The sequence below is a fragment of the Ornithorhynchus anatinus genome, chromosome X3, assembly GCF_004115215.2.
Source record: "Ornithorhynchus anatinus isolate Pmale09 chromosome X3, mOrnAna1.pri.v4, whole genome shotgun sequence".
NCBI classification, from domain to species: domain Eukaryota; kingdom Metazoa; phylum Chordata; class Mammalia; order Monotremata; family Ornithorhynchidae; genus Ornithorhynchus; species Ornithorhynchus anatinus.
Window position 1 is genome coordinate 15,899,159 of NC_041751.1, and position 144,179 is coordinate 16,043,337.

General features: G+C 44.1%; 1 protein-coding gene across 5 annotated transcripts; it reads right to left on the minus strand.

The window, feature by feature from the left end:
* Positions 1-22,747: 22,747 nt before the first annotated feature.
* LOC100077596 (cadherin-9) lies at positions 22,748-101,763 on the minus strand. Of its 5 annotated transcripts, none has more exons than XM_029053913.2 (12): positions 101,605-101,761; positions 71,899-72,223; positions 55,623-55,917; positions 38,293-38,412; positions 37,505-37,672; positions 32,522-32,709; positions 30,727-30,977; positions 27,874-28,010; positions 26,981-27,102; positions 25,917-26,034; positions 25,575-25,826; positions 22,748-23,787 (listed from the first exon to the last, which is right to left on the minus strand). In XM_029053913.2, the coding sequence occupies exons 2-12, from the start codon at positions 72,127-72,129 to the stop codon at positions 23,300-23,302; spliced, it is 2,370 nt and encodes a 789-aa protein (XP_028909746.1). In that variant the 5' UTR covers positions 72,130-72,223; positions 101,605-101,761; the 3' UTR covers positions 22,748-23,299. The 5 variants fall into 5 exon arrangements, with proteins under 5 accessions (XP_028909746.1, XP_028909743.1, XP_001508795.2 ...); XM_029053910.2 differs by having other exon boundaries at positions 30,727-30,980; XM_001508745.5 differs by lacking the exon at positions 101,605-101,761 and adding an exon at positions 81,694-81,922 and having other exon boundaries at positions 30,727-30,980.
* Positions 101,764-144,179: the final 42,416 nt, after the last annotated feature.

Below are 144,179 nucleotides of genomic sequence, written 5' to 3' on the forward strand. Positions count from 1 at the left end.
GTGACGTGTCAAACTAAAGGCAATGCTTTCTTAGTCTAAAGAACTAGAGATCTATAGATGAATCCTTTCATCTGGATCTGTATTTTTGCAGTCTTTCATGCCAGATCTTTATCAAAAGTTGGTGTTTCCAGAGGTCACAAAGGTCCTAAGCATCAGTCAGTTATCAAGCAAAGGATACCACTCACAGTTGGAACATTTGAGCTATACTAGGAAAGGGGCTGAAGCAGCAACCCTTTGGACAAAATCCACTTGAACTATCACCAGCTCTTTGGCACTGGATTGTCCAAGGTGGTTTACTCATCTTTAGATGGAAAATATTTCAGTGCTAAGAAGGAGACAGCGTGGATAGACCACGGGCCTGTGAGTCAGAAAGACTTGAGTTCTAATCCCAGCTCCACCACTTGCCTGCCGTGTGACCCTGGGTAAGGCACTTCATTTCTCTGTGCCTCTGTTACTTCATCTGTAAAATGGGGATTAAGATTGTGAGCCCCATGTTGGACAGGGACTGTGTCCAACCTGATTATCTTGTGTCTACCCCAGCATTTAGATACATTCCTGGCACATAGTAAGTGCTTAACAAGTACCATTAAAAAAAAAAAAAAGAGAGAGAAAATCTTGTGTGTAAATGAAGTGTATATAAAATTGTGGTTCATCTTACAATTTTGTGCTTTCTCTTTAAAAGCACAGATTATGATGGCCTGGTAAAAAGAGCACGGACCTGGGAGTCAGAGGACCTAGGTTCTAATTCCGGCTCTGCCACTTGCCACAACTTCTCTGCGCCCTCAGTTGCTCATTTATAAAATGAGGATTTGGTACCTATTCTCTGCCCCCTTAAGCTATGAGCCCCATGTGGAACAAGGAATGTGTCTAACCTGATTATCTTGTATCTAACTCAGTGCTCAGCATATTTTCTTTAATGGTACTTGTTACTTTGTACCAAGCACTGAACTCTAAGTGCTGGGGTAGATAGAAGATAATCAGGCTGGACACAGACCCCGTCCCATATGGGCCACACATCACTAGTATCATTAGTGGAGTTGGCTTCTTTGGGAGAAGGGGGCTTTATTGCCAAATTCTGTAGGGAATCCTCCCCTTTTCATCATCCCATTTGATTGTCCCATGAAGATGAGTTCCTTTAAATAGGAAGAGAGTGGGAATAGTTAGCTACAAGTGCTCCGATACAAACTGGCTCATGCATTTCCCCTCATCAGAATCCTGTGCAGTCTCCCTTAACCGTAGTTGCTGGGGTTCTGGAGTACTAAAAAAAAACCTCCTCTCTCCCCCTTCCTCCTCCCTTCTCTCTCCTCCCTGCACCTCCTCCCACCCCCCAACACATACACACCCCAGATTTTCTTTTGGTAATTGATTTTCTGGAAAGACTTATTGGTAAGAGTTCCATATGGGAAGTTAATATGTAGATGCCCTCTTCTAGTTCTCCAAGGCCATCCCTTGCCCGTTTCTGGATGGAGAGGGAAAAAGAAGCAGGGGAGGGGAAGGAGAAAATGGTTCCATTTCCCATGAGCTCTCAAATTTTTGTCTTTGAAGACTGCAAGTGTATGTGTGTGCGTATTTATGTGCTCAGAGAAAATGCGATTGAGGGTACCTGTTGGACCCTAAAGGTCAATATGAGACTCACATTTCCAGCTACATTATGCAAACATAAAGACTGTATCTTGCATTAACTTGTCCATTGTGAATGCCTGTATGTCCACAGACATAGAATTTAGGAAAAAAGTCCGCATTTAAAAATATGTTCAATACTTCAAATGGATTTTCCTTATCTTGAATTTGTAGAGCACTCATTTCCCCCCACCACCCGAAACTGTTACCCATAAATTCTCACCGTATTCTCACAGCTTCCCCATGGGGTTGGAAGACGCTGGCAGTGAAGCCTAGAACGGTGAATCATTTTGCCCAGAGTTACGTACTAAAACCACGACAGAGCTGGGGTAGGAAATCCAAACCCTTGACTCTCAGGAGAGTTTTCTTTCCAATTGACCACACTGCATTCCCACCTAGAAGGAACTTTCTCTTGGATTTATATTTAGCTCCCATAGTAAATAGACACAAGTTCCACTTGGCCTTTTTTTAAAATGGTATTTGTTAAGCACTTATTATGTGCCAGGCACTATACTGAGCACTGGGGTAATTACAAGTTAATCAGGTTGGAAACAGACCATGTCCCACATGGGGCTCACAATCCTAATCCCCATTTTACGGATGAGGTAACTGCGGCACGGGAAAATAAAATGACTTGCCCAACATCACACAGCAGACCTACGGTGGAACCAGAATTAGAACCCAGGTCCTTCTGACTTCCAGGCACTGGCTCTGTCCTCTAGGCCTTGTGCATGAAACAGAATGCGATGACTACATTTCTCCTCCATTGTGCTCAGGGCTCATCACTTGCTTTTTGCTTTTTAAAAAATGCAACTTGTTGATGAGTTGCTATGACACACACAACTCAAAAGTTGAAATAGCACCAATAAAAGCATGAAATGTATAATTTTGCAAATAGCTACCGACTCCTCTCTTTACATAAATAAAACATTAACTCGTCAGTTTTGACATTTTACTAGCAAGATAATTGGGGTGAGTTAGTTTTCCATTAAGATAAAGAGAACAGACAGAAGTTGCAAAGATGGAGAGCCTGAAATGAAATAAAATGGGCCTGAAAAATAATCCAAATTGCAAGAAACCGCAGAGCTGATAGCATATAAACTCAACCACATGAAAGGAGAGCAGCTTTTAAGTAAACAACCTCCCGCCCTCTAGTCAAACTCAGCGTTAATAAAGATGTCAGCTCCTTTCCATTCATCTTTTTGTCTCCGATGTTTTGATTTCCAGTTTTTACTTTGAGTTTTTAAATGTATTTTTCTGCTTAATGAATCAGAGTATTGACCGAGTTAAGCATCTCTCTTCTAAAATTAGTATCCGTCATTACACTTGCCCAGGCATGATTCCCTTAATATTTGTATGTTTTCATTGGGAAAACCTGTAGTGTTGGGTGGAGTGAATACCTGCTTTGCCTCTCGCTCTGTCATTTGCTCGTGAAAAGTGTTTGGTATCGTTCCTGCCCTTTTCCTTCTTCTTGTTACAATAGGGAGTCTGTATGGAAAAGTTTAAATTAGCCATTCAGAATTCCATTTGAAAATCGATACACTTAGGCTTGCATGCGTTTTTCCCCACCTTCTTTTGAAATGTAGGGTTTTTTTGTTTTTGTTTTTGTTAAGGTATTTCAAAGTGCTTACTATGTGCCAGGCACTGTATTAGATAGAAGCTGATCAGGTTGGAGGCAGTCCATGTCCCACGTGGATCTTACAGCTTTAATCCCCCTCTTACAGATGTGGTAACTTCGGCACAGAGAGAAGTGAAGTGATTTGCCCGGGGTCACACGGCAGACAAGTGGTGGAACTGAGATTAGAACCCGGGTCCGCTGACTCCCAGGCCTGTGCTCTTTCCACTAGGCTATGCTGCTTCTCCAGTCAATCAGTCAATCAGTGGTATTCATTGATCACATAGCACGTGCAGAGCTCTGTACTAAGTGCTTCAGAAAGTGCAGTACAACAGTGTTGGCAGATGGGATCTCTGCCCACAAGGAGCTTTCCCCAAAACTTTTGATTGTTCAGGAATTAATAACGTTTTCTAGAGGTAGTGGGATTCTCTCTCCGCTGAATCCCTGGATCATAATTGGACAAGTATTTGTAGGCCTTCAATTCCCTTCTAAAATTTCCGACGTTCCCCCCTCGTCTTACACTTGATCAGTTGGCAAGGCGCTTCCCGTCCTCCTTGCCGCTCATCGGTAATCTCTAACCTCTACACTCACGTTCTTCTGTTTTCCAGCTCTCCACTACTTCTGCTTCCCAGCTAATTTGAACAGTTACTCAGTGCTTACTGTGTGCCAAAGACTGCACTAAGTGCTTGGAAAAGTAAACTACAACAGAGTTGGGAGATGTGATCCCTGCCCGCAGAGCGCTTATAGTATACAGAAGGAAACAGACATGAAAATAACTTACAGATAGGGGAAATAGGAGGATGTAAGAATATTTACAGAAGTATTGTAAGACTGGGGTGAGTATCCACGACCTTAAGGGAAACTCAGCCAAGTTCATAATCAGTGGAAATAAGGAAATAAAGGGCTTTATTTCTGTCTGGGATGTTTGAGAAAACCTTTTGGCGAAGATATGATTTGGAGAGGGTTTTGAAGCGGGGAGAGTGGTGGACTTTTAGATATGAAAGGAGAGGGAGTTCCAGGCCAGAGGGAAAGCACAGGCAAAGGGTCGGTGGTGGATTAGATGTGATTGAGGTAAAGAGAATAGGTTGGTGTCAGAGGAATGGACTGTGCAGGCTGGAGATCGCCAGGGTTAGGTCGGAGAGAGAGCTGACTGAGTTTTGAAAGCCAATGCTAAGGAATTTCTGTTTGATATGGAGGTTCTTGAGGAATGGGGAGATACTGATTGAACAGTTTTTCAGAAAAATAATCTGGGCGCTGAGCCAAATATGGGCTGGAGAGGAGGAGAGGCAGAAGGGAAGGAGATCAGTGAGGAGGCTGATGAAACAGTCAAGGCAGGATAGGATAAGTGCTTGGACCAGTGTGGCAGCAGGTTGATGGAGAGGAAGAAGTGGATTTTAGCAATAATTTGAAGGTGGAACCAACAGCATTTGGTGACACTGAATGCGTGGGATGAATGAGAGAGATGAGTCAAAGATAATGCCGAGGTTACAGACTTGTGAGTCAGGGAGGATGGTGGTGCTGTCTTCAGTGATGGGAAGGTGATGGGGAGGACAGGGTTTGGGTGGGAAGATGAGGAGTACTGTTCTGAAAATGTTATGTGTGAGGTGTCAGCAGGACATCCAAGCTAATTACATCTTTTGGTATAGGGAATAAAGTGAAGGTATTTATAGTATATAGTTCCCAAATAGCACTTCCGTGGAAGCACAAGAAGCCTTAGTAAAGAGAAGCAGGGTGGCCTAGTGGAAAGAACATGGGCCTGGGAGTGAGAGGATGTGACATCCAGTATCGGCTCAGCCACTTACCAGCTGTGGGACCTTGGGCAAGTCAGCTACTTCTCTGTGCCTCCCTTTCCTCATCTGTGAATTGGGCTTTTACAGGTCTCTCTTCCTCCCGTTTAAGTGGCGAGCTTCATGTGGGTCAAGACCTGGGTCTGACTGGATGTATTTCTCCTCTCAACCTCCTCATTCTACCTTCTGCTCTCTTCTCTATTTTCACTCTTCCCCACCTTCAAAGCCATATTCAAAGCATATCTCCTCCAAGAGGCCTTCCTTGACTAAGACTTCATTTTCTCTTCTCCCATTCCCTTCTGCATCACCCAAATACTTGGTTTTGCTTCCTTTATCCACCCCTCCCTCTGCACTTATGTATATATCTATAATCAGGTCAGACACGGTCCCTGTCTCACCTGGGACTCATTCTAAGTAAAAGGTAGAACAAGTATTTAATTTCCATTTCGCAGATGAGGAAACTCTGCGGGTGCGCGGAGGTTAAGTGGCTTGCCTGAGGTCCCACAACAAGCAAGTGGTAGAGCCGGGATTAGAACCCAGGACCCTTGACTCTCAGAACCATGCCGTTTCTACTAAACCACTCTGCTTCAGCTCTGCCACTGTCCTGCTGCGTGACCTTGGGCAAGTCACCTCACTTCCCCGTTGCCCAGTTTCCCCGTCTGTATAATGGCGATCAAGTACCCGCCCTCCTTCCATTTTAGCCTGTGAGTCCTCAGCGGGTTGGAAATGTGTTCAGTCTGATTATTCTGTATCCATTCTAGAGTCTAACACAGAATTTGGCCCAGCTTGAAGCACTTAATAAATACCAGTATCATTATAATTATTATTATTATTACTTGCAGTCGTAGTAGTGATAGTAATAAGCTAGGATACGCCCGCAAGGCTTCGGAGTCATTTTGTTGTTACTTGAAATGGAGAGTTGTATTTCGGGGCTGATTTTAATATGAGAATATTGGAGAGGTCAGAACTCTTGGACTTGACCCTGAAAGCTGCAACAAACCAAGAGCTGCAACTCTTGTTCTTGCTGACATACTGGGTTTTACTGTATTTATCAAATCTCTTTCCTTGTCTCTGTGAACCAAGTTCCCAGTTCCTACGACAGTTCAGTCCGCACATTTTGTTCCTCCAACGACAGTGTCCCCACTGTATCTCAGTCTCATCTATATCAGAGCTGACCTCTCGCCCCTGACCTCCCTCTCGTCTGGAACTCCCTTTGCTTCATTTATGGCAGGCCACCGCTTTCCCCCCACTGCGAAGCCGTATTAAGGTCACATCTCCTCCAAGAGGCCTTCCCCGATTATGCCATCTTTTGCTGTTCTCTGTCCCCTGTCCTTTAAACACTTTATACTTACCTTACCCTCAGCCCCACAGCGCTTATGGACAGGATGGTCATTTATTTTAGGATCTGTCTCCCCCTCTAGACTCGGAGCTCCTTGAGGGCAGAGAATATGTCCACCTGTTAGGTGGTACTGTACTCTCCCAAACACTTAGGACAGTTCTCTGCACACGGTAAGCACTCAAATTCTCCCAGCAATTGACTGTGCTTTCACGCAGCAAGAGCCTAACAAGTGGAATGAATATTAATCTGGGAGCGATGATAACTGGACCCAGTATTTCAGGTTTGGGCATTCCATGTCTTCCCTTCAGACACTGACCAGGGTTGGGTGGATATTTTCTCCTTGGACACGCCCTCCAAGGGCCCAGAACCAAGTTTGTTTTGTTTTACGGTATTTGTTAAGCAATTGTAAGGTGTCAAGCGCCGTTCTAAGCTCTTGGATGGATAGAAATTAATTAGGTCAGACACAGTCCCTGCCCCACATAGGGCTCAGAGCCTGAGTAAGAAGGGAGAACAGGCGTTTAATCCCCATTTCACAGTTGAGGAAACTGAGGCACAGAGAAGTCAAGTGACTTGCACAAGGTTACACAGCAAGCAGTTGGCAGAGCCGGGACTGGAACCCAGGTCTTCCGACTCCCAGACCCATGCTCTTTCCTTTAGGCCGGGCCACTTCTCAAGGTGAACTACAAATGTTGGCAGCAGAGAAGCTAACGGTTGCTGCTGCTCCGTCTCCCTCACACCTCCGCGCCAGTCCAGACTTTTAAACATTTTTTTTTTTTTTAAATCCCCCTCAGTGAAAGCAACTTCCTAAACCCCTAACAAAACAGTGAGCGATGTCTGTGGCAGTGGCAGGGCTGATGGTAAAATCTACATGCAGGTGTCAGCCACCCTGGAGGCTGCACCTGGAAATCTGACAGTTCCTGAGATTGAAAATGGCCAATTGCCAGGACACATTTCTCTGAACTCTAAAGCCAAAGCTCTGCTGGTGCTAAGGCAAGCCGCAGCGATGGCTCGTTCCTTTCGGTGCCTGGCAGTTGCATTGATGCGAGCTGTCTGTCCTTGAATGTTTGGCTCTTCAACCTAGATTGAGGGCAAGCTAGCAGTTTGTCATTTTTATTGCATAATTCAGTAGTCTCCTCTGTGATCATTAAGTTCATAACGTAGTTCTCATTTTTGTATGGGTTTTCATCTAGCACCTAGGGATAGGAATACATGTGGTTTTTTTTTTTTCCACCTCTGCTTAATGAAGTTCTTCAGAAGTTTTAAGAATGATCTTATTAATAGGAAATTAAATTACTGCCAAGTAACTATGTTTTGTATCTATGTAAGCTTTTTGTGAGCAGGGAACATGTCACTTCTCTGTTTCATGGGTTTATCAAGCATTTCTCTGGAATTCAAGCTCACTTTGGGCAGGGAATGTGTCCGTTTATTGTTATAGCGTACTCTCCCAAGCACTTAGTACGGTGCTCTGCACATAGAAAGTGCTCAATAAATGCAATTGAATGAATGAATGAAAGCACTTCGTGAAGAGCACCACACCCAAGAGGGCTCAGTAAATTTTCCTAGTCCTACTTCAAATTGAAGATATGTCCTCTCTCACATCCTCCCTCTGGCCTGTAATGCCCTCTCGCTTGATAGCCAACAGACAATCCCTCTTGCCACTTTCAACGCCTATTCAAAGCATATCTCCGGGAAGATGCTTTATTAGACTGAACACTCATTTCCTCTTCTCCCACTCTCTTCTACATCACCCCTGCACTTGAATTAGCACCCTTTATTCAGCCCACCCTCATTCCCAGAGCACTTCTGTATATATCCACAATATATTTCTTTATAATGGCATCTGTCTCCCCCTCTAGACTGTGGGCAGGAAACTTATCAGCCCTGCTTTATTGTCCTCTCCCAAGCACTTAGTACAAAACTCTGCAGCACAGTAAGGGCTCACTAAATTTAATTGACTGATGCCCTCACTAAATTTAATTGATGGATTGATGTCCTTAAAATGTTTGTTCTGCCCCCCTTGGTTTTTGGCATCCTGTTTCCAGCTCTTCACACGGTAGCCTTAGAGTTCTCATTTTCCTCCAATACCCCATCCAGCGTAGCGTGTTAAGTTGAGCTTCTGAGAAAGTGACTACGTTCTAGAACTTGGTTGTTAGAGATCTTGTCTTGTCATTTAATATTGCATATGGCTTGCAAATGAGGGCCACATCAATAAAGGCATGTCTGCGCCCTTTTGGGCTTTGATGAGTCTGTTGATCAATTGTACATTGGCTCTTTCCCGCCACTGTAGTGCCCGTTCATTGTGATTCCTCAGGGAGGAGAATAATGCAGCATGCTAGAGGGAATGCCCCTTCTGACAAGGGCATGAGATTATTGTTCAAAAATGATAATGAGGTCAAATTGCATCTGTAGAGAATTGATTCACACTATTTCATTCTTTGTCCTTGCCACCATTCTGATTTTGAAAAGGAACGACAAGACTTTGCCCAGCTTATGTGCTCAGTTATAGTGGACACAAATCTTTTCTGTGCGGTGTTGTCAGAACACTTACTGGCAATCAGTTTGGCAGCGTTGAGATTGGCCAAATTGGAAAATATTATGTCCTATTCTTATCTCTCACCTCCCTCTTTTGTGACTTGCACTGCTGGTTGAAAGCAATACTATTCCAATGAAAATTTCAGAGGCTCTGAGTCACGCTGACTATAATGAATATTCTAGTTGCATTGCAAAGCATGATAAAGATCTGGTTATGTCCAAACATAGAACGTATCTTCCTATTAGAGCCTCTTTAGAGTTCGAGAGATTTCACCTTGCCTGAAACAGAGCTGGCAAATGAAATAATTTGACCAACTGTACATACTTGCAATGAGCATACCTTTGCGCTAGCTTTGGGTGATTCACAGTGACCAGATTAACAGGTCACCCTTTTCTAATAGATTGTGGCACCAGGCACAAAAGAATGGTAATGTGAGTAACGGTGACTACGATGAGAAGCAGTACGGCCTAGCGGAAGGAACACGGACCCGGGAGTCAGAAGACCGGGGTTCTAATTCCGGTTCTGCCACTCGTCTGCTGTGGCTGTGTGACCTTGAGCAGATCACTTCACTGCCCTATGCCTCATCTGCAAAATGGGGATTTCGGTACCTGCTCTCCCTCCTACTTCGACTGTAAACCCTATGTGGGACCTGAGGATCTTGCATCGACCCCAGCACTTAGAACAGAGTTTGACACGGAGTAAGTGCTTTCAGAAATCACAATTAAAGTAATGAAAATTGCAAGACTGTGAGTCCCAGATGGGACAGGGATTTGTCCAACTGATTGATTAACTTGCACCTACCCCAGAGCTTAGAGCAGTGCTTGGCACATAGTAAGTACTTAAGCGTCATAATTGATTTTGGCGTTATTTTCCGGGACTCGTCACCTATTAGATCCATTTCCTGTGCGCTCTTTGTTAGAGCAGCCCAACAGTGCTCCCAGTCTGTCGTAGGTGGAGACCGCACCTCAGAGGGATACATGGTAAAATGCTTGGTGTAGGTCTGCGTGTGACTGCTCCCTGTTGAGGAACTGTATGATGAGGAGGACAACCATTACCTGACTTCCCTAAACATTCTTTATTACGATTGCTGGAGACAAAAAGCGATGGACAGGACAGGCTGCTGATTCCGCCCAGTATACACTTCCAAGTGTATAGGTTATGGTGTTACGCTACCGATAGATGCTCACACATTGGTCTCATCAGCCATCAGTAACATCATCTTCAAGCCTAAGAGTTTGTGTGTGAGTGTTGGGTGTATGTACACATGTACACACACACACACACAAGCATTCTCTTTTCTAGATGCCTTTACAGCACTGCACAGGTTTTCCTTTATGCTTTTGTCTATTTTATCATTTCCACCTAGATGGCAGCCTCCTTAAGGGGATCAGTAACTAAATTGAATGAAAACCAACTGATCTTCGTTGTGTCTGGGTCAATGTGGGAGAGTGTGTGGATACTCAGTATAGCTGTGGGTCTCATGGCAGCCTTAATAGGATTGAATGACCCAATTCCACTTTTTGCTCTTGCTTTTTTAATCTTTAATGTTTAAAATGCTTGTTCCTTCAGAGAATGTCATTTATACTCTTTTATGGGTCCCCTGTCATCACCGTTTTGTGGGCACAATGAACGGCAATGGATGATTCATCCCACTGATTCAGAAAAACAGCACTCTCTGATTCTAAAATAAAGCAATGCTGCTTTTTTGATCCATGCCTCGTTTTTATCACTTTGAAATAGTGAGATAAAACAAAAGTGGAGTCATTCTGTACCTTGAATCAGGCATTTAATTGGATAAAAAAAAAAACAGGCTTTGAGCTATCTATTTATCTATCTCTCTATATCTATCTATGTCTCAGAGACCTTCCGGTCATCATCCGGGTTACAGTCAGGGTCTTTCTGGGAAACTTAAAATCGGTATATTTAGCCCTTTGAACTTTTTCTTTTCTTCCTTATATCATATACCTCCCCTTGGAGCTAGTGTTAAGACCAAAAGTGCACAAGAACCCAGTAAATCATGGAATATACCATAATTCATGGGAATTTATGAACTGTCTGACTTCGGGAATCCAATCATCTTTACATTACTGGAAGTATATTAACATTAGGAAGTCATTGCCATATCCTCTAAGGTCTAGTACTCCAGAAGGATGACCTTTTTCATCTTCCGAATTGTCAGATTTTTCTGGAACACAGGATAAGGATCTAATCAGAGTGACAAATACAACTCTTAACACTGGTAGGAATCTTCATCTTGAGCATAGTTGCAGCTGTTGTGAAATTGTTGGACTAAATGATATGCTCCTTCAGATTTTGTTGAAATGTAAAAAATAAATGTAACCGTTTGAACCTCGTTTCCAAACACTTTGCCGAAGGCAGAAAGTTTCTACTTTCAAAAAAGACAACCCCGTACCCGTATATATGATATGTAATGATTGATGAGGTTTGCGATCATTTTCATTTTAAAAAAAGAAGGCTGTGAAAAATGGGGGGCGGGGGGACACACGAAGGACAGGAGATTATTCTGGAAGGAGTTCTTACGTACCTCAAGTAGAAAGTATTAGGGACAGGATTTGCAACTCATTAAGATTGGTTAGGTGAGTACCTCCTGAGAAACATCATACTGATAGTAAGAATAATAATAATAGCATTTGTTAAGCACTTATTGTGTTTCGAACGCTGCACTACCTGCTGGGGTAGATACAAGATAATCAGGTGCCACATGGAGCTCACAGTCTGAGCAGGAGGGAGAACAGGTATTGAATCCCCGTGTTGCAGATGATGGAACTGAGGCACAGAGAAGTTAAGTGATTTTCCTAGGGTCACACAGTCGACGGAGCTGGGGTCAGAACCCAGGTCAGATGATTCCCAGGTCCGGGCTCTCTCCACTAGGCCACGGTGCTTCATAGGGACCTTGTCTAATTCCCGCCTTCCCCAGCACTCAGTACAGTGCTCCGCACTCAGTAAGCCCTTAACACCATCACTGCCTCGTGTTGTATTATCCATGTTTTTCAGGTCAAATATGCCTTTCCCTCCTTTTGCGTGAATCCTCCTGACCGTTGAGTGACGATAAGAATGTTAACAGTGACTGTTCAAGTTTGCTCCCCTTTGTAGGGAAAGGTGGTCGTGGTTGAATGAGGTGCTCAAACCAAGGGTTATCGGAAGAGATTGTGGCGCCTAGGTCTACCACACTGTATCGCTAGAGGGAAACCAACTCAGTTCAAGACAAAGACGCAGCTTTGTATTTACATTCAGTTGTTCAGTTCTGCCGTAGCACGCGCCTTCCATTCATTCTTTGGCTAGAGAAACCACGAGTGGGGGGGGGGGGGGGGGCGGGGGGCGGTCAGGGATGGTTCATCAGGCAATAGAAGCCGGCCTGAGTACAGTGCCACCACGGGGTTGGCGGAAAAGGCTTGTGCGTGGCCTCAGACACATATTCAGTCTGTCACTGAATCCTGTCAGTTCAACCTTCACGGCATCCCTAAAATCCACTCTTTCATCTCCTTCCAAATCGCTACCACGTTTATCCAAGCACTTATCCTATTCCATCTCGACTACTGCATCTGCCTCTTCACTGACTTCTCCGCCTTCTGTCTCTCCCCACTCTAGTCCATACTTCACTCGATGCCCGGATCATTTCTCTGCAAAACCTTTCAATCCGTGTTTCCCCACTCCTCCAGAACTTCCAGTGGTTGTCCATCCACCTCTGCGAAGCTCGATACCCTTGGCTTTAAAGCACTCGATCACCTTGCCTCCTCCTACCGCACCTCATTGATTTCTTGTTGCAACCCAGCCCGCACACTTGGCTCATCTAGTGCCAACCTACTCGTTGTACCTCAGGCTCACCTATTCGCCAATGAACTCTCGCCCAAATCCTGCCTCTGGCCTGGAATGCCCTCTCTCTTCATATCCGGCAGACATCGCTCTCCCCATTTGCAAAACGTTATTCATTCATTCAGTAGTATTTATTGAGCGCTTACTACGTGCAGAGCACTGTGCTAAGCGCTTGGAATGGACAAATCGGTTATTAAAAGCACAACACCTCCAAGAGGCCTTCCCTGCCCAAGCCCCCATTTGCTCGTCTCCCACTCCCTTCTGCATCACCCTTGCACATGAATTTGCACCCTTTATTCAGCCCCACGACACTTACGTACACATTCACAATTCATTCATATCGATATCTGTTCCTTCCGGACTGAAAGCTTGTGGTAGACAGGGAACGTGTCTATCACCTCTGTTATAGTGCACTTTCCCAAGCACTTAGTACAATGCTCTGCACACAGTAAGAACCCAATAATTACGATTGATTGATCAGACGAAGTGAGCTCCACTGTGGAGTCTTTATCCCAGGACTTTGCAAGGAAAGAACATCAGGTTTTAGGAGAATTTGTGGGTGCGCCTTTCGAGAATGGATGTCACCCCTCACTGAGTCACCCCGGCCTTCACAGAGCAAGCTGGAAACCTTTCTTGAAACTGTCAGTTTGACCTTGCTTAACTGAAGTTAGCACATTTTCAGCACTTCACGAGGGTCCTCTTAGCGTCCTCTCATTTTCAGAATCTCAGGGCAAAGAGGCAAACCATTTTGTCAATTGTAATTTCCTTCGTGTGATCTAAATAATACAACACTGCCCTGCTGTCAACATACACATAAGAGTCAATCTCCACCAGGAATTGAGGAGAGATTAAAAAAAAAAAAAAGGAAGCAAAGATAATTGCATAACTCCAGAGCCACTATGGGCATAAATCCAGGAGAGTTTCATTGAATAATTTGGATTTTAAACTCTCTGGGTGGAGGAAGAACGAAGGGGAAAGGGTCATTATTATGTTGGAATCAATGTTGATTTCTATCTCTCTTGCACTTAGCACAGTGCTTTGTACATCACTGACTAATAATAAATGTCGTTACTATTATTACTCCCCAAACTTGTCTGCAGTCAAGACTAAGGCACAGAGGTTATGTAGAGGCTCATAGAGAGACTTCATCATTTGAGAAGAAAAAGGAACACTTTTTTTACAGAAGGCTTGAGGGTAAAGAGACCATTAAGGAACTGGATACTGAAGTTAATTCCCTCCTGAAATTCCCTTTCTCCATAACCCTGCCCAATAGACCAACTTTTTTTTTTTGGAACCACAAATAGTCCACATCATTCTACTCCTCAAGAATCTCCTTGGTTGGCCATCCACTTCCACATCAGCCCGTGAATGGGCAGGCAGGGACTGTCTCTCTCTGTTGCTGATTTGTACATTCCAAGCGCTTAGTATAGTGCTCTGCACATAGTAAGCGCGCAGTAAATACCAGCGAATGAATGAATGAATCGAACAGAAGCTCCTTACCATCGACTCTAAAGCACTCAATCAGCTCTCTCCTTCCTACCTTACCTTCCTAATCTCTTACTATCGATCAGTCTATCGATGGTACTTATTGAGTGCTTACTATGTTCAGAACACTGTACTAAGCACTTGGGAGAGCACAATACAAGTGGGTTGGCAGACACACCCCTGTCCGCATGAGTTTACAGTCTAGAAGGGGACACCGACATTAATATAAATGAATAATTTATAAGGTAGAATTTAAAGATATGTACCACAAGCGCTGTGGGTTTGTGGTGCAGTGGGACGAATATCGAATACCCGGAGGTCACAGATCCAAGTGCGTAGATGACACTCTGCAAACAGTAAATGCTTGATAAATATAATCGAATGAATGACACAGAAGGGTGAGGGAACCTGGGGAAGGAGGGGAAGGTCTTTTGGAGATATGACCTTAATAATGCTTTGAAAGGGGGGAGAGTGGTGGTCCGGGGTATATGGCGTGTACGCAACCTGGCCCACTCCACTATCACCAACCTACTCTCTGTACCTCGATCTTGTACCACCACTCCCCACCTTTGACGCCGCCCTAAAATGACATCGTCTCCCAAAGAGAGACCTTTCCAAACTAAGCCCTTTATTTCCCCCATCAGCCCTCCCCTCTGCTGACTGAACACTTGGCTGTGCATCCCTTGCGCACTTTGATGCCCACCCCGGCATCTTGTTACTTACTTAAATACCGTTATTTTCTATTTCCCCTTTCTGTGATTTATTTTAATGTCTGTCACCCCCGTAGACTCTAAGCTCCCTGTGGGCCGGGATTGCGTCCACCAAATGCTTAGTATAGTGATCTGCGCACAGAAAGTGCTCAATAGATGCCATTGATTGAATAATTGATAGCATTTTAGCCACCTGCCTAGAGAGTACTAACCTAGAGAAGCAGTGTGGCTCAATGGAAAGAGCCCGGGCTTGGGAGGTCACCAGTTTGAATCCCGGCTCTGCCACTTGTCAGCTGTGTGACTGTGGGCAAGTCACTTAACTTCTCTGCGCCTCAGTTACCTCATCTGTAACATGGGGATGAAGACTGTGAGCCCCACGTGGGGCAACCTGATTGCCCTGTATCTACCCAGGGCTTAGAACGGTGCTCTGCACATAGTAAGCGCTTTAACAAATACCAACATTATTATTATTTCCATTTTCTCAGGGCAAAGCTGAAAGTGAGCATCTGGCACCAAGGGTAAAATTCACTATATTAAACAATGGTATTCTTTGAGTATATACTGGTGCAGAGCACTGTGCTTAATGCTCAGGACAGAACACTAGAAGCAAACTCAGTTCTGCTATAGCACACACTCTTAATATTTGATTTTGTCAGAAGGCTATTTAGGGAGTGTTTGCCCAGTATCTTGAACCTGTGAACTCAGAATACCAAGGTGATGAAGAAGCCACTTGTATGTGTGTACATGGTGTGAATTCAGGCCTTGCAAGAGTGTGATCTTTTTTTTTTGTTTCCAGAAGACAAGAGTTTTGCAAGAATGCCACCTTGCATTGTAGGAGAATTTTATGTCTGAATCTATAGCGAGGTATTCCTGTTAGTACCACTATGGACCATTCTAAATAATAAATGCAGTTTTCAATTTGAAATTAGGACAGTGTAGCTTAATCTTCAAATCTCCAATCATACATAATCTCTCAATTTAATTTGCAGCCATTCTGCGATAACTAATGCGTGCTGAAGTGTTTTTTTCTTAATTATGATCTTATTTACAAGCTTATGGATCCTTATAGCAAGTTTAATTACATCATTTTTAAATACTACAGGAAGTCGTATTTAGAAAATAAATAGACTATCGTTCGTGAAATAGCCTCAGTTAAAAAAAGCAAAAATTCATCGTAATTAATTGATTTCTCCTATATGAACTACCAAGCAATATAGCACCATTAGTTCTAGCTGAATTGAAGTAGAGTTTTAACTAAAATTTATCAGGGATTCAGATCACTTCTACATTTGACATATATTTGCATTTAAATATCTTTTAACATTGTTTCTAAATTATTAGTCATTCAGTGAACAAAATTAATGGTTATTATGGTAAAGTTTTAATGAAAAAAAGGTTGAGCATATTTTAATGCAATTTCAGGAAAATGAAAACGGAGAGTAGATTAATAATGAAAATGCATAATACAGTGTTTTAGCTGGAAGGTTAAGAAATAATTGTATAGCATAAGAAATTGAAATATGTGTCTCCACATTTTGGAATCCAATGCTAGGATCAATACAATCAGCCAGTGTCTTTTCCATACACTATCATTTAGTGGTCTGGCACCACTGTAGCTGCAACATTCACGATATTTTGAAAGGTTATAAAATCTTGTTTTATATGTTTGGTTCTATCGGCTTACACCGCTGAATGATATAGGACTGAGGTCTTCATTCTGCTGTAGAGTCCGTTCTTTCATTTTTCTTTAAAATGAATTATGCAAAAGATGCACTGGTTAGAGTAAGCATGACCAAACTGAGAGGAGGGGTTTCAACATGTTTCTAAAATTCAAACATATTTTGACCGAACCAACCTTCCGCTTTGGGCAGTTGCTAGGCTTTTCTAATTCTGAAAGAAGACTTAGACCATCCAACTTCCGCAGTAAATGCACTTTTCTGGGCCCCTGTAGTCTTTTGCAGAGGACTAATGTGACCAACAATTTGACTCGGGCAATGCATTCACAGGGATTCCCGTGTCATTAACCCTTTTCTTAGTGGTCTTTCTTGACAACCCTACTGAATTTTAATGCTGAATTTCTTTTAGGGATCTCTCACATTGAGATAACCTCTAAAACTCCACCTAGCCTTTAAGCACTTTCCTTCCTCTCTTTCTTGTCTCTTCAACCTAGGAAGTGCTTTTTTTTCCGATTTGATTAGAGAAATGAAAGCCCGTTTTAGCTTTAGATGATGACAGATCTAGCACAAGGCATCATTTCTCAGAATAGGTTATGAAAAATAACTCTTGGAAAGTCATGTATTTACGTATGCACAAGTCAAATTTAAATATTTTATCACTGGAGCATATTTACATTGAGTACAAGGAAGTGTCTTTTACCTCAGCTGCACCTGCCTGAACATTTAGGACAGTGCTCTGCCCTGTAGGTGCTCTGTACTTGTCTATCGAGTCCTAATCAGTTGACTGATTACAATATCATTTCAGAAACACTAATTAATGATCCAAGCATAACCATACCTAGATGGATGATCGATTGATCGATTGACAGACAGAAAGCTTGTTCAGTCTCCAAAAAATTAACCGCGGTAGTTCACCGTGGAAGATACAGGGAGACTGAGAGAGGCTTAAAGGCTGGTAAATAAGGGGGTGAATGAGCGGGGCAGGGATGAAGAAGGAACAGGGAGTGCACAAGAACCATATTGGATGATTGATTGATTTTTCTGTCTGTTTCCCCTTCTAGACTGTAAACCCCTTGTGGACGGGGTTCACATCTGCCAACCCTTTTGTAGTTTACTCTCCAAGTGCTTAGTACAGTGCTCTGCAAACGGTAAGCACTCAGTACGCATCACTGACTGACCGATTTTTAAACCTCCCAATCGTTCCAGAGGTTCCTAGTGTTTTGTGTCCTTTTCTTCTCTCCTATCACCACTGGCCCTTGCTCATGGTGAAACATTTTCCTTTCCAGGGTGTTTTTCCATCCATCGGAGTTTAAGGAGATCAGAAATCTGGTCATTTCACTGGGCAATTCCAGAGCATTCGTGAAAATTTTCCAAAGAACTGGCCAGATCCTGATCCCCTTGGGGAATCAACAAGCTACACTTCTTCATCCAGGAAATTGACTGTGGTATCTTTTCCATTGATTTCGTATCTTGTCACCACAATAGACTGTGTATGTGTGAATGTGTATCCCACGCCTAAGAACCGCATACCTGCCAAGATTGGGATATGAAATCCTTCCTCTCTTCAGCTCTGTGGAAATTCGAGGAAAGTCCCGTTGAATGATTTCACTGCAAATTAATATTTCTCTGTGAGTCTCTCCAATTGGAGCCAAGCTCCTTCTGGACAGGAAACGTGTAATGCGCCTTGTTGTTCTTCCCAAGTGCTTCGTGCAGTGTGTTGAGGGTAAGGTAAGTAGATACTCTTTACTGTTAATGCTTTCACCCTGGATCTGCGTTGTTTTAATACTATATTTTGAAAGGCAAATAAGATCTTGAGCTTTGGCAAAAGGAATCTGATCTATTGGAGGAATCAAACCTGTTGTCTTCATCATAATGGAATGTGCAAATTCCATCAGACTTGGGTTTTGTCTTTTAATCTCAGGCTAAGGGCGGTGATCATCGGATGATGGTGTGACTAATGATGTGTAAGAGGTTTCCTGTAGGGGTGGCTTGTAAACAAGAAAATGACCAGCAGTTCTCTTATCTCCACTGATGATGAGGATTGGGAGTTTGAGACCAGGCAGCCAGGATGTGGGAAAGCCATTGTCAAGAATTACCTTTGGGCTGCATCAGTCACTCAGTTTCATTTACTGAGCACTGTACTAAGCACTTGGAAGAGTACAATATAACGATATAACAGGCACATTCCAGCTCTCAGTCGTATGGAGATTGATAATTTCTGGGTGTGATTTGGGAAGGCTCAGTTGAGTGCTCTCCAGCCGAGTGGAGGCTAGGGGAGGTGACCCTTTTCCCCTAGAGGTCTAAAGGGGTTCGAAAACTGAAGTGGGTGTGAATTTACCAGGTGTAATTTGGATTTGCCCCTTGATTCACCCCTCCCTCAGCCCCACTTCACCTGTGTACATATCTGTCATTCATTTGTTTATATTAATGTCAGTCTCCCCCTTTAGACTGTAAGCACGGGGGACGCGTTTACCAACTCTGTCAGCGGGTACTCTCCCGAGCGCTGTCTACACTGCTCTGCTCACAGGAAGCGCTCAATAAATATGATTGATTGATTGGTTGAATTTGTGCTCAGTCGCCCCGCTAGAGAACCCATCCGTAAGTCCCAGTGCAGTGATGGGGCCTAGAATCCCAAGGCTGCTGCTGGGTGTCTCTGGTACTCTCGGTTACCCCCGCTGGTAGGTGCAGACTGGGAGATGGGAAGGATCGAAAGACCCTCTGAACTGCAAGCTCGCTGCGGGCATGACCATATCCGCCAATTCTGTTGTATTGTACTTTCCCAGGGCTTGGCACCGTTTTCTGCACACAGCAATCATTCAATAAATACGATTGACAATGACAAGACCTACTACAGTTATTTCCTTGTTTCAGGTACTTCCACCCATTGACTAAGAAGGCATGTCCAGCTGACTGAAATTCCAAGCTTGGTTCGAGATTATCCCTGATATCACCATCCTGTGTGAGCCCGGGGGCATCAGAAGAAGCCAGCAGAAAGGTAAGGGAAAGATTTCATCTCACAGAAGTGACCTTGCTAACATAATAAGGGGTTAGAGCTGGGGGCTAGAGAAGGAGTGGGAAGTCGATGAGGGAGTCATAATAGCATTGTTGAGTAGTCTCGTCTGTCTCGCCGCCGAGCTCTCGCCCACATCCTGCCTTTGGCCTGGAACAGCCTCCCTCTTCGTGTCCGACAGACAATTAATTACTCTCCCCCGCTTCAGAGCTTTATTGAAGGCACATCTCCTTCAAGAGGCCTTCTCTGACTGTGCCCTCCTTTCCTCTTTTCCCACTCCCTCCTGCGTTGCCCTGACTTGCTCCCTTTTTTCACCTCTCCCTCAGCCCCATAGCACTCATGTGCCTATATGTAATTTATTTATTGATATTAGTGTCTCTCGACTGTATGCTCGCTGTAGGCAGGGAATGTGTCTGCCGACTCGGTTGTGTTGTACTCTCCCAAGTGCGTAGTACAGTGCTCTACACACAGTAAGAGCTCAGTAAATATGATCGATTAATCGGAGAAAGACGGAAGGGCAAGCACGGTGAGATCTGAGGAGAGAGCTTTGGTGAAGAGATTGGGAAATCTTAGTCTTCCGTTAGCAGCTGGCCTGTCATTCCTACGATATCGGAGATTTTTCCCGTGAATGGCCACCTCAGTGCCCTTCCTTCATCTACAAAATATACTGAAAAACAACCTTGCCTCGATAACTAAAGACTTAAGTGCATTTTGGAATGGGAAGGATAATGGCACGAGCAGAAAAACAAGTCTGTAAATCTATAATTAACTGAAGAGCCTAATGATTTAAATGTGTTTTATATGAATATAAATGAAGCAGCGATCCGTGAAAGGGATTTTGTAATATTCTGAATTACAGTGTCATTTATAAGAGCTCTGATGAAATGAGGGGTATACTTTGACTATTTTTACCAGCTTTCTGAGTAATTTGTCATATTTATTGAGCCCTTACTATGTGCAGAGCACTGTACTAAGCTCTCGGGAGAGTACTATACAACAGAAGTAGCAGAACACATTCCCTGTCCATAATGACCTTACGGTCTAGGGGACTCTTAAAGTAGTGCAAAAGAGGTTACTGGCATAAATCACCAGTGTACGGAGTTTAAATTACACACATATGTCTAGTAATATCTAAGGTAGAAGATGAGTCAAAAATCATTTCAAACTTAGTAAGCAACTCTCTAGGGTGTGAGATAGCAAAAAGTCTGTAAGGAAAAACCTCGGCCGAGCGATTATCGGAAAGAAGACTGTGATGAAGATTTGTGGGTTCCGTATATTTGTATATTATTTTCCCACTAGTTCGTCATCTGCCCCCACTAACTCCCTGAACAACTCACGGAATCGAGTTGCCAGTCATTTATACGTGACGAGTGAGAGTCTCTCTCAACCATAGTGTGAATCCTGGGGGGCTTCTGGGGAAGCGGGGGGTTCTCTTACTCCCGGCCGGTAGGTCGTGAAGTCTCGGATTTTATCTTGTTTTGGTTTTGAATCCATCCCTCTCCTTTACTATCTACAAAGGTCACTCCCGTTTCATATCCCTTTGAACTGGGGTGCTGTGGGATGACGGAAACAGTCACCTCCCAGAGATGCCAACTAGTTGCATGATCCTTCCTCCCTCCCTTGACCAACGCAATCCTTCTTAAAAGCTCATCTCCTCCAAGAGGCCTTCCTCGACCAAACGCCCAAGTCCTCTTCTCCCACTCCTCTCTACGTCTTCGCCTTTGCACTTGTTTTTGCATCCTTTATTCACCCCTCCCTCAGCCCCACAGCACTTACGAGCATAATTTATTTATATCATTTATATTTATTTATATCAGCCTCTGTCTCCCCATCAAGGCCGTGAGCTCCCGGTCAGGGAACGTGTCTACCGGCCGTGTTATGTTGTGCTGTCCCGAGTGTTTGGTACAGTGTTCTGCTACTGTAAGCGCTCAGTAAATGCGATCGATGGATCGATCCATCGAGAAGTCGACAGACCTCGGAGCCTGTGGGCTAACTGGTTACGAGTTCGGATTCAGAGCACTGGATGAGGCTGTCCAGCCTAGGCAGGACGGCTCACAGAGATGGGTTGAAGGGGTGTTGACTGTTGGTGGGGTGTGCTTTTGCGCTCAGACGTTCGTTGGGGTCAGACCTCCCACATCCACCCAGCTGCAGACGTGACTCAGCCTGGTGATGCCATACTGCCTGCCCCCCCGACGCAACCCCCCCCCCCCCCCCCCCCCCCCCCGATGCTCCTGCCATTTTCCAACTCCGATCTGTTTAGGAGTCTGGAGGAGGAAAAGTTCACCTTTTTTTTTGTTAGCGATGCTGCTCTTTGCTTGACTTTTCAGTTTGGGCTTTTGTACAGTTTCTGGTTTTCACAAGACTGTGGGCAAGAACTCCCGCCATCTCTTTCCGGACAAGCATACTTTCTAACCAGCTTGTTTGTTGCTTCTTTTGTGGTCCTCGTTAAGCGCCTACTATGTGTCAAACACTGTTCTAAGTGACTGCCTAGGAACAAGTTAATTAGGTCAGATGCAGTCCCTGTCCTGCACGGGGGCTCACAGTCTCAAGTAGGAGGGAGAACAGCTATCGAATCCCCATTTTACAGTTCATTCATTCAACCTTGTTTGTCGCATCTGTCGTATCTCAGTTGAGGAACCTGAGGCACAGAGTAGTTAAGCAACTTGCCCGAGGTCACACGGCAAGCAGTTTTCAGAGCGACTGGCATGGCCGGGATTGGAACCCAGGTTCTCTGACTCCCAGGCCCGGTCTCTTTTCACTGGGCCACGCCGCTTCTCACGTGGCCGCGTTGGCTTGCCAGCGAGGTCAGCCTGGCCCATTGTGTCCACCGTCACCATCCTGTCTCACGTTCCTGAGGCAGTTCTGCTGGGCCTGCTCCCTACACGCTTTGACTTCATCCTTTAATTGTCTCAAAGGAGCATATTTCTCCCCCCTTTTCAGAATGAAAACTTTTTTCCGTTTCAGCTGCTGAGATACATAAAATGAGTATTCGCTGTAAGCTCCTTGCGGGCAAGGAACTTGTCTCTTCTTTCTTCTGTCTTTTGCCGGCTAGTAGTGCAGAGCCCGGCACCCTGCAGATACTCAATAGATGCTATCACTGCTGCAGTAATAGTAATAGTGGTAAACACAGTAAATGAGTATTTTTAGAAATATCAGTTTAATTCATAAAAATACAAAAATATAAATATACATTTATAAAAATATCATGAATGAATCAACACACTGACATTCTTCCACTCAATAAATATGGCGGTCATAGTAACAGTACATTTTTCTTTTGTTTTTACATATATATATATATGTGTGTGTGTGTATGTATATATTTATGTAAGGTTACAAAGCAGTTGCACATTATCCTATCTAGTAAGAAAGGTGATTGTAAGCAAGTTAGGAAAAAAATTTTAAAGTTTTCCATCGCTTTGAAAAGGCACAAAAAGCCTTTTAAAGTTTTCATTCCCAATGCAATACACATTCCTTTAGAGGCTTTTAGGCAGAGGGTGACAAATGTATTACACCTGAACCATCCGGGTTCAGTCACATGGGCTTACTGGTCAAGCAAAACCCTAAGACGACATCTACTTTTTGTTGGACTTTTGGATTCCATTTCATTTCGCTCAAATTGGAGATGGCAGGCCACGGAACCGAGGAACAAAGACGCTACATCCACGAATATCGCACCAGGGCCTGGGGTCAGTCTTGGTCACTGTCCTCTCCCCCATACATATCTGCAAGCTTCTTAAACCGGGGTCCCCACTCCCCTAGATAGCCGTAGTCTTGGTTCCCGTCCACCGTGAGCGACTCCAGGGAGCTGAGCGAACTCGCTATCGAGGCGTTCCCTTCGTAAGCGTAAGTGGCTAGGGAATCGTAAGGCGGGGCGGATGGATCCGTGTCATTTTCCTTCAGTCGTCGGTGAATGAAATCCTGCACGTCGATGTTTTCCCACAGCGGGGCAGTCCTCCTTATTTGATAGATGGTTTCGGGAATGACATCTCTGCGCAGTTTGCTCTCTTCCCTGGCTTCCGGATTCCTCAGGGTCCCAATGTCAAAAGCCTGGGTGTCTTCTTCTCCACCACCTTCGTCGTTGTACGTCACAATGTTATCTCGAACGTCGTCCTTTGAAATGATCAATGGCTCCTTTTTCCTCTGTCTCTTCAGAGCGGCAAACAATACCACTAAAACTGATAAACACAGGTTTGGGGGGGGGAGGGGGGTTTTGGGGCCGGGAGGGGGGAATTCAGTGAGGCTGAATGACCCAGACCACGGATTCAAGAGAAAATACATATTTCACAGGGGTATCTGCGTCTGAAATGTTTCTTAGATACCTTGATCCTCCACTCCCTGCATGTTCCTACACCTTTCCATTCTCCATTGCCCATGTCAAGAGAGTAGGATAATAGTAGTTTGCCCATTATCTGCCTCATGGGGATTGGGAAAACTTTTACAATTAAAGCAAAATATCCTCACCTCTCCCATCAAGATCTTATGGCGCAATACAGGGGATCAGATGAAATAAAATAGTTAGATCTGGGCAAGTGGGTCTGTCAAGCAATGAATGGTATTTACGGAGCTCTGTACCAAGCACAAGGGAGAGCACCCCAGAAAGAAAAGGACCCAGGTCTCTGCTATCAAGGAGCTTCCATTCACATTCCATTCAGGAAGCAGGTAGACACAAATTATAGCAAAGAAAACGGCTAAACTGGTAGCAGCAGGAGATAGAAAAGATGAAATGACTGAACAAATAAGTGGCCCATCCTGACGGATGTAGGCCACCCATCTATAAATTGAAATGTAAGTACTGGTGATAGATGTAAATAGATAATGAGCTCTAGGTGCTCTGCATATAGTAAGCGCTCAATAAATACTATGGATTAGTTAGTGGTTGGGTTGGTGTGACTTGAGATGGAGGGAAATTAAAGGGGAGAATTTCCTTGGAGGGGATGGAATTTTAGGAGGGCTTAAAAGATGGGGAGAACTGTGGTCTGGCAGATTTGAAGGGGAAGCAAGTTAGGATTAAAGCCTCGGAGTGGAATTTCTTTTTATATCTGTTTTCCCATCTAGACGGTAAGCTCCTTGTGGGGCGGAGATCCCCTAAGCCGCGTGGCTTACTGGAGAGAGCACGGGCTTGGGAGTCAGAGGTCGTGGGTTGTAATTCCGGCTTTGCCACTTGTCTGCTGTGTGACTTTGGATGAGTCACTTAACTTCTCTGTGCCTCAGTTACCTCATCTGGAAAATGGAGATTAAGACTGAAAGCCCCACATGGGTCAACCTAATAACCTTGTATCTAGCCCAGCGCTTAGAATAATATTGGCACGTAGTAAGCACTTAACAAATACCATTATTATTATTATTATCATTATTATCTAGTCTACCAACTCTACTGTACTTTAGTTCCTCCGTTGCTTAGAGCAAGGCTCTGTGCTCAGTGCTCTGTAAATACCATTCATAGGTTGACAGAATCACTTGCCCAGATCTATTTTATTTCATCTGATCCATTGCATTCCGGGTGACTTCTCATTGTTCCTTGATCTCGCCTGCCTCACCGCCGACCCTAGCCCACATCCTGCTTCTGGCCTACAACACCCTCCCTCCCCAAACCACCCGACGATTACTCTCCCTGCCCTTCAAAGCCGTATCGACGGCCCATCTCCTTCAAGAGGCCTTTCCAGACTAAGCCCCACGTTTCTTCATCTCCCACTCTCTTCTGCCTCACCCTGATTTGCTCCCTTTGCTCTTCCCCCATCCCAGCCCCGTAGCAATTATATACATCATCTGTAATTTTATTTCTTTGCATTGATACCCGTCCCTCCCCCCAACACTGAGACTGTGAGCTTGTTGTGGGCAGTAAATGTCACTGTTTATTGTTACATTGTACCCTCCCAAGTACTTAATACAGTGCTCTGCACAAAGTAAGAGCTCAAATAAATGCTATCGAATGAATGATTGAATGAATGAGTGCATGACTAACCGAGCAGGATGACGATACACAGGAGGATAGCGATGAGAGCCCCTCTGCTCAGGCCAGCCGACAGGATCAAGGCCTCAGCGTTGCAGGATCGTACGTTTCCTCGGCGGTCACAGGAGCACACGCGGATGGTGAGTGTACCCGTGCTGCTGTGGATCGGGTAGTCGTTGTCAAATATTAAAACGGGCAGCAGGTAGACGCTCATCTGCCCGCGGCTATACCCATCTTTCCGAGTCAGGATCCCTGCCGTGTTATCTGAAAGAGAGGAAAGACAGGACGACAATCCCAGGGGGCTGGAGGAGGCGGGAATCCGAATTAGGAAGTTAGCAACCCAAATTGATTTACCTTTGTTATCTACGATAGTGAAGTTTGGGTTAAGAGGAAATTCTGGTACTGATTCAAAGAAGAATCTGTGTCCCTGAGGGGGGTCGTCTTTATCCATAACACTGATAGTCTGAATCAACTGAAAGGCGAAGACATGACTGATCATTAGACGTGCTTCAGAGTGACTTCCTCAACTAATTCTCCGAAATAGTTTCTCAGCTGAAATGATAGGCAGCGTAGTCTCGTGGAAAGAGCAGGGGACTGGGAATTTGGTAACCCACTCTGTCATGTCTCTGCTGTGTGACCTTGGGCAAATTACTTAATTTCTCTGGGTTTCAGCGGTCTCACCTGTGAATCACTCAACCAATCAAGCACTGGAATTCCTTGAGCATTTACTGTGTCCTGAGTTGGGCCCTCGGGAGAGTACACAATAACAGAGTTGGTAGACAAGCTCCCTGCCCACTATGAGCTTACAGTCTGCCTGCTTCCCTCTCTTCTTAGCTTGGGGTACAGGGACAATGTTTGATCTGTCCCTGAGTTTAGCACGGTTTTTGGCGCATCATAATCAATGAATAAATATTAACTAAGCTTTGAGCTGAGAGGGTGACATATTTGAGGAAAGGTCCAATTCCTGATTTACAAGGACATCTATTTCCCATGACAATAATAGCAATGGCAGTAATAATAATTAACAATAGTAATGGAGTGGGTGCTCAATAAATTCACTCTCTGAACCTCACCTGTGAAGTTTTGCCCACCACTTCGTACAGTGCTCTGCATTAAGTAGTCACTTAATAAATGCTCTTACTGCTAATACTGCCTTGGATAAGATTCTTTGCATCCTCAGTTGAAAGACAAATAGCAGGGGTTTGGCGGGGGGGGGGGGGGGGGGGGGGCGGGAGGTGGCGGAAATGAGTTACGCCAGGTAAAATGTGTGGATTTGGTTGAAAGAGAATGCCGAGGGGGTTCACTGCATCTGCATATTATCTGAGTCAGTAAAACAAATGTTCAATAAAAGGGGAAAGAATAAAACTGAAAAACCTCACACTTCGCCCATCTCTGTTGAAATCGACTTTGCGTTTTACCTGTCCCGGTTTTGCATTTTCACAGACAAAGGTTTCGTAATATCTGGAAAACTCTGGGGCATGGTCATTTATATCCAAAATTCGGATGAAAACTGGAACGTGGCTGCTTTGCTTTGGGTTATCTGGAATGAGAAAGCACGCCCGGCTGAGAGAACATGCAGGGGAGAAATTGTTTCCCTGGGCCCCATCTGTAGTATAGTAATGATTGGGCAAAGGCTTTATTTTTCTGCCTTTGTTTGCTTATTAAAATCTCAGCTTGTTACCAGGGCCCGAATTTGAAATGGTAAAAAATAGCTACATGTGAATAGGAACGTGTTTATTTGTTCCGTTAGCCAATTTCCTCAGAATTTCCTCAGAACCCTTCCACCACTTTGGCCCTTCAGCCACAATGAGATCGATGCTTCAGCCATTGTACCCTACGGTGCTCACTGTATTTATTGCTGTCCTGGTCCATTATGAGGTTTTTGTGTTTTTATTATTACATCTTTCCTTATGTGCCAGTTGCCAGCTCCCTCTGCCCACTTTATTCGTAGATCAGACGTCTCCTGGGGCCCGGAACCGTGTCTAATTCTTACCCATTGATTTCTTTCTCAGTGCCTAGAACAGCGCTTTGCACACAGAGGCTTAATAAATACATTAGAATCACCACTACTGCTACTGCTACTGTGCATTTCTGTCCTACACTGAAAGACATGCTCTAGGCCATTATATAAACGTGGCGATAACTATGTCCTTTATCCCCATGGTTTGAATCATTGTCTATCTTCCATCATGCTGAGGAGAGGATTTTGGTCCTGAAAGCAATATGATTAGCAGCATTTACTTTTCACTTTCATGAACTACAAAGCATAGATGCAGCAAAGCACGTAACAGACATACTGCGTCCGACTTACTGATTTCAGTGGCTATTATAGAAATGTTGTGCCACGGAGATGCTTCTCGGTCAAGGGACTTCAGTGTGAAAATTGACCCATTTCCCGAGTGGATATTGAACATCCTGTCCATATCAGAGTGTCGATCCACAGAGTATCTGGCAAGAAATTGATATCAGCAGTTGCTTTTAAAATGTTCCACTCCGAAACCATTATGTGAACAAATAGATGGGTCTTCAAGATGCATTTGAATCCTATTTAAAGTCTAGGGGTCTTATATCTTTGCTTTAAAATGGATTCATTTGATTTATTCCAATTTTTAAAATTGTCAAGTCAGAGCCCATTTCCCTTGAATAAGCTGCTATTTTCCATTTATGCCATTAAAAAAAAAAATGAAATAAAATCACTGTGCCTACTAAAGAACCTGTTACATTGAATTTCTTCTTCAGTTGACTCTTTTACTGTATTATGGCCTTTGAAAGACAGTTCGGTCCAGTAGAAATCATGCACTGGCAGCCTAATCAGATGTGGGCAACTTCTCTTTGGGATCCTTGGCCCTGGGTGGTTACCAAGGAGTAGACTGGGAATGCCATTTAGGAGAAGATGACTTTATAGGTTGATGAGGCACGTGCAGTAGACAAACAGCGTGGCTTAGTGGAAAGAGCACGGGCTTGGGAGTCCGAGGATGTGGGTTGTAATCCTGGCTCTGCCACTTCTCTACTGCGTGACTTTGGGCAAGTCACTGAAACTTCTCTGTGCCTCAGTTACCTCATCTGTAAAATGGCGATTAAAAGTGTGATTCCCCATGTGGAACAACCTGTTTACCCCGTATCTACCCCAGCACTTAGACCAGTGCTTGGCACATAGTAAGGGTTTAACAAATGCCATAATTATTATTATTATTATCGTTGTGCACGTGGGAACAGATAACTCAAGATCATGAATAGGGAGGAAGCAGGCATCCTGGATGAAGGATATCTTCACTAACAAAAATTCTTTGACTTTAAGGCCAATTTCCCAGCAGCTTCTAGGTGAGACTCTCTGTGTTGATCCCCAGATGGTGCCCCACCTGCCTCTTTAATATTGATAATAATAATAATAATAATTATGGCATTTGTTAAGCCCTTACTATAAGCAGAGCACTGTTCTAAGCGCTAGGGTAGATACAGGGTAATCAGATCGTGCCACGTGGGGCTCACATTTTTTAATCCCCATTTTTACAGATGAGGTAACTGAGGCACAGAGAAGTTAAGTGACTTGCCCAAGGTTACACAGTAGACAAGTAGAGGAGTCGGGATTAGAACCCACGACCTCTGACTCCCAAGCCCGTGCTCTTTCCACTAAGCCACGCTGCTTAACGGAAGACACCAATTTGACTGTAGTAGCCAAAGAACAAGAGAGCCCTTTATTCTGTCTTCCAACTTTTGTTTGCACATTTCAGTCAACTAATGGTATTTATTTAGTGGTTACTGTGGGTAGAGTAATAATAATCATGTTGGTATTTGTTAAGCGCTTACTATGTGCCGAGCACTGTTCTAAGCGCTGGGGTAGACGCAGGGGGATCAGGTTGTCCCACGTGAGGCTCACGGTTAATCCCCATTTTACAGATGAGGTAACTGAGGCACGGAGAAGTGAAGTGACTTGCCCACAGTCACACAGCTGACAAGTGGCCGAGCCGGGATTCGAACTCAAGACCTCCGACTCCCAAGCCCGGGCTCTTTCCACTGAGCCACAGTGCTTGGGAGAGTACAGTCTAACAGAGTTGGTAGATGTGTTACCTGCCTGTAAGGAGGGAAGCAGCATGGCCTAGTAGATAGAGCATGGGCTCGCAGAGCACGGGCTTTGGAGTCAGGGCTCATGAGTTCGAATCCCAGCTCTGCCACTTGTCAGCCGTGTGACTGTGGGCAAGTCACTTAACTTCTCTGTGCCTCGGTTCCCTCATCTGTAAAATGGGGATTAAGACTGTGAACCCCACGTGGGACAACCTGATTCCCCTGTGTTTACCCCAGCCCATAGAACAGTGCTCGGCACATAGTGAGCGCTTAACAAATACCAACATTGTTAGTCAGAGGACCTGGCTTCTAATGCCAACTCTGCCACCTGCTTGCACTGTGACCTTGGGTAAATCACATAACTTATCTGTTCCTCAGTTTCATCAGCTGTACAATGGGGGTTAAATCTTACTCCCTCCTAATTAGGCTGTGAGCCCCATGTGAAACAGGGACTTGGTTCAACCTCTTTAGCTTGACCCTAGCACTTGGAACGGTGCTTGCCACATGGTAGACTTTAGACTGTGAGCCCGTTATTGGGCAGGGATTGTCTCTCTCTGTTGCCAGATTGTCCATTCCGAGCGCTTAGTACAGTGCTCTGCACATAGTAAGCGCTCAATAAATACTATCGAATGAATAGTAAACTAACCAATATAATAATAATAATAATAATAATAACAACAACAATGAGCTTACAGTCTTAGCGAAGGGTTCACAGAGGGAAAAATGGAAAAGATACTGGTTCACCCACCATTCGTTATGGTTTGCGAGATATTTTTGGTCCATTTTCATAAATGCAAACATCTACTGATGATGAAGTATTTCTTGAAGGGGGTTTGGGAAATGGAAAAGCCAGGAACTTGTATTACAGTCCTGTGATTTTTAATCTCTTTCCTTTTGTGTTTTGATGTGAGGAGGAAAAACCAGTAGAAGAAAGATGAATGATCAGGGTATGAATTTGAATAGAGCTCATGGAATTCCATTAAGTCAAACCGAATAGGATGCTAATGCAGCGTGATTGCTTTCCCCCAGGGAAGGGGAGCACATGAAAAAAATGTGTAGCCTGCTTCTCTGTGTGTCGGGTGGATCTTTCTCAGGTACTTACTTGATTAAATTCTTGATGGCATCTGGATCGCGAGCCGTGACCTGCCCTATAATACTGCCTTCTTTGGCATCTTCGTGTACTTCTAGTAAATACGAATTGTTGCTGAACACAGGGGGCTCATCGATATCGTCCACGAAGATTTTGACCAGGGCCGTGTCCTTGAATGGTCCCAGGTGATAGAAACGTGGATCTAGATGGGTGTTGCGTACTTCCGCCTTTAGAGCGTAGAGCATTTTGTTTTCAAAATCTAACTGCTGGGGATAAAATCAGAGAACGGTTTTAATGCCTAGCGTGGTTGCTCAACCTACTTACGGTCATTTCAAAGACCATCTCTCCGTCTCTTAATCAGTGGTATGTATTGAGTGCATACATTATAAGATGTCAGGGGAGCGCAGTGCAGTTGGCAGATGGTAGGATCCCATCCCTGCCCTCAAGGAGCTTACAGTGTAGCGGAGGAGATAGACCCAAAATAAATTACTGCACTTGCATTTCATTAATGTCGAATGAAATATGTTTAATCAAACTGAATGTCACTGCCCTGCATTGAAGTTGCTGTCCAAGCATCATGCTTGCTTTTGACCTACATCTGAAGCAGGTCAGAACTGAAACACCATTGGACCATATCTGCCACCCCGAGGGAGTGCTTTCTAATGGAGAAATTTATGACTCTGAAATTCATTCATCTCTTCAGTCGTCATCATTGAGCGCTTACTGTGTGTACAGCGCTGTACTAAGCGCTTGGGAGAGTACAATATAGCAATAAAGGATGTAGTAAGCTAAAATAATTTAGCTTCTGGATGGAACTGGAGAAACGAAAGGCTCGGGAGAATAACAGTGGTTCAAACTGCAGCATTTAGGGAGGGTCTGGTAGCCCAGAAAATAGGAAATGGCAAAAGGACATAGGCTGCAGATGATCAGAAAATAAGAGTTTGACCTGTCACATATTCACGAGTACTAGACTACTCTTTTTTTTTTTTTTTTTTTTTGTAAATTTCCTTTCACCTCTTGTTTAAGTCACCCTTCATCACTGCACTAGTTACATCCTAATGGGATATCTCAGTGTAATGGAATCTGAATGAGATGATGATGTATTGGGACATCCACAATGCTACAGATAGGTTTCAGTTACCCAAATGTTGTCCTTTTGTGTGTGTTTGGGAGGGAATGGTCTCTACCGGAAATAGCACAAAAATAACCTGAACCAGTGGCGTATTTTCGTATTACTTTCTGTTGGAAACCACTTAAATCGAACGGAACAAGTATTTTTATCTCTAAAATGTTCTCTGCGTGTCTGGGACAACGTGCATTGGGTGTGTATGTTTACGCATTGTCGTCAGGTAGTAAGTCACCATGGGTCAGAAAAATTGGCAACTCTCCAGAGCCAAGGAAATGGACTGTCCCTAAAAAAGAAAAAAATGGACCCTTTCCAGTTTTCCCTAGACTCAGAGAAAACAACAGCAAAGCGTTGCTGAGAGAGAGTGTGGTTTAATAGATTGAACGTGGGCCTGGGAGTCAGAAGGACCTGGGCTGTAAGCCCGGTTCCACCACTTATCTGCTGTGTGACCTTGGGCCACTCATTTAACTTCTCTGTGCTTAAGTTTCCTCAACTGTAAAACGGGGATTAACAGTGTCAGCCTCACCTGGGACAGGGACTGCGTTCGACCTAACTAGCTGGTACCTACCCTTCGTACAGTGCCTGGCGCCTAGTAAGCACTTAAATGCCATTTGAAAAAAAAAAAAAAAAAAAAAGACTGACAGAGGTTTAAGGATGAAAATGAAGGCAGGAACATACAACCTTTTTGACAGTTAAAATCCCTTCCTGGGTGTCCTTGTCGGTGATGATCTCAAACAGGTCAGCTCCATCTCCTTCAGTCACTCCGTAGGCCATCTCCGCGTTGCTGCCCAGGTCAGGATCGTTCGCCTTGATCCGCCCCAGAGAGGTACCAAGAGGCACGGATTCCAGGCAACGAAACTGATAAGTGCCTGCCAATGAAATAAGCCGCTTTTGATAATGAGCATTTTTCATGGGCCTCTTTCTTTTTCTTTTTTGACTAGATAAAGCCGTGTTGGAGTCGGCGATGTTTTAAAAGTGCTTCTGGTCATCTGTAAACTTAGAAGCTGTGAATTATTGTCACAGGGGAGAAAGACACTACATTCTCCCCTTTTCTCTACTTGAAACACTGGGGTATACATTGGATTTTTCCGTACATTTGAATGAGGAAATTAATCTTACGTTTTTAGTCAGTCGTACCTCTTGACAGTTGCCGCGTGCAGACCACTGTCCTGAGTGCTTAGGAGAGTACGATATGGCAATAAGCAGACGCGTTCCCTGCCCACGACGAGCTTACGGTCTAGAGGACGTTGACTTGAAGGCTGTCAACCAATTCTGTTGTATTGTCCTCTCCCAACCACCCAGTACGGTGCTTTGTACATAGTAAGAGCTCAAATAAATACCGTTGGTTAGGAGGACGTGCCCTTGAGTTGTTTTGCAGTAGTGACGATGGGCTGGGCTAAGCCATCCACACACACTCTCTTGCCTGGTTTCCCTGCCGCCTACCACACGTATTGCAAAATTGTCGGTCAGAGTAGCGTTCAACGATCAATCAATGGTATATGTTGAGCACTTACTGTGAGTATAGTATAACAGAGTTGTTTGACATGTTCCCTGCCCACGGGGAGTCTCCGGTATCTCGGCGTGAGGATGCCTGGAGTTGTGGCACCGTATATCTCCGTGTGCCACCCTGGCAGCAGGCACAGAGGGGCCCTCGCCAGTTGGTCCCACCCCTGTCCGGACCCTCGCATCCGCAGGACCCGTCGCTGGGGGCTTCACCGGGAAACCAAGCACGGTCTCGTGGTAAGAGCGCAGGCCTGGCAGGCGGAGGAGGTGGGTTCTAATCCCAGCTCCACCACTGACATCCTGGAGGACCTTGGGTAAATCACCTAACTTCTCTGTTCCTCCATTTCCTCATCTGTAAAACGGGTATCCGGTACCAGTTCTCCCTAGACCGTGAGCTCCATGTGGAATCAATCAGTCCCATTTATTGAGCACTTGCTGCGTGCAGGGCACTGTAGTAAATGCTTGGGAGAGTACAACACAACAATATAATGATGATGATGGCATTCGTTAAGCACTTCCTACGTGCCAAGCTCTGTTCTGAGCGCTGAGAGGGATACAAGGTAATCAGGTTGTCCCACGTGGGGCTCACAGTCGTAGCATCCCCATTTTACAGATGAGGTAACTGAGGCCCAGAGAAGTGAAGTGACTTGCCCAGAGTCACACGGCTGACAAGTGGCAGAGCCAGAATTAGAACCCACAATCTCTGACTCCCAAGCCCGGGCTCTTTCCACTGAGCCACGCTGCTTCTCAACAATATAACAGCTGCAGACCCTGCCCACGGCGAGCTTGCGGTGTAGTGGGGGAGAAGAGGGACTAAGGTCCGACCCGATTATCCTGCATCTATCCCAGTGCTTAGTACGGTGCGTGTCACGTAGTAGACACTCTACAGATGCTGCAATTATTATTATTCCTAGTATGACGTACCTCTGTGAATGTGAAGCCGAGGTTCTCCCTGCTGCCTCTCATCACCGTGCCCTACTTTGGGAGCCTAGTTGATCTGATATTCATGTGATATGTTCCACCGCAGCACTAGTGGCAGGCCGGAGCCTCAATCAATCGATCCATCCATCGTTGATATTTATTGGGCGCCCACTCTGTGCAGAGCACTGTGCTAAGCACTTGGGAGAGTACAGTCCAACAGAATTAGCTGACACTTGCCCTGCCCATCACGAGCTTCCTGTCTAGAGAGAGGTTTCAGTTCGGGGGGGGGGGGGGCGGGGGGGTCTACAGTCCACTACACAGCCCCCAACTCTCCCAACGTCAAGGCTCCGGGAGTTGGCCAGAAATTCCAGTCCCCGTCTGCTCCAGGGAGCGGAAGGTGGGTTGGATTTTTCCCTCCCAACCGTTAGGATAACGGGGGATTCTGACAGACCATGGGGATTTTCTTGGAGTTGGGCGGTGCCGAGAACTCTGCGGGGTTATCACCCGTTTTGTGGTTTGATAAATGTCATACGTTTACCCTCTCTGAACCCACGTAATTGACTTTTCCCCGTTGTCTGTCCTGCTTCTTCTCCCCGTTGGTTGTTGGGATCCTTGTGGGTCAGGGACGGTGTCTGAATCAGCATCCGTATTTCTTTCTAGAGCTTTTTCAGAGCTTAGCACATTGTAAGTGCTTAATCAGTACTATTGCCCTTGCATTTTGTGTTGTGCTGACGTAGCATTGGCTACGGAGTGAATCTCCTTATAGTAAGAAGCAGACAAACAGCGAGGCCCAGTGGAAAGAGGGGGAGCCTGGGGGTCAGGGGACCTGGGTTCTAATTCCGACTCTGCCGCTTGTCTGCTGTGTGACCTCGGATGAGTCGCATCACTTCTCTGTGCTTCGGGTTCATCAGCCGTAAAATGGTGATTAGATATTGTTCTCCCTCCTACTTAGACAGTGAGCCCCATATGAGACAGGAACTCTGTCCAACCTGATTAATTTGTACCTACCCCAGTGCTTAGCGCAGTGTTTGACGCATAGCAAGAACTTAATAAATAACTTGAAAAATAAGTCTGAAACAGCCTTGAATACAGTGAATCCTGTGGTTTTGATTAGTGGCTGATCCATTATGCTACTTGAGGTAAATGCTGCCCATAATCTCATTATTACTTCTTGTCCTGAGACTTACCAGAAGGTTAAAAATAGAACAAACATAGGAATCGGCGAGAATGAAAAAAACTTTAATTACTTTTCCAGGAAACTGAACGCTCGTATTTTCTAAACCAATTCGTAAGATGCTCAACTACTTTTTTTTTTTTTCTGAAAAATGACCAACAAAGTATGCCGGAAGTTATTTATAAAAAATAAAATTTCCTGTACCCCATAATTTGAAAATCAACTGGGGGATCCAGTGGTAAATGTAGGAAAAAGAACTAATATAAACTAAGGAAGTGAGTTACCAATTCAACAAGGTCAAAATGAAGGAGAGACTTAATAATTATCAGGTGTATTTGCAGTTTGTAAAGACTAACAGGATAAATCATACCAAAAAGAAACCATCCATAGCCATATAATAACCAGTACGTTCGGTGGTGTTGGGACATTTACAGTAATGATCATTTTTCTTGAGTACTTAAAGTATTCAAAGCACTGTACTAAACTCTGGGCATTCGTACCGCTACTATAAATTTGTAAGCAGAAACAACTCTTTGGACTGTCGTTATCTCAGGAAAAGTTACGAATTGGTCTTCTAGAGAGATACAGTGTAGAACACACTCATCCTTCATTCAATTTCACCCATATTTTCCAGAAACTCTCAACCGAGTCAAATTCGAATAGATCGGTGAACGATGAAGTTGTTAGTAAAGACAATTTGTACTAATTTAACAGGGTTAAGACACCAGATATGTGCAATCCACCCTTTTCAATAATATTTCAATATTTTTTCCTATCAGTTTGAGCTGGATGGTGATTTAGGATTAATTCCTTTACATGTGTGTCCTGCCAGGACCCCGACTTTAACATGGCTAACGCTGAATCCTCATCTTCTTTCCTAAACCTAGTCTTCCTCCCGCTTCCTTTTTCCTCACAGTTGAGGGAGGTACCTCTTCCTACAAACCTGCGTCTGCTCTTCAAAAGTCCTCCAATAGCTACCATTTCCCTCTGCATCAAGGCATTGAGATTCCTAACCGTTTTCTTTAGAGAAGCTGCGTGGTCTAGTGAGAAGCAGCATTATGTAGTGGAAAGAACATAGGCCTGGGAGTCATAAGGTCTTGGGTTCTAATGTCGGCTCTGTCTCTTGTCTGTTATGTGACCTTTGGCAAGTTACATAATTTTTCTCTGCCTCAGTTGCCCCATCTTTAAAACGGGGATTAAGACCGTGAACCCCATGTGGGATATGGACTGCTTCCAATCAGGGTAGCTTGCATCAACCCAAGGGCTTAGCACAGTGCCTGGCATATAGTAAGCACTTAATAAATTCCTTACAAAAAGGGATTCCATCATCTTTCTCCATCTTTCACATTGGCTCCCTTCACTGGCTCGCCCCTACTCTCAACTATTCTCTCCTCTCAAGCTCAGCCTCGTAATTGCATGTCACTCTGGACTCTCCCACCTCAGGCCTTTTGTCACGCCCTTTCCCCTGCCTGGCATTCCCTCCCCATTCCAGTGCCCTAGGCCACGATGGTCTCCATCCCCAAAGCCCTCTGGGAACCTTCCTTTCCCTAAAAGCCGTTCCCCAGCTCATTTCTTTTATTCCAAATCGCAGCAACACAACAGTCCCCATAGCACGTAGGAATTATCACTCATCCTCAGCAAGTACAGGTGCCTCAATACATGGATCTGTGCTATATATTTATCTCTTCTGCTGCATAATATTCATCACCCCATTTACCTGTTTCATCCTCTCATACTCAGAGGTCACCAGTTGTGTCCCTTTAACTCTGGCTCCCACCATTTATAAATAATTATTAGGCCTGACATCCCCATTGGAGTGCAGACTCCTTGAGGACAGGGAATGTGGTTTTTGCTTCTAGTGCACTCTGCCGAGGATTTACAACCGGGTTTTGCGCACAGTTGGACATCAGTAAATACCAGAAATCGATTGATAAACAGTTGCATGTCACAGAACCTTTCCACGGACATTGCCTAGAAGCTATAATATTTTAACCTATGCCGTCAATGGTCTCTTGTTAATCGTCTTCCCAAAACTGGGGCCCGACAATTCTTACTATGTTTCTTACTTTGGGGGAAACGTGGAGGGTTGTCGTTGACATCGGTCAGAGTGATGTTCACGGTGGTGGTCCCCGACAGTCCCCCCATCTGGCCGCCCATGTCCTTGGCCTGGATGACCACTTGGTACTGTTCTCTGTTTTCTCTGCTCATGTCTGGCAGCGCCGTTTTGATGATGCCTTCGAGAAACATGGAGGCGGTGAAGCAGAAAGCACACATTTTTTTTTTTTTTCTTCATCCTGTGGCTTCAGTATAACTTAAATTGCGATACGCTGGGCGGATGTTTAATCGCAGCAAATAGACACAATTGTAGGGGCACAGATTTAAGCCCATCAACCCCGTGACTGATATAACGAAATTGCCAGAGCTCAGCGAATTCTGCCTGCCATTGTCGGCCTGTATGGTTTGCCAAATTAATCAAATTAGGCTTTTGATCAAGCTAAACATTAGATTTTCATCTGGTGAAATGTTTCTGGAGATGGCACACATTTCATGCTTTCTATGTATTTTACCTGACATCATTTTTGAGTATTTGGTGAAGGCTCCTGTAAATATGGGGTCAAGATATTTCAAATTACTGTTAAAAAGATGCCATAAAAGAGGCTCACATTGACAGTGACTTCACTCATTTATAAGATGTTCTTTCCGGATCATATTCCCATGCTGATCACACCTTGGACAGTGTAAAGGGATGTTGATAGACATTAGATGAAAACGCTCAACATTTTAGAGATCCTCTTTTCATGCCAGCTGGATTTTGGCAGGCATAGTACAATCACAAAAAGGAATGTTTGCTGACCTGAATCGGGGTCCACTGAAAAGTACGGCTGTCCTTGTAGTATGCTGTACACTATTTTGGCGCTGTTTCCATAGTTGGCATCATCAGCATCAGTGGCCAGCACTTGAATTACCGAGGTGCCTAAGTCAAGAGGAACAGACATACACATATTATATGTATGTCATAGGGAAGGGCCTGCACATCTCATACTGTGGCAGGCTGTGTTCCAGGAATCCCCGCAAATTGGAGAAACCTGGTGTTTTGCAAACTGATGGAGAAAACATTCTCTTCATTCTCTCTCTGTTATTTTCTCCTCGTTGAATGAGTTTTATTTGAAGGGGTTTTTTTTTTTAAATTTTATTTTATTCCGGTAATTTGCGCAGGCTTTTGTTCAGCAATCAGAAGCGCTAACGGCACGGGCAGATGTAATGTGACTAATGCGATGTATTTTTATCCATTTGAAATTCTGTGAGGGGGAAAGATTATTTTGCCACAGAATATAGTGCAGATGCAATTTTTAAATAATGCTTTGATTACTAACTGGAAGCAGAGAGTCAGAGATGAAATATTACACTCCCAGCCCCTCTACTGTTGCTTGCATTGGAAAAATGAATTATCTACTGTGAAAAGAACTGAGGGGTTCCGTCCCGGATACACACTGAGCAGGCTTCCTGGGAATCAGACTACATTTTGGAAAATAAGTGTCAGAGATTTGTGTGACTTCTCATGTACTGTTGTGCAGATGTGTCTTTGGGAGCACATTTAAATGTGATCTTTAGGGTTTATACCCATCTGCGTCATCAGTGAATAGTACGGACTGAACTTCTACTGTGTGCAAAGCAGTGTACCAAATTCTTGGGAGAATACAGTAGAGTCAGTAGTAGTTATCCCGACCCTCAAGAAGTTGGCAATCTAAACAGTTCCTCAAGACTGTAAACTCACTGTGAGCAGGGAGCGTGCCTTCCAACTCTGTTACATTGTTATATTGTACGCTCCTAAGTGCATAGTACAGTGCTCTGCACACAGAGCTCAATAAACATGATTGATTAAATATGATTGAGTGATAAGCAGTGCCGATTATAGTGGGAGCCGGAGAAAGAGTGGTGGTCGTACCTCACACGAAGTTACATATATGAAGAAGCTTCTTGTAATTAAAATTACAAAAACTGAAACATTGACCCCCCGCATGGGATGAGGAGGAGTGGCAGATTTTTCTCCTGCCTCAGGAAGACTGAATGCCTGAAAGCAAGCCCTGCTTGGTCCCATCTCCCGCCACAGATACCTTGTCAAATCAGAGGAGGTGGCCAAGGGTGGGAATGATCCCCGGTGTCTACCCCAGCGCTTAGAACAGTGCTCTGCACATAGTAAGCGCTTAAATACCAACATGGTTATTATTATTATTGTTATGCTTAGAGATCCAGAAAAGAGTTGGCTGGGCCCCCTTTTCACGCAAACTTTAGCAAAGCGCCTTGCGCAAGTTAACCAACCACCAAAATGACTCTAAGGTGGGCAGGATTGGAGGTCAGCGATCTCATCATCTTGAGCATCATCATTACACTGTTTTAACATTATCAGAACTCTTAGCGACTGATATTATGGTGGTCAATCAACAGCATTTACGGAGGATCGGACTGTGTGCAGAACCCTGTACTGAGCACTTGGCAGAGTATCAGAGTCCGTAGACATGATCCCTGCTGTCACTGAGTTTATGACCCAAAGGGGAAGACAAGCATTGAAATGAGCTGCATGTTGGAGGTGAAAGTAGATGTGGAAATGTAAATGAGTTAGTGCTGAAATAGTAAGTTAAGGTATAGGGCGAAGGACAGGCAAGTGTCGGTGGGTTCAGCTTAATCCGTAATCTGTTAAATATTTCTCTCTTGCATTCAAAGTCCATTAAAGTCTATTAGTCTTTAATGTATCAAGGTTTAGAGTCTACAGAGTTAACCTAGATGAAGGTAGTGAACAGAGTTTTAAGTTCCATGTGCTCTTTTAGAAAGCTATGAACATCAATATTTATCCTGAGGCCCAAACTATTAAAACTAGGTGTCCTCCTCCCTGAAAATTGTACCTATTTTTATGAAATCACAAAAATCAGACTCTCTGGGCTCCTTAAACAATTTTCACTGGCTGACAATTATTATGATTGATAATTTAATTAACTTAACAAAGTCCAGAATGAAGGGGTTTTTTTAATTGCTCTAACCAATAACAATAATTTCCAGTTCATGAATTTCCAAAATGCCTCTTCATCCACCCCTCCATTATTCAGATGATCTAGCTATAGATTATCCAGGTCTTGGCTTATTTTTGTTTTCTTTCTCCCTTCTTTTGCCCAGCCCTAGAGGTGTTGGGTAAACATCCTCCCCATTAATTAGTTATGAACAAGAATCTCAACAGTTGTACTCTATATCATGTTTTATCCTCAAAATTTCTGTGCTTTTGTAGATATCATAAAAAAGTGTTTTCCCCAGGTTTTTCCCCTCAAAAATTCAACCTTCTTTCCAAAAAGACAAAACCTCTTCTGTCATAGTTGGTAGATAATAATACTATTGCTTTGATTTTACTCAGTGCCTTCAGTTCCATAACTCTTTCACATCACTTGTACTCTATTTGTCCTCAAAGCATCCTTGTAAAGTAGGGAAAGGACGGTAATTATTATCCCCATTTTGCATGTGGGGAATCTGAGGCCTGCAGATATGAAGTGATTTGTCCGAAGTCACACAGCCAGCAAGCAGCAGAACTGGCATTAGGATGTTGATCCTCCAATCGCCATACTCGTTCTCCTTCCACTACACTTTGCAACCTGAATGTTTTCCTGATGTTTCAATTCACTATCTCTACTGGAGGGCCACAGTTTTCCAAAATGCCATTCTGTCCTCCCTTAATGAGCCATTACATGGCCTCATCCTGCAAAATGGCAGATGGAGCCAGCGTGGGCATCTTAGCCTTAAGCCTCTACATAGATACGCTGCTATTTATGAATGCACACCAGGGTGCACATAAAATAAATCTATCTACTGAGAAGCCAGTGCGTCCTTTGACAAGTAAATCGGTGGGTAAAATGAATCCATATAGTTGATTTCATCATTACTCTTGTACTCCGTTTTCCTAAATTAAACTCTCTATGATTGAGTTTCATTGAAATCAAAGTTATTTAGCTACCTGATTTTAGTTTGTGTCTCTGTCACACTTTCCAAGTGCTCAGTGCTGTGCATTACATTCAGGAGCTGCTCAGTAAATACCATTGCTATTTCTATTTTGTCTTTGTGCTAATACACGTGTGAGAAGCAGGATATGTTTCTTTCACTCTAACCGCAATTATCCTCTACAGTATTAGGCCATAGTATACTGTGGTTGGCCACCGTGCAGATTTAACATTTTACATGTAAAAATCCTCCAGGCATTCGTGGGTCATTATTTGTGCTTGAATAAAAAGAGTGGCCTTTCTTAACAAATTTGTAAATGAGGATGATGGTCCAAAACCATGGGTAATTTACAGTAGCTAAAGTCTTTTTAGAGATACAGGGTAACAGCCTTTTGAGAAGACCAGATTACAGTGATGTGCATAAACTCCCTGGGGAATATAGTAGAAGTAGAAACTATCGGTTCCATTTTTTTCTTTTGTAACGGAAGATTGAAGCACAGGAATTGGATCACTTGACCAGAGTCACGGGACCAGCTGGTGATGGGAGTGATTATAAGCCCCCCGAGGGCAGGGAGCTTGCTTTTTGCCTTTGCAGATTTTCTCCCAAGCACCCGATCCAGTGCCCTGGCTCCCAGACGATGCTGAATAGCACAAGTCTTTCTTTCTGACTACTCTTCCAGTTCACTCTTCGTGATCACATACTTTCCTTTGGTTCCTTTGGGAAACCATTGGAGAGTTATTCTATATTTGGGAGAATCCTAAAATTTCAAAAGTGTTGTTTCACCACTGGTTTGCTGTGATGACAGATCTACTAGTGAATGAATGAATTCTTTAATGATTGCTTGGGTCAGTGGTTTGGGCTGGTATCATCTTTACAGTGCACTTGCCAAAGTGAGTTAACGTGAGTTTTCCTCAAGGTGATAGGGATGGTAATTTCGGGAGCATATTCTTCTGAGGTGGTTTATCAGAGAAAACACATATGAGGTGTGTCTTTGTGTGCATTGTACACATCTGCAGTTTGTTTTTACCAGTGATACCATTTGTAGCTATAAGGAGGAATAAGAATGACGTTATGAATGGCAACATATGCCACCTATGATATAAAGGAAGTTAAGTGCTGCCTTGGGAGAGTATAAGCTTACCGTGGGCAGAGAAATTTCCCGGGGCTTTAGTGGTTCTTTCCCAAGCACTTGGTACAGTATGCTGCATTCAGTGTGAGCTGACTCTACACCATCAGCACCTCCTTCAGTACAACTTGTATGTGTATAGGACCTGTTACTGGACAAGTTGTAAACATGCTCAAACCACACATTTCACTCCAGATTAGAAAGCGTTTTAGAAGATTGTTCAAGTAGTTTTTAAGGGCCAAGGGGTCAGAGGAAACAAGATCACAGAATAAAGAAATTGAACCCTGAAGGTAAATGCAAAATAAAGGAATGAATAATTGATAGTCTCAGAAAACCAGGGAATAGAACACAGAAGCCTAAGGATGAAATAAAAGGAAGCAGGCATACATTAGGCAAAAGCGTCTAGTAGTGAAGCGAAATGAGATAAAATTTCTCCCCTTTGAGATGAGGGAAGATGAAATCACTAAGAATGACCTGGTGCATGGCTTTATACAGATGCACTTTCTTCCCAGAACTTCCCCTAGTAACCTGGAATCAACAGATTTTATTTCAGTACTCTGCAAAACTATTGCATTGCCAAGCTTGATTTGTTAGTCTACTTTATTTACTTTGTTTTAATTCTTTTAAACTCTAAAATTGTTACTACGCCAATAATTACATAAAACATGCAGATTTCCTGCTGCAATAGAAATGCAATTAAATGGAAGATTATTGTTGTTTTTTAATAGAATAAGGTAGGAGTGTGTAGACTCTTCTACTTGCCTGCTTAATAGAAAGATGTCTTTCCGGTTACAAATGAGCTGTTTATTAGACGGCATGAGATACTTAAATAAGTTGACCACTGTCTGTAGTTATTTCAAAATGTCTTGATTGATGGTACACTTCTCCATAATATTTTCCAAAGCACTTAACTAATTTTCCTACTCAGTTGAAATGTGTTTAGTAATCTAAATGTATTTGACATTGAATGAAAACAAATCAAGCTTATTTGTTTCCAGAACCCTGCAACAGTTTGAGCCACTGATGAACATTTGCGGGGGGGCGGGGGGTGGCGGGGAAGAGATGGGGTTTAAAAGCAAAAAATGGCCATATTTTGATTGCTAGAAAACTGTGGTTAGATTTGACACGTTTTTGAATGAGGATAATGTGTCAATTATTTCAACTTGACTGCATCCTCTAAGAGCAGTGAAGAATGTATGTATGTAGATTCTTGGGAACAAAAGCACTGTGTATCTATCTAAGGATCCAGTTTAATGTTTCAGAAATACATTAAGGGCTTAATTAATACTAAATCGTAGCTGAATATTTTGAAGAGGGGTGGTGATGACAAGGATATTTCAGGTCCATTTTGGCCTACCTTGGAAATATCTCCCATGAGGAAAGGACTCGGTAAAGTGTTTTTTCGGTAGTATTTGTGAAGTGCTTACTGTGTTTCAGGCATTGTAGTAAGCACTGGGGTGATACAGGATAATCGTGTTGGGCACTGTCCCTGTCCCACATAGAGCTCAAAGTCTTAATCCCCACTGTACAGATGATGTGACTGAGGCACAGAGAAGTTAAATTACTTGCCCAAAGTCACACAGCAGACCAGTGGCAGGGGTGGGACTAGAACCCAGGGCCTCTGACTCCCAGGCCTGTGCTCTTTACACTAGGCCATACTTCTTCCCTGGTTCCCCTATCTCTAATACAATTAAAGAGTTTGTAATCACAACCCTTTTGGGGTGGAAATAGGATCAGAGAGCTCAGTGAATAACATGCCTCAGTGTTATTCTTGACTTCACTCAGGATTTTCCGTCCTTAATGCTTCTCTTTTGGATTCAAGTCCTTTACCATCCCATTCAAGGGGATCCCTCCAATGTCTTCCTCCAGATTCTGGCACCAGTGGCATGATGAATCCTTTTTCTGAAGCAGAATTTGGAACGGATCTTGGCCGTGTGACTTCCTATCTCTCTTGCATAAAACACAAGCTTGTCATCATAGGCTTTCAGTCAACTAGGAAACATATTATTCCTACCTGCTTTCTTCTGCTCCACTGAAGTTCATTCATTCATTCAATCATATTCATTGAGAGCTTATTGTGTGCAGAGCACTGTACTAAGCGCTTGGAAAGTACAATTCGGCTACAGATAGAGACAATCCCTACCCAACAACGGGCTCACAATCTAGAAGGCGGGGGAGACAGAAAGCAAAACAAGTAGAGGGGCATCAATAGCATAATAATAATAATAATAATGTTGGTATTTGTTAAGCGCTTACTATGTGCCGAGCACTGTTCTAAGCGCTGGGGTAGACATAGGGGAATCAGGTTGTCCCACGTGGGGCTCACAGTCTTAATCCCCATTTTACAGATGAGGGAACTGAGGCACAGAGAAGTTAAGTGACTTGCCCACAGTCACACAGCCGACAAGTGGCAGAGCTGGGATTCGAACTCATGAGCCCTGACTCCAAAGCCCGTGCTCTTTCCACTGAGCCACGTTGCTTCTCCTGACAGATAAATAGAATCCCAAGTGAATCACCTCATTGTCCCTCACAGTCAACCATTCCTCACCTCCCTTGCGCTGTAAGTGCTTATTAAATGCCATTGCTGGACCTATGACCCATTGCTTCTGTCATTCCCCCTACCTGAAGTGCCTTCTTCCTCCCCTCTTCCCAACTGCATATTTTTCTTCCTGGTCTTCTAAAAAGCTACCTCCTCTAAGCAGTCTTCCCTGATTATTCCAAAATTATGCACAACTTATGCCTAACATTCACGCATCAAGTTACATTCAGTTCCTCCATAACACATTCTTGTTTACCACCCATTTTGGATAGAACACTGTCAGGGATTCAGAGAATGTTCTTCCGCCAGTGGCCATCTATCTGGTTGGGATGTGATTGCAGTGGCAGAAGATATGGCGATATACCAAGTACACGATATACGCACTGTCGCGCGAGATTTTCCCCTCCTTGGGTTTTGTCATATATTCATGGGTTTGAATGTCTGTATCCAAATATGCATGGATTCACTTGGGTGCTCTCTATCAGTCAATCAGTAGTATTTACTGAGCATCAACTGTGCACAAAGTACTGTATTAAGTGGTCGGGAGAGTGCAAATTGAGGAAATAGACATGGTCCTTGCCTTCAGGGAATTTAGTCTCATGATTAATGTATCAGCTATTTTTATCTATGCATTGTCCCGCTTAACTAATAGAATGTTCATCTTCTAATGTCCTATTGTCTCCCATTAAATGGTAAATTCCTCAAGCGAAGGGAATCATCCATTATCCTGATCCATATATGTCCCTTCAAGCCTAACTCAGTACTTGGCATATAGTAGACACTGATGATGATAATATTTGAAAGTGCTTTACTGAGAATTTTTCAAAGACCAGATCTAAACTTTGAAGAATAAAGTGAAGTGGATAATGTATGATTGCTTATGAATTGAGTTGAATTGGAAATCCATTATATAGGGTCTAGCAAAGTGTCATTGTCAGCTCCCAGAGAAGCCATCACCTGAAATAGCCATCACGAAGGAGCTAGGTTTTTATCATCTTAGCTGAAGGACAGCCCCTCTCTCACTGTGTCGAATATCTCCCACAATACTGTACTGCAGGGCTGGCCAGGAGCCAAGCATGTTTAATGTGGTGAAGGCATCACAGGAGTGTTTGCCATGGTTATTTTGAGTTTCTGAGTTCCCTTTAGGAGTATAAAAAGAGGTATTCAAATACATCTGCTGCTGAGTGATTTCCCCAGCATAATAGAAGGGTTTGGATGTTGATTCAAGGTGGGCATCAGCCTGACCTGGGAGGACAATAGCTGCTCTTTATCTTGAAATAATTGAGAGAAAACATACATAATGCCGTTTCAATGATTGGCGGGCGCTAGGGGGTGGTTCCCTCCTAGATAATGGCGAAAATACATCCAATGCTGTATTTAAGAGGAAGGAAGGGAGATAAGAAGGGAACTGTTCCCTCTGTTTGTTTTGTTCTCCCCCAAGTCTCTTATGAATATTTTTCAGCTTTTGGTGCGTGGAATCTTGAATGATTAGGGACAAGATTTCAAACCTGGCCTCTTGGGTTTAGCTGAGTAATTTTCCCTGGGACCATTGAAGGAACCATGCAGGTAGATCCATATGATTTGGTCACAACTGAACAATCAGTGGTATTTTTTTGAGTGCTTTTTTGTGTGCCATTGTGCTAAGTATTGAGCAGGGATCGTCTCTGTCTGTTGCCGAATTGTACATTCCAATCGCTTAGTGCAGTGCTCTGCGCTTAGTAAGCACTAAATAAATACTATGGAAATACTATTGAATAAGTACTTGGGAGAGCACAATAGAATTGGTAATAATAATGATAATGGCACTTGTTAAGTACCGTGGTCTGAACACTGTATTAAGTAATGGGGTAGATGCATGATTGTCGGATCTCATATACACATTCCCTACCCATAGGAGGCTTATAAATGCATCCTTTATATATTTATACACAATCCAGTGTGCTGCAGATTTTCGTTTCCATTATTCAGGTACAAATGGCTTTGCCAGAATTTCCACTGTGGACTCTTTTAGCATTTGTTTAAGCATCTGTGGTTAAAGGAAAGAAAAAGAAATCACACCTACAGTGTAGTCAGTGAAACGTTTTTCTGGTTCCTTTTGTGTTGGGCAGCGAGATGTACTTCACACACTGGAAAGTTTTACAGTTTAGCCGAAAGGAAAAAAGCCTTTTTCAGAACGGAAAATACATCTAACCCAGGCATCTAGAACCATTATATTTGTCTCCGTAACCCAAAGCTGAAGGGGAAATACAGCTCTCTCAGTCACCTGGTCTTGATTGAAAGGTAGCCATGGGCACCTGGCAAATATGGGGACACTTATGCAAAGAGCAGGATAACAGAAAGGTCTGCAGAAACTAGTCCAGGCATTCTTCAAAGTCTAATATTGAAGAGGAGACTTACATAAGAATTATTGCTAGGCCTCTGCAGAGAGTTGTATGGTCATAATAGTGGCGATGCTATTCCATGCCCCATGTCTACCCTCTTTCCTTGTCCTAATATTGGATGATCATGGGATTTATCAAGTGTTCTCTATGTGCCAAACACTCTGCTAAATATTGGTACAAGGTATAATATTGCCTGAATGTATACTGCCCCTGTCCCACAAGGGGCAGATGGTCCTAATAATCCTTTTTTTCCAGCACTTTGGTAATGGCCAGCAGGAAATTAATGATTATTATGGTATCTGTTAAGGGAGCATGGCATGTGCCAACCATTAATATGGAAAACCTACTATCAAGACAGCTCTATGAGGTGAAAAGTGAAAGGCATCTCAGCACCTCATGTTTTCCCAAAGAGAAGGCACTGACCATTCAAAGAATTCTCAGACCTGCCTTCCCCATTCAAAAATTCAGATTGCGAGCTTCTCGTGGGTAGGAACTGGGGACTTTGTGCTCCTGCTATTTATCATTATCATTATTATTATTACTACTACTATAAATAATAATGTTATTCAGGCCAAGCAATCAGGTCAAGCACAGTCTTTTTCCCCACACACGGAGTTCACAGTCTTTAAGTAGGAGGGAGAACAGGCATTTTCTCTCAAGCGTTTTGATTCAGAAGGCACTCAATAAATACTGTCACTGTTACTTGCCCTACTCTAAAAGGGACCTATCAATTCATCATTCAGGACCCCAAAGCGTCATGTCCTTGCCGATGAGGCTGCCTGAATTTATCGCATTCTCTAAAGGCTAGTTGGAGTAGTTGCTTGAAGTAGTTGTCTGAGATGGGAAAAGGAGAAATGGAACAAAATGCTCTTTAGTTGCCTTTAATGTGCAAACAGGGGTAATAAAAATGGGTAAGTAAACAGGTAAATTCAGGTGGACAAAACTACTTTGAGAAGTGAAATTAAAACCCAAACAGAATATAAAAAGCAAAAGAAAATATCCCTCTCAAAGTACTGAAGGGTAGTTGAGGTGAAAGCCGTGGTGGACTTGTCAATCTGATTAAAGAATAAAAAAAATACATGAATTGGTGAAATTTCCACTGTAAGGATTTGGGGTAGTCAGTCAATTTCTTCCTTTGTCTTACTCCTTGAAAAGTGATTTGAAGTTACTGGCAGGGTTATTCTTGTGTCAGTTCTTCAAAGGGATTGTTGCTTAAATCAATCGGTGGGTCAATTCTAATAATACTCCAATTTTAGGTACCGAAAAACCCAAGTTTGATGCTTCTTTTGACAATTCTGGTTAGACCTATGAGGAAATGTAGATTACATTTCTCATAGCTCTAACAAAATAAATATCGCTGTGGAAACTCCTCTAAATGACAATTCAAAGTACATATCTGAAAATGCCATAAAAATGGTCCAGATCCAATTTGAAGGATTTGTCAGACAATGCAGCAACATCAATTCTTTATTCAATAGAAGCTGTGTTTTTTGGCCCTGTACCAAGTGGGAACCTCTACTAATTGGTGCTTAGAATGTGTCTCAATCAGGAGCAAAGTTGGCAAGTTGATCTTTGGTGGAGAAAGAGTTTTCAGTTTGAATTATCTCTGGGTGGTTAAGCAACTCCACTGGAATATTTGCACAAACTCTTTGCTAATTGGCAAACAACTCTATCTCCCTCTCCCCTGTAATATCAGTTTCTTGAACCTCAAGCTGTCTGCTTTCCTCTGGGGTTCTGAATAAATTCGCCCTGGAATCATCCTGAATTTGGTGCTTTGCTAATAGGATGAGCAAACAGTCATTTCTCTCTAACAAGAATTTAAGTCTGATGCACAAACAGTCTTCTAAAGCCAGTCAATCAATGGGATTTATTGATCATTTACTAGGTGCAGAGCACTGTACTAAACACTTGGGAGGGTACAGTACAACAGAGTTGGTAATAATAATGTCGGTATTTGTTAAGCGCTTACTATGTGCAGAGCACTGTTCTAAGCGCTGGGGTAGATACAGGGTAGTGAGGTGGCCCCAAGTGAGGCTCACAGTCTTTATCCCCATTTTACAGATGAGGGAACTGAGGCACAGAGTAGTGAAGTGACTTGCCCACAGTCACACAGCTGCCAAGTGGCAGAGCCGGGATTCGAACCCGTGACCTCCGACTCCCGAACCCAGGTTCTTTCCACTGAATCACGTTACCTGCCCACATTAAGCTTACAGCCTAAGGGGGATAATAATTATGGTATTTGTTAAGAATTTACTGTGTGCCGAGCACCGTTCTAAGTGCTGAGGTGGATACAAGGTAATTAGGTTGTCCCACGTGGGGCTAACAGTTTTAATCCCCATTTTACAGATGAGGTAACTGAGGCACAGCGAGGTTAAGCGGCTTGCCCAAGGTCACACAGCAGACCTGTGGTTTACCCGGGATTAGAACCCGGGTCCTCTGACTCCCAAGCCCGTGCTCTTTCCACTAAGCCACGCTGGGGAGAAGACATCAGTGACTTTGGTGGAAAGAGCCCGAGCTCGGGAGTCAGAGGATGTGGGTTCTAATCCCGGCTCTGCCGCTTGTCTGCTGTGTGCCCTTGGGCAAGTCACTTCGCTTCTCTGAGTGCAGAGCAGTATATTAAGGGATAAAGCAATAGAGCTGGAAGACATAATCCCTGTCCTCAAGGAGTTTAGAATCGGATCATTCTTAATAAAAGAGTTTCCTATTGCTTTGATTTCTCAGTTGCAGAAGCAGGCTCATTTGTACCTTTTGTTATTTTTTTTAGTAAATATTTCTAAACACTAATCCCTGAAGTAAGTCATTACCTGTTCATGTTTCGACTCCTCCGTACAGATTCTTTTACTTCCCAAGTGCTCAGGAAGCAAATGGGGCTGGTAGGACTTGTCAAATACCTTGCACGGTATTGCTCTGATTTTGTGATCCATAGAAGAGTATGGAGACTTAGATAGGTCTTCACGGTCCAAGGGCAGTGAGCCGTTATTTATTACGAGAGGAAATTTGCTCCAAGTTGTGAACCTAATGCCCTCAAGTGAACTCTCAGGCTGAATGATTAGGTTAGTTTCCACAGAAATACAAATCTGCCCCCAAGGAAGGGTTGCTAGTCTGTCCCCTCCCAAGTGCTTAGCACAGTGCTCGCCCCACAGTAAGCACTCAATAAATGCCATTTATTGATTGATGATTGATTGTCCCCAGATCTAGTGCTGAGACTAAGGTGGGAAAGTCCTATCATCCCATATTATGTCCTGCTATCCAAGGGAACACTGTGGCCCAGTGCAAAGAGCTCAGGCCTGGGAGTCAGGAGATCCGTACTTTAATTCCAGTTCCAACTTAACTGATGTGTGACCTTGGGCAAGTCACTAAATTTATCTGTGCCTCAGTTTCCTCATCGGTAAAACTGGAAATAAGATACCTGAAGTCCTTCCCTGACTGGGAGTCCCACCGGGGAGAAGCAGTGTGTCAGACTTGATTATCTTGTACCTTCCCCCACGTTCAGCACTGTGTGTGACACATAGCTTCAACATATGCCACTATCATTAAATCACTTCTCACACAGTGGGGAAAAGGGAGGAACACACGGTTGGGTGAGTCCAAAGCCTTAGAATGGGGTGGCAGGGCCAGGACTCTTATGAAGCTGGGTCCTTCGAGAACGCAGCCTCCCGGACATATCGACCAGTGTAGGGTCCCTCCAGTACTCGAATTCTAGGTTGAAAACTCCTCGAAGACAAGGGCTATCTATCTTTAACCTTTGCTGTACTCTCCCAAGTGCTCAGTACAGCTCTTGGGAGTACGCTAGGAGTTTAGTAAAAACTACTGACTGATAAAGGAGGAGGAAAAGATAGGCAAGACCGAGACGGCATCCAGGAGATGCTGTGATGAGGAGAAAACCAGAGAAGGGAAAATAGGATGGTTGGGGGAAAGAGAGGGGCAAGGATGGTTCACTTTCAGGTGGAGAGAGGTCAGTCACGGGCAACTGCCATATCCCTCTGCAGGAAAAATGGGCCATGGAAGCTCCGAATGAGGAAGCAGGACAGTAGCAGAATCAGAGACCCCTAAGGTGTGGGGTCTGGGCCACCCCTCCCCAATTATAGTCCTGACTCAGTGCCCGGCTGCCTGATTTGGAGCTCAGTGCTCATTCTTTGCATGTCTGTCACCAGCCCCTCTCCCTACCCTCATTTCTAGGTCGTGAATCCTCTGGGAGCCGGCTGCTATGTCTAATTCTTACCCGTGCAGTGTTCTGCAGGCTGTAGATGCTTAATAAATACTCCTCGTACTTCTCTAATTTCCCTGCTCTAATCACTACACTGTCTCTCCTTATGCCTAGTGGCTTTACAAGCCAAACATGATCTCAAGTTGACTCTGTATGCAAGGAACTGGGCCTTTTTTACTCCCTGGATAGGAAAAGTGACATACGTATTCAGGTTTATGTATGACATCAACCTGGCATTTATTTTATCGATTTTGAAGATTATTGGGATTTCCTAAAGGGTTATTCCCTTCTCAGACTTCTATTGCCCTGGGTTATAAAAGGGCTTTTGAGCCAGACCTAATCTTTGAAGACAGTGATCATGAGTCCAGTAGCTTGCTCTTCTGATGGATGATGTAATCATGTTGAATGTCCCCGGAAGCCATTATTCCAAGTTATTTTTGAATGGTATTTAAGCACTTACTATATGTCAAGCACTGTTTTTAGCACTTGGGTAGTTAAAAGTTAATCAGACCAGATACAGTCCCTATTCCACATGGGACTCATAGTCTGAATAATATGGAGAAGCGTTATGTAATTGGATGGAGAAGAGTTATTTAATCCCCAATTTGCAGCTGAGGTAACCGAGGCACAGAAAGGTTGAGTGACTTGCCCAAGGTCACAAAGCAGGCAGAGGCAGAGCAGGGATTAGAAATCAGGTCCTCGGCCTCACAGGCCCATGCTTATGCACTAGACCATGCTGCCTAGTGGATATTTTAGAACTAAAAGATAGTCTCTTTTAAAATACACTGTGTGGATTATGTAAACTCCTTGAAGGCAGGGGCTGGATCTTTGACGTGTTTTGCATTCTCCTAAGTGTTTAGTACAGTGGTCTCCACATTGTAAGCACTCAATAGATACCATTAATTGGCTGATTGATTTGAGACATACTAGACACCAATGGGTAAGGATAGTAGGGGATAAACCAAATGAAAGCATCACCTATCCAACCGAAGGAAGATTAGCCAATTAATAGCTAAAACCAACATAAAAACTATGGCTTCTCCATTTGCTCAATATATTTTGAATGCACTTAGAATTATGTCTTTTATCCTCACAGATTGCAATTCCGACCATCCTCGGGATAAATCTGTTATTTGTGCTTGTGCTTACCCTCTCATAAGAGGTTTCTGATTTCATTCTGAATTTTCATTCTTATCAAAAGAATGAGTAGCACTTTATCATTCTTCCTGGCAGTGAGACTTTTGAGAAGTGCTGCACAAAGTCATGGATTTAGGGCACCATCTGTGAGGTCAAACTCAGCATTTCTACAAGAGCTGTTGCCCAGAACAACCTTGCTTACTAGGTTTCCTATGCTGTGGCTATTATAATTGAATACATTTTTTTTTTCCCCAGGGGCAAAAAATGACAATTGCACTGCAATTTCAAGAGTCCCTTTGTGAATCTCTTCATTTATTGGGACTATGTCTATGTAGGCTTTTTTTTTTTTTTCAAGCCTGTTGACAACAAAAAGACTTCATGCGGTTTCTGAGTAGCCCAAATATTTGCTTCCCAGATAATATTTTCAAAATTTGATTGGTGACAAGAAATATTTTGGGGGGTCTGAAAAGACAAGATATGTTTCCAAAAACTTCACCTCATTCTAATCATAATAATAATGATGTCATTTGATTAAGGGCTTCACAACAGTGTGTTTTTCTATGTGCTAAGAGCTGGGATAAATGCAAGAAAACCAGATTAGACCCCATTATTGTCCCACGTGGGACTCACAGTCCAAGAGGGAGGAAGACCGGGTAGTTTATAACCATTTTATAGATGAGAAAACTGAGAGACAAGGTTACACAGCAGGAAGGGAGAAGCTGGGACTTGAAACCCGATCACCCAATTCTGCCTCTAAATAAGGGCGTATTATGAATTAAACATTTTCAGCTCAAGCAAAGTAGAAATGTTTTGAAATAAAGCTTGCCAAAGTGTGCTTGTCATCAGTTTGCTGCCATTCAGTGGAGAGTCAGCTTCCTGACTGTGCCTCTTTTGCTTCTGGTGGAGATGATTTTACTCAATTGAGAGAACACATGGTAAAATAAAATAATAATTTCTTATTTTGCTATTAGATGGCTCAAGGACTAACAGATTTTGTAGAGAGCAATTTCATTATCACCAAATATTTTTGCTGCTCAGCTTAAAATACAACTTATAGCTCCGAATTTTCTACTTCCTTATTACTTTTGTAATTAAAGAACTTAGAGGTTTAATGAATGGACACTGCCCATTAACATATTTAGGTAAGTCCTAAAACCTAAAAGTGCCATTGGAGGGATGGTGTAATCATCAACTGAATGAGGTGGATTTAAAAATTGATAGCACCCACAAACTCTAAATAGTAGTTATAATATTAATAGCCTTACTAAGAACAATAACAGGAAGATTTATTGAGTATCTATTTGATACAGTGCAGAATAACAAAGTGACACATTCCTATCCACAAAGGAGCTTACCTTCTAACCAGGGAATTAAACTGATAAAGATTTAGAACTATGCACACTAATGATGGTATAAATAAGTGTGTAAGTTCTAAAGACGAATAGTAGTGGGAGTGGTAATATTTATTGAGCCTCCACTGAATGCAGTGCCTTCTACTTCGGCAGGGGAAAGTACAACACAGATAGGCCAACGTGCAAACATGCTTCCACTCTTTTCACTGGGAACCATGCTTTCTTTGAGAAAAAGAAAACTAGATGGAAGAATTTACCTGCATGAACCGCCCTCTCTGCTACCCATTCAAGGTTCAGAAAGAATGTAGAAGCCTATGCAGTTACCAATGCTTCAGTGAGACATTAAGTTCCATAATTTCAGGGCATATTTGAGGGTATCTCTATTTTAAGTTGCTTGAAGCTAAGAAAAGATTTTGGTTTGAAATGTTTTCTGAGATCATTTTGTTTTGGCTTCTGCAACCAGAAAAATGATCTATGTATGAACTGTCAATCCTGCCATCAAAACAGTCCTCAGTCGGCATTTGGAAAATGGTGACATAAATAAGATTTAATTTGGGGGTTTGAAGATAGCTTGATTATTTGCAGTATATTTACCACATATAGCATTAAGAGAAGAGCCCCATCTCAGATATATAATATATATATATATATATATATACATATATATATATATATATTATATATCTGTATACGAATAGTAGTTTGGTGGATAATGAGTGGCCATTTCAAAGATACAGTGAAACAAAGCTTCCGGCAATGTTGCATCCCTGCCGAGACTTAATATACCAACATGATATATTGCAATCCAGAGAGGAGTGGCCCTTTCTGAGCAGAAAGTTTATAAAGATCAAGAGAAAAGGAAGCAAAGGTGAACATTTTAGCAGATGCTACAATCAAACATGACAGCACAGCGAGGAACAATGAGAGGGAGAAAGAGAGAGAGAGGGAGAGAGAGAGGGAGAGGGGGAGAGAGAGAGAGAGAGAGAGAAAGAGAGATAGTGTGTGTGTGTGTGTGTGTGTGTGTGTGTGTGTGTGTACACACATCCCTAAGTATTTCAGAGTGTTTGGGCCATTACTCTCTGCAGATGTCGTTTTACAATCATCCAGATGCTAATTAAAGTGAAAACAAAGCCATCTTAATATAAGTATTATGAAAAGTTCTCAGTTTTCTTCATATTGGCAAATAGATTATTTCTGGTTTTCAGTGATATGAAGAAACTGAAACCTGGAGGTGAATTTAAAGCAAATAAGGACCTTATTTGATCTGAAAATACTTGGATTTTAGGTCACAGACAAGGAAGCAACAGTGGACTAGATACGTGACTGACTCATGTAGATAGAGTTAGGTGGTCCTGTCCTAAATCATAACCGTGTTTGAATAATTAAAAGAAAAAAAATTACAACGGTGTAAACCCAATTCCACCGAGAAAATCACATTTTATGCACAAGCAAACTGAACATACCAACTGCTGACATTTCAGGCACGCTGGCTGTGTAAACATCCTGGCCGAATTTGGGTTCGTTGTCATTGATATCGTGGATTTTGATGATAAACTCCGACTCCGGCTCCACCTGTCTTCCTGTCTTTCTGTCTATGGCCTTGGCCCGCAGCACGTACAGGGCCTTCTCTTCCCGGTCCAACTTCTTGGCTGCGTGAATATCACCTGTGTTTTCATCTATGACAAACAGGCTGCCCGCCCCGTCTCCCGTGAGGATGTATTTTAAGTTTCCATCTCCTTTATCTTGGTCGGTGTGTAGCTTTGGGAGCAGAAAAGAAGTCTATGAATTGTATGTATGGCATTCAAAATCAATCAATCGATCAATCAGTGGCATTTATTGAGTCCTTAATATGTGCAGAGCACTGTTCAAAGCTCTCGGTAGAGTACAATACAACAGAATTAGCGGACATGTTCCCTGCCCATTAAGAGCTCGATAGAAAGGTCTGCACAGATGTGATTGGAAAGAGGGGTCAATAATGGGTCGTCTTCTATATTCCTCCCGGAAAACTGCAAGTGTGAGCCCCCCACACCTACCTAGAAACCTCGGAATAAATTTCTGACAGCACTTGGAGATAAGAGTCTCAGCGACCTAACAAAGACAGTGCTTTTATTAGTCTATGTAGAAACCCAAAGAAATGTATTCATTAAAGGTGAGAGAGATTACAGCTTTTTCAGACATCCTGATAAATGGTGGCTTTGCCAGAAAGTTAGTGTTGGTTACCTCTCCACCGCCCTAAACAGAAATGCTCTGAACTATCTCAAGGCAGGCTGAGAAATCACTCTTAATATTTTATTGATTATGCCTCCCCTCTTTGAAATGGATTTGGATTCTTTCCTCCTAGGGTATTCCGTACATTATTGAAAGAGGCAGTGAGGTAAAATTTCAAACACAGTCTTGCTATAACCTGAGTTTTCACTGAACACCTTGGCTGTAACACAGTGGAAGTGTTAGAAAACATTCATCCCACAACACGAGCTTGGTCTGGGTATAGCACGGTCCACAAGTTGACGCACTGGGTTTCTTTGGGTTTTGGAGACTTTATAGAATTTAATAAAGTAAGAGAGCAAACGGTGGTAGGGTTGTAAATCGTTCTGCTAGTGGTGGACATAACACTCTTTTTAAGAATATGTCCTGAGACGTGAGTCATGAGCCAAACCTAGAACTATCTACCTCCCCAACCTCATAGTTTCCATTGAATCAGTGGTTGCTATAAACACTGCGTTCTTCCTGAAATACAGCTTTATTGATAGAGCAGAAGTGGCAAGCAGACTTTCCCCATTCACTCTGTCATCATGTCTTGGGGGCCATATTGACCTGTACAAGGTCCAGCTAATCAGATCCCCTCTAAAAATTGACAATCAGAGCCTGAGAAACACGTCTCAGCCCTCTCAAATTAGCTACAGGCGGAACTTTGGCTCGATTCTTCAGCGTGCTCAGAAGCAACCTTTTGGTGCCTCTGTTGACGCGTGAGGTCACATAGCTAAGCGGAAGGTAGAGTCTCTGGTGGAAAGCACACGGGGTTGGTCATCAGGAGACTTAGGTCCTAATTCAAACAGGCGCAGCGCCCTGCCGGATGACTTAGTATAAGTCACTCAACCTCTCTGTGCTTTGGTTTCCTCTTCTGCACAATTGAGAATGATAATACCTGCCCCTTCCAACCAAGGTAAAAGTAAATGATTAGTGGTGATAATGATGATAGTAATGAACCTCCTTACTCTTGATTTTGCTTAGGAGTTTAGGGGATGGCACCTGAGAGAACAGGGAAGAATCGCAGGAGATGAGGATTTTCAGTTTGAAAGCAGAAAAGAAAAGAAGCAGGATGAGCGTAAGCTGGATTTCCGCTAGCCAGACCAGATGAAGTTTTACTTTTGGCCAGAGTTTGGGAGGTGGGGCAGAACCATGACTTGAGTTTCAGCAGGCAACCAAGATCGCCTACTTGGAGAAAGAATAAATGGCAGAGAGGTGGTGCGTGGGATGAGCCAGACGAAGGATTCCAGCTAAGTCTGGGATCACTTCCAACCATTCTGGGCTTTCCACCAAAGAAACAGTCAGGTGGAAATGAGAAGCCGGAGGTTTTACCGCTTTGTGTTCCTCGAGGATCCTGTTGTTGTTTGAAGCGTCTTAGAAATGACACCAGTAACCACTCAGCTTGGGCGGGGGGGGGGGGGGGGCACATGTAGTCTGACCTACACCATGCAGGACACCTCACCTCTCCCCAAATGTTGATGGATTTCAACTTAAAGAACATTCCGCTTACAAGCTAGCAGCTGGAATTCTCCATCTCTTTAACAATTCGGTCATCAATAAGTTTGTGAATTGAGAGAGCAGGCCTTGGTGATGTGTTGGTGAGTTGTGTAATCTTCATAGCAAGGATTCTTTTTCATGCTCTGCTAGAGCATCCTGTCATGTCTTAGGTTCTACCCATAAACAGCTGCTTTAGTCAATTCCAAATGGAAAGGAATCCCGGGGATTATTTAAATGAATAAGAAAGAAGAACCAAAACCCACGCCAATTGTAAAAGGAGACTGTGCAGCTGACACAACTGCAATCTGATTTGATAATGTCACCACTAGTGAGGTTTAAATTTTTTTCTGTCTTTTTCTAAACAGTGGCAAGTGTCAGTAGCAATAATAAAAAAGTAAAAAAGTGCCCACTTTAAATAGAAAAACAAGCATATGTGTCTCTGGTCACCTGCTTGTTTACATAAGCGTGCATCATGAAGAGTAAGGTGAAACACTGAGTTCAATTTGAGTTCATTTGGAGTTCAATTAAGAAGGCGCGTGGCCTAGTGGAAAGAGCACAGACCTGGGAGTCAGAGGACCTAGGTTCTAATCCCTGCTCTGCCACATGTCTGCTGTATGACCTTGGGCAAGTCACTTCACTTAAGCTGTGCCTCATTTACCTCATCTGTAAAATGGGGATTAAGACTTTGAGCCTCACATGGGACATGGACTGGCTCCAACCTGATTATCTTGTATCTACCCCAGCGCTTAGTACAGTGTCTGGCAAATAGCAAATGCTTAGTATATACCATTAAAATAAAAATTAACTTTGGGGTTGGTTAGTCCTAAAACCAAAATTGTACCAACACAAAGGACTGTTGAAAGATACTGTCTTGTAAGAGGACCATGCCCTAGATTCCCTTAGAGTTGTGGGTTTTGAGCTGTTCTTGTAAATATTCTGATTTCTTTTGCAAAATATAGTAGGTCCTCAAGGTGGTGCAAAAAAGAGAACATGATTAATTATTTATATGTTCTGCACTTACCCAAACAAAAGTGATATTCTGAAAACAAAATCCCTTGGAATACGAATGGGACCGTCCCTTGCCAGTGATAGCAGCGACTAGAGCCACAGGAGATCTCTATCAGGTGCAGAGGAAAGACAGAACTGGATTCACTCCGTAACAGAAGAGATTGCTCACAGGGGTCTTCAATGGACTTACAAGCAATATGTTGGCTTCTTCATTTTATGCTCAGCACAAAGCAGCAAGGTGGTTATTTGACCCTTCGTTTCCCTTACAAGTTTTAGTATGTGCAGCCTGCACTTTTGGCTATATTTCCCATTGACGTGGATTCAAGCTTCGATACTTAACAGAGTAGCTTCTGTCAAAAGCCACATTTTCAAAATATTAAACTGCCATTTAAATAACTTCTCTTGCCATGTCCTGAAAAAGGGAGACTGATATCTATTCATATTGGTCTAGTATGTTTCTGCATTTCACCCCAAAATCAGAGTGGTCTAAAAAAGAGTAGATAGGACAATCTGGAAATATCCAAATGGACCATTTTGGATTCTGTAGCTTAGAAACAATTCCTTAGAAAAATATAATCCGTTAATGGTATCTATTGAGTGCCTACTTTGTGCAGGGCACTGTCTTAAGCTCTTTGAGAGAGTACAGTGCGGTAGAATTGGTAGACACATTCCCTGCCCTCCAGGAGTTTACAATATAATGGGAATCTTTGCGCATTAGGAATGCATAATTGATGTTATCAGTTGATTATTAAGTGATAGATTGCCTTGAAACAGGTCCCAGTCCATGTAGTTTAAGGAAATCGTTTTTGGAAACATAGTAGGTTCCTTTTCTTCACTGGATGTGGATTAAAAATTGATAACCCAGGAGGGAAGCGACAGTGAAGGGTTGGTCTCAACCTGTAGATGCTCAGCCATGATCTCTCACCATTCACCATGCACACACTCTGTTCTGATCTGCATATTCTGATGCTGAGTTTTCAAGATTGAGATTAAATATGCACATTTGATGTGCCTCAAATTTAATATGTTTCTAGCAAACATATGTTTCTAGCATCGGCTGTCAGACCCCGGACCCAGAATTTGAATTGCTGGGCCTGTTTGCTGATAATGTTGTGGGAAGTGCCATACTCTTTTTGGTCAACTTTGCTTTTATGACGAAGCTCCCATAAGAATTTTCATTCCCCAGGATTTTGAAGCTCAGTGACTGAATGGCAAATATGTCACTCTTCCACACATGGGACTTATCATTAGTAAAGGTTTGTCTTGTCAGAAAACAGCAGTCTGTTCTTCTCCTGTGTCTTTAGGGCAGCAAATTGTTTTTGTATTACGTTACGTTGTAGCCTAAAACCTCATTATGGTCAATGAGCCATGAAACCAATAGCATTTCCTGAGCTTCTACTGTGTGCAGAGCACTGTACTGAACTCTTGGAGAGTACAATAGACCACAACACAACTAATAGTGGTATTTGTCAAGTATTTATGTGCCAAACACCATATCTACTGCGGTATATACGACACAGTCAGATCCAGTCCATGTCCCTTCTGGAACTCACAGGCTAATGGAAAGGTAGATTAGCTTTTTAATGCCCATTTTACAGGTGAGGGAACCGAGGCAAAGAGAAGTTGTGACTTGCTCAAGGGCAAGGCAAGTGGTGGAGCCAGGATCAGAACCCAGGTCCCCTGCTTCCCAAGCCAATGCCTTCCAGTCAAGCAACGATATTTATTGTGCGCTTATTGTGTGCAGACCACTGTGCTAAACACTTGGGAGAGTACAATACATCAGAGTTGGTAGTCACATTCCCTGCCCCAGTGAGCTTCCACTGTGCTACACTACTTCTCAGACCGAAATCGTTTACAGAAAGGAAGACGAAGGAGACATACATGTTTAAAACAGTACGTTCTTAAATAATGTGGCCTTTAAGCTTATTTGAACACAAGCGTTATGGATGGCTGTGAGTTTAAAAGTAAAATGACCAAGAAGTAGTTGGCAGGGGGATGCAATTCAGAGGACCTCCATTCAATCAATCAATCATATTTGCTGAACACTTAATATGTTCATAGCACTGTACCAAGTGCTTGGGAGAGTGCAATACAACAAAATTAGCCAGACACATTCCCTGCCCATAATGAGCTTGCAGTCTAGAGTTGAAGATAATAATAATAAAAATTATAACAGTGGTATTTATTAAAGGCTTACTATGTGCCAGGCACTATGCTAAGCGCTGGGATGGATGCAAGCAAATTGGGTTGGACACAGTCCCTGTCCCACATGGGACTCACAGTCTCTATCCCCATTTTACAAATGAGGTAACTGAGGCCCAGAGAAGTGAAGTGACTTGCCCCAGGTCACGCAGTAGAAGAATGTGGAGAAGTAGCGTAGCACAGTGGGAGCTCATTGTGATTTACTAAGCACTTGGAAGAGTACAGTGCAACAGAGTTGGGAGACATGTTTCCCTGCCCATAATGAGTTTCAGTCTAGAGGAGTAGATGAATATTGAATATGAATAATGTATAGTCTATATTACATATTACATTATTATTATATTACTATATATTACTATATTAGTATATTACATATAATATATATTTTAAAGATGTACATAAAACATGTCTTCATGGTATCTTAATCTGATGAGGAAGTTAAACATGGCTTCAGGCCATACCAAATTTAGGCTCAGAGACTACTTTATTAGCCAAATCTAGAGGAAGGAATTTTACTACCTCCTTTCTCACTGGATGCATGTTTCTCAAAAACAGAAAACTGTAAATTATACATTCTCTTCCCTCAGATCAACTGAAATTGATACTGATATTTTACTGAAATACCGATGTTTCCATTCCACATGGACCAGAGGACTTTTGGCCTCAGGAATCCAGCACTTTCCTTTATGCGGGGATGAATTTAGGCACCAGTGATTCTTTTCCTTCCGGGATAGGATATTTCCAAATTCTTTGGCATTACAACTACTTCTCTGCTTTTTGAACATCTTGATCTGAAAGCCTGCTTGCAAGTGACCTTCATGCTGCTTTGTAGGATGTGTGGTGGGTCCACACTATAGAATCTCTTTCATCTTTGATTTCTGCCTCTACGGAGCTTGTAGAAATCCACGTAGGGAATCTTCTGTCTTGCCTTCCAGAGACCTAATGAGACGCTTGTGCAATAGCTTCTGTCATTCAGTATCAGCAAAATCATTCCCTTCCAGGCCGTAAAATTAGCATTTCCCTTTGTCATCTGAGCTGTGTGCCTTGTGTGGGTTTTTGGATCCACAGAGCAGATACACCAGCAGTCAAACACTGGCTCTGTTCTGGGGATTGGGGAAATCTGAAACTCTCAGCAGGTGTTTCTGTCTCTCTGCCAAGGGAGTCCTGTTCATGAAAGAAATACAAGTCGCAGGTAAAGCGGGCCCTTTGGCCTAGGTATTCTTTGATCCTGCTGTCTCACTGGGAATGGGTGTCCCAGGCCCCAAACTCCTCTCAAGATCCAAAGGATCTGGGCCTTCAAACCAATTCTGTGGGGATGTGGAGGAGTATGAAAATACATTTAGTCCTGTGGAGAATTTTCTGCCACATTTTTTGTACATTCAGTAATAACAATAATAATAATAATAACCACAACTGTGGTATTGAAATGCACCATAACACTGTTTATTCTAAGCACTAGGAGAGATGCAAGATAATCAAGACAGAGAGAGTCCCTGTCCTACATGGGGCTTACAGTCTAACGGACTGGGGGGCAGGTGACAGGTATTGAATCTCCACCTTATAGCTGAGGAAATTGAGGCACAGAGAAATTAAGTGACTCGCCCAAGTTCATGCAGCAGTCAAGTGGCAGAGCCGGAACTAAAGCACAGGTCCCCCGATTCCGACATCCGGCTCTTTCCACTAGGCATCTCTCCTCCAATCTAGTGGCATTGGGTGACTTTCTACAATTTTTAAGGCACATGCTCACCTTATGTTATCTAGATACACTTTTCTCCGTCAGTTGAGCTTGCTAGTTTTTGGTAGAGTGGGTATACTCACATCAACCCAGCCATAAATATTTTTTCTGAACAAACCAGCCACATAATAATTCAGAAGTAGCAACAGTGTAATTATTTATTTTAAGCACACACTAGGGAGTGGTACGCTGATTTGGGCACTCGGGAAAGTCTAATAAAAGCACGAAACCCTTGTACCCAGAAGCAAAGAGAAGACCAACATGAAAACATTTACAATAGGGTCATCAGGATGAATACACTGACTATGTGATCCAGAAAATATAGGTGCATAAATTGTGGAAAAGACATAGATGTTAGGGGAGTATTTATGTGGTGCTACTGAGTGCAGGGTACTTTTACTTAAAGTGCCTAGGTGAGACAAGTGAAGGAAGAGACCAAACTCTTGCCCCTAAGGAGATTGCAATCTAAAGGGAGAATCCTCTATAATTCCTCAACTGACATCTTTCCTGCATTCATCTCTTCTCATAATTCTGCTTTCCAGCCCCCCGCCCTCCCCCCCCCCCCCCCAACCCACCAGCCTGATTCCTCGAGGATCGAAAACCTGTGCAGGGAATCGACCCAATCAATACAACCAATTGACTGGTTAGTTGGCACCACGCCACTCACCCTCTTGTTTCTGCCGGTCATGTTCCCGCTACAGAATCAAGTGCGATGCAAGGGTGCAGCACGTCGTGATGTTCATGAGTTAGGTTTGCCTCACTAACCACTTCCGGGCAGAGCCAGGATAAGAATGTGAGCCTCCTGATTCCCAGAGCAGTGCTTTTTGGATCACTAGCAGTTCTGCTCTCCACAGAGAGTTGCAGTAGACCTTTATCCTCACCATCGGTCGTGTCTATTGAGCATTTACTGTGTGCAGAGCACTGTACAAAGCACTTGGGAGAGTATAATGCAACAGCGTTGGTAGATGTGTTCATGTTCCCTGTCCACAACAACCTTACAGGCTAGAGACAGTCATAAATGCATAAAATAATAAAATGAAAAAATATAAATAAATCATTTGTAATTTATAATTCATGCATATGTACATAAGATCTCTACATATGGTGTGGGGGAATATATTATTAGCCTTGCATGTAGCCAGAAGTGAAAATGCCCAGAATCCTATCTTCTCTGGGTCTGGGGGTGTGGCTATCCACGTATTACAGTCAAATGGTCACAGGTCATTCACATTCTCAGTAGGTCTCTTTCCTCCAGTTTTTGCAATAATAATAGTAATGTTAATAGAAGCAATGATATTTGTTAAGCACTTACCATGTGCTCAAGAAGCACTGTTCTATGGGGGTAGATATAAGGTTATCAGGTTGGACACAGTCCGTGTTCCACATGGGGCTCAGATTAGTCCATTCTTATTACTGTTCTCTCATTCCTCTGTTCTTCTAGTTCACACACTACGCATCTGCGTGTCTTTCATCCTTGACTCACCTGTCTGTAATCCCTGCTTATGTGTTCCCCTGACTAAAATCCCCCCTTTTGCCCAATCCATCAGACCTCATCTCTCCGCAGCTTCAAATCCTACCTCTTCCCTTTCCCAAATGAATCCCAACACCGAGTTCTACCAGCTCAACAGCCACCTTTAGCTTGGATGCATTTATATTCATCCTCATCCTCGGCCCTTGTTTACATATGTATAATCAATTGTTTTTCTGACTTTTTATCCTGGGACGTTAATTCTACCTATCTGATCCTTATTTTTCCTATGGTTTTCACTATTTATAAAAAAATTTCTGTCTCCCCCTTGTGAACGTGGAATGTGTGTTTTTATTCAGTTGTCCTTTGCCAAGTGCTTAGGACAGGTTGTTGCATTCAGAAGGTGCTCAATAAATACCACGCTATTACTACAATTATTGCTATTCTATTTATTGCTATTGTTTTAGTGAGATGTACATCCCCTTGATTCTATTTATTGCTACTGTTTTTGTCTGTCTCCCCCGATTAGACTGTAAGCCTGTCAATGGGCAGGGATTGTCTCTATCTGTTGCCCAATTGTCCATTCCAAGCGCTTAGTACAGTGCTCTGCACATAGTAAGCGCTCAATACATACTATTGAATGAATGAACAATACCAAAGCTTAGATTAAAAAAAAAAACAACAACCGAATTTTGAAGACCCTTCTGGCTAAATGAAAGGACATTTCATCCACTGATAATTGTAAACTTCACAGAACATGTATGCATCTAGGCAATTCCTTTGCAAATCATGTTTTAAAATGATATTTTTCTCCACTTATAAAGAGTTGACAAGAAAAGATTTCTAGAGCAAATTCCTCATTCATTCGTTCATTCAGACGTATTTATTGAGCACTTACTGTGCTCTGAACTAAAGCACAGAGCACTGAACTAAACACTTGGGAGAATACAATAGAGCGATAAGGTAAATTCTGGATTGTTACTCATCAGAGAGCTCACCCAATGGACCTCTGTTCTCTTTCTGTTGAGCCGCATGTTAATTAAAATGAGATTCTGGATCTTGATATTAAGCCTAATGCATTTCTCTTATGAATAGATTTTTTTTTTTTTTTAGTATCAGTTTCTATTCTCCATCTTCCCCTGGAGAAGCTCCCACAGCTTCAACTACCATTTCTGTGCAGTTGCTGCCCAAATCTACCTCTCCAGCCCTGACTGTCTTCTCCTTTCCGGTCCTGCATTTCCCCCTGCCTTTTGTTTATCTCTACCTGGATGTACCACCAACATTTCAAAGTAATCATGTCCCGAGCAAAACTCCTCATCTTCCCTCTCTTTCCCATCACTGTTATCCTCTCTGGCTCACAAGCCTGAAACCTTGGCGTTGTCCTCTACTTCTCTCTCTCATTCAACACACATATTCGACCTGTCACCAAATCCTGTACGTTCTGCCTTCACAACATCTCTAAAATCCGCCCTGCTCTTTCCATTCAAACTGCAACTGTGCTGACCCAAGCACTTATCATATCCTGCCTTGACTACTGCCCTGACCTCCCTGCCTTCTGTCCCTATTCCAGTCCTTACTTCACTCTGCTGCCCAGATCATTTTTCTAAAAATTTGTTCAGTCTAAGTCTTCTCAATCTTCAAGAACTTCCAGTGTTGCCCGACAACCCAACACCACTCTTAGGTCCACCAACACCAACCTGCTCTCTGTTCTTCTCTCCGGCCTCTGTCACTGACACCCCTTTAGCATGTCCTCCTTCTTGTCTGGAACTCCCTCCCCTTCATAGATGGCAAACCATCACTCTTCTCACCTTCAAAGCCTTATTAAAATCATCTCTTCCAAGAGGTCTTCTCTAACTATCCCCTTTTTCCCCCTACTCCCTCTCCCTCTGCCTGTGCACTTGGATCTTTAACAAATTACCACCATTATTATTATTATTATTATTATTTACCCTTCAAGCTTTTGCTATGCACTCCACCCTCTGCCCCACCCGCACTTATGCATTTATCCATAGTTTATTTTAATGACTGTCTCCCCCTCTAGACTGTAAACTCCTATGGGAAGGGAATGTGTCTACCAACTCTGTTGTATTGTATTTTCCCAAGAAATTGGTACAAGGCTTGGCACACGGTAAGTGCCCAATAGATACCGTAGATTGATTTCTCTTTACATTCCATAGCGTTAGAGTTACATCCCATTTAAAATATTTTAATTTGAACAGTACAATGGGACAGTGATATTTACGGAAACTGTCAGAGTGACTTTATTTGGATGGTAAAGAATGTGGAACTAATCATTTGTGAGAGTATCAAAGAAAAAGAAACAAACCATGACATGGGAATATTCTACTAAGTGTTCCTTATAGTACAGTAAGTTAAGGGAAGAATATTTGGTTGTACACCCATATTTTTGTTATCTTTTTCAAGCTCATTTAATGATTGATTAGGTTAATTGTACTACTCTCATCCTCTAGAGCCATCACCTCCCACCACATACTTCCAAGATCCAAAACATTTTTTTTTTCTATCTGGGCAATAGATTAAAGTGTAGTTTTTATGTCTTCTTCAGAATATTCTGACTCAACATTTTCTTTCAAAAAATGAAATGCCACGTTGCTGAGCATGGGGCGATTTAGTTCAAATGAGAAAAAAATAATTCCCAAAGTGAAAAAGTACCTTTTTGGCAATATTTAGTACTGATTTACCTGAACCATTTATGTGTCCATTCACCATCATTTTGAAGCCAATCTGATGCAGTTATAATACAGTGTCAGTAAAGAATTGAGGTTGGGGGTGGGCAGGGGGAAATAGGGAGAGGATGTGCACATATTTCCCAGGACCAGGGAGAGCAAAAACATCAGTGAAGGCCAATAGCCGGTTGAGTAATGAATTCCACTCAACCAGTCTCTAAACACTGACTGTTGAAGATCAACTGCCCTCTAGACTGTAAGCTTGTTGTGGGCAGGGAATGTGTCCATTATATTGTTGAGATGAACTCTCTCCAGCCCTTAGTTACAAAGGTCTGCGTGTAGTAAGCACGCAATAAACGCAATTGACTGACAAACTGGAAGAATAATTGATCTTCTAACTCAGTTGGAAAGGGCCAAGAGCATGTTCTTATCCAGGAGTCAAACAGGAATTTCCACCACCTCCCCATCTGAAGTTCCATTTCAAATAGCCAGCCCAGATGTCTGAAATCATTTTGCTCTCATTTGTGTCTTTATCTCTTCATATCTCTAGTGAGATTTTGATATACCTAATAATAATTATTATAAAAAAATGTCTTTAGTGACTTAAGTTATTGGTGAATTATAAGTATGATCTCTTTGATTTATATTCTCCATGATCAAACATTGTGAAAAGCACACTCGTCAAGCAGTAGTACTTATTGGTCACCGACTGTGTGCAGAGCACTAGAACTAAGAACCCGGAAGAATATAGTGGATTTAATAGGTGTGATTGGTCTATCTAGCTAAAGATCATTTCAATCTATTCAAAACCCCCTCATTCTTAAACAACATGTGTCTTTACTGCCCATTTTGATAGATGCTGTTAAGGAATAGGTACCGAAAAGTAGCGCGGCCTAGTGGAAAAAGTACAGGCTTGGGAGTCGGAGGACCTGGTTTCTAATCCTGCCTCTGCCAGTTGCTTGCTGTGTGACTTTGGGCAAGTCACTAAACTTCTTTGTGCCTCAGTTTCCTCACCTGTAAAATGGGGATTCAATACCTGTTCTCCCTGCTTCTTAAGACTGTGAGCCGCCATGTGGGACAGGGACTGTGTCCAACCTAATTATCTTGCTCCTACCCCAGTGCTGAGAACAGTGTTTGACACATGGTAAGCGCTTAAGTACCACTAAACAAACAAAACAAAAATGGGGATTAAAGTTGTGAGCCCATATGGGAAAGGGTCTGTGTCCAACTTAATTATCTTGTACCCAGTGTTTAGTACAGTGCCTTGAACATAGTAAGTATTTATCAAATACAAAAAATAAACATTCCAATCATGTGCGTCTCTCTAGATGGAAGGTGATGCACAAAAGAAATGGTTGTACGCATAGATATAGCATCTGTCAAGACCCACAAAGTGTAGGATGAGTTTTCCTTAGAGTAAGGTAAGTCAGGAATGAGGCTCCTCAGTGAAGAACTGAGTGTATGTGAAAGCTACTTTTGCCCCCTCAGATGGTCGAATCCTATTCTACTGGCTACATTGTTTCTCCATTTTAGATTGCATTCAAATATGATCACTGTCTTTCTGTAATTCAATTATAGTGTATTTTTTCACATTAATTTGTTCATATTGCAGAGTTTCAGTTACTGTGCATTCGGGACCTTTTAAAAATGATTTACCCCCCTGGCGTTTTAGTGTTTCTACATCCAAAAATTCATGGAAAGCGAAAAACCTGCAGGCACGTCTAAAGAATTCAAGAAATCATCAGTAAGGATTGTTTTCCAAAGACTCTGAGCACATCCAGAATTAATGTTACAACTCTGATCAGTTGTAATCGTGAATTATCCAATGATGGTGTCCAAAAGGGACAATCTGGTAAGAAATCAAAGAATACAAGTTTGGAATGCCATTATCAGGTTCTTCCAATCCAGTGGCCTATCCACACTATAGACTGTAAACTCTTTGAGGGCAGGGGACGTGTCTTGTGCCTGCTGCTCTCTCCCAGGTACGTTCATTCATATTTATTGAGCACTTACTGTGGGCCAAGCACTTTGTTCCACCTGAGGCTCATGACCAAAAGAGTAGGGAGAACAAGCATCTCATCTCCACTTTACAGAGGAAAAAACTGAGACCCAGAGAGGTATTATTAAGAGACCAGAGAAGAATTTGGGGTCCTTCGGCACTGAATTCAGGGTCCTGTTGCTCTATACCCATAAATCAGAACCTATCCAAGCCATCCAATGTTTAGGAGGATCAGGGGTAGTATGGACATGGAAATATGGCCAGGATTCCATTAGGAAAGTTGCCATAACGGAGCTGCCCCCGTAAACAGGCAAGAGACACAAACACGATTTAATTGGGAACATAAATAGAGGGAAACAAACGCAGAATGTTCCAAGTGGGACTCACAAGGTGACTACCAACAGCTCCTGAAGGCTTTTAGGATTAATTAACAGCTCCTACTCTAAGACCTCCCTCCCAATAGGCTGGCCATGAGGATACCAGCCTGGACTGTTGCAGAGACCTCTGAAAACCTGAATTGAAGCTTAAAATATCCACCATCGACACCTCTCAGTTAACCCCCACTGACGTTTTCCGACGTAGAATGGTCTAGTGGATAGATCCCGGGCTTGGGAGTCAGAAGGACCTGGATTCTAATCCTGGCTCCCCCTCTTGTCTGTTGCGTGGTTTTGGGCAAGTCACTTAATTTCTCTGTGCCTCGGTTCCCTCAACTGTAAAATGGTAATTAAGGCTGGAAACCCTATGTGGGACAGGGACTCTGTCTAACCCGATTACCTCGTATCTACCCCAGCATTTAACACAGTGCCTGCTACATAGTAAGCACTTAACACAACCACAGTTATTATGAGAAGCAGCGTGACCTAGTGGCAGAGCCCAGGCTTGGGAGTCAGAAGGATTTAGATTTTATTCCCAGCTCTGACACTTGTCTGCTGTGTGACCTTGGGCAAGTCACTCAACTACTCTGTGCCTCAGTTCCCCGTCTGTAAAATGGGGATTAAGGCTGTGAGCCCTATGTGGGACGGAGACTTTTCCCAACCTCATTAACTTGTATCTGCCCTAGCACGTAATACAGTGCCTGGTACATAGTAGGCAATTAACAAATATCATTAAAAAAAAAAAAAAACCCTCCTCCTCCTCACACCCCCCTGATGCTGCTTTACGAGAGAAGTAATTTACACGTATCTGTTCTTCATTCTATTTAGGGCTTGTGTCTGACTTAATTATGTTGTATCTACCCCAGTGCTTAGGACAGTGTGTGCATGTAGGAAACACTTACCAAATATTATTATTATTATTACTATTATGGCAGAAAGTAAAACTACCTATCTCTAGATCTGTGCAATTAAAACAAGGTTTTCTTCTCCCCTCCCGGACCCCTCCTTTCTCACCTCCTCCCCCACCCTCACCCAAGTCTTTTCACGTTTGTCCTCCTCAGATGAGTAGCAGCAACCTAGAAGGGTGGGTGGGGAAGGCTGTACTCATCTAGTGACGGAATTAAGAGGTAAGTCACCCCAGGGTCCCACAGCTGGTCAGTAACTAAGAAGTAACTGAGAAGCACCGTGGCCTAGTAGTGGAAAGAGCCTGGCTCTGGGAGTCAGGGGACATGGGTTTTAATCCCAGCTCTGCCACATGTCTGCTGTGTGACCTTGGGCAAGTCACTTCATTTCTCTGTGCCTCAGTTACCTCGTCTTTAAAATGGGGATCAAGACTGTGAACCCTATGTGGGACAGGAAATGTGTCTAGCTGATTACCTGTAGCTACCCCAGTGATCAGAACAGTGTTTGACACATAGTAAGTGTTTTACAAACACCACAATTATTACCGTTAATATTATTATTATTATTCACTGTAACCCCGGGTCTCTTGACTCCCACTGGATTACTCTCTCCCTCGCTCTTCTCCAAAGCACTAGGGTTTAAAATGGGTTTAATGCTTCTTCTAAGAATTCACCTTATCGATGTAGATTTTTCAAACAGTCCTGTGACTTACATTAAATATCAAATAAAGCCCGGGAATCGACATGCGTGAAACAATTTGAACGATGTAATCCAACCTTAACTGGACTCCTCATACCTTTGTCTACATGCCATTTACATGATGACAGTGAGGTTACAGGCGAGTCAGCGCAAGAGCTATAAATTTCCCTTCAGCACTCTTTTTATGCTCTCTAACAGTCACACGGTCATTTTGGTTGTAACGAGGAGGTTGGGGTTTGATTAGGGAAAATTCCACTACCTTAGCCATCGATTAATTGTGTATGAATGGGCTGGGAGTCGGACAGTGGTTCGAAGATACCACCCAAGTGACATATTTCGATTCACGTGTCCGCATTACTTGTTAAATCCACCGCTAGCAGAACACTGTAGTCCCGCAGGATTAATTCCTCTTTGCATTGCCTATTTTAAAGGTGCAAATATCAAAAAAAAGACATAAAACTCGTGAGGGGCAAAGGTCTCCCACATTAGAGCCAATGACCACTTGATAGATTTCTAGCACTCTTGCTGCCTGAAATCGCTCAGACTCCCAGTTTCACACCCTTCCTTTAGTGGTGCCCTAATTGTTTGTTTTCTCTTTTTCTCAGCTCATACTTTGAATTATGTGAATCCCCTTGGATTCCCAAAGTTCTTCTCTATTTCATGTTTCCCTTTGGCATGTGTTGTAAAATGCTAGTTTAGCTCTAACTCCTTTCAGGGCAGCGTATTGGATTAATAATATATGAGAGCCTTGCATCCGATGTGCCGGCTCAGAGAAACCGGGGAAGCTTTGGATTCGTTTAATGCCGGACAGGGGCATGAAAAGATAATATGGAGGGACTCCCAGCCAGAGACCTGAGCAGGAGAAAGAGAGAACAGTTTTCCATAATCAACTTCTTCATTCAAAGAGTCAAGGTGTTTACCTTCCCTACATACTGAGAGTCTGTGCCTGTGTACTCTTCCAGAAGAAAGAACTGATTCCACATCCATCCTCTTTTGACGCGATGATGAAGAACTTGCTTGTCGTTTCCAGACAGTCCCACAATCCTCGGTGGTTGGGAATACCAGGGAATCCTTTCTTGTAACTGGGTGGGGTGAACTGTATGAAGCATACAAGTCCAGATACATAGGGTAAGGCAGTAGCAAGTCTTCATTATTTTGGAGCTTCCCAAAATAGGTCAGGTGTAATCTCTCTTCTGTTTTCCCAGGGGAATAGATTCAAGAATTAGTTTTCAGGGTCAAATATATCTGAAAAAGGCCAAAACACCAAAGGTCAGTCAATTTGATAAACAACGTGTTCCACAGGTGTTTCCCAATTTGCTCCCGTCATTCACCTCAAGCTTATTTTCTAACTGTACCTCACTGCCTCCCTCCCAAGACCGTCCTTTCACTCGTGTTGCTGCCTGATCTTTAACAACCTCCCTCCCCCATCCTACAGACCAAAGCCCTTCCATTGTTCCAAACTCTCCTGAGAGAAGCAGCATGACTTAGTGGAAAAAGCACGGACTTGGGAGACAGATGTCGTGGGTTCTAATCCCGGCTCTGCCACTTAGCTAAGTTTGGGCAAGTCACTTCACTTCTCTGTGCCTCAGTTACCTCATCTGTAAAATGGGGATTAAAACTGTGAGCCCCACGTGGGACAACCTTATTACCTTGTGTCTACCCCAGCACTTAGTGCTTGGCCCATATCATTGTTATTATTATGATGATGATTATTATTATCCCACCTCCTCCAGTAGGCCTTCCCCAAGTAGTTGCCACACCCTAAACTGTACACATCAATCATCCTTCTCCAGCACTTTGTAGTTATTCATACCCATCTGTAGCATTTTTGTACATTTTTTTTAAATAGTTCATTTGTAAGTATTTTCATATCCCCCCCTGTTTTAGAGAGGAAGTCCCTTGTGGGCAGAGAACATAACTGCTGTTTCTGTTGTGCCTTCCGAAGTGCTTAGTGTAATGTATTAGTAGGTGCTCAATAAATAGCATTATCTAATTGGTTTTAGAATAATTTCTCAAGCTGATTGATAAATTACTTCAGGTTTTCATTGATGGAGACTCCGTCACATCTCTTAACATGCTATTTCAAAGTCTAATCACAGTTAAAGATAGGAGCTGTTTTCTTCATTAGCCTGAGTCTCTCTGGTTAGACCCTTGGGGCTACTGTCATACTTTAAAAGGGACTCATATTTTTAGGGGCTAGACGAATATTAGTGAGGATAAATTATGTCGGTTACAGATATTGTTGTAATGAACATTATTTTCCCATGGTAGCGATTGCTAACAACTCAGAATGTTAACAAAGAAATCCTAAACCTAAATCTAAGTATCTCAGAAATTTAGACTAACCCACAAATGAAAATTTTGATTATGATAAACTATCTTCACTGCATATTTCAGTTACGTCACTGAAATAATGTTAGCATCATATAAATTAAATCAGGTTTTTACTCTCTTCTCCTTGGGTTCCTCAGATAAAAGTTCAGTTCTACGTTTCCGTTAGATTTTACCCAATCTAAGCTACTGTAATTTAAGTGGAAGCCATTTGACAAGCCGCTTCTAAATGAACCAGATTTTAGCACGTCAGTTTTAAATTTCAAAGCGAAAGGAAGTCAGATGTCCTTGTTCCTAACTTTTCCAAACAATAAAAGCAAATGTTTCAATGATTTAAGCCTGATTTACATAATGTTTCTCAAACCCGCAGATCTCTGTGTGAACTCTCAATGCTTTTGTATGAACTCTGCAGCTCGTCTATCTAATATCTTCTTATCTTTTTTCCTGGAATCCAAATAGGATTGTATTATTTGGGGATGGAAATTATGGAGATTTTCCAGATGTAATTCAACACTCTTAAATGTTGATGCCTTTCAACAGAACCTTTTTGTTTTAGCGTAATCTGTGCTTCTTGGGTTTCCAAGGTAGTGAGTCGAAAGCCTAACAGGTTTATAAAATGATTCATATTTATTCATCTCAGGAGTTGCCAGTTGATCACTCATTTTCAGTGTTGAACTGAATACTTATATGCTTGAATGTTTAAAACATCTATTTGCCTCTATGCTCTCTTTTTATGATCTGGTTGAATCTTTGTGAATAAGCACAATCATGGACATGCAATATGAAGATTGATAAGAGACAGGAAACATGCCTCTTGCTTCTGATCATTTTCCCAAAAGCTCAGCACAGAGCATTCGCATGTAATCGAAACACTTGTCCCCTTCCTTTCTTCCCTCGCTGATCACCATCTTCAACTGTTCGCTTTCAGGCATGCCCATGTCCCCTATCTCCTAATAAAACCTTCCTTTGACCCCATGACTCCCTGCATTAATCGCCCCATCTCCCTCCTACCATTCGTCTCCAAAATCCTTGAGTGAGTTGGCTACACCCCAACACGGCTGTCTCCAGTTCCTCTCCTCCCATTCTCCCCTTGACCCCCCTCCAATCTGGCTTCCATCCCCTTCACTCCACAGAAGTTCACCAGTGATCTCCTTCTTGCCTAATCCAATGGCCTCTACTCCATTCTGATCCTCCTCGACCTCTCAGCTGCCTTCAACACTGTGGACCACCTCCTTCTCCTGGAAACCAACCTTGGCTTCCCTGACTCTTTCCTCTCCTGGTTCTCCTCTTATTTCTCTGGCCATTCATTCTCAGTCTCTTTAGTGGGCTCCTCCCCTGCCTCCCACCCCCTGACTATGGCAATCCCTCACGGTTCACCTTTGGGTCCCCTGTCATTCTCCATCTACATCCACTCCCTTGGAGATCTAATTTGATCCCATGGCTTCAACTATTACCTCTGAACAGGATTCCCAAATCTACATCTTCATCCCTGATCTCTCTCCCACTCTGCCGTCTCACTTTCCCTCCTGCCTTCGAGACATCTCTACTTGGATGTCCTGATGTCACCTCAAATTAAATATGTCCAAACCAGAGCTCCTTATCTTCCCACCCAAACTCTGTCCTTCCCCTGAATTTTCCATCACTGTATACAGCACCACCATCTTTCTGTCTCACAAGCACATAACCTTGGCATTTATCCTTGACTCCTCTCTCTCATTCAACCCACATATTCAGTTTATCATTAAATCCTGTCAGTTCAACCTCCACATCACCAAAATCCTTCCTTTCATCTCCATATAAACTGCTTCTATGTTAATACAAGCACTTATCCTATCCCACCTTGATTATTTTATCAGGCTCCTTGTTGATCTCCCTGTCTCCTGTCTCTCCCTACTCCAGTCCATACTTTACGCTGCTGCCCGGATAATTTTTTTTTTACAAAAATGTACAGTCCGTGTTGCCCAACTATGCAGGAACCTTCAGTGATTTCCCGTCGACCTCCACATCAAACAGAAACTCCTTACCTTTGACTTTAAAACATTCAAACACCTTGGCCCCGCCTACCTCGCTTTGCTACTCTCGTACTACAACCAAGCCCACACACTTCACTCTTCTCTTGCCAACCTACTCACTGCATCTCAGTCTCGTCTGTCTCTCCCCCTGCCTCTTGCCCACATTCTGCCTCTGTCCTGGAACACCCTTCCTCCTTATATCTGACAATTACTCCCGTCACCCTGACGGGCTCCCTTTATTTATTCCCAAGGCCCAGCCCCATAGCACTTATGTAGATAACTGTAATGTATTTACTCGTTTTAATGTCTGTCTCCCTCTCTAGACTGTACGCTTATTGTGGGCAGGGAATATGTCTGTTATATTATTGTATGGTACTCTCCCAAGCGCTTAGTACAGTGCTCTGCACACAGTAAGCTCTCAGTGAATACAATTGGTTCATTGATTGCTGCATAACACTGCACTCAATGAATGCTCAGTAAATACCATTTCTACTATTCCTTTCCAGCAGAGCTCATGAAAGACCGATTTTGCAATTGGAGGTCAAACTTTTCAAGTTTAAAAAAAACTTTTTAAAAGACACTTGACGCATTTCTTGTATACTAAAAAATGTGTTTCAGTACAATTCTGCAGGGGGGGGGGGGGGGGGGGGGGGAGTGTTTCTGCTGCCTGCATTAGTTAATTGAGGGACAGGAATACATTTCCCATTGTTGGACAGGGATTGTCCCTATTACCGAATTGTACATTCCAAGCGCTTAGTGCAGTGCTCCGCACACAGTAAGCGCTCAATAAATATGATTGAATGAATGAATTCCCAATACTTCTGGTTACATAGGAAATATGTATCTCTGACTGATTCATTCCACCCCCATCCATCCCAGACTGCCATTTTAAAAGTACTGTTTCTAAGGGACAAGTCAGAAGTGAATTTGGAGCGATTTGTGCCAGAGCTCAAATCTTCTAAATGCCAAGTCCATCAGTGGGTCCTGTGTGTGTGTGTTTGTGCATGCGCTTGTGTATGTATGACTGAATGAAGATGTTTTCAGGATCCTCCCCTTAGTTTGCCTTTATGGGTGGAAATTATAGTTGTGCGGTCCTTCATCACTTGAACGCTCATCCATTTGTCAGTCAACGATTCTGTTCTCCCAGTGGACCCCATTATGTCATGATCATATATGGATTGAAGAGGTTTATGCTCCCAAAATAGTTATTTTGCTAAACATATTAATAAAAGAAGTCCCAGTGTTCAGGTTTTGAAGGGCCACCTAATGAATGTTTTTCTTCGATATTCAGTCCGTGTATTGAAGGAATTAGAAATGATTTGTAAAATCATGTGGATAGGGCAATACAAAATCCAGCAGTATTTCCCAACAAGGAAGTTTACAGAGGAATAAGAATTCACTCTGATCAATACTTTTGCTAGGAAAGACATTCCAGTCCTGCTTGAATCAACTGTGAGGATGTGTTGGCAGTGGTGCCAACTTCAAGGTTACTATAGCAATCACCATGGTAATATTTTTAATTAGCTCTGCACAGTCACAAGCATGATAGCAACCCGTTCTAACCTTTAACCACATCACACTAGAGCAACAGTCAAAATCCAAATGAACAAAAAACTCATAAAATCTAATACATATACTACATAATCGTTAAGGCCAAAATATAATCAGTGTCCCGCTGGAATCTGCTACTCTTCCAAAGCCAAAGGTTTCACGTTTTCCGTGTGATCATTCTGCTAAAATATCAAAACACAACAATTCTGAGACATATGGCCACAGCGCTGCTCGAATTCTAAGCAGCCTACTTGTGAAAAGGCAACCGTGAACTATAGCTCACTGGAATCGTAGTAAATTCCATTGTTGCCGAAGTGTACATTCCAAGCGCTTAGTACAGTGCTCTGCACACAGTACGTGCTCAATAAATACGATTGAATGAATGAAGAGGAAGCGGACCCCTGATTTTTATAGAGGCAAAAAGGAATATGGATGCAAGTATTTTAATTGATAACCAGTGGCCGTAGGATGATGTGGCAGGTTTTCTTGCATGAAGTAATGCTGAATGAAACATTTCCGACTAATGATAATGTCAGAATACACTTGTACATTAATTTTAATAAAAGATCCTTTCAGAAAGTGAGACTTTCACAAAACATAGCCTTTTAGCCAGTGCATGTGAAAATGCCTTCCCACCTAAATTCATTATGCTCTCACCATCCCGGGGGGATAAATGAAGATTTTTGTCCGTGGGCGAGAGCCGAGAAAACTGTCAGAGAGGTAAACTGAGTCGGTTAGGGTAGGCTGGAGGCAGCAAGTGTGATATAAGGCAGGTGCAGAATGAGTCATTTGTGACCATCTGTGGTGGATCTCATCTTTCTGGGCACCCAACGTTCTAGCCTACTGAAATTAAGGATAATTGGATTCTTATTTTAAAACCCTCTAATGTCCACTATAAAATGAAGAGGATTTAATTAGAAATATAGTCAGAGTCAGCTTTGTAGAATTTTTTTTTTCTTCAATTGAGTCAAAATTAATGAGGAAACAATTTTGGTGGGGCATTGAAACCTATGGAAGTAATAAAGGGAGGCTGGTGTACAGTTTCACTCAATCGTTCTTGCCCTTGATGCAAGGTTGCCATTTCATCGATAGAGGAGGAGTTTTTTTTTTTAAAAAAGTATTGCATGTAGCCCCGTAAACACAAATTCTTTTGAACTTCTTTCTTTGATCTTCTAGTGTGCATTCTTCTCCACTGGGCTGCTTTTCCCTGTCATTTCCCTGTCTAATTAGACAGCATCAAGTGTTTTTCTCTGCTATTTTCCAAAGCAACATTAGTGGCTGGTTAGAGTGCATCTTTCAAAGCCAAGAAATAAAGGGAAATGTTTTCATCAAAGCTCGATGTTTGTCGTACCATTTCCCCTTTGGAAACATGTCTCCTATAGAAATGAAGGAGGCATCATGCACCCGCCTGTTTATAAACTCTGATAGGCACCGCCTGCATTATTTAAGTCATTTCATGAACATCCTAACTTCTGATCTGCCAAACACACCGTACCGCAGCGCCGACAAATCCAGACTGTTTTCTGCATCCGGCCCTCCTAAAGGGCACCAGTGGGGGTAACCTGGGGCACCGCAGCTTTTCAACTCACCCCCCCCTCAATATTCACAGGGCATCGCTTGGCGATTTCTATTCCATTTCTTCATCATATAGTCTTATTAAATGAAATCCTAAAATAGTTCATCATCGCCTATGAAAATGAGGTTGATCCTTATTCCTGTGTATCGTCTGCCTATCCTGGTCATCAGCACATAACAAGCAGTTAATGCCATCATCATCTTCTAGACTGTAAGCCCATTGTTGGGTAGAGATTGTCTCTGTCTGTTGCCGAATTGTACTTTCCAAGCGCTTAGTACAGTGCTCTGCACTCAGTAAGTGCTCAGTAAATACGATTGATCACTAAAGTTCATAACATTTACAAAGTTGAAGAAACCCATAAACTGCTAGATAGAGATGTATAGTTAGAGTTACACGGCGCAATTGTATTGTCCAACCCTCTTCACGGCATCCAGGCCTGCATCTAGCACCCAAGATACATCTGACTTTGGAAGCAGTTCCATCCCAGCCCTTCTGGGCAAAAAATACACACACCCCCTCCCCCCCCGCCCGGCTCATTCTTGAAATTGCGGGTTGGTTTGAGGGAGTGGGAAAGGAGATGTGATATTTGGCACTGGGGAAATGGAATCACAGCATCGGCATTTAATTCAGACCACAGGGGCTTACCGACAGGCTACAGGTGATAAGGCGATTAGGCAGTTCTAACCAGAACATTTGGACACATAATCAGGAGGACTAGTGATGCTAAGAAAAGGCCACAGAAAACGTGGAGTGCTTAAAACGTGGAAGAGGCAGACCGGCAGCTAGGTGGATAGAGACCATAACCATGCTAAAAAAATGGAAGAACCGTTAGGCGGCGGATTATAGCAGAGGACAGAATCTTCTAGGGAAAGTATATCCACGGAGTTGCCATGAATCGGAAATGACTCGACGGAACTTAATAATAATGATAATAATAATAATAACCAGAACAAAGCAGAGTGGCCTAGTGGATAGAGCATGGGCCTGGGATTCAGAAGGACCTGGCTTCTAATTCTTGGCTCCACCACTCGTCTGCTATTCATTCATTCGGTAGTATTTTTTGAGCGCTTACTATGTGCAGAGCACTGTACTAAGCGCTTAGAATGTACAATTCGGCAACAGATAGAGACAATCCCTGCCCAGTGACGGGCTCACAGTCTTGTGACTTTGGGCAAGTCACTTCCCTTCTCTGTGCCACCGTTCCCTCATCTGTAAAATGGGAACTAAACCTGTGAGCCTAGTGTGGAGCAGGGACTGTGACCAGAGTTTAGTACAGTGCCCGGCACATAGTAAGTGCTAAATAAATGGCATGAGTAGTATTATTAACAAAATGTTTAACGCTCATAATAATAACATAGTAGTGTTCATTAAGTGCTTACTGTGTGCCAAGCATGGCACGAAATGCTGGGGTAGCTACAGAACAATCAGGTTGGATGCAGTCCTTGTCCTCCATGGGGCTCCCAGCCGAGGTAGGAGGAAGGGCAGATTTTGGATACCCATTTTACAGATGAGGAAACTGGCCTGCAGAGAAATGACCTGATCAAGTCACAAAAGCATTCGGGGTATGTCACCCCCCGCCTCACAAATCTCCACTGGTTGCCTATCGACCTTCGTATCAAACAAAAACTCCTCTCTATTGGCTTCAAAGCTCCTCTTCACCTTGCCTCACCTCCCTTCTCTCCTTCTCCATCCCAGCCCACACACTTTGCTCTTCTGGTGCTAATCTTCTCACTGTGCCACGTTCTCACCTGTCCCGCCTCTGGCCCCTGGTCCACGTCCCACCTCTGGCCTGGAACACCCTCTCTCCTCAAATCCACCAAACAATCACTGTGCCCAGCCCTGCTGAAGGTGCATCTCCTCCAAGAGGCCTTCCTAGACTAAGCCCTCTTTTCCTCAGCTCCCCCTCCATTCCGTGTCACCTCGACTCACTCCCTTAGCTCTTCCCCCCCTCTCCCTGCCCCACAGTACTTAGGTATATATGTATATATCTATATTTCTATTTATTTATACTGTTGCCTGTGTACTTGTTTTGGTGTCTTTCTCCACCCCCTTCTAGACAGACCTCTTTTTTGTTCCTGTGACCTTGGGAGATGGAGGGGAATAGTTTTACTACTTCTGATTTTTTATGCTAAGAAACTACATTTTCATGCTTGTTTGTTCCTGACTTCTATGTGTGAATGCTCAAATACCCAAGTGCTGAAACTAGAACCTACAGTTTACAACCTCAGTGAGAAATCCTTGTGAGGAAAAAAAACTCAAAAGATAGAATTTTGGAGAGCAATTTAGCACTTCTGACTTTCTTGTGGATACATAAAAATTGCAGGTCGTTATGGGCAGGGATTGCTGTATTGTACTTTCCAAGCGCTTAGTACAGTGGCCCGCACACAGTAAGCGCTCCATAAATCTGATTGAATGAGTGAGTGAATGAATAAGCGGCAAAGGGGGAGCCAGGTTTAGAACCGAGGTCCTTAGATACCCAGGCCTCTGCTCTTTCCTCTTGGCCATACTGCTTTTCTGTTTTAAAATTTTGATTCCCCATTAAATTGTCGCTAATTTCAAGCCTACCTTGCTGATAGGAATGAATCACGTTTAATAGAAATTCAATCATTAAAGTATGTTGAATACTAATAGAATTCCAGCAGGGTTTAGGAAAACCTATCGATAATAAAATGTATCCATCAATGCAACAATAAACAGACACATTCCCTGCCCACAACGACCTTACTGTCCTTGGCTTCCTTTTGAACCCTACTCTCCCAAGCACTTAGCAGGGTGCTCGGCACAAAGTAAGAGCTCAGCCACTATGCATTCATTCATTCAAGCGTATTTATTGAGAGATAGTGTGTGCAGAACACTGTACTAAGCGTATGGGAGAGTACACTGCAACAAGCAGCCAAGGATGGTCTTTTCAGGCCCACCTTTCTAAAGGGTTTGGAAGTCACATTGATTATACCAGCCCCAACCAAATAATAGTAATAGTAATTATGGTACTTGTGAAGCACTTACTATGTGCCAAGCACTTGTTCAGATACCAGATAATCAGGTTGTCCCACGTGGGGCTCACAGACTTAATCCCCATTTTATAGATGAGGTAACTGAGGCACCGAGAAATTAAATGACTTGCCCAAAGACACACGGCCGATAAGTGGCAGAGCAGAGATTAGAACCGACGACTTCTGACTCCCAAACCCGTGCTCTTTCCACTAAGCCATGCTGCTTCTCCAAACGAACCGCTAGAGTCTCACCACCAGTGGAGTCATCTTCAAATCCACGGACCAAAGACAGCAATATCTAGGGTGGGGACGGATGTGCTGTTTGCCTAGAGAGAGTTGAAGTGCATTACGGGCGTGCCCCTCTCTGAGCATCTTTCTTCCAGTTTGAAAAGGTTGATTTACCACCCGCTAATGAGCTGCATCCTCTGATTCATCTGGAATACCTGCCTGTCCACTGATGCCAAACTGATGTTGAGAGAGAAAAGCACAAAGATAGGGATAGGAAAGGGTATCTCTTGAATATTTTCCAAATGTGTCAAGCAGAGGAATTCAAATTCGGAAATTCTCTGATGTCATAAACGTGGGGTTGTTCAGTTCATGGTATTCCTTTTATGAATCTAAAGGATACAAAGCCCACTGTGGATCCTGAATCAGCAGTGAATAATAATACCTATCATTAACATTTACTATCGATAGAGGTTATATTGCACTACATACATATTGTGACATTTTAAATGAAATATTACTCTAGCCGACGATTAAATGGCTCTTTAATTTGGGGCTGTTTATGATTATATCAGTATTAAAATAAGGAGTCCTTTATATCTGTGTGTATTTAAGCTTTTTGGGGGGTTGCGAAGATGACACAATTGCAGATTTTATTGTCGATTTTATTGCCAAATGTGGGCAGATTGTGATAAATGAATTGAAAATTCCTACCACCCTGCCTCCGTGTAAAAATCGGTCTCCTGGGCCATCATGTCTCCTTTCCACAGCAGTTGGGGTCACTTTTGTTTGTCCTCCTTGGTATCCCGATCTTCATGAAGCAGCACTGTCTGTTGGAAAGAGCAATGGGCCTGGGAGTCAGAGGACCTGGGTTCAATCTTGCCTATGCCATGTACCTTTGGGCAAGTCATTTCATTCCACTCTGCCGTGCTGAGAAGCAGCACGGCAGAGTGCATAGAGCATGGGTCTGCTAGTCGGAGGGTCTTGGGTTCTAATTCTGATGCTGTCTGCCGTGTGAACTTGGGAGGACTTCACTTCCCTGAGCCTCAGTGACCTCATCTGTAAAATGGGGATTGAGACTGTGATTCCCCACGTGGGACAGGGACTGTTTTCAATCCGATTTGATTGTATCCACCCCAGAGCTCAGAACAGTGCCTGGCACACAGTAACCACTTAGCAAATGCTACAGTTATTATTATTATTATTATTATTCTCCTTTACACTGCTGGGCCTGTAGTAAGCGATTAACAAGTGCCATAGTTAATATCATTATTACTGTAAAATGGATATTAAATTCCTGTTCTCCCTCCTACTTAGGCTGTGATTCCCAAGTAGGACAGAGCTGTAACTGATTTGGTTACCTGGTATCCACCTCCACCGCTGCGTGGCAAATGGCAAGAGCTAACTTAGCAAATACCAGAATATTAATTATCATTAGCCTCACTGAAGAGTTTGCTTTAAGAAAGTTGAGATGTAAAGTTGGAACTTTCAGCTGCCACAGTGAAAGTCACCCTACCTGGTAAATCCATCTCAGTGGTACCATTTCTGCAGGAATCTCTAAGCAAGAAGAAAAGACTCCTCGCGTCTCTATCATAACCCTCAAACTGTTGACCCACACCGAAGCAATACGGCCTAGTGGACGGAGTGCGGGCCTGGGAGTCGGCAGGTCATGGGTTCTAATGCCGTCCCCGCCGCTTGTCTGCTGTTTGACCACGGACGAGTCACTTCACTTCTCCCGTTCCTGTGTTGCATTGTCCTTTCTTAGTACAGCGCACTGCCCGAATTAAGCTCTCAATTAACGCCATTGGTTGGTCGGTTGTGGCACCATCCGGTTACGCACAGAGAGAGAGAGGCAGAAAAGAGAATCTAGAAGGTGGCACCACTTTGGGGAAAGTGAGAGAGGCTTCCAACCACAGGGCGGGACTCTTCATACCCCATGGAAGACTTACAAAACTGGATTTAGGTCCCACATTCCATTCTGATGCAAAGTTGGACGGGCGACATATCAGCTTCCAGAGTAAGTCAGTGCCACCTACAGGCCCAACTCAGCATCGAGGAGCAGTCAATCCACGGGATTTCTTGTGCGCTTACCGGCTGCAAAGCACTCTACCAAGTCCTTGAGAAAGTACCATGCAGTAGAGTTAGAAGGCACTGTCCTTGCCCACAAGGAGCTGACATTCTGCAGATGGAGACAGATGTTATTAAGGAATTAGAGATAGTGGAAGTAATGGAGAATTAGATAGGTCCATAAGCACTGTGGGGCTGGAGTGAATATCGAAGTGCATTCGGGGCATCCGGCCAAGTGCATAGGCCCGGCAGAGGGGAGGGCAGATAGGGGAAATCAGACGTAGTCAGGGAGGGCCTCCTAGAGAATCCAGGCTCCGCCACCTGTCAGCTCTGCGACTTTGGGCAAATCACTTAACTTCTCGGTGCCTCAGTGACCTCATCTGTAAAATGGGGATTAAGACTGTGAGCCTCACGTTGGACAACCTGATTACCCCATATCTACCCCAGCGCTTAGAACAGTGCTCGGCACATAGTAAGCGCTTAACAAAATCATTATTATTATCTGTGGCTCAGTTATCTCATCTGTACGCAGTGGAGATTGAGACTGTGGAGCCCTCTGTGAGACAGTGACTTTGTCCAACCTGATTAGCTTGTATGTACCCCAGCGTTGAGTACAGTGCCTGGCGCATAGTAAGTGCTTAACAAATATGATAGAAAATTAGGGTACTGGGAAGCCGTCTCAAAAGTTGAAAATGCATCATCTCTGTACGCACATACCTTGTGAAATCAGTGCCCAGCCGTACGCACGTTAGGAGTAATGTGTTTTAGTGATATACTAATTTAGCAGTTTATCTGCAATTTATTTCTGTGCCTTCTGTACTAGATTGTAAGTTTCTCGGGGACAGAAATCATCTCTGCAGCTTCGTTGTTCTCCCAAGTGCTTAGCACGTTCTCCGCCCGAAATGGGCACCTCGATAAATCCTCTGTATTGACGGGTGATTTTATTCACATCTGCACGAGTGACCTCAAGCTCACCACCAATATATTCAGGCACACGTCTTCAGCTCAGCCTCATTCACCCAACCCTAGCCATTTGGATATTCTGTCTTCCTCGAAAACTGCATACGTCCCTCCCAGACAAGATGTGATATGACCCACACTGCTTCGGTGCTGTGGGAATATTTCTGTGAAGGATTCAAGATTGTCAGGGTGTGTTGCACATGGGTGGCTCTTTATTGCCCTGCCTAGTTGGGCCACATTTCACCAGCCAACTTCAGTGGGGCTCGAGCATCACTGCTCATGTTTACCTAAACCCCCGACCCGTGAAAACCTGCCCAGATGGTACTGTAGTGTTTCCCTCAAATTAAAATGCCATTCATTTTCGCCACCCATATTTTCATAAACAAAAATTATAGCCAATGACATGTTTGTCCCATTTCACCCAGGGTGTCAAAGCTACTCTGGGCTTCGGTTTCCTTAACTGTAAAATAGGGAGAAGCTGGATTATGAACTCTGTGTAGGAAAGGGACTTTTTTTAATGGTATTTGTTAAGCACTCACTACGTTAATGTAGATACGATGTACTAATGTAGATACAAGCCTATCAGATTAAACACAGTCACTGTCTCACACAGGCCTCAGTCTTAATCCCCATTTTACCGGTGAGATTAGTGAGCCACAGAAATGTTAAGTGATTTGCCCAAGGTCTAGAAGCAGACAGGTTTCGGAGCCAGGATTGGAACCCAGGGCCATCTGACTCCCAGGCCTGTGCTCTACTCACTAGGCAACGCTGCTTCTCCAAGTCCAATCTGTTAACCTTGCATCTACCTCGGGGCTGAGCTTCTAGTAAGTGCGGTAATTATCAAAGTAATGATCACAAGGTACCCTCTAAGTGCTTTTCCAGTAGAGATACTTGAATATCTGTGATGTAAAATATGCGTGGAAGTTATCTGTGACCGAGCAGTGTCTGTGTGATTCCGTTTATTCTGGTCGCCGTTCTTCACTCTTCCTGCTCTTTCATTGGAACAAGTAAGTGTCTCATTGGAAATTTGAAGCCAACACCTATAACTGGCCAGTCTTATTTGACGTGATACACAGAACTGGTTTGCACCTGACTGATCCATTCTGTAGCGTGTTCGATTAGAAAGATTTGTTTTGTGAATTTTCTAAGGGGAGTTCAGTGAGCTTCCTAGAAAGTGGTAGAGTTCTGGTGGAAGTAAGGCCTTCTAAGGGTTTTCTTAATAAAATGTCAGTTTTTTTTGTTTTGTTTTTGTTCGTTACCGTAGACAATCGCTATCCAATAGAGGGAGCCATTGCATTGTACTATTTGTGACTCGGTTTTACATTTCTGAAATTGTGTATTAGCTTCCCATACAAGCTACAGGATGCTTGTTAATTCATATTTAACCGGACAGATACATTATTATACTTAACTGCCATTTAAAATGTTAATAGGTAGCACTTAACCTATGACTACCAGTTTTTTTTTTTTTTTCCGAAAAGATAATCTGTTGTGCAGCAGTAGAGCATCCATCAGCATAATGCAGAAGGAAAACCGAACACCTAAGGTGGTAACTCTTGTGTAAAAAGCTACTTTTAAAGATCACTTTCATACACTTAAATATGTGAGCGGGCTAAAGCGGAAGGAGACCAAAGCCAGAAGTGGGAAATGAGTTGATAAAGGAGGAGCGCCATTACCAAGCATTTGGGAGAGTAAGACGGAGTCGGTCCGTCTGGGGGGAGCTAGCGTAGGTGAACAAAATCTTGGTCCTGTCCCACCCCCGAGCAGCCGGAGGGTGCTTGCCTCTCCTCAGCCGGATCCAGTGATGGAGATTTGATACCCACAGTTCCTATGACAGTCCTGTTCTGGGTGGGACGAAGATTATTACACTGAGAACTTGCAGTCGGGGAATTTGGGATCTGAGATGATGTCCTTGTGCACACTTCATGAATGGGAAGCCTGACTGATAGCCATTCCCTCCTCATAAAATGCTGTGCCTGGGTTCGGGGCCCACCCGGAGCCTCGGTGACAGGATAGTGGGGAACAGAGAAGCAGACCTAGGATGGAAAAGGGCAGACATTCTAACTGTGGATCAGGCAGTCAATGGTATTGAGTGACCTCCTTTTGGGGGCAAAACACCCTTGTATAAATGCTTAAGGGACTATGCCAGAAGTTTCCTCATCTGAAAAATGTGGATTAAGATTACTGGTCTTCTCTTAGACTCTGAGCCCCACCTCAGATAATCTCTATCACAGCACAGCATTTAGCAAATATTAGGCACTGGGAAGATCCATCTGTTCATTCATTTGTATCTGCTGAGCACTTACTGTGCAAAGCACTGTACCAAGAGCTTGGTAGAGTACAATATAACAATGCACAGACACATCCCCTGCCCACGATGAGTTGTCCATCAGCAGAACGTCTGTATTTAGTCTTCCGGCTTCAAAACATGTCTCGTCATTTTGAGGCCACCCCTTACGTATGAGTTCACATACGTGTTCCGGGCACCTACCCATATATCCACAGACCCCCAACTACTTTGTATACGTCATTGGTCCACATAGTCTGGAGCCCACTATGCTTCCAGCCTCTAGATGATTTGGGACTGAAGCAGTTTCCTAGGATTTCTTTAGCCCAAGGATTGTCACAGCTGCAGACCTAATCATTTGCCTGGTGTATTCAGCACAGATGGTCAACATCACTTCCCCGTCTTTGGCAGTAAAATATCTAGGTGTGAAATTAAGACGCCATCACCCATGAAACACAGAATGAGAGATGTCTGGTTTCGTTTTAAATTGGTTACCAGATTCCCCCAGCCTGGAGGGAATTACTCGGTGGAACCCGGAGCCCCATGAATTGTGTTAGAACCCTAAAGGAGGAGGAAGATGCCCTGTGAGTAGGGGATGGAGAGGAGAGTAGATGGTCCAATCACCTCAGCCCCTCACCTGCTGGTCCTGGGACTCCCAGCACCCTCATTCTGTCCCCAACTCATCCAACACCCAGAGTGGTAGTGAAGATGGAGACTGAGGGAGCAGGGGAGTCTGGTCTGGGAAGATCTGGAACTCGATCTGGTCCCCCGCCCCCCACTCCGGATTCCAGAGGGAGCCGTGAGGATGGCAGAGGGCAAGTAAGACGGTTGATCATTAGGGGAAGGGAGAATCAGATGGGAATTGGGAGGAGGCGAGACACCAGGGACCATCTTCTCTGAACACCTTAACCCTGAGCAGGGGACAACCTGTGTATAGAAGGACATGATTTCCTCTGTTGTTTTGGGCTTTTTTTTTTTTTAAAGCAAAAAAACATTAAATTTGATTCCCCAGGAAAAGACCATAAAAGTGATAGAAAAGGGAAGTAAAATACATGTCATAAAAAATATGTGATCATATCAGGTGCTATGAAACTTTTATTGCCACGGGTTTTAGAAGACCTTCATAAGTCATCTGTGATCCTACCAGTTCTGAGTAACAAAGTCATCTCAAACTTAAGGCAATAACAATTTCAAACACCCCATGCTTTTTTTTTTTATATGCTGTATGAATTTCCAGGTGGTAAAAAGTCACAGAGCCAATACCTTAAAAATGTAATAATATTTTTATTTTATAACATTCTTAAGGTGACCACAAGTACTTTAGAACTTCAGACATTGGGTTCTTGTTGAAAAATGCACGGTAGTCGATGGAACGGCAGACTAATGGATTAATAGGTATGAGTGGAAAATACCAGAGGTAATCATTCAGTTATATTTATTGACAGCTTATTGTGTGCAAAGCACTATAGTAAGCCCTTGGGAGAGTACGACATAACACTAAACAGATGCATTCCCTGTCCAGGAAGAGCTCACCGTCTAATCATTTCTACTTTTCTGGGTTCAACAGTGGTATTAGTACTCAGTGGCTCAGTAGAAAGAGCCCGGGCTTGGGAGTCAGAGGTCATGGGTTCTAATCCCGGCTCCGCCGCTTGTCAGTTTTGTGACCTTGGACAAGTCACTTCACTTCTCTGTGCCTCAGTTACCTCATCTGTAAAATGGGGATGAAGACTTTGAGCCCTATGTGGGACAACCTTTTATCTACCCCAGCACTTAGAACAGTGCTTGGGACATAGTAAGTGCTTAACAAATACCAACATTATTGTTATTATTATTATTATTATTATTATTAAGCACCCCGTGGATGCAATGCAGGGTACAAAGTGCCTGAGAATGTACACTAGAAATCTGAGACAAGTTTTCTGTCCACAGTGAGCTTACATTTTAATGGGGAAAAGATCAACATAGCTACAAACTGTAAGCCCCTCATTGGGCAGGGATTGTCTCTATCTGTTCCTGAATTGTACATTCCAAGCACTGAGTACAGTGCTCTGTACATGGTAAGTACTCAATAAATACTATTGAATGAATGAATGAATGAATGAATGAATGAACGAACAGAGTAATCAGAATAATAATAGGCTTAGAAAATGATATATGCCTAACACACAAACTGCCGAAGGGTAAAAATAAGAACACAAGTGCCAGAGAGAGGCGTAAGCTCCTTGTGGGCAGGGTTCATTGGGAGGCAGTATGGCCTAAAAGGAAAGAGCAGAGAACTCGGAGTGAGAAGACCTTGGTTTGAGTCCCAGCTCTGCCAATAGTTTGTCCAAGGTCAAGTCAGTTAAGCGCACTGTGCCTCAATTTCTTCGTCTCCAAAATTGGGATAAGGTGGACTGTGTGTCTCATGAGGACGGGGACTATGTCCAATCTCAAAACTTTGCACAAAGTAAGTACTCCTTAAATATTATAATTATTCTAACAATTACATTTCCCAGGCACCTATACACCTATCTGTATTTTTGCTATTAAATGAAACCTTGGATTGCTGGAGGGAAAAGGGACTGAAAGCAAAGAAGCTGGTTAGTTGCAAAAGTTGAATAGCGGAAGAGTTGGCTATGGGGATGAGATGGAAGTAATAAAAATAATGATAACGATAATGTTTACTAAGCACTGCCAGGAGCTGGACACTGTGGTAGATACAAGATAATCAGATGAGACACTGTCCCGGTCCCACAGGTGAGTCCACATTCTAAGCGAGAGGGAGGAGCATATATCTGAGGTTCAGAGAGATGAAATGGCTTATCCAGGGTCACACAACAAGGCCAGTGGCAAAGCTAGGATTAAAACCCAGGTCTCCTGTCTCCTAGCACCACATTAAAAAAATAATAAATTATGGTATTTGTTAAGCACTTACTGTATGCTAGGAACTGTACGAAGCACTGGGGTGGATACAAGCAAATTAGTTCCTGTCCCACATGGGGCTCACAGTCTCAATCTCCATTTTACAGGTGAACTAACTGAGGCACAGAGAAGTTAAGTGACTTGCTCAGGGCCACAGAGCAGACAAGTGGTGGAGCCAGAATTGGAGCCCATGACTTTCTGACTCCTAGGCCCTTGCTCTAGCCACTCACCGTGCTTTTTCCTCACGCTCTCCACCCCATGCTTGCCACCGAGCCACGTTGCTGGAAAAGGAGAAAAAGCGTTTTTTTGATAGATGGGTTGTGGTGAGAAATAGCGAGGTTGCAATCAGTGGTATTTATTGAGTGCTTTCTGTGTACAGAGCAGTGTGCTAAGCACTGAGGGTCTAAGGTGATTTGATTTTCGGTTTGTGTGTTCTTTGGTGATTACAGAGGCAGGAGGGCTAGGAGGAGATGCTGACCCCTGCCCACGTTCCCTTATCAATCAATCAATCAATCAATCAATCAATCAATCCCATTTATTGAGCACTTACCGGGTGGGGAGCACTGTACTAAGCACTTGGGAGAGTATGATATCACAATATAACAGACACATTCACTGCCCATATCAGTTTAGAGTGACAGCAGGACCCCCAGACAGGTTCCTCGGGAAGCAGCGTGGCTCAGTGGAAAAGAGCCTGGGCTTCGGAGTCAGAGGTCGTGAGTTCGACTCCCGGCTCGGCCACTTGTCAGCTGTGTGACTTTGGGCAAGTCACTTAACTTCTCGATGCCTCAGTTACCTCATCTGCAAAATGGGGATTAAGACTGTGAGCCCCACGTGGGACAACCTGATTCCCTTGTGTCTACCCCAGTGCTTAGAACAGTGCTCGGCACATAGTAAGCGCTTAACAAATTCCAACATTATTATTCCTCGCCAAGCAACAAACAGATTAGAGGAGAAAAAAGCTAAGATCAAAGTTCATGCATGAAATGTAGAACTGGTTTGATTCATGGTACTGATGGAAGCTTAATTCTCGAGACTGAATGACATTTCCTAGAAAGAGAGGAGGGAAATAAAACAAGGATTGAGGGGTTCTTAGAGCCAAGGACAGGAATAAAGAAGAGGAGCCTCTCATTGAGGTAATGAGAATAGGGCCCATCTGAAAGGGACAGAACTTGGGAGCACCCAATAGAGTTGGTGAACAGAAGTCCACGTTAAGTTGTTTAGTGGATTGTGAGAAGTTTTAAGGAAGGGAAGGAAATATTTTAGGAGATTTTAGTGTGGTTTGGAGATAGAAGAGTAAGAGGATTGTAGGAGTATGGGGAATGATATTAAAGGGTGAGGGGAAACCTGATGGTCTTCATCTGTTAAAAATATATATGCTTTTATTCTCAGTAGTGACATAAGGATATTTCAGAAGATTAAGTGTGAAGTAAAAGAATACATCGTGGAATAGAAAGTCAGACATGGAGATGTGTTTCAGCCAAGTCGTAGCTGAACATGTATGCAAGGAGTTGTTTGTACCCTTGCAAATATTTCAGAGTCTGTGTAGAATGGAATATGGGGCGTTATTCTGTACTTGCCAAGCACCTAAATGCAACTCCTGCTCCTACTAGTAAACGACTAACTACCCTAGCTGAGTTATTACTACTGACACCTTTAAATCCTTACTTTGTAGAAGTATTTGTCTTAATGTCTGACTCCCCCCGCCCTTCCCCCCCCCCCCCCGTGCCAAACAGTGAGCAATCTGTGACCAGAGAATGTGTCTACCAACCCTAATGAACTCTCCCAAGGGCTTATTGCTGTACTTAGTATTGATGAATTGATTGACAGAAGCACTGACAAATAATAGGGCACAGTGCATGGTTCTCCATTCGTTCAGATGGGATATCTGCCCCTTAGGGGGCTTACAATCCAAAAGGTAGAGAAATAACAGCAAAAGCCCAGGAGAAGACATAACGGAGGTCATTCAGCAGCACTAACAACAAGGACTACACGACCCAAGAAGACGTTTCGGGAATTATTGTTCTAGGAGAAATTTTGTTTAGGTTTACTCTCCCCCATCTGTGTCCAAAGATATTGGTGTTATATCTGCACACTGAAAATACCCAGCTTTTTGGAATCAAACCACACTGGCTTAGCCTTTGGTCCTGTACCCTGAACATCATGTGAGCACAGCTCCCAGACTGACAGATTGTATGATCTTAGAGGGCAGGGTCCTTTTTTTTTTTTTACTTCTGGCATATTCTCTTAAGCACTTATACGAGGGCTTTTTGCAACAAAAGTAGCTGTAAATCGTGGCTGACAATTTAATCTCTTCCTACTCTAGAATGGTAGACCAGGGAGAAATAGCTGAGTTGGAACTGGAATTCAGAAAGACTTGTGAGTGTGTCCCCCATGATGACCTAGTGGACAAGTCCATGACATTTTAATCATTCATATTTATTGAGCACCTGCCATGCGTAGAGCACTGTATTAAGTGCTTGGGAGAGTACAATATAACAGAGTTAATAGTCAATGAGTTAATAGTCACAGTGAGTTAATAGTCAAGAGGATGAACTTATGGTCTTGATCATACTACAGTTTAGTGAGGATGCAGCTAAGGGTAGTCGTCGGTGGTTCAGGATCAATGGAAGGACGTATCAAGAGGTGTTCCACGGGAATTGATCTCTCAATGATGCCATACAATTTGTTGATCCATTACTTCAGTGAAAGAAGAACAGGTAGGGTGAAAGTGCAAAGACTTTGAAAGAGAAACATGGAATTCAGAGTTACTGAAAGTTCAAATACTCTTCCAATAGAAACAGGATGGGATTCAACAGGGATGGGTCAAAAATAATACCTGCAGAGACAAAACAGACAGCCCGACATGCTAGGGAAAGTCCAATGAGGCAAAGGGAGGTCAGAAAATGTCACAAGAGTCCGAACTGCCCAGTAGGTGACAAGGAGCTGTGTTGAACACACTTTACTTGGAAGTGGGATGGGTCGGTAGCGGTTTGCCTTGCCTGGCTAAGGAAGTGTCTGTTTGGGGAGGACCCTTTGTCTATGTTCAGTCACTGAAGGCATCCAAGAGATGAGTAAAAGAAGCAACGTGGCGCAGTGGAAAGAGCACAGGCTTTGGAGTCAGGGCTCATGAGTTCGGATCCCAGCTCTGCCACTTGTCAGCTGGGTGACTGTGGGCAAGTCACTTAACTTCTCTGTGCCTCAGTTCCCTCATCTGTAAAATGGGGATTAAGACCGTAAGCCCCACGTGGGACAACCTGATTCCCCTGTGTTTACCCCAGCGCTTAGAACAGTGCTCTGCACATAGTAAGCGCTTAACAAATACCAACATCATTATTATTATTATTATTATTATTTTTATTAAAACCGATTACCTGGTAGAAAAATAGATCTTGGGGGAAAAGATCTAGCACAAATTTTGTAATCTAAAAGTGCCAGGGGGTTCGGTAATAAAGTGGTGACAGTTGCCATAATCGATACATGAAGACTTTTCTGGAGAAGAGGAAAATGAATTATTCTCCATGTCGCCCGAGGACAAATGGAGGAAATGCTCTTAACTTAAAGCAGGGTACAATCAATCAGTGGCATTTATTGAGTGCTCGCTGTATGCAAAGCACAGTACTGAGCGCTTCAGAGTACAGCAGAGTTCCCTGACTACAACAAACTTCTAGTCTAGAGACAAGTTTACAGTCTAGAGACCATGATAATGTTGGAGTTTGGACTTCCCCACTGCCCCTGCTTCCTCAGGGATTGCCGAGCTTTTCCTTAGCATTAAGATTCTACTTTCACCACTGGGAAAGCCTGTTAAGGCTGCAGATCACATTCTTCAAGAAAGGTGACTTGCAAAAGTGGTAAAAATGCAAAGCTAGCCAAAGCAATGTACATTTAAGTCCTAAGTGAGATTCACATCTGGTCTTCCATATTCAAAAGCATAAATCAAAACTGCCATTCCCTATCTAAGTGTTATTTTTTATAAATAAAAACAAACACATGTCCCAAAGTGCTAGGTTTTTTTTTTTTCCCCACACAGTACCATGTCTGCAAAACTGTTACCCACAACCTTCTGCCATGGGTCAAATTAAGTCACATCTTGTCACATTATGTTACAGCTTTAAAGAAATGGCTTTCACACCTTGTTTCAAAAGAAGAGAAGTGAATATTGACTCCCCAGTAGACTACAGCCCATATAAGGATCCTGTAAAATTTAAATTGGATTATGTGTGTTTGGGCAGAGTAAATTTAGACATCCTTCACCATTTGGAGGAAACAGAACTGGTGAATCTGAGGGGAGAATCTGGGCCCCCAAGAATAATAATAATGATGATGATAATAATAATAATGGTATTTGTTAAGCACTTACTGTGTGTCAAGCACTGTTCTAAACTCTGGGGTAGATACAAGGTAATCAGATTGTTCATTCATTCATTCATTCATTCAATAGTATTTATTGAGCGCTTACTATGTGCAGAGCACTCTACTAAGCGCTTGGGATGAACAAGTCGGCAACAGATAGAGACGGTCCCTGCCGTTTGACGGGCTTACGGTCTAATCGGGGGAGACGGACGGACGAGAACGATGGCAATAAATAGAGTCGAGGGGAAGAACGTCTCGTAAAAACCGATGGCAACTAAATAGAATCGAGGCGATGTACAATTCATTAACAAAGTAAATAGGGTAACGAAAATATATACAGTCGAGCGGACGAGTACGGTGCTGTGGGGATGGGAAGGGAGAGGTGGAGGAGCAGAGGGAAAAGGGGAAAAAGAGGGTTTAGCTGCGGAGAGGTAAAGGGGGGGCGGCAGGGGGAGCAGAGGGAGAAGAGGAGCTCGGTCTGGGAAGGCCTCTCGGAGGAGGTGAGTTTTAAGTAGGGTTTTGAAGAGGGGAAGAGAATCAGTTTGGCGGAGGTGAGGAGGGAGGGCGTTCCGGGACCGCGGGGGGACCCGGGGGACGCGGCCCGGGGGTCGACGGCGGGACGGGCGAGACCGAGGGACGGCGAGGAGGTGGGCGGCGGAGGAGCGGAGCGTGCGGGGTGGGCGGTGGAAAGAGCGACGGGAGGAGAGGTAGGAAGGGGCGAGGTGGCGGAGAGCCTCGAAGCCTAGAGTGAGGAGTTTCTGTTTGGAGCGGAGGTCGACGGGCGACCACTGGAGTTGTTTAAGAAGGGCAGTGGACAGGCCCAGATCGTCTCTGCGGGAAGATGAGCCGGGCAGCGGAGTGAAGAATAGACTGGAGCGGGATCACAGTTCTTAATCCCCAGTTTACAGATGAGGTACCTGAGGCACGGAGAAGTTAAGTGACTTGCCCAAGGTCTCACCGCAGACAGGTGGCAGAGCCGGGATTTAGAACCCACATCCTCTGACTCCCAAGTCCAGGCTCTTGCCACTAGGCCACGCTGACCCCAAGTTTGGAGTTCTGGGTCTTTTTTGGACTGAGCGTAGCGTAGTGGGGTTTCTGGGTACTGGTGGCCCTCATGCTACCAATGTATTAGTTGTCCCAAAACACAACTGAACGGTCTTGTGATACATCCCCAGATGAGCTATAATGGGATATGTACGCTGGAGTCACCGGATCCTTTGGCACCTTGGGTTCGTTTGTTAACTGGAACTGCTAGAAGGTTGGGTCGGCCTCGGGGTTATTTACAGCCCAAACTGGGCTTCCTTCTAGCGTCAGGAGCTCCTGGAGTTCGATTTGGGTTCTACTCTGTGCCAGGGACAAAAAAGCCTACTTTGGGCCCCGGAGGGGTTGGATGGCCGTGGCCGTGTGGGCGGTTCCTGCTGTTGCCACCTCCCCTTCAACAACCACAGTTACCGAGGCAGAATTAGCCCCTGGGCCAAGCATGTGTTTTTCAGACTGAACGGAGGAACTCCTTTTTTTTTTTTTTTTTCCCCGATAAGCACTTTTTCTGTAACGGTCCCTGTCATAGGCCTCTCGGTCTTAATTAATCCCCATTTTACAGATAAGGTAACTGAGGCACAGAAAAGTTAAGTGACTTGCCCTAGGTCACGCAGCAGACAAGTGGCAGAGCCGGGGTTAGAAACTGGCTCCTCTAACTCCCAGTCCTGCGCTCCATTCACTAGACCACACCGCTTCTTTGACATCATGGGAAATTCTTCTTCCTGGCCCATCAGGTTGATTTGTCTATCTTAACTTCCTGCTCTACCCCACCACCCCTGCCATCTCTATTCCCCCTACTACTCCCTACTATCTTCCTCCACCCCTAGCCGGCCCCACTCTCAGTGCACTCTCGGACTACTTGCCCATAAATCAATATTTTTCAACCAAGATTTTCACCCGAGAACTAAAAAGCGATCTGCTCCATCAAATTCAGAGTATTATAAACCTCCTTCTCTAATGCTTGTCTTACAATAGTGTAAATATTTTCTCCCACGTTTTTGCACATTTGCTAAAACAAACGCTTGGCTCAGCAAGAGGTGTTAAAAATCCTTCACATAGGATAACATCTTACCGATGTACTGAGCATGAAGTTGACTCCTTCAGGTCAAGCCTCAAGATAAAATTCGAAATTATACAAGAACTTTCACCACATTACAATCTGGTGGGGGGGGGTGGGAGGAGGGGGGCATCTCTAGGTTGAAAAAAGGCTATTTTCATCATAAACTGAATCTATTCATTCAATAGTATTTATTGAGCACTTACTATGTGCAGAGCACTGTACTAAGCTCTTGGGATGTACAATTCGGCAACAGATAGAGACAATCCTGCCCACTAATGGGCTCACAGTCTATGTTCTTGAGATTGCAAGGTGATATGAGTTGCCTATAGTTATAGTCCATACTTGGGAAATCATCACCTTCGTCATCATCAATCATATTTATTAAGCTGTTACTATGTACAGAGCACTTGGAAGGGTACGATACAAGAAATCACATGGCCTCTTATTTTAAACTGATCACCAAGAAAGCCCAAATCCGTAGGACTTGGAGCAATAACATCCCTCCAGCCAACTCAAGTATTTATGCATTTATAAATTTCTCCACTGAAGTCATGTATAGCATTCAGTTATTTATTTTGACCCCCCTGTAGTTGTGAATAATGTGTATGTGTGTCTCTCTTAAAGTGTAAGGTCCTTGCACATATCGCTTCTTTAATCTGGGCTTCCCAAGTGTCTAGTACAGTGTACTGCCCCAAGTAAGAGCTCTATTTTTTAATAATAATATAATTATTATTATGTCATTCTGGCCCCAGGATCCCTCATTCCCTATACAGTCACTTAGTAATTTGCAAACTAATGGGGCAAATATAAAGCCAAAAGTCTTATAGAGCATTGGTATTTGGAGAAAATATTCAAAAGTCTCAGTATTTTCTTTGCATTTAAATATCGTTTCCTTTATTAATGTTTCTTGATGCAGTCCCTATTAAAGCCAATTATGTCTCCCGGGACTTTGTTGATGGCTTAATCTGGTGCTCCTAGGATCTGATGAATTGCCAATCTGGGACACATGGGCATTCTAGGACTGCTAGAAAATAATAAATTTAAAGTTCATACATTTCCAGTTACATTAGAGTGTAAGCTCTTTGTGGGCAGAGATTATGTCTATATCTATATTGTACTCTCTCAAGCATTCGGTACAGTGCTCTGCGCACAGCAAGCACTTAATAAATCCCTGCGATGGACTGAAGCCAGTTGACCCTTCTGTTCTCAATAGTTAACCAAACTTTAGGGAGAATCTTGAGAAAAATACTTTCACATGGAGCTTACAAGTAACCAGCTCTGTTTGATTCATTTGAATCACGTTTGCTCTCAACTTAATTTTCAGGATATGTAAGATCACACATTAAAATGAATATTCACAGTGAAACATCTATGGTTGTTGCAGATTAATTTAGGGCAAAAAGTGCAGTCTTTCCTTTTTAAGCGCCAGTTCGTTACTGGTAAAATATATGTCACATGCCACCAATAATACTGGTTACTGACAAGAACTGTATATATAATACACGGAATGCAGTCGCATTCCTGTTGCCTGTTTTCCACATAAATACATTGGGTTTTAGAGTTCTCATTCTCCTTAAAAAAAAAAAAAGAAAAAATGGCGGGGGGGGGCGGGGGGTTGGAGAGGTGCATAATAAGGGAATATCGTGCTGCTTTTAAATCATTAATGTTCCGTGATGATCATAACAGTACTTTCTGGAAAGAACATTTTGAAGGCTATTTCTATTTGCTACTGCTATCTATTTTTGCATTTTCTTGCTTTTTTTCCCCAAAACCTTTAATTGGATTGCAAATCCGTGAAGTCTCACAGAGCATTTTGGACTGTTTACTTCAGCAATGACAATATCATAACCGGATTTGACTACGTAGGAATATTGTAGCTATTTGTTTACAGGGAAGGGAATGAGTCATTTCTGGAAATATATCAAAGTCAGGCCAGGATGTTTTTGCAAGTGGTATGTTCTGTTTGTTCAGATTTATGGTTCATTGTCCTTAATTTCATTACTCATATTGTGACGATCTAGGATTTATTCTTTCACAATTAATTTTCATATACTCGGATCCACAAATCATGGCCGGCTCCCACTCAGACACAGATTAAATATTTGTGAATTCAGACTTTCCATTTGCATCTACTAGTTGCAGCAGTGAATACATATGAAGGTGATAACACGGAATGGATACAAATGATCCTCATAGATCTCTGTCTTCATCACATTGAATTTAAATCTACCGATTTCTACAAAAATCAATGCGTGTTATTCTCTTCATTTTAGAGATGTCCAAGGCAATGAGGTCCTTTTCCGACATAAGGCTTCTTCCAACTCCTTTGAGGCATTGCTACATTCAAGGAGAATCTGTCATCCCAATTTACTGGAATTTAAAGGGGATATTGCAGAAACTAAGCAGGGATTAGAGTTTCATTATTCTTAAACTCCCGAAATAGCTCTGATGTTATTTACAACCTTAGGGGGTGCGGCTAGATCATGGGGGAAGGATACCCGTGTCTTGCTTACGGCTCAGGTAAGAACGCACCACCAGTTGGTATCCCGAATAGTCTTGCTGCCCCAAAGCTGTGCTTGCCTGTGGCAGGTATATTTTAGGCAACGATTCCCAAACTGCACAGTTGGCTCACCAACCAGATGGGTTATCAGCCAAGTCGTTTTCTGTTATCACATGATTGTGTAGCCTCATGAGGATGAGCGCAGTGACAAGCGAATTAAGTTCTGAAACCTACTTCCAAACAACTAAGTCATTACCACTGAGGGCTTCCCAGTTCAGAAGAAACACTCGTCCTTTCTATATCAAGTTATCCCCATCCCAAATGGTATTATTCTGGAAAAGCAATGGATACGACCTTACTATTTTAAGACTGTATACGGTTCACATCATTCAGCTCATTTGATTTCTGAACCGTGTACGGTATTACTGCGGTCAATACGATTCGGGACCCAAAATGAAAAAAATCACTTAATGCAAACGTCAGACAAATCCCAAACATCGGGTTCTAACTTTACTGTGGCCATCTGCCTTGGCACTACAAAGAATGTTTAATTTAGGAAAGATGATTTCTACTCCTGTCTTGATCATTGATGTTCCAGTATGGTCAGTGGCATTTCTGCCTAACTCTTCCCAACGAAACATTAACAGTTGTTCCGAATTCCAACTCTAAGACCTTGAAACACAAATGTATTTACATTTTGAATGTGTTCTCTTGTGCTGATTAAATGAGCTTTCCAAGATAGCCCTGACTACACTGGTCATGCAGAATCCTAGCAAAAACCGGTAAGATTTTCCTTCAGAGAAAGCCATGAAATGACTTATTGATTTCTGTGAATCATAGGGCAGATCGAACGTTCATTCTGGCTACTTAAAAGTTCTTACCCTGCTTCTTCCCAAGTATCTGAACATCCTTAACATTTTTCAGGACACCTAGTATAATGGACTTAAAAAAAAAAAAAATTCTTAAAGAAAGTCGCCATCAATAATTCACTAATCACACGAGGTTCTTCATGAGGAGGACATCTCCGGGTAAAATGTTTGACATTTCTCTTTCAATGTAAAGCGTAAAATGTGCTCATCCAAGAGTTAATCTGCATACCCTACATTTTGTAACCAGCCTACTGCTGCTGAGAATTGCCCGGTTCAGCTCCTCTCCCTAAAGCTGTTTCAAACGGGCAAAGAGAATGAATGGTCAGAAAAGACTTCCTGTCCTGCAACCTGCAGGGATAACGATTTCCTTACTGTTGACATTCATCATTCTTTCTCCGAGACCCGTGCGCCCTCCAAACCCGAGTTGATGTGATTGAGTTTTTGTCAAAGAACTGTGGAGCAAATGATTGCATTTTCCAGATCACTTTGGGTTCAAAAAAATGTACAGTTTTGCCTTTGACTCTACCTGCCTCCACTGTACTTCTTGTCATTTTTATGTTATGTGCAAATCAAGTTGCCAAGGCTATTGCCTGGTACTTCGAGAAGAAGAGGCCTTTGATTTCGAAGGTGCTCGCTGCCTGATGACTTTGAATTTCCCACCAAACATTACCTTCACCTATGGAAGTCCCCGACCCAATTCGACCGTCAGATTCGCTGACCTTTGCCCCTTGACTCATTTCTGGGGCAGACTGTCACACATAGTTCTTGTTCCTTCGTTCGTTTGCTTTGTTTTGTTTCTTCTACTCAAGTTCTTTAAAAAGATACCTAGAGAGGTCTCTTGCTCACCCCTTGATTTTAGATCAGATCCAGTCTGAATTGGGTCATTTAAATAAAAACAGAGGTCAGAGAGAGAGGCTGGGACCTAAATCAAAGCAGTGTGAAGACATACTTCACATAACAAAGGTGTATTTGGATTAACGACAAGTGAGTGGTAAAGATAAACCAGTGGAAAGTACAAGTTTAAAGTCCAGCCTGTTCCCCCCCGCCCCCCTCAGCTTTTTTTTTTTACGAAAATCCGATGATGTTCCCCTTATTTAAGTGCACGATGTGCTTTACATATATTTGTCAATGATCAAAAAAAATACAGATAGATAGACAGGTAGATAGGTAGATAGATATACACACATACACACAGGTACACATATATACACCTATATATTTGTCAATGATCAAATATACATATATAATATACATATATGTCTGTGTATATCTACACGTTACTATATATACACACAAAACCTGTTTTATACAGGTATGAATACGACTCGGCAGCATAAGACCAGACATAGTCGTATATATACAGAGAACTTGTTATTTTCAGCGCTTAGACCAGTGCTCGGCACATAGTAAACGCTTAACAAATGTCATCATTATTGTTATTATTGTACACAAAACTTGTTTTCCATCTCTCCCTCTCTCTCTATTCATATATAGAAAATCAAAAGCTTCTATTATATGGAGAGAGAGAGAGAGAGAGAGAGAGAACAAGTTTTGTGAATCACCAGTCTCGGATGTGAATCCCCTAGAATGAAATCCGCTCTCCATTCCGTCTAGCAAGGAGAAAAGGGTGGAACGGGACAAGTTTGATCGTGCAGACAACTTCCTCAGTCCAAAGGGTCCGCTGTGTAAATCCTCAGCCGGCCGGGCCAGGACGAGGACCAGGAACAGGACCGGAACGAGGACAGGACCAGGACCGGGACGGGACCAGAGCCAGGACCAGAACCAGGACCAGGACAGGACCAGGGCCAGGGCAGGACCAGAGCCAGGGCAGGAGCAGAACCAGAGCCAGGACCAGAGCCAGGGCCAGGGCCAGGGCCAGGGCCAGGGCCAGCAGGCTGCTTACCTTGGGCGTAGGCAGGGATGCTCTCAGGCCGCCTCTCCCGCTCGCTCTGTCGCTCGGGGTGCCCGGTTGCTTCCCCTTGACAGCTCCCTGGAGGTGGCACCCCCTCCTTCTCCTCCCCCTGCTCCTTCTCCTCCTCCCCCTGTTCCTTCTCCTCCTCCTCCTCCCCCCGGTCCTCCTGCTGATGGTCCTGGTGTGCCGGGCTCCGCCTGGCAGCCTCGCCCTTTTGAAGGCTGGCAAGGGGAACCTCCCGGGGCCTCCCCCTCCCCCTCCTCCTCCTCCTCCTCCTCTCCGCCGTGTCCCCTCCTCCGTCCCATTGGTTTCTGCCCGGACAGCAGGGCCCCCCCCCCCCCAGCCCCGCCCCCGCCCCCAGCCCGCCGCAGTGGCCGCCCCCGGGAGGGGCGGGGGGAGGGAGGGCTGCGCGGAGCCCTCTGCTCAACGCTCGACCTTCGGATGGGGCCCCGGCTCGGCTCACCCGCCCGCCTCGATCCGTTCTCAAAGGGAAAGATGTGCGCGGGTGTGTGTGTGTGGTTGTGGGTGGGGGGGATGTTGGTGGGGGGGGGGGGGGTTGTGTGTGGGGGGGTGTCTGCGGGTGTGTTTGTGTGGGGGGGTTGTTTGTGTGGGTTTGTGTTTGTGGGTATGTGGGTGTATGTGTGTTTTGGGTGGGGGAGGTGTTGGTTGGGGGGGGGGGGGGGTTGTTTGTGCGTTCGTGTGGGTGTGTGAGTTTTTGTGTGGGTGTGTTTGTGTGGGTGTAGGGGTGTATGTGTGTGGGGGGAGGTGTGTGTGTGCACCCCCAAACCTGCAACGGCCACAGGTACAGGTGACGGTTACAGGAGTCAGGACTCAATTCTGCAGCTCCTCAGTAAGAAAAACAAAAAAAAAAAGCAAGCTTCTTCAAACTGACAAATGTATTTAAGGGGCAGGAAGAGTCTTCCTTTTTCCTTCACTCCATTCAGAAGAGCCTGCCATCCCGGCCTGGCTACCTACCCTTCCCTCTGACCCAAATGCACCCTGCTGCTGCACCTGATCGGGCAAGAGTTTCAGCCTTTTGTTTTGTTTTCTTCTTTCTGAAATGAAGGCAGTCAATCAGTTCTGAATCTGACTTCTTTCCCTATGCTGTCTTAAAAAAATAATAATGATGGTATTGGCTAAGCGCTTACTGTGTGCCAAGCACTGTTCTAAGCAGTGGTGTAGGCACGGGGTAATCAGGTTGTCCCACGTGGGGCTCACACTTTTAATCCCCATTTTACAGATGAGGTAACCGAGGCACCGAGAAGTGAAGTGACTTGCCCGAAGTCCCACAGCCGACAAGTGGCGGAGCGGGATTAGAACCCAGCTCCTCCGACTCCCGAGCCCGGTCTCTTTCCATTAAGCCGCGCTTTTCGTTGGGTTCTCACCACTTGCTGCAAAAATCAGCATTGAGGAACAGTCCCAGAGACTGCTAGGAGCCCTGAGAGTTCACGGGTCACAGAGCCCCAGGGGTCTGAGCCCGGTGTGGGACACGGACTGCGTCCAACCCGATCAGCTTGTATCTCGTCCAGCGTTTAGCACAGTGCCTGGCACACAATAAGCATTTAGCAAATGCCATTTTTTTTCTGTCAAAAAAAAAAAAAAAGGGCACTTGAGGGAAAGGGACCGTGTACTAGGTAGGGAAGTCACTGTACACTTCAGATGGAGAAGCAGCGTGGCTCAGTGGAACGAGCCCGGGCTTGGGAGTCAGAGGTCACGGGTTCGCATCCCGGCTCCGCCACTCGTCAGCTGTGTGACTGTGGCCAAGTCACTTCACTTCTCTGCGCCTCAGTTCCCTCATCTGTAAAATGGGGATTAAGACTGCGAGCCTCACGTGGAACAAGCTGATTACTCTGTATCTACCCCAGCGCTTAGAACGGTGCTCTGCACTTAGGGAGCGCTTAACAAATACCGACATTATTATTATATGACCCTTGACCACCTGGTCGGGAGGTTAAGTTCTGTTGGTCCGAAACAAGTTTGTTACCTGCGGCCTTCATTGGATCTTTGAGGTACAACTATGAAGACCCATTAGGTGCAGCGCAACCAAATTAGGAAAAGTTCCATGGAAACCGATCGACGGTTTCAAAGAGGTAGTAGCAGATTTTTATGTTTTTTTAATTTACTTAAGCCTCTAGACTGTAAGCTCTGTGGGGGCAGGGAACAGATTTCCTACTCCCCACTGTACTCTCCCAAGGACTTAGTACAGTGCTCTGCACACAGAAAGTGCTTGATAAACGCCATTAATCGATTCAGACTTATGACTAGTCAAGAGACCGAAAATCAGAAGTGATATTTCCATGTTTGTATAGAGGACCCTTACTTTGGACAGGGTCCTCTCCTTTTATCAGTCAATCGGTCATCCATTCCCAGGAGCAGCAGAACCCACTACCCGCAACCAAAATACCTTGCCAGTCCCCAGTTACTGTTCTGAGATGTTCCCTTGCCCCCAACCTCATCCGTGAAAGAGTTATCTCCTTGACGGGGAGCCAGGAGGAGTGGTATGGTCAAAATGAGTCAGTCGTTGGTATCTTCCGAGCGCTTCCTGGGAGCAGAGAACTAAACTAAACCCTTGGGAAAGTGCAGTATAATAGAGTTGATCGACAGGATCCCTACCCTTAAGGAGCTTAGAATTTAGTCGACTAATAATAATATTATTTGTTAATTTCTCATTATGCGCCAAGAACTATACTAAGCGCTTGGGTAGATGCAGTGCCATACCTGGGTCTCAGTCTAAGTGGGAGGGAGAAGAAGTGGGGAATCCCCATTTTGCAGATTAGGGAACTGAGGCCTAGAGAAGTGACTTGTCCAAGATCACACAACAGACAAGTGGTGGAGCCGGGATTAAAACCCAGGTCCCCCGTCTCCCGGGCCCATGCTCTTCCCACTAGACCCCACTGCTTCTCTGAGCCACGACCAAGGTGGCTGACGTGGCTCACGCCTTTCTGCCAGGGTCGTCCCAAGCAGTTTCCGAGGCCTAGCGGGGAAAGCCGGTTCAGGTTTCCTGACCGTGATTTCTTGTATATTATGTGTTTTCCTTGCCCGTGCTATCCGAGGAGGCAAACGAGTAGGTACCTACGAGAGTGTGTGAAATTCGTGAAGTGTTTAAAATAAGGAAAGTGAAACTAGATTAATCTCTCTCTGCGATGCATTCTCTCTTCTGTTTGTTTTAAGCAGCTCCAAGTACTGAACAGTGGCTGCTAGTGTAAAGAAATCTCCAGTTTGGATTTCCTTGCAGCCAAAGGGGATGATAATGAAGATAGTGATGCTATTGAGGCTGAGCGCTTATCGGTGTTTGCATTATAAACCCAACGATGAGGAAAATATCATTATTCAAGTGATTCAAAACATTCCCCTCGGATCACAACTCCTGTCCATTTCTCGCTCCCGACAGCCCCCCAGCGCTGACCCATTTCTCTGACCAGGGATGACTCTTGGTCTCCCGATTTCCGACTCGGGGCCCGGGGCAAATGAAGGTGGAGGTAAGGTGGTTCAGTTGCCAGGGGCAGACATGGGTTAAGGGAGCCGCGGAGGCGGGTTTCCCGTGGGACTGACAGACAGGAGGGAGGCCGCGTCTCCTTCTGCCGTCAACCCTCCCTTCCCTCCTGCACACCCAGGCCAAGCAAACCAACTCTGTGTCTGGACGGGTTTTGTTTATTCGCACAGACGGGTGAGAGTAATAATGATATTTATTAGATACTGTGTGCAGTCAATCATCAATCGGTGATATTTATTGAGCCCTTACTGCATGCCAAGCACAGTACTCAGGGCTTGGGAGATTTCACTGAAACAGAGTTAGATGTGTTCCCTACCCAGAAGGAGCCTAGAGGCAAGAGGGGAAGACAGACATTAAAATACATTATGGATACGTACATAGGTGCTGTGGGGGAGAGGATGGGGTGAATATCAAGTGCTTAAAGGGTATAGCTCTGAGTGCGTAGAGGATGCAGAAGGGAAAGGGAGTCGGGGGAAAGAGGAGTTAAGGAAGGCCTTTTGGAGGAGATGTGATTTTAATAAGGCTTTAAAGGTGGGTTGAGTGGTGGTCTGTCATATGTGAAAGAGGAGAGAGTTCCAGGCCAGAGGGAGGACATGAGTGAGGGGCTGGCAGCAAAACAGACTAGATTGAGGTAGCGTGAGCAGGTTAGCGGTAGGGGAGCAAAGTGCGCGGGCCGAGTGGTAGGAAATCAGAAGTAAGGCGGGAGGAAATGAGCTGATTGAGTGCTTTAAAGCCGAAGGTGAGAAGTTTCCGTTTGATGTAGAGGTGGATGGGCAAGCACTTGATGTTCTTGAGGAATGGAGGAGGTGGACCGAAAGGTATTGTTTTTCAATGACGCGATCAGGGCAACAGAGTGAAGTATGGACTGGAGTGGAATTCTTCATCAGTGGTGTTCATTGAGTGCTTACTGTGTGCAGAGCACTGGACTAAGAGCTTGGGAGAGTACAATTCGATACAACAGAGCCGGTGGACACGTACTCTGTCCGGACTTTAAGCATTTGTGAAGAGTCACTGCCTCCACTATGACCAGATGCACGTAGGCCAGAGCCTCAAAGCTTCATTCCTCCCTCCTAAAAACTGTCACTCATGGTCCGAGCAATGGATTGGTGATGGGATCACACTCTGCTGCCTCAGAGGTAGGCAGAGGATGCTTTGCTGCTTACAGATGTGATCCGTGGGCACATCTGGGAGGATGGAGACAAGCGCCTCCCTGATTGAGAAGCCTACACCGCAGAGCCTTCATTCAGAAGGTGAATAGACATCATGAGTCAGGACTCCACGTTATAATCACTGAACGTATTTGGAATTTGGTTTTGCAGGGACGTATTTTTAGGATTGGAGCAGCAACTTGGCTGCCGGAAGTAACACCGGTCTGCGGGTCCTAGTCTCGGCTCTGCCACCGGCGTGCTGTGTGACTGTGGACAAGTCAGTTCGCTTCTCTGGTCAACAGCTTCCTCATCTGTGAAACGAAGATAAAAAGCTTGCACTCCCTCATCTGGCGTCCCGTGTGGGAAAGGGACTGGGTTTGATCAATCCATCGATCTTACTTACTGAGCACTTACGGTTTGCAGGGATCTGTGTACTAAGCGTTTAGGAGAGTACAACTCAACTGTGTAACAGACGCATTCCTTGCCCCCAAGGAGCTTACAGTCTACGGTGGGAGGCAGATGTTAATATAAGTGAATTACAGATAGATACACAAGGGTATATGCTGTGAGGTTTGCTGGGGGGTGGTGAATAAAGGGAGAAAGTCAGGGGAATGCAGAATAGAGTGGGAAAAGAGTCAATGAGGGTTTAATCGGGGAAGTCCTCCTCTTGTTCCTAACTTGGATGTCATGTTAAGTTTTAGGTGACAGCAGGACATCCAAGTTGACATGTCTTGAAGGTAGGTGAGACGGCAGAGAGAGCGAGAGAGCGATCAGGGTTGGTGGTGTAGATTTGGGACTCATCCGCATAGAGGCGGAAGTTGAAGACATGTGAGCGAATGAGTTTTCTGAGGGAGTGGGGTGTAGATGGAGCATTGAAGGGGACCCAGAACTGAATCTCGAGGGCCACACACAGTTAGGGGGTGGGAGGAAGAGGAGGAGCCCATGAATGAGACTGAGAATGAGAGGCCGGAGAGGAGGGGAACCAGGAGAGGACAGTGTCAGTGAACTGAGGGTGGCGAACCGTCCTCCAGGAGAAGAGGACGGTTGACATTGTCAAAGGCAGCTGGGAGGTCGAGGAGGATTACGATAGAGTAGGGAAGCCTTTGGAATTGGCAAGAAGGACATCATTGGTGACCTTTGAGAGGGGGGCTTCTGTGGAGTGACAGGGATGGAAGCCAGATTGGAGGGGTTCAAGGAGAGAATTGGAGGAGAGGTAGGGACAAGGGATGTAGACAACTCGCTCAAGGAGTTTGGAGAGGAATTGTAGGAGGGAGAGGATCTGATGATCTGAGCACCTTGTATCCACGAGGTGCTTGGCTCATAAAGATAACAGTGGTGTCCTTCACATACAGTGGGTGAGTCTCGATCCAGACCCAGAAATTTTAGGACTGAGAACCTGCACAGTGGATAGGCCTAGAGGTTTGCACAGCACTACTCGCCCTTACTCATCCCTACAGGTCCTGCCCCTGCTGAAGCAGTGGGTGCGACTTATAGAAAGCACTTTATTACTCCTTTAAGAAATACCATTAGTAACCCCGAACTAAGGCGGCAGTAATGAGATCATTCAATTGTACTTACTGAGCGCTTTCTATATGCAGAGCGCTGTGATAAGCATTTGGGAGAGTACAATCTTGTGAAATACTGATGGGGCCAAGCATGGACCGAGGTAAAATGATGGAATTACTTCTTATATTCTGAATTGTGTCTTGGGTATTATTAGGGCATTGGTCACTGAACTCAGCATGAGACGTAAAGTATCTTTGGTCAGACTCACATGCATGGATAAGATCTAATTTAACAGGAAGGCCATCTTCTAAACCAAAAGGCACCCAAATAGATGTGTGTATACGTCTGCTAATTAATTTGGTTACATTCTTTACTGTTTATAGCTATGATCGTGTTTAATTACTTTATGAATGGCAGGGTATGCCTGTTCCCCTTCACCTGTTCCCGTGAGATTATAAACTCCTAAAAGGTAGGTCCCATGTCTTTCAATTCTATCATGTGTTTCCGAGTGGATTCTACAGAGCTCTGTACACCGAAAGAGTTCAAAAAAGATCAGATAAAGATGGTGTTTCCGGTGATAATTTTTGATGGGAAAAGAAAGGGAAGTAGTTATATGAAATTATCTATATTCGCTAAACGTAATTTATCTCCTTGTCTTAAACTGCAGCATGACACATTTCTTGGTCAGGTACTTAAACACTGGAATTGGCTATGGAAGAAGTCTATAGAATTTCCTTCCTTGGAGGTTTTTAAGAGTCCAATCGATCCTTCTCTTGGTGCAGCGGTTTAGCTTGGTCTGGTGTGAAGGAAGACCCTTTGGTGAATCAGTCATATTTATTGAGAGTTTTTTGTGTGCAGAGCTTGGGAGAATACAGTATAGCAGAGTTGGTAGACCCATTCCTTCCCTGCCCACAAGGAGCTTACGGTCCGTAGGCGGAGACAAACGTTATGAACGCAATTCATTCCTTCATTCAATTGTATTTATTGAGCACTTACTCTGTGCAAAGCACTGTACTAAGTTCTTGGGAGAGTACAATTTGACAATGAACACACACATTCCCTGAACAGACGTTATGTACGTAATCCGATAAATTATGTATACATGCATAAGGGCTGTGGGGCCGAGGTTGAAGCGAGTATTTTGTTAATGAGATGTACAACACCTCGATTCTATTTATTGCCATTGTTTTAATGAGGTGTCCATCCCCTCGATTCTATTGATTGCTATTGTTTTTGTCTGTCTCCCCCGATTAGACTGTAAGCCCGTCAGTGGGCAGGGACTGTCTCTATCTGTTGCCGATTTGTACATTCCAGGCGCTTAGTACAGTGCTCTGCACATAGTAAGCACTCCATAAATACTATTGAATGAATGAATGAATGAATGAAGAGTGCAATTCCAAGTGAGAAGACGCTTCGCAAAGCCCCTTGCCGTTATTTACTGTGTGAGGCTTTGGATCTTGCCTCGAACCAAATGGGGCCCCTCAGTCCTTTCTGACAAGCATCCCTCTCGACTGCCAGTTTCTTGTGGAGATGGTGTCTACCCACTCATATTGCACTCCCCCAAGAACAGTGCTCTAAACATAGTAAGCATGTAGTAGATGTCATGGATAGATAATAATTATTCTAATAATAATGGTATTTGTTAAGCGCTTACTATGTGCCAAGCACTGTTCTAAGCGCTGAAGTAGATACAAAGTAATCAGGTTGTCCCACATGGGGCTCACAAGAGGCAGCATGGCTCTGTGGAAAGATCCCGGGCTCGGGAGTCAGAGGTCATGGGTTCGAATCCCGGCTCTGCCACTTGTCAACAGTGTGACTGTGGGCAGGTCACTTAACTTATCTGTGCCTTAGTTACCCCATCTGTAAAATGGGGATTAACTGTGAGCCTCAAGTGGGACAACCTGATTCCCTACCCCAGCACTTAGAACAGTGCTCTGCACATAGTAAGCGCTTAACAAATGCCAACATTATTATTATTATTATTAATCCCCATTTTACAGATGAGGGAACTGAGGCACAGAGAAGTGAAGGGGCTTGCCCAAGGTGACCCAGCAGACGGGTGGCGGAGCTGTGATTAGAACCCACGGCCTCTGACACCAGTCCTGCACTTTTTCCATGAAGCCACGCTGCTTCTCTAAAAATTGATTCGAGCGCGATGGGCTACAGAAATGGTAGTTCTGGTGAGTGAAGTCTGTTCAGTGTACCTTCCCTTGTCTCCAAAGACTTCTTTCCACAATAATAATGATGATGATAATGATGGCATTTGTTAACTGCTTACTACGTGTCAAGCGCTGTTCTAAGCGCTGCCTGGGCCTCACCAGTGGAAAAGCTCATCTTTCTTTCCCGACCTCTCTCTGCCGGGTTCTCTGTCTTGTGCAAGATGGTGGTGGTTGGTGGGGATGTTGATTTAGCGGTACCTGGTGGGACAGATATAAAATAGTCAGATCAGACACAGTCCCTGCCCCTCATGGGCTCACAATTCAAGAGCAAGGGAAATTAGGTACCTTGTTCCCAGTTTACCGAAGAGGAAACTAGTGCCCACAGACGGTAAGTGACTTATCCAAGGTCATACTGCAAGCCTGTGGCAGAGCTGGACTTAGAAGTCACATCTCCCAATCTCATGCTCTTTCCACTAGACCATCCTTCCCCTTGATATGAAGCAACTACATTTTACTATGCTTCCTTCGCTCCGCTCAACATGTAAAGATTATTACTCAGCCCCCACATTTTCTTTCCGAAGCTCATGTCGTCATAATTTTCGGGTGAAAGCTAAATGACCAAGCGGCACTCTCCTGCCTCGAGATCAATACCCAAGTAGTGAGAACAGTAATAGAAACAATCTGATGCAAGACGCTGAGATGTAACTCCGGATCTCCTGCCGTTCACCACCTCCTGCTGAGGCCTTGAGAACCTCATCAGTGGAATTTCCTTAGGTAAAATACTCTCTGGAGCAGAGAAAGCCCTTCTTTTTTTTATTCCAAGCTTTCCACGAGTTTAATCGGTGAATGCAATTCACCTACTTGGATATTTGATGAGCGGACTCACTTTGACTCTCCTGGTGGTTAAACCATCCCCTAAGTCAACTGATCTTAATGTTTCAGGTTAAAAAAAAATTCATCAGTGAATCAGTGGTGTGTATTGAGCACTAACTGTGTGCAGAGCACAGCATAAGCACTGGGAAGATTACAAAAGGGTGAGTAAACATAACCTCTGCCCTCAAGGAGCTTGCCATCTAATAGGGAAGAGAAGGCTTGAAATCATTTACAGACTGGGGGAAGAAGAGATGGATCAGGAAATGGCAATATCTACTGGCAAGAGCCCATGTCTGAGACTCAGAAGACTTGGGTTCTAATACCGGCTCGGAAGATTGCCTGCTGTGTGACTTTAGGAAAGTCACGCAACCTCTTTGCATTTCAGCTTCCTCATCTGTGAACCCGGTATAAGACAGGGACTATGTCAGGTCTGATTAAATCTACCCTAGACCTGAGTACAGTGCTTGCCACATGGTAAGTGTTTAACAAATACCACAATTGCTATCACTGATATTATTAAATGGATGTGCTTAGTACAGTGCTTTGCACACAGAAAGTGCTCAATAAATACAATTGGATGAATGAATGAATGAAGATGAGTGCGCAAGTGTGGGATATGTACGTAAGTGCTTTAAGTGAGTGGAACAACCTTTCCCTTGGACCCATTCACAGTTGCGTTTGGTGGCAAAAATCCCAGTTTTGGTGAAGCCGGTGAAACGCCTCTCAGTTGGTTAGTACCCTTGAATGAAGTTGGTCAAAGGGACTGGGCAAAGACACAGATAAACCCATCTGTCATTCATCCTAGGAGAATTTGAATGCTGCTTCTGCTTTGCAAGAGGAATAAAATTTAATATTTAATTAAATTCTTTGGGACCTCTAAAATCTGGGTCCAAACTTGCCGATCTGTTAACGGAGCCACAAAGAACACAGTGTTGTACGCTCGTCCAACCTTGGGGATTTTCGATTCTCTTCCAAAAAGTAATGAGGCCTTGAATCTTGCCAAGATACCGCTAGTAGCTTGACCCTCCACAGGGCTCTAATTCTTCACATAGTGAATGCATTATTCATGGCACACACTAATGCACTGAAGAACGTGCATGTGTACCCTAGCCTAAATAGGATGAACTGTAGAGAGCTAAAAGATCACACATTTCAAGGGGTTACTCTCTTTATGTCCCCCAAAATGAGTACACGGGAATACCTGGGACATATGCACTGTGGCTGAGACTGAGAGAGAAGAGGGAAGGAAATCTGACTCAGGAGTGAACATGCGCCATTTAAATAGCAGGACCGTTTGTTCTCATCAAGGAGGTTCTGGGTTTTATTTACCTTTGGAAAGCTTCCTTTCACTGGGTAGAGTGATGCATTTTGTTTATAAACATGCATGGCAAGGAATGAATGGAAAATATTGCCCCATTGCTAGTTGGCTTACATTAACTTGTAAGCTGGAACTTTTTTTGTGTGTGTGCCATACTTGAAAGTGTGAACCAAGACTGTTTAGTCATGAGAGCAGCCCGCATATACTAATTGTGGCATTTTTAAGCACCTACTATCAATCAATCAATGCGTCAATTGAGCGCTTACCTTGTGCAGTGCAGTATAGCACAGCAGAGTTGGTAGACACATTCCCTGCCTACAGTGAGCCTACGGCTTCTCATGCTTTGCGCCGAACTCTGGAGTCGATATAAATTAATCTGGTCGGACACGGTCGTTGTCCCACAGAGGGCTCAAAGTTTAAGTGGGAGGGAGAACAAGTATTGAATCCCATTTTGCAGATGAGGAAACTGAGTCACGAAGAAATGAAGTGACTTGCCCGAGATCAAACAGCAGGCAAACGCAGAGCCGGTATTAGAACCCAGGTCCTCTAACTCCCAGGCCTGTGTTCTTTCCACTAGGCCATGTTGCTTCTCAAACTATACTGCTTCTCCCGAATATAATGGAACATTGCGATTTGATTATTTCCGAAGCTCAGTTTTTTCTCTATTCAGACACAAAAGTTCCAGGTTTAGCTATTACAGTATTAACAGGATCAAAAACCTTGCTAAATAATCGCTGCTGGAGAATTTTTGATTTTACATTTCTCCATTCTCAGCATGTGACTGTACTCTATTTCACAGAACAATGCTCTACTGAATGCTGTCAGTCTGGTCGACAGCAGGGTCCCTGACAGTGATTTTCAGAGAAGGCTGACTAATACACACACACACACACACACACACACACACACACACACACACACAGAGATCTTACTCTTAATGAGTTCATGCCGCATGAGTTTTCTGGGAGATGAAAACTGGTGGAAAGCAAAGCCAAGCTCTAACAGTGTCCAGCAGCAGGCCATGTCATGCCTCATTAATGTTGCTTTTCATGCCAGCTGGTCGGTCAGTCATGAAAATAAATCCGAATGCTATGGCTCCTTCCCTTCCCGCTTTCACAAACAGTTCTGAACAGTTGGATTCCATCCCGTGCACAGAGAATATTTCACTTCTCCCTTTTTGTCTTGAGAGTCTTCTCTGCCAAACAGATACACTCTGAGAATGGAAATGGAAGGCAACACACCTCTCTTTCACTTCCCTTTATTTTTTTAATCCACTTTTCAATCCATCAATTGTATTGGTTGAGTGCTTACGGGTGCCAAGCACCGTGCTAAGCACCCCTTTGGAAAGTAAAATGCGATAGTGTGGATTTTACTACTGTTAAACTTATCTAAGGTCATCTACCTTTGGTTGATCGATAGGATTGATGGATTGTTCGACGCGCAGTAAAGCCTCCCCCAAATTGGGCCAACAGGCTATAGACAGGGCGGAATCTGGGTGCCACTGGGGCCGATTGGGTACAGGATTCTCAGAGCACTGTTTTTCCTGGGGCAAGGTGGAGGGGGGAGAGGGGCATTCAGGGAAAAAAGGATCCTTGTACCTGCCCTCTGCAGCATGGAGCTTGTTTATCCTTCCCAGAAAAAATACACATAGAATACTAGAGAACTGTTGTGCATATCAGCTTCAGGATGACTAACCAACTAATGCAATATATGACTGTGAGCCCAAAATTTTGGGGGGAATAATGAGGGGGAGAGAGAGAGAAAAATTAAAGGAACCAAAGTTCCAGAGATTATCCAAGAGTTGCCCTGAAGATATGGAATGCTTCATTCAGTGTATCAGCGGTTTTAAAGTACTGTGAACATTACAGTCCCCCTCTAGACTATAAGCTCTCAACGGGCAGGGAATGTGTCTGTTTATTGTTACTTTTACTCTCCCAAGCACTTGGTACAGTGCTCACCACACTGTAAGGGCACCATAAAAACAATTGAATGAATTATAAATTTTCTCAATCAATCGTAGGAATACAGCTCTTAAAATTATTCCTCATCAGTCCGTCAATCAGTGGATTTACTGAGAGACTGCCGAGTGCAGAATAACGTTTAAAGATCTTAGGGGAATGCACTAAGAACAAAACTTGCTCCTAGCTCTCAAGGAGCTTATAATCAAATGCGGGAAAGCGATGGACAATAGTTCTTCTCACATTTTGATGGCAGGAGGAAGAACAAAGAAATAACAGGTAATCAAAATATGTCAGGATTACGGATGGATTTATACAGAATACGAAAGGGTTGAGGGACAGTTTAAGTACGTACTACAAGGGTAAATAAGGCCAGAGTTGACTGATACTCTGGCTTTTATTTTTTCTTAGCTTTTGACTTCAAAAAGTAATACATCCAAATTGATTTCGCAACATGGCAACTCAATGCTCTCATTGCAGATTAAGAGTTGATTTCCGGAGGGGGGGAAATAATGGAATATTTTGACGAGCGAGATCTTTATCTGCTGCCACAAAATCTTTACAATGAAGGAATATTGGATCATTTTAACTCCCTTAATGGTTTCATGAAGAATATTTGAAAATAAAGCAGCTGAAAATCACATCATTTAAAAAAATAAAATTGTCTAATTTCCCAAGGTTTCTAGATGAAAAAGGTGAAGGAATAATAAGACTTTCTGCTTTGTCTTCTGTAGCAACTTATTCGATTTCTGGGTTTCCTAAAAATTTCATCGTGGCCCATTGATAGTCCCTGATCTGCCCCTGACCAGCTGTGTGACCTTGGGCAAGTCACCTAACCTCTCTGTTCCTCGGTTTCCTCTTTTGTAAAATAGGGATAAAAATGCCCTTTCTCCCTCCCCCTCAGCTAGTGAACCCTGCATTTGACAGATTTTCTGATTTGATTATCCTACATCTATCCCAGCTCTTAGGATTTACTAAGCCGTTTATAAATGCGATCATTAAGGTTATTAGTGTTATTTCAGCATTTAGACCTTTTGACTTCAGTAGCTCTGAGGCAGATCACTTGTCTTACCATTTTTTTTTTTTCCGTGTCAGCAGCCTGAAACCAAACTCAGCTGAGTAGAGCTTGACTGCAATGTGATCTAAGAGGTAGCAAGACCACTATGGTGCTCTTTCAATCCAACCAAAGCGTGGGTTTCACTGTGGGCTTTGGCTAGTACATAATGCACAGCGCTAGCCTGCCCGTGTTCATTGTGCCATGGAGTCAGAAGAAACTATTGTGAGCATGTGCTTGGCCAACTACCATGTGAGTTTTTCCCTAATAGAGTGTTTTACAAGACTTTAAACCCTGGACTTTTTATCTCTCTGTCTCTCTCTTCCCATCTCTCTTTCCCTCCTCCCCAATCATATTTTCTGAGCCTTTACTGTGCGCTGAGCACCGTACTAAGTGTTTGGGAGAGTACAACAGTTAGGAGACAAAACCTCTATCATTGAAGAGCTTAGAGTCTAGTGACTGGAGATCTATCTCATAAGCTATTCTGCAAACCCTCCCATCATTTGTCAGGCTTCAGAGCCAAGTATTTTGACACGTCTAGGCGTGTCAAAATAGGCATGTCATCTAGGCATGCCACCCATGTGACATGGGAGGCACTGAAAGGGGGGAAACGAATCTACCAACCCTGTTATATTGTACCCTCCCATGTGCTTAGTACAGTACTCAGCACACAGTAGGTGCTCAATTAATGTGATTGGTAGATTAATCAAACAGTGGAATTGATTGAGATCTAAAGGGTGCTTAGGCAAGTAGAATAGACTTAGCAGATAAGATCCCTGCTTTCAAGAAGTTGACAGTTTTTTGGGCAGCGAGGCATTAAATGAAATTGCAGAGAGGAGTACCAGTAACTTATAAAGTTGCATACACAGGTGCGATGGAAGTATGAGTACCCAAGTGCCTAGATGACATGGTGTTTGTTACGTGCTTACCGTGTTGCAGGCACTGTACTAAGCGCTCGGGTAGACACAGGTGGTAAGCTTGTCTCTAGACTCATTGTGAGCAGGGAATGGGTCTATCATTGTAGTGTACTCTCCCAAGCACTTAGTACAGTGCTCTGCGCACCGTAAGTGCTCAGTAATTACGATTGAATGAATGAATTAATTTATTCATATTTATTGAGCACTTACGGTGCGCAGAGCACTGTACTAAGAGCTTGGAATGTACATTTCAGACAACAGACAGGGACAATCCCTGCCCAACAGTGGGCTCGCAGTCTAAAAGGGGAGACGGCCAGCAAAACAAAACAAGTAGTCAGGCATCAGTACCATCAAGATAACTAGAATCATAGATAGATGCACATCAATAATAAAATGAATAAAGTAATGAATATATACAAATATACACAGGCGCTGTGGGGAGAGGAAGGGGGTAGAGCAGAGGAAGGAAGTAGGGGGAATGGGGAGGGGAGGAGGGCCGGGGGAAAGGGAGGACTCGGCCTGGGAAGGAGTCCTGGAGGAGGTGAGCTCTCAGTAGGGTGTTGAAGAGGGGAAGAGAGTTGAAAAGGGGAAGAGAGTTAGTTTGGTGGGACACAATCCCTGTCCCTCATGTTACAGAGAAAGTAACTGAGGTACCGAGAAGTTACGTGACTTGCGCAAAGTCCCACAGCAAACATGTGGTGGAACCGGAATTAGAAGCCCGCTTCATTCTATACTGTCTGTTTCTTTGTCCCATGTTGGCAGATTCCCTCTTAAACTCTTGTCTCTGTCTTGGTTAGTTGGCCATTTTTCCATTTATGAATCACTTCATCCCAATTTGGCCTCCATTCATTCATTTAGTCATTCGATGATATTTATTGAGCGCTCACTGTGTGCAGACCAAGTGTACTAAGCACTAGGGAGGGTACAATAAAACAATAAGCAGACACATTCCCTGCCCACAGTGAGCTTACAGTCTAGAGACGAACTTACAGTATGGAGCCGAGCTAAAAATCTAGAGATGAGCTCACGTTCTCTCGTCTCCTCCTGCTTAGACCAGTGCTTGCCACCTAGCGTGAGGTTAGTAGGTGCCATATGAATGGATGAATCCCAGAAAAGATATGCAGGGGGAGGGGACTCTGACACTATATCCCAGAATATGGAGTTTAGCGGGGAGCTTGCTCTGGAGGTTTTCTATATTCAGAATGTAAAGGAAATACACTTTGAATAATGCGATATTATTACGTAGTGATGGTTAGGAGCCATTTCAAAAGTCGATATATACAGAGCTTAATTGGACACGCGTTCAACTTTCTCCTCTAAATCGTCTAGACCAAATAATCAATCCATCATATTTATTGACCGCTTAATATGTGCAGAGCACTGTATTAAAAACCTGGGAGAGTACAATGCAAAAGAATTAGCAGACACAGTCCCTGCCTATAACGATCTTACAGTCTAGATAGCACAATATCTGGCACTTTGTACTATCCAACTATGTTATAACCTTTTCTCGGTTCCAACTGTGAAAGGGAAAAAGAATGTTTCTTCTCAGAAAACAATGCCTGCGATTTGCTTGACTGCTTTCCACCTTGTCAAGAATTACATTTCCTTTCACATTATGTACTTAGGTAAACCAGGGCAATTAACATCACATATTTATTCTTATTCATTAGTGACACTTACACCTGCATGGGTAAAAAATAAACCCTAATGTTTTATTTACCATGTTTCTACTCTCTCATTTATCGCTATTCATGTCATTCCCATTTAGCAAAGGCAGAACCCAATAAAAGCAGGTATTATTTATCTTTGTCATGGCATAATAACAGCTTTAATGAAAAAGGATAAAAACTTGGCCACTGGTAATTGCTCCAAACCCATTTAGCACACAATGCGGTATAATTCCGTGCGCTCTTGCGACTCTGTGAAGGGCACGGCATATCACGGAGAGAAATACACAGAGCTGTCACTAAGCATAAGTGAAGCTTAATGAATGGGTTTTTAATTTTGACTGGAAAGGGAACCAACCCACTGTTTCTCATCTCGTTCGAAGGACACAGCAAAGGCATAGGTAATGGAAAGTGTATTTGAATTAGTGGATTCAAACTCCTTCTCTAGACTGTGAGTTCACTGTGGGCAGGGAAGGTGTCTATCAACTCAGTTGTATCGTACGCTCCCAAGCGCTGACTACAGTGATCTGAGCAATAAGTGATCATGATGTAAATGCCACTGATTGATTTCGGACAGGGAATGGGTCTCTTGCTTCCGTAATACTTTTCCCGAGTGGTCGGTACACTGTCCTGCACACAGAGGACTGTATATGCCTGTGTTTTATTTATTCCCATGCCACTGCTCGTGGAGTTTCCTGTACCCGCTTCCGCCACTGGACTGTAAGGACCTTGAGGGCAGGAAATGTGCCTTTTGAGTATTATACTTCCCCAGTGTTTGGTACAGGGCCTTATTCTCAGTAGGCGCTCAGTAAGTACCACTCAATCAATCATATTTATTGAGTGCTTATTGGGTGCAGAGCACCGTGCTAAGTATATAACGTAACTGGCAGGCACATTCCTGCTAAGAAGGAATTTACAATCTAGAGGGGGAGACAGGCATTAAAATAAATTACGGATGAGTACGTACCGTAAGTGCTCTGGGCTTGAGGGTAAGGTGAACCTTTGCTCTCACCAGCTGTTACAGTGTGAATGGCTTGTGTCTGCCAGCATCCTCACCTTAGACTTTTAGCTCCTTGAGGGTAGGGGTCTGTCTCTTACTCAGGTGTACTTTCTCGAGTGTCTAGTTCAGCCGCCTGCACAGCTCGATAAATAATAGTGATTGGTTGATGTAGTGCTCCACTACAGTAACAGTGTCCTTAGTGTTTTCTCTAGGAGACGATAATCAATCTTATTAATGGAACACTTACTGCTTACAGAGAACAGTACCGAGCGCTTGGGAGAGTGCACTATAGCAGAGCTGGTAGACACAGCCCCTCCCCACAAGGAGCTTAGAGGAGGAGGAGACAGACATGAGTATAAAGAAATGAACTGTGGCTCTGTACGTGAGTGACGTGCGGCCCAAAGTGGGGTGAATAAAAGATGCAAATCCAAGAGCTAAGGTGAGGAAGAAGGGAGAGTGGGAGAAGAAATGAGGGGTTAGTCGGGGAAGGCCTCTTGGAGATGCGATTTTAAAAAGGCTTTGAAGGTTATAATGGGGAGAGTGATCATCTGTCGGATATGAAGGGGGAGGGAGTTCCAGGCCAGAGCAGGATGTGGACGAGGGATCTGTGGCGAGATAGATGAGATCGAGGTATCGTGAATAGGTTTGCATTAGAGAGCCGAAGTGTGTGGGTTGGGTTGTAATAGGAAATCCGAGAGGTAGGAGGGGGCAAGCCGAGCGAGTGGTCTAAAGCCAGTGGCGAGATGCCATCACTCCTACTGACGCTGCTATCACCACCGCTGACAATGCACGGACGAGTGTAGCACTCCATCCCCTCGCCCCCTCCTACCTCACCTCACTTCGCTCCTTCTACAACCCAGCCCACACACGCCCTTCCTCTGGTGCCGCTGACCTTCTCACCGTGCCTCCATCTCGCCTGTCTGGCCGCCGACCCCTGGCCCACATCCTGCATCTGGCCTGGAAGGCCCTCCCTCCTCAAATCTGCCAGGAAATTACTCTTCCCCTCTTCAAAGACTTATCGAAGGCACATCTCCACCAAGAGGCCTTCCCAGACTAAGCCCTACTGATACTCATCTCGCACCCTTTCAGCGCCCTCCCTGACCTTATACCCTTTTCTCTCCCCACCTCCTCCCAGCCCCACAGCACTTACACATATATCTGGCGTTTTATCGACTTGTATCGATGTCCTGTTTGGTTGTATTGACGTCTGCCCTCCTCCACCCCGGAGTGTGAGCTCGTTGTGGGCGGGGATTGTCACTCTTTATTGTTGTACTTTCCCAAGTGCTTAGTACAGTGCTCTGCACACAATGAGCGCTTAGTAAATACGGTTGAAAGAATGAATGAATTTGAAATAATACGATGACACAGTAGCTAGAAGTTACCTGGCATATGAAAATAGCATGTTCAGACAGAGTAATCTCTAGTAAGTAGAACATGACTGTAGATCACTGTGAGTAAAAAGAGGAGGGAACAAGTCATAAGCAGATCAACCATCTGGATTAAAGGCCAGTGATGGAATGCTGGGATGTTTGAGACCGTATACAGTGAAAGCCTGATTGTCAGTTGATTGCCGTTCTTAATCTGCTGAATCTGATTGAGGGCAGACACTGAAAAATGTCAGACTCTTTTAACATGTGAGCTCTTCTGTGGACGACAACTGTCTATATATCAATAATAAAGGAACAGAAGTCTCGTAGAAAACTAAATATAAAAAGTGTTAAAATCAGAATTGGCTGAAGCTCGGTATTTTAAGAGTGACTTTTTAAAATGAATTTTGCGTTCCACTTAGTTCCATGGAGATATTTGCTGTGATAATTGTAACTTCTGTGACACTGAATTTTAGAATTCACTATCCTATTATGCGAGTATCCTTCCTTCTCCTCTGTGGACGGCTTGTAGGCCCAGTGACTGTGAGTGATGAACTTCAGGCATTGGTTTTGTTGAAGAATAACAAAATATCTTAACCGTCAACTTCAAGGCTCTTAACCAGATGTTTTCCTTTTTCCCATCTGCTTTGCTGGTTTCTTTTTGTCCAGCACATGCCCTTTATCCTTCTCCAGTTAACCTCTCACTTCCCCCATGCTGGACTGTCCTCACTTAACTCATTCCTCACATCTTTTCCCCTTCCTGGAAGCCCTTCCACCTCCACTTTGTCAAACCAGGTCTCCTTGACTTCTTCAAAGCCCTTCTGGAAAGGAATTCACCTCTTTCAGAAAGCATTCCCTGATTAGCCCAGCCCATCATCATTTTCATCTATCCCATCCCCTCGCTAAACTGTAATATCTTTGTGGGAGAAAGCACTTTTTCAAACAATCATATTTACTGAGCACCTGCTGTTTGCTGAGCGTCGTACTAAGTACTTGAGAGAGTACAGTTGAGTTGGTAGAAATGAAACCCTGCTCTCAAGGGGCTTTCAGTCTGGGTAGACTGCAGAAGCAGATACTGAAATAAATAACAGGCAAGAGGAAGTAATAGATTGTACTTTCCAAGTGCTCAGAACAGTGCACTGCACACAGTAAGTGCTCAGTAAATGTGATTGAATGAAGGAACAATAGGTAATGTAGATATGTTCTTAATTGCTACAGGGGATTATGAGTAGTTAAGGGCTTAGGTGGCCTGGGGGGTCTGACTTTTGGGGTTGTAAGAGGGAGAGTAGAAATCAATCTGGGAAGCCCGCCCTGGAGATGAGATTTCAGAAGGGCTTTGAAGATGGGGAGAGCAATGGGTTGCCTGGTGTGGAGGGAAAGGGATTTCCAGGAAGGAAGGAGGGATTGAACAGAATCAGCAGTGAGAGAGGCAAGAATGAAGCACAGTGAATAGGTTAAAATGAAGCACAGTGAATAGGTTAACTTGAGCAGAGTGAAGAGGGGGAGCTGGGGCAGGGTGTTAGATGAGAGTGAAAAAGTTGGAGGGTACAGAGCGGATCGAGTGCCTTAAAGGCAATGAATGGCCAGGAGGGTCTGCTTTCTGTGGAGCTGAAGGGGAACCCATTGGAACCTTTCCAGAGAGGGGATATATGCAGAATGACATTTCAGAAAAGGGATCTGGGCTGCCGAGTCAAGTATGGACTGGAGGGGGAGGGACAGGAGCCAGGGTTTGGAAGGAGCAAACTGAACTGATTGCACTCTTCACACCAGGACCTGACCAGTACCTGGACCCGTTGAAAGGGAGAGGAAGTGTGAATTCTGGAAACACAGAGGAAGAATAGGTTTGGCTTTGCCCCAATACTTAGCACGCAGTAGGTGATCAATGAATATCACTGAATGATTGCTTCCCCTCAGCCTGCTCAACACTCATGCACACCTACCTGTCTGCTCATCTGTTGTGGATTCAGTTCCGCACTCACCCCAGCCTTTCTCCCCCACCAGGGAGGATCCCATGGACCAGACCGTTCCCAGAGGTTCTTAGTTTGAAGTTTCCCAGGTCTTGAATGTGCCTGCGGGTGCACACCTGTTCCCCTGATGTAGGCCCTGCTGATTCCAGGGAATAGGTCTTTCTGATCTTCTCCCCCGGTATCTCCCCAACCCTCTGCTTTTTTGAAAGCTTTGATTTACCTGAAAAAATGCAGATCCTGTGTCTCTGCCTGAAAGTTCCACTTACATCTGTGACTTCCTCCCTGCTCCTAGCTCTTCCTCCCTCCTCCCCTGGGAGTCCCCGTTCTCCTTCTTTTCCCCCTCTCTTTCCCCTGCTCTCTCGCTCCTCGGCATCGGAGGGCCAAGGCAGTGGGAGCCATCGTGGAGAGGAGCAGAGATTAGCAAGGTAAACCGCAGCAGCAACAGCAATCTCCGAGCTTCCTATTAAAGATATTCTTGGAATGACTGCCTGGTACAGTGCCCTGTACCACGTTTCTGCTCTTTCCCTGTTTTTTTTAATCACCTCCACGGAGCAGTAATAATAACATTAATAATGTTGGTATTTGTTAAGTGCTTACTGTGTGCCAAGCACTGTTCTAAGCGCTGGGGTAAAATACGAGGTCATCAGGTTGTCCCACGTCGGGCTCACAGTCTTCAGCCCCATTTTACAGATGAGGTAGCTGAGGCACATAGAAGTTAAGTGACTTCCCCAAGTCAAACAGCTGACAAGCGGCAGAGCCGGGATTAGAACCCCCGCCCTCTGACTCCCAAGCCCGCGGTCTTTCCGCTAAGCCACGCTGCTTCTCTACTTCTCAGCAGTAGTAATAGCATGGTAGAAGTAGTACTTATTAAACATTTACTGAGGGCAAAGCATTGCGCTGAGCACTAGAAAGAGTACATGTATTGGAATTAGGTACAGTCCCTGGCCCTCAAAAGGCACAAAGTGTGAGTATGAAATGGGGGAAAAAGAACTGGTGACAGGCACAGAAGGAGAGATGATAACCAGCGTGGCCTAAGGCAGAGAGCGCATGCCTGCGAATCAGGGAATTTGGCCTGTAATCTTGGTTCCTACACACACTGTGACCTTGGTCAAGTCACTTTCCTTCTATGGGCTTCATTTGCCAGTCACTTTCCTCCTATGGACTTCATTTGCCTCATCTCTAATATGGAGATTAAATACTGTCTCCCCCTCAATTTTGACTGGGTCTGACCTAATCATCTGTCCCATCTGTGAGAGAATCCCAGCAGGCACTGCACAGCCCTGATCACACCAGCATCTCCCACCCCCCACTTATCCTCTCCTCTATTTGTATCATTCGGGCTCCTTCTCCTTTGGATCCTCTTTTGAAACATCTGCTGGATAAGGGAAGATCCAAAAGATGGTAAGGAGAAAAACCCACCATTTTTCTTTCATTTCTTAAACTCCAAACTCAATTTTGACCAAAATGCAAAATGCAAGAAATAAAACCCCCAAATTGATGCCTTCTGCTTTTTAGTTTTTAATCCCAGAAATCCACCTTTTGTCTCTCTGGAAGGCCCTGGAAGCTCCCTGCTCCATCAACTCTAAAATATCCCCAACAGAAACACCCGTGGTTATAAGATAACCAGAAAATGAGCCAAGTCAGCATTTGAGAGACCCCAGTCAGGAATATCCTCATGTTATTATGGACAATGTATACTACTTGAAATGACTGCTTGTGAAAAAGAAAGTTTCATTTTCTTCCAGAACAGAGTTTAAATTTCAACCAGGCCTAATGAGATTGATATGATGTGAATCGTGGTTGCTTTTTTTTTTTTTCTGTCACAATATTCCATTTTTCATATTCACCTGTTTGGATTTGTGTGTACGGGTGTGAGCTGCTGGGGGAGTGTAAAAATCTCACTGATGAGAGTTCAGAAGTAACAGCGACTGAAATGTGCATTTCTCACTTGGGTTTCATGAGTCTCTTTAGACCTTGTATTTTTAGACAGACTAATCCTATAAAGGGGAGCGCTATTTCAAACCTTTGACAGTTCCGCTGAACTTGCTGTTTCCTCTCCCCACCCCCTCAAGAGTTTTATTATAATACACCCAATTAGCCTCTCTGTCCCACTTTTCACAGAATCATTGTTAGAACTTTCCGTGGGGCTCGTAGGTCAGCAGCGATTTCTGGAAAGAGTTTCTAGATTCTCTCCAAAGGCAGATGCAGAGTTGACAGAAAACTTACGACTAACAGTAGCTTTACTCGTGAAATCACTTTTACATTCCATGTAGTTGAAACGAAACGCACCCGTCAGTCACGGTTCCCACGATGCCAGACTACCTGCCTGTGAAATCTTCTCGATTGCCCCAGTGGTTCACTCACCCTCTGAGGCCAGGGCCCAAGCCAATCTGGGTAGTCCCCAGAGCAAGTGACCCTCTCAAGTCACGTGGCCAACATTCGGGATTCAACGCGTACTGCACTGTGACCCCTGGCCCCATCCTCACTTCGGCAAAGGAAAATTTGTGCTGGTGAAGTTTCCTGACATTCGGATAACCCCTCATCCTCCTCAATCCCGTATTCTCCTGCTTTCTCGCCCCACACCCCTGCTCCCAGGACCATCTCAAGCAAGGGGATGGAGTGGGGCAGAGTGGGATGGGGGAGAGGGCGGGGGTGGTTTTATCCAGGATTCCTTCTCGTTCGGGTCTGTCCTGGCCTGGTCCCTGCTGCTGAGGCAATCTCGGCGGTTCAGATGAGGAAAGGGCTGGCCCAGGCACTAAACAAGTTAAAAAAACTTTTTTTTGATAAGTATCAAGCCTCGAAGGAGTGGGAAAAAGGGTGGGGAAAAGAGATCTGCTGAGAGGGAACATTTGAGATGGTGGAGAAAAGCTTGCTAAGGAGCCAAATGGAAATAGAGAAGCAATTTTCAAAGCCACAAAGGTGGGAGAAGGGGAGGAAAACCTTACGGAAGGCAGAGAGTGGAGAGGGAAATGGTTGGGGGCTGATCTCCAGGCACAGTTGGCGTTGGGGTCCAAGGTGACATCTTCCTTGCTCTAAAGGATATGTCAGCCGTCCTTTTGTGGGAACCTGCAGTACCCAAAAGGTTTCTCCCAGAGCCTCGCTCACCAAGTAGGTATCAAAGGAAGGGTCATGATCTTGGAGAGAATAGCATAATGTTTCCCAACTGACATGCAGCTTTCCCCCCCAACACAAAAAATAGCCATCTTAATATTCATGAAGAAGGTCACAGACTCAGAATACAAAGCAATCATCTTCTCTTGAATTTGGGCCAGGTCACAAGCCCAGCCAGATAGAAAATTGAGGACAAGCAACAGATTCTAGGAATATGGAAAAAGTGCATTTGTCTCTTTCTGATGGAGTTTTGAAAATCAATCAGTGGTATTTATTTACCAAACATTCTGTGCAGAGCATTCTACTATGGTCTTGGGAGAGTACACTACAATAGAGTTATTAAGCACGATCCTTGACAATTTAAAGGTTGCAGAAAAAGGCAAACTGAATTGAAACTGTTGTCGATGGAATTCTCTCCCTGGTAGCTACAGTCGAGCTCACTTATCAGGGATGGAGACATGATACACTGGCATAGTTAACATCTGTTTTTAATTAGAATCACTGTTGCTATTAAGAAAAATGAAGTCAGAGGAAGAGTTCAAGATGAGATGAACTATCCCGGTTTAATTACCCTAATTCCCAGCAGGGATTTCGCTCATCGGATTAACACCATGCGGCAGGAAAGTTGTTGCAGCAAACGTCCAACTGGCAGAGTCACTGGGAAAGTAACGGGGGATGGAGAATCTAGAAGTGTTTCGTTGGCATTCAAAAAGAAATATCCAACTTCACTGTTAGCCCCCGAACGTACACTTCCAAATGAAGGGTATCCATGAATTATTTTTAAAAGAAAAGAAGGAGATTCTGGCAAAGGAAAACTTTCAGGAACTTTAAAATAGCTTCCTAGCTGGTATGAACCTCTTGGTAAACTTTGGAATGAAGTCTAGAGGAATCACTTTTTACAGTGTGAGTTTAAGAGTATGAAAAGTCTGGTGATTTGCATTGGCTTTATGGTGTACACTCTGTCTCCTTTGATGGAGGTTTCCAGCCAGTCTGTCCATCAGTAATATTTAATCCCCTCTAGATTTTAAGCTTCTCTTTAAACTGTAAGTTGCTTCCTGTGAGCAGAGAACGTGTCTATCAACTCTAATGTACTGTACTCTCTCAGGTGCTTAGTACAATGCTCTGCAATAGTGAGTACTCAATAAATACCATTGACTGACTGATTGAGAGTTCACCATGTGCTGAAAAATGTAGTAAAGCACGTGGGAGAGCGCAATACAAATAGTAGTCCTGAACAATAATAATAGTTTTGCTATTTCTTAAGGATTCACTGTGTGCCAAGCACGATGCAGAGTAGTGGGTAGATGCAGTACAGTCAGATAAGACACAGTCCCTGTCCCAATAAATGGGGATCAAGACCCTAAGGGAGAAAACGGGCTTTTAATTCCCATTTTTCGGTTGAGGAAACCGAGACACATAGCTGTTGAGTGACTTGCTCAAGATCACACAGTAGTCAAGTGGCAGAGCAAATACTGTGCTCTATCCACAAGACCACACTGCTTCATGAAGACACGACTCCTGTCTTTGACGAGCTTACAGTCTAGTAATAGACAAAACATCATTACAGATAGGAGGAGGAGAAGAATGGAACAGTGAAGGTGCGCGTGACTAAGTGAGTGTAAGTGCATCGGTGCATTTTGGTGAGAAGGTCGCTGGAGAGTTAGACAAACTCATCCGCCCACCTTGGCCTCCTTGGACCCAGAGTGCAGCAGTGTCAGAAGAAGCGTTTGCATGCGTGGATGTATGTGAGACAGACACTGGGAGTGCCAAAGCACACGGTTTCCTCTGCGTGGTGTTTAAAGAACAGACAGCCCCCATGTTCCAGGAGAATTGGTTTTCTGCCTTTTTACAATCATCCATTGAGGTTACTGCTTTGCTCTGTAAGTGACTCGGAATTGAAAGTCCCATGTAGATAATGTTATTTCTAACAATACAGGTTTGATGGTTTCCCTTCTCCAAAGCTTCAAGGCCATTAGGACTTGTCCTTTCTTCCAAAGCTCTGGGTGAAGAAACAGAGACCTTGTTCCTTCTATTCACATGTATAATATAATAATAATAATAATAATAATGTTGGTATTTGTTAAGCGCTTACTATGTGCCGAGCACTGTTCTAAGCCCTGGGGTAGATACAGGGTAATCAGATTGCCCCACGTGAGGCTCACAGTCTTAATCCCCATTTTACAGATGAGGGAACTGAGGCATAGAGAAGTTAAGTGACTTGCCCACAGTCACACAGCTGACAAGTGGCAGAGCTGGGATTCAAACCCATGAACTCTGACTCCCAAGCCCGGGCTTTTTCCACTGAGTCACACTGCTTCTCTGTATGTAGGGCAGCAGAGACCCAAGATGAATGGTACGCTCAGACAGGAAAGACAGAACAGATAGATGCCTTAAAGACCCAGACAGGCAGACAGTCTTCTATCTGTCTCTGTCTATCCATCTATCTGTTGCTCTATATCCTTTTTATGGTATTTGTTAAGCGCTTACTATGGGCCAGGCACTGTACTAAGTGCTGGGGAAGACAGATAAAAGATAATCTGGTTGGACACAGTCCTTGTCCCATATGGAGCCCACCGTGGGCTATTTTACAGATGAGGTACTTGAGGCACAGAGATTTGAAATGAGTTGCCCAAGATCATACAGCAGACAAGTGGTGGAGCCTGAATTAGAACCCAGGTCCTCCGACTCCCAGGCCCGTGCTCTTTCCACAGGCAGATATCCGCAGATCTGTCTGCCATGTATCAGCCAGGGATCTCCCTGGCCCTTCGGTATCTTATCGTCTCATCGGGATGCCCGGGGAGTGCCCAGGTGTCCGGGTCTTGCGATAAAACTTTCAAAGGAAAGGGCTGTGGGTGCCTGCTCTCTCCACCCCAGTTCTACTGGTGTGTTATTGCAACCTTGAAAACAAAACTCAAATTTGTTCAGTTTGTTTCTAGATCATGGGGGCTGCCTCCGTGGTAAGGAAAACTCATGTTCTGCTATCCAAACTTTACGTGACATGGCAAGTAAGTCCTTAATCTCTCACTGTGAGGATTTTGATAATTTCTTCCAGGGCCCTTTTGAGGGAACGTGGCAATGATTGGCCACCAGCCTCTATTCGGGACTCCCTCCTTTGTTGGGAGCCTGCTCTCCATCTCATCGGCTCCCAATTCCCCGGCCCAATTATCTCCATTTCCTGTTAACTCTCTCCAAAGCGCCCCATTTCCCAGTTTCTCCACTGCTTTCCTATTCCCATTTCTCGTAGTTTTACCACCTATGAGATGTTCCATTTCCTAACTTCTCCTTTATTTTCCCATCCCTCCATTGTTTTACCATTTCCAAGATGCTCATTCCCCAGTCTTGGAGGTTGAAACCCCTGAACCCCTTTCTGGTCTCACCTTCTCAAGGTAGTTTTACATCCCGAATCTGGACATACCGCGCCCCGGCTAGCCATTGCTGAATATAAAGTGTTTCCTGGTTTCTAAGCTGCCTCCTTCCAATGCAACCCATTTATTTCCTGATTGCTCTGAATGACAGTGCTAAAATGCTGACTCAAAGTCAGCTTGTTATCCTCCATTGTGTTCGGCCTCCCGATTTCAATGCCGGCTGTGTTTTCCTAACAGTTAGCAAGCCTTCCCTGCCAGCTGTTTATTGTCATGGGAGCCCATGTTGGATTACCCACATTGTCTCAGAGGAACCTTTGGCCCAGAAGTAAGGAAGGGAGAGTGCAGGGCAGTTGCGGTAGCCACCTGGGAAGCCATCCCTCGAAAACAAACCCTAGAAATGAGTTGGTGGTGGTGGTGGTGTTGGAGGGATTGGTGAAGATTGTTTATAGATGAGAGTCAGTAGGGGTAAGAGGACCAAATGCAATACCTAGAAAGTCAGTCTGAAGCGATGAACAGATTTTTTTTCCTCAAACAGTCAATCGGTTAATCAGTTGTATTGATTTATTTATGGTCTTATGAAGTGCCCACTACATGCCAGGAGACGTATTAGGCTCTTGCGTACAAGTTAATCAGGTCGGATCCAGTCTGCGTACCACATGAGTCTCACAGTCTTTATCCAGGTTTCACAGATGAGGGAGCTGAGCCACAGAGAAGTTAAATGACTTGATCAAAGTCACCCAGCAGGCAAGTGGCGGAGCTGGGATTATCAGTCATATTTATGACCACTTACTGTGTGCAGAGCACCGTTTAGAGTGCTTGGGAGAGTACAGTGTAGCAGTATAACAGACATATTCCCTGCCCACAGCGAGCTTATAGTCTAGAGGGGGAGAGAGACATTAATATAAATAAAATTACAGATATGTACCTAAGTGCCGTGGAGTACTGAGTGCAGTGCTCTGCCCCTAGTCGTGGAGCACAGCTTCTCGAGGGATTGCGAAAGAGCACAATCCAGACCACGGCTACATTCAAGCACCCCTAGGTCACCTAGACCTCTTGGTTCCAACACTGCTGACATTAAATCCTGGGAATCAGTGGTCAATAGAACTCAGTCTAAAAAGGGGGGAAATGAATAAAGGGAGCAAGTCAGGGCAACTCAGAAGGGAGTGGAAGAAAAGTAAGAGGGCTTAGTCAGGGAAGGCATCTTGGAGGAGATGTGTCTTTAATAAGGCTTTGAATTCACTGAGAGTAATTGTCTGTTGCATATGAAGAGGGAGGGCGTTCCAGGTCAGAGGAAGGACGTGGGCGAGAGGTCAGCAGAGATATAAATGAGATAGAGGTACAGTGAGTTGGCATTAGAGGCGCCAAGTGTGTGGTCTGGGTTGTAGTAGGAGAGTAGCAAGGTGAGGTAGGAGGGGGCCAGCTGATTGTTTCGGAGCCAATGGTAAGGAGTTTCCATCTGATGTGGATGTGGATGGGCAACCACTGGTGGTTTTTGGGAAGTGGGGAAACATGAACTAAATGTTTTTGTAGAAAAATGATCCAGTCAGCAGAATGAACTGTGTACTGGACTGGGGAGAGAAAGGAGTCAGAGTTCAGCAAGGAGACTGATACGGCAGTCGATGTGTGGTAGGATCAGAGTTTGGAATTATGTAATAGCATTTGAGATAGAAAGGAAAGGATGGATTTTAGTAGTGTTGTGAAGGTTGAACCAACTGGATTTAGTGATGGATGAATATGCGAGTTGACTGAGACAGAGGAGTCGTGGATAATGTCAAAGTTATGGGCTTGTTAGACAGGCAGGATGGTGGTGCCTTCTACAGTGATGGAAAAGTGAGGGAAAGACAGGGTTGGGGGGGGAAGGTAAGGAATTCTGTTTTTGACACGGATTAGACATGGATCAGAACCCAGGTCCTATTCCACACAGTAAGAAGACTGTTGAAAGTGTTTGGGCAAGTACAATACAGTAGACTAAGCTCGCTGTGGGAAGGGAACTCATCCACCAACTCTGTCATATTGTACTCTCCCATAGCACTTAGTACAGTGCTCTGCCCCTAGTTGTGGAGCAGAACTTCTCGAGGGATTGTGAAAGAGCACAATCCAGACCGTGGCTACATTCAAGCACCCCTAGGTCACCTAGACCTCTTGGTTCCAACACTGCTGACTTTAAATCCTGGGAATCAGTGGTCAATAGAACTTAGTCTAAAAAGAAACCATTGTGTTTCCATTTGTGCCGGCTTCCAGCAAAATCTGGTGTTCTCAGAAGAGCTGCATCTTTAAGGATGCCCGATGAAGAGAAAAATTTCGATTCAAAATGATTCCAGTCATCAGGCGTTAGGACAGTTATCTCTGCGGCAAAAAGGGTTATGACTACAAAGCATAAAACTAAAGGTGTATAGAATATTTCATCATCATCAACGATGTTTATTGAATGCGTACTATGTGTGGAGCCCTGTACTAAGAGCTTGTGGGAATTCAGAATAACAGTGTTGGCAGAAATGTTCCCGGCCCACAGTGAGTTTACAGTCTGGAGGGGGAGACAGACCTTAATATGCATTAATGATTTATAGTAATTAATTTAAAGTACTATGCATACATAACTGTTAATATATAAAGATTCCTTCCAAGACGTCATCCCAAAATATAGTTACGTTTTTGAGATACTAAAGGTGTTCTAGAAAAAAGGATGGACTCTACCTCTGAGCTCATTTTCTCTTGTTCACCAGTATGCTCTCTTCTCTCATCATCTTATGCATGGAAAGAAATGATAAGTCACTGGGGAATCTTTGTCCTAGTGGGGAAGCAGTGTGATTTAGTGATCTAGAAAGTCAGAAAGCTAGGTTTGTGCTCTGTCATTTGGACATGGGCATGCAACCTAAGCGTTCTGAGGCTCAATATTTTCATCTGGAAAATGTTTAGCAATACCTACCTCACAGGGATGTTGTGAGAGAAAAATAGCAGCGTGGCCTAGTGGAAAGAGCCTTGGACCCGGGAGTCGAAGGACCTGAGTTTTTAAATCTGAGTTCTTCCACTTATCTGCTGTGTGACCTTGGGAAAATCACTAAACTTCTCTGAGCCTCAATTTCTTCATCTGTAATATGAAGACTAAATGAACAGATCATTCCCTGTTCGCTTAAAAGCTGATATCCAGTTCTTCAAGAAACAATTTGATAGACAACCTCGGAGGAACTGTCGGGAGGCCGGGGATGGAATTGGGAGTGCCTGTAACAACTTCATGAGCGCAGGCCATCTTTTCTGTCTGTTATCTGTCTCCCGGGTAAATACCGCAAATTCTCTGGGCCTCAGTTCCCTCATTTGAAAAATGGAAATTAAGACTGTTGAGCCCCCTGTGAGGCATGGACTGTGTCCAACCCGATTACCTTTTATCTACCTCAGCATTTGAAACAGTGTCTGACACGTAGTAAGTGCTTAACCAATACCTTTAAAAAAAAAAAAAACTCCTTTAGGGCAAGGAATACTACCTATTAGTGATTGATTGATTGGCTTCATTACCTCTAAATAATTTTTGACTGTCTTGCCCTAGGAGATTGGAAGCATGAAGGTAGGGAACATCACTCAATCAATGGTATTTACTGAGTGCCTATTTTGATAGTGTACTATAATAAGCGCTTGGGAGAGTGTAATAGAATAGAATTGGTAGACACATTCTATGCCTCCAACAGTCTTACAGGCTAGAGGAGCATGTGTCTTGTTATTGTACTTTCCCAAACACTTAGTACAGGGCCTAGCAGTCAGCCAAACCTCAGTAAATGTCATCGATAATAACTCTGTTGAAGACGATGATTCTTTGACTGCGGAATCACCCTCTTCATAAACTTGCCCCATTGGTGGGGGCAGAAAATAGGAGTTGTAGTATTTCTTGAGCTCCCACTTGATGCTGGGTACTGTACTAGGCACTGGGGAAGAACGCACTAAAGAGGAGCAGCATGGCTTAGTGGAAAGAGCACGGGCTTGGGAGTCGGAGGTCATGGGCTCTAATCCCGGCTCTATCACTCATCAGCTGTGGGCAAGTCACTTACCTCCTCTGTGCCTCAGTTACCTCATCTGTAAAATGGAGATTAAGACTGTGAGCCCCACGTGGGACAACCTGTATCCGCCCCAGTGTTTAGAACAGTGCTTGGCATGTAGTGAGCGCTTACCAAATACCATAATTATTAATTATGACTATTAAAAGAGATCCTTGCCTTTCCCACAAAGAGCATACTCTCTAATGGGGGAGTTTTTGACAGAGTATGATGAAAATCATCGCAGAGAGAGAGAGAAGGCAGCCACAGCTGTCTGTTAAAATACAAATTGCCTGCACCCTGCAAAATTGCCCCGGTTGCACATACTCAAAAGCAAGATAAGCAGTATTGATGAAACTGGGCACGTATTCCATAAGCCCGTTTGTCCCGCTAATGTCACCAAATCCCGTGGACTCTATCAACAGTAGCTGCCCTTCTCTGGGATGCGTAGAATCATCCAAATGCTACCCGAGACCACCCAGAATCAACAGAACTCTGGAAAAAGAGCCTTCTGCCCTCAGGCCGGAAGGATTTGGAGGATTTCTCCAGAAATCATTCCCCAGAAATCCTTTGATGTTGATATTTTCAGCATCATCCAGGGGGCATTTTGAAACAGATATTTCAGTTGTTTGAAGTGTGTATATCCTCTGCCTGTCCTTGGTTTTCGAAGGTGACTCTACTGGCACTGAGATGCTTTTCATTCATTCATTCATTCATTCATTCATTCATTCATTCATTCATTCATCCATCCATCCATCCATCCATCCATCCAATTGTAGTTATTGAACACTTACAGTGTGCAGAGCACTGTACTTAGTGCTTGGGAGAGTGTGAGACAACAATAAAGAGACACATTCCCTGCACACAACCAATATACAGTCTAGAGGTAGGGAAGCAGCGTGGCTCAGTGGAAAGAGCCCGGGCTTGGGAGTCAGAGGTCACGGGTTCGTATCCCAGCTCCGCCACTTCTCAGCTGTGTGACTGTGCGCAAGTCACTTCACTTCTCTGGGCCTCGGTTCCCTCATCTGTAAAATGGGAATTAACTGTGAGCCTCACGTGGGACAACTTGATGACCCTGTATCTACCTCAGCGCTTAGAACAGTGCCCTGCACATAGTAAGCGCCTAACAAATACCAGCATTATTATATCGGTATGGAAGGATATACAGGTGTGTGTATATGTATGTGTGTGTGTGTGTGTGTCCTCCCCATATGGGTATAGATGTTGTATTACTTTTCATTGCTATTTATCATTGTGGGAACACGTGCACTGATGATTTTATCAGCGACCTCTGCTTCGGCGGCAGGTAACCTGGATCTCCCGTGGGACCCCCGCAGTCAGATTGAAGTAGCGAGAGCCGAAGCAGATAAAGAAAAGCAGATCCCCAAAATGGGGTATAAAGATTACTTTTAGGAAGAAATGGTAGGAAGGGCTTTATTGCCAAAGATGAATCCTTCCTAGTAGCAATAGTATTGTTATTCTTTGAACCCTTACTATGTGCGGATCACCGTGCTAAAAGCTTAGGAAGGTACATCAGTAAGAGATAAGTTGCCTGCCGACAAGGAGCTTACACTCTCATGATATATCCTGCCATCCTTAAATCTATCTCATGACACTTGCTTTTTTTTTTTAATCTCGGGGCAAAGTTGTAAGCGATCTGATTTTCAAACTGAAGATGCCTTAATATTTCCAGATGAAATTTGCAGCAACAAATAGAAATGGAATGGGAAATAGATTAGTACTGAACCTTGATTCACTTACCTTGGCCAGTTTGCTACTTTGCAGACATAAGAGGATCTTTCGCCAGCATTAAAAATTAGGCCAGACAGCATTTACCCAGTTCGTGTTATTTGTCACTGCATTTAATTCACCAAAGCAAACCCATCCGTTGTTCAAATCCCCACTCTTCTCCAAGTGGTATGAGCCTTTGAAATATGACGCCTCTGTGTTTCCCCTCATCACTTTGGTTTTTATTACTGAGACGGTGTCTTGTCGGAGTTGGGTGAACCACGCTGGGAAAGAGAGTGACTTTCCTTACCCGACGTGCCTGTGTGTGCAAAGGATGGGGCGATGAGAATCAAATTATCTCCGATCACAGCTATCCCCCAAGGAGCGTTCAGAAATGGGAGCAATTAAAAAGAACTGTTCTTTCTTTCACTCCTGCCATCCCACACGTTGACAAGCCTTTGAAAGGGAAGAAAATAACTCCTCACACATAATTAGCCTGTACAAACTGATGAAAGGATGCCGCGCGGTGCGTTCAGCTCAACGGCGTGCTCATCCAGCTACGTAGTTCCATCTGTCCCCACTGACTGGGGCAAGTGGATAGTTTGGGAAATGGGCCCATTTTCCTCCACAGTGCTTACAGGGACAGAGGATAAGAGTAATAATAACAATGATAATTATGGCATTTGTTAAACGCTTACTATGTACCAGGCACTGTACTAAGTACCGGGTTGGATACAAGCACATCGGCTTGGACACAGTCCCTGTCCCACGTGGGGCTCTCAATCTCAATCCCCATTTTACAGATGAGGAAACTGAGGCACAGAGAAGTGAAGTGACTTGCCCAAGGTGGTACCCGTTAAGCACTTGATGCCAAACACTATACTAAGCCCTGGAGTAGACACAAGGCGGTCACATCGGACACAGTTCCTTGGCTCCCCTGGGGTTCATGGTTTTCAGGGGAAGGAGAATCCTATATGTTTTTACAGATGGGGAAAAAGAGGCACAGAGAAGTTAAGTGACTTGCAAGTGGTGGAAGCTGGGATTAGAACCCAGTTCTTCTGATTCCTGGTTCCGTGCTTTAATACTAGTCCATTCTTTCATTCATTTAATTTGTCCGTTTTGAGCGCTTACAGTGTGGAGAGCGCTGTACTAAGCACTTGTAAGAGTACACTATAACAATAAAAAGAAACATTCCCTGCCCACAGTGAGCTCACAGTCTAGAGGGGGAGAGAGACTTTGATATAAATACATAAATTACAGATATGTACATGACTGTCGTGGGCAGGAATGCGGGGAGGACAAAGGGAGCAAGTCAGGGTAACCCAGAAGGGAGTGGGAGAAGAGGAAAGGAGGGTTCAGTTAGGGAAAGCCTCTTGGAGGAGATATGGCTTTAATAAGACTTCGAAGTCGGTCGGATTTGAGGAGGGGAGGGCATTCCAGGCCACGGGCAGGATGTGGGCAAGGGGACGGTGGCGAGAGAGATGAGATCGAGAAGCAGTAGGGTGGAGTGGATAGAGTCTGGGCCCGTGAGTCACTCACGGGTCCTAATCCCGACTCTGCCATTTGCCTGCTGTGTGACCTTGGGCAAGTCGCTTCACTTCCTGGACCTGTTTCCTCAACTGTAAAATGGGAATTGAGACTGGGAGCCCCACGGGAGACAGAGACTGTGTCCAACCCGGTTTGCTTGTATCCACCACTCTGCCTGGTATATAGTAAGCGCTTAACCAATACCATGATAATAATTATTAATAATGGTGGCATTTGTTAAGCGCTTACTATGTGCAAAGCACCGTTCTACGTGCTGGGGGGATACAAGGTGGTCAGGTTGTCCCCCATGGGGGGCACAGTCCTGATCCCCATTTTATAGATGAGATAACTGAGGCCCAGTGAAGGGACCTGCCCACAGTCACACAGCTGGCAAGCGGCAGAGCGGGGATTCGAACCCATGACCTCTGACTCCCAAGCCCGGGGCCTTGCCACTGCTCCGCGCCGCTTCAGTTATCATTATTATTAATATCGAGACACAGTGATGAGGTTATCATTAGGGGAGCGAAGCGTGCAGGCTGGGTTGTAGTAGGAAAGTAGCGCGTGAGGTGGGAGGGGGCAAGGTGATTGAATGCTTTGAAACCAATGGTGAGGAGGCCATACTGTCTCCGTTGCATCTCAGTCCTTCAAGACTGAAGCGATTAGTTTATTGGTATTAGGTTAGTCCCAATTAGGAAGCCTAGTGTCTTCAGGAATAACGGACGAGCCGCGGACATGAGTCCCCAGGACTGTGCCCCTACCCGGAGGACTCGGTTACGGCACTAAGGGCTCGTGCGGTGACACTCACACTCTCTGACCCTTGCCGGCCGTGTCCCTGCCAGGCACCGAGTGCAGTGAGTGAGTAGGCAGGAAGGGGCCTTCACCCACAGCGTGGCTCAGTGGAAAGAGCACGGGCTTTGGAGTCGGCGGTCATGAGTTCGAATGCCGGCTCCGCCACTTGTCAGCTGTGTGACTGTGGGCGAGTCGCGTAACTTCTCGGTGCCTCAGTTACCTCATGTGTAAAAGGGGGATCAAGACTGTGAGCCCCACGTGGGACGACCTGATTCCCTTGTGTCTACCCCAGCGCTTGGAACAGTGCTCGGCACATGGTAAGCGCTTAATAAATACCAACATTATCATTATTATTATTACATTAGTAACCCACGGGCAGAACTGGGAGTAGCATGCAGAGCCCTGCTCTTTCCAGAGGATTCCCTGACACTTGTCTTCTCTTATGCCGTCGAGTCGTTTGCGACCCACAGCGACACCACGGACGCATCTCTCCCACAACTCCCTGCTCTCCATCTGCAGTCGTTCTGGTAGTGAATCCGTAGAGTTTTCTTGGTTAAAACATGGAAGTGGCTTAACATTGCCGCCTTCCACGCAGTAAACCCAAGTCTCTGCCCCCCGAGTCTCTCCCATGCCGCTGCTGCTGCCCAGCACGGGTGAGTTTTGACTCGTGGCAGATTGCCCTCCACTCGCTAGCCACTGCTCAAGCTAGGAATGGAGTGGGTAGGCCTCTGCTTGACTCTCCCTCCCGTAGCTGAGCCTGGTAGAGTTCCCAGTACTGGTAGAGTTTCCCGGCGCAACCCTGAGAGGGGACCCGGACCCTACAGAGAGCAAAATGTTTGGGTGTTATTTCTACCCCATCCCTGCTACCAACGTCTTGGATATCATAGATGTCTTCCTGTTGTCGTTGGGTGTATATTGTCCATCCTCAGTACTTGACACTACTTTGCTTGGATGATCAAGAACGACCGCGACACGTTTCTTCAGAGCCGGGCCGTACTAGGCTTTTGTGAACCCAAACCGTTCATAAAATATATCGCTTGATTATACCTGAAATCAGCACCCGTTGAAGTAATTATGTTCATTGTGTGTGTTTACTGAATTCCCATGTAGCTGTGATGAAGAATAAAAATATACAAAAAGAATTGCAGGATCTCAGAATAAATGATCCAGATTTACAAAGAGGAGTAATTTCTCCCAGCAGGTTTCTCCCTTTAGTTTATGGAGATTTTTTTTCAGTTCTACACAGGAGCATGCTGAATCTCATTACTTATACTTCAGATTCCTTAGGGTTAGGTAATTATATCTTCTCCCTTATTTTCAAAGATGAAAATCCCAGCCTTGTGTCTGAATGTGGCTCTAAAGAACGGCACGTGACTGACGTAGTTTCTCACAGTTTCCCCTTGTGTAGGCCGCAATGCCCTCCCAGCAGTCCAAGCCTATCACTGAGTCAGTGTTTGACACTCACTGTGGCTTGAAATCCTGTAGTTTGTCCGCAGAGTTTAGGGGAAAGAGAGTGTGGTCCTCTGAGTCAGCAGACCTGAGTTCTAGTACTGGCTCCGTGTGACCCTTGGACAAATCGCTTGACTCCTCTGGGCTTCAGGTTCCTCAACTGTAAATTGAGGCTCAATTCCTGCTCTCTCTTGCTCTTAGGGTGTGAGTTCTTTGTGGGATGGAGGTTATGCCTTATCTGATTATCTGGCATCTATCCTAGCACTTACCACAGTTCTTGTCCCATGGTATATACTTAAAACCATCCTAATTATCATTATCAGTCTTTATTTTGCTCTCCTGGCTTGGAGGTGCTCCTTTTAAGTTCTATATATTTCAAAGCCTTATTGAAGGCACATCTCCAAGAAGCCTTCCCTGACTAAGCCCTTCTCTCCTCTTCTCCCTTTCCCTTCTGCTTCACCCTGACTTGCTCCTTTCAGACTGTAAGCCCGTCAAAGGGCAGGGACTGGCTCTATCCGTTACCGGTTTGTACATTCCAAGCGCTTAGTACAGTGCTCTGCACATAGTAAGCGCTCGATAAATACTATTGAATGAATTCATCTCCCCTCCCATCTCCACATCACATCGGTATTGTAATTTATTTATTCATGTATTTACTTATATGACTGTCTATCTCCCCCTCTAGACTGTGAGCTCTTTATGGGCAGTGACTGTGTCTGTTTGTCATTGTACTGTACCCTCCCAAGCGCTTAGTAAAGTGCTGCGCACACAGTAAGCCCTCCATAAATATGACTGAACGAATGAATGAACATAAAGCAGTTGCAAAGGTGTCCTGCTATCATCTATTCCTGTCACATCATCAACCAACCAACCAATAGTACTTAGTGAGTGGGTTACTCAGTTTAGAGCACTGTACTAAGTACCTGAGAGAATACAGTAGAGTCAGGAGACACGGTAGGCCTGAAATGGAAATCACCCCCCAAAAAACCCAGCAAAGAAAACATGATGGAAAAACTTCTATTCCATCTTACCCTTTGAACTTTGGAAAATTGAATTATTTTTTCCATTGTTTGCCTTTATTAAATTCATTCGTTCATTCAGCTGGATACAGTTGAGTGCTTACTCGGTGCGGAGCACTGTTCTTACATCTAGGGAGAGTACAGTACAGCAATAAAGAGACACATTCCCTGCCCACAACGAGCTTACAGTCTACATGGGGGGAGACAGACATTAATATAAATGAATTACAGATATGTAGATAAGTGTCAGGGGCTGGGAGGGAGGGAGAACAAAGGAAGCAAGTCAAGGAGTGGGAGAAGACGAAAGGGGGGCTTAGTCAGAAAGGCCACTGGGAGGAGATGTGCCCTCAGTAAAGCTTCGTCTGTCAGTTGTGAGGAGGGAGGGCATTCCAGGTCAGAGGCAGGACGGGGGCGAGGGGTCAGCAACGAGATAGAAGAGATCACGGCACAGTGAGGAGGTTAGCATTAGAGAAGCACAGTATTGTGAGTTGGGTTGTAGTAGGAGAGTAGTGAAGTGAGGTAGGAGGGGGCAAGGCGGTTGAGTGCTTTAAAGCAACTGGGGAGGAGTTTTTGTTTGATGCGGAGATGGATGGGCAACCACTGGAGTTTCTTGAGGAGATGTCCTGAGCGTTTTCGTAGAAAAATAATCCAGGCAGCAGAGTGAAGTATGGACTAGAGTGGGAAGAGAGAGGAAGCCAGGAGTTGAGCGAGCGGGCTGAGACAGTAATCCAGGCAGGATAGGATGAGTGATTGTATCAGTGTAGTAGCAGTTTGGATGGAGAGGGCAATGTTGTGAAGGTGGTACTGGCAGCATTTAGTGATGGATTCGATGTGAGGGTAGCATGAGAGAGAGGAGTCAAGTCATAACGCCAAGGTTATGGGCTTGCGAGAAAGGAAGGAAGATGGTGCTGTCTACGTTGATGGACAAGTCAGGGGAAGGACAGGGTTTAATGACTGCCATCCAGTCCCCTGGAGACAGAGCATAGAAACTGTACATTTCTTGCCCTCCTGCCTTATTTCTACCACTGATGGACTTCGGAACTTGTTCTGCCTTTTCGAATCTCCAGGTTGGACAGGGGCCATACGTAGGAAATTCAAGCCAGTAGGTTTTGTTATTTTTCAGCCTCTCCGGTAGAAGGTTGGATGAGTCCAGAAATGGTACATTTTGATTTAAAATGAGGCTTGAGACTAATTGGCCCTATAGATTTCAGTTATCCATAGCCTCAGCCATTAGCTTGAAAATTAGCATATGCATTTTTTACCACTCTGTCACGTCAAAAAATGATATCTGTGGATGAGTTCAATGGAAATGCCTATGCAATTTTCATGCAGAGAGACTATCTTAGCATTAGAATAAGCATTGCCTGAGTATCATGGTTAAGTCAGATGAAATGTGAGCATATTAATAGATTTCATTTGAACAACTCTCGGAGTTACCAGCTTTATTTGGAAGCGAATTGCTTCAGTTATGTAATGGGAAGCCAGCAGGCTCTCCTTAAATTACACACAAATATTTTGCTTCTCTTTTTTCTAATAAGCAGGTTGAGTGAACTTATTTCAAAAAAAAGGCACAATTCTCTTCAAACACACTTAGAGAATTAGAAGCGGCCCACTTTTAAAGGATTTAGTGTTTAGAAGGCATGCTGGAAGCTGTTGTAATTAGTATACCTGCAAAAGAATTGTTAGTTATTTTCAACAGTTTTTGGTGTAGCATGATTTATTAGTGAACCTGTTATCTGTGATCCCCTTAGGCCGAGTAACATTTTCTTCATATAATGAGAATTTTCACCCTAATTAAGAATGCAGGCAAGAGGCTCCAAATGAAACAACTATGCTGAAATAGACTCTAAGCTCTAGACATTTGGTAGTTGAAACTAAGGATTCCAGTGCATCGTTCAGTGTTTTCTCGAAAGCCTTTTGAACGGCACATCGCAAGATCTGGTCTATTTTGCTTCTTTTAATTAAACATCGTAGTTAACAGTGGTAACCATCGTGACTGCTCCCAAGTAAAAGGGAATATTAAGATGTGGATGAGTGAATGAGAGTGACATTTACTGAAATGTGTAAGGAATTTAAAGTTTCTCTCCACAATTAAAGAAAAAGCATGAGAGATATGCATTTTCATAACAATCCAGTTGAAAGTAGTGTTGAACCTCGATACTTCCATTTAGTCGTATTTAATGAGCGTTTTACTGTGTTCACCCTCCTCTTTAGACTGTGAGCCCCCCATATGGGACATGCTCTGTGTCTGCCAGCCCAGCACTTGGAACAGTGTTTTGGTAGTAAGCGCTTAACAAATATCATAAAAACCGTGAAAAACAAAAGCCGTATAACTGTGATGTGCCTCACTTTCCTCATCTGTGTAGTGGTGATTCAGTACTTATTCTCCCTCCCACTTGGACCGTGAGCCTCATGTGGGACAGGAACAGGAATTATTTTGTAAGCGCCTAGTGCTTACTACATCTATCTGTAATCCATCGCCTTCCACAGGGAACCTATTGTAACAGACACCCGAAGGAGCGGTGAATATGTGGTTATGGTGGAACTTAGAACGTTTCTCTAGCTTGAACAACATGAATTTTATTGTGATTTTTCTCGTAGCCATTACAATATTGTCACAATTCGATGGGGCTTTAAAAGCAGGTACAAATGATTTCCCCACACAGTATGCCGTTTTGCATCATATTCAGGGTGGGCTTAAAATGCATATTTCTGCCTGTCACAAACTCAGAACTTCATCTTTTATCCCAAGCTAGACCCAAAATGCTGAAATGATTCAAGCATCTCCCCTCCTCAACCTTCCATCAGTTTTTAAGAATTTTTTTAATGGTATTTGTTAAGTCCTTACTATGTGCCAGGCCCTGTTCTAAGCGCTGGGGTAAATACAACTTAATCAGATAGGACCCAGTTCATGTCCCACGTGGGACTCACCGTCTTAATCCCCATTTTGCAGATGAGGTCACTGAGGCACAGAGAAGTTAAGTGACTTGCACAGAGTAGACGGGTTGGCGGAGCCGGGATCAGTACCCAGGTCCTTCTGTCTCCCGGTCCCGTGTTCTATCCACTAAGTCACTCTGCTTCTCATTGTTCTGTTCGGCCAAACCGAGGGGCCTCTCGGGACCCCAGCCCTTGCAGTCAGGGTCAGTGAGCCAGATGTGGTGACGTGTGAAGCGATGAGAAGAGATGGGACCAGGTGAGCATTTGATTTCGGATACTGACCGGAAGCCAAAGGAGAAGTTCAGTGTTCAGTGTTTACTACAGTGCTCTCTGCCCTCAGTAAATGCCTCTGATTGATTGACCGAGATCGGTTTGTCTACAGAAATGGTCCGTTTTGATTTAAAATGAGCCTTGAGACTAATTGGCTCCAAAGATGGAAGTTATCCATAGCCTCGGCCATTAGCCTGAAAAATTAACCGATGCATTTTTTACCATTCTGTCGTGTCAGATATGATATCTGCGGATGAGTTCAGTGGAAATGTGCATGCAGCTTTCAGACTGAACGAGCATCTTACTTAGCGTTACAGTGAACATCTCCTAAGTACCGAGGTTAAGTCAAGTGAAATGTAAGCGTATTAATAACGGAATGCGGGCTCCAAAGAGTTGTTCTGGGAAATAGCTTCCATAGACATTCTCCCGCTCACGACCACAGGTGACTTCTCGTCAAGGGAAGTTTTCCTTGTGGTGGTCGGCTCTCCCAAGTGCTAAGAAAAGGCCTCTGCACGTGGTAGGCGCTCAATAAATGCTACTGACCGACTGATGACTTCCAAACAAGTAAATGTAGCACCCGGATGTCAGAATTCAGCCAAGAGAGAAACAGTCAGAGTTGATTCGCAAAGCGGCATGCACCAAGGGCGGAGCCTCGCCTCGCAGAGAGGGCCCACATGCCGGAGACAGTGACGTAGGTCTCGGCCGGCCCGGGACACACCCCGGGCTCTGACCATATGGCGCTCAGAGCTGGGTGGAATGGTGAGAGACGGAAATGACCCAAGAGAAGTGGGTAGAGCAGAGATCTAAGAGCCAATGCAGAAAAGAGAGTGTAATGCAGTGCTTGGGGTCTTATTAGATTGACGAGCAGCCTGGCCCTAGTGGAAAGAGCAAGGGCCTGGGAGTCCGAGGATCTGGGTTTTCTAATCGCGGTTCTGGCACTTGTCTGTTGTGTGACCTTGGGCAAGTCACTTCGTGTCTCTGTGCCTCAGTTCCTGCATCTACCAGATGGAGATTCAATAGCCGTTCTCCATACTACTTAGGCTGTGAGCCCCTCGAGGGACCCTGTGGCTAACCCAGCACTTAATACTGCGGTTGACCCAGAGTGCTACCCCCGGGCTTAAGAAACACCTCTATTAACGGGGCATTGAGAGGAGCAGCATGAGCTAATGGAAAGAGCACAGGACTGGGAGTCAGGAGACCCGGGTTCTAATTCCCATTCCGCCATTTTCCCTCTGTGAGGCCTTGGGTAAGATGTCTGAGTTCTCTGTGCCTCAGCTTCCTTATCTGCAAAATGAGTATCAAAGTACAGAACGCCTCTTCTCCCTTCCCCTTTGACTGTAGAGCAGGGTCTTTGACACATAGTGAGTATTCGACAAATACCATTATTGTTATCACCCCACATTATCGAAAAGCACGCGGTTGAGGTGACATCTTTAAAAGGGACATTAAGGAGGGGTAAGGTGAAGGGAAATGAGAGAAAATGTGGAGGGGGGAATACTTTATGATCTTTGAAGGAAAAAAAAGGGTATTGCTTGAACCACAGGCAGGAAGTGAAGAAAGAAGGAATATTTTCCAAGTAGAGGAGTTTAAAAAAGGAACACAAAATCAGGCACTTGGTGTAGTGGGAGGAGAGGAGTCCCGAAGAATAGGATGGATGGATGGATGGATTTGCGAGGGAATTCATAACAAAGTAGGAAAGTAAAAGAAGGCAGAGGAAATGTCATTAGGAAAACTAGTTACCCGCTCCATATAAAAAGAAAATGTGGTTCATGCTGCTGCATTTTCCCAAATGCTCAGTACAGTGCACTGGTCCCAGGTGGTGCTCAGTATGTGCTGTCACTGCTAGGTGCACTTGCCGAGGATCAATAAGGTGTAGGGAAGCAGAAGACAAAGCTGATAAAACAAGCAATGTTATATAC

What these genes read in the sequence shown, in the direction of transcription:
- LOC100077596 (XM_029053910.2), bottom strand. Translation starts at nt 72,129, where the DNA reads ATGAAGACTTGCTACTGCCTTACCCTATGTATCTGGACTTGTATGCTT. An exon ending in GGATTTTAACTGTCAAAAAG is followed by an intron (nt 30,981 to 32,521) that starts GTTGTATGTTCC and finishes TTTTATCCCCAG; the next exon opens with CAGTTAGATTTTGAAAACAA. An exon ending in GTGTATCGTCATCCTGCTCG is followed by an intron (nt 23,788 to 25,574) that starts GTTAGTCATGCA and finishes TGTGTTTATCAG; the next exon opens with TTTTAGTGGTATTGTTTGCC.